Here is a 144,179-nt window from a genome sequence, read left to right on the forward strand (position 1 = left end):
ACCTCTTTCTGTTGGACAGGCAGAAGGGGGCTCCTGAAGGACGGGAGGCTCTGTGTGCCAGCTGCAGCAGGGCGGCCCAGGCATGACCAGCACACACAACATATTGTGTCCTGCCAGGAAAATGTCATTGTCCCTCCAGAACCAGGCCAGGGTGAGGCTTAGGGGATGCTTTCCAGACTTCGTGTGTCACTGTGGGTTAGTGTGGACAAACATCACCTGTGTAGGTGAGATCTTCCCTCTTGGTTGCAGGTGGGAAGGAGAATTCCTGCCAAGAACCCTTCCAGTTGGGAAGACCCAACTCATTTAGGATCAAGGTCCGGGCTCTTCCTGCTGGCTTTTGCCTGACCCCTGAAGGAGTCAGTTTTGTTTGCTAAATAAAAAGGAAATTCCTCGCTTGAGGAAAAAAACAACAACAACAAAAAAAAGAACCAAAAAAAACCCCAAGCCAACAAAGGAAGAGGAGTAACAGTTTTCTGTTGTTTTGGCAAACTTAGCCAGCCGTCTGAAGAGAAAAGCACGTGCCAGACCCCAGGAGAAGGTAAGGGACCACAGCCATAGTTGAGCTTTGGCTCAACTATCTCTTGTAACCTGACTGAAAACCACCTTTGGGACTCTTCACACATTTAGAAGAAGCAGGTGTCTAAACACCTTGCTAGACTGAGGCATTCCCTGATTCAGAAGGGGCTGAAGAGCCAGCGCTACAATGTTAAATGAAATGCAGCGGTGAGCAGCGGGCACGTCGACCCTGTGCCTTCACTAACATTGAGAATTCAAGGAACAGATTACACAAACTTCATGTAACCAACATTGCTTTGAGAAACCACTTAGAGTTTGGATTGTGGTTTTATATATTTGATATTAAAATGGTTCTTTTGAAGTGTGCCTTGAGAGTTACAGCACTTAGTCCTGGCACTGGGGACTGAACAGGGAGCAGATACACTTGAGATGGATGGACAAAAAGTGCAGAGGAGCAGCATCGCTGCTAGCAGGTAGAAGGAAATGGCTGACTGGGCCAGGTCTCACTTCAGCATTTCAGCTAGTGATGGTCAGAGGTATTGTGGGAGAAACTGAGCTTTGAAATAAGAAAAGGAATATCGTGCTTGTGAAATAATGAAAAAACAAGAGTGTTCTCCCAGCTGAGGCATGATCCTGACTCCAAACACAGACTGGTGAGACTAGTTGAACATGGACAGAAAGAATCCTTTGAGGGTGACAGAAAGAAACATGTTTCACATGTCCATCTCTGAAGGGAGTGACTTTGATAGGGCACATTAAGATCGGTTCCTTCTTGTCCCTCTTTCTAAGAGGAAGCAGACAGAGCCAAGACTGCTTTGCGTGAGGCCACAGAGAACAGCCTTGGGGAGCAGCTGCAGATCCTGGTAAGGGCATTGTCACGAAATGAGATTTTGTTACAAGGCTTTGCTTTAGCAGCAATTTAGGATTTATTAATATTTTGAGATAGATCACAATGTTAGGTTGTATAATTATTAACAGCTCTTAATCATCAGCCAGTTTAACAGAATGATTCAATGGAATTTGTTACAGTCAAAATAGCAACTTAGTTAAAGATTTGAAAAAGGCAAGGGTCACCCAAAACTTACAGCAGGGTTGAACACACACAGATGGGGTTTAAATCAAATCACACCTACAGACAGGCAGACAAATAGTCCTGGATCAAATTACAGACACAGACAGACAGACAGGCAAATAGTTCTGAACCAATTGAATACACACACATACAGAGGTTAACCTATGATTAAAATTTCCCTTTTTGTGAGTTTCATTAATTACTCACTTTTATGTGCCAATATTCATCAACAGACAGTCGTGAACCTCGCGAAACCAGTCCTTTGAGTCCTTGTGAAATTGTCGATGGGCGATCTTTGAATCCTGGTGAAATCTACGCTGAGCGGCGTCCCAGCTTAGGGGAGATCCTGGGTCACAGCCCGCTGCGGTCACAGAGAGCTCAAAGGGTTTCACTTTTGGATGGCTATGTATAGGATCTCGAGATGATTGGCTTTGGTCAGTATTCTCCATTCTGGCCACAGATGGTGCTGAGTCATTCTGGTAGACAATTCAGACAAGCAGATGGCCCAGGTGTGGCCAGGGGGTGCCTGACGCCCAAGCCACTGCGCTTCTATCCAAGATAGCGGCACCATGGGGCTTATCCTGAGACCTCAGAGTGTCCCGGGGGGGGGGGGGGGGGGCTGCACTACCACAGGCATCCATGCTAATGTCTAGATGGTGATTCCTGGGATAGATGCTAAAGCTTTAGGGTAGTGAGAGCCCACTGGGGATGAGTGCAAATTTAGATGTCTACCAACCCTGGTCAACAAAGTGGGAGGAAGCTGCAGTGAAGCAGGAAGTGGTTAATATTAGCACATTTTCCCAAATCTCAATGGTGGGGGCAACCAAAACTTCCTGGGGAGGAGGGAGCATGGGCAGCTATCCGTTGCTAGCTTTCTCAAGTGTGTCCTCAGAGACACCCATGCTTTTTCCCTTCAGTAAAGAACATGTCTGTGCTGCACAACACAATACCATGAAGAGATGAGTAAGGTGCCTGGGCAGGTATCAAAAACAGTCTGACTTGGAGCAGGATAAATGGATCCTTTGGGGGCTGTACTGCATCTGGCACCTGAGCTATCTGGCATAGCTTTGCACTGGGTAAGGAAGATATACTGACAGACCTGTTAAAAAGTCTTGGATTTGCTGCAGATGGAGAAGTTTCCTTGCCAAGGCCAAGAGCCCTAACCAAGTTTCCAGTTTTCTAGCTCTAAATTCAAACCAGTGCCAGAATACCTACATAACTGAATCTAGCTCTTTTGTGCTACAGGGGCCACCTGGCAGAAGGGTTGTACCTGAATATCTGGACTAATCATCTACTGTTCTTCACTACCCAGCCTGTTACTCTATAGTATCATTTCAGTAGATTTAACTATGCTGCACGGTTCTCCAACGTACCTGCCCCATAGCATTATCAGTTGTCTGTCTTACTGCAGGCTAGATTATATTTACGGAAACAAACTCATCGTCTCTCAGGAATGGGATGTAAGGACCATGTTTGCATAATTTGTGCAGCACAGAATTAATCAACACCAGTTGCCAACTTGCTGCTCTTGCAAGGAAGCAGTCAGTACTGTGCCTCCTGTTACTTTTTTTGGTTTCTTTTCTTTTTCTTTTTTTTTTTTTTTTTTACTACCTCTATAATCACAGCGGAAAAATCAATTTTATCAAAGCACTAACCACTAGTAAGTGACTGCATGCATGAAGACCTAGAGATCAAATGATAACACCAGTTGCCCACTCTTAGAAGGGAAGTGCAAGGTGAACTATCTGCTGCAATATGAATTCAGAGCGCTGTGTTAGCTGTTCACAGCAGAGGATCCTGTGTCAGGAGCTGCTTTCCCTGAGATCTGGTTGGCACAACACCCCAATGTGCATTTACATTCCCTCCTAATGCACATGGAAATTCATGGGTATGCTCAAGTCTCTAAAGGGACCAAGGTACCTAGTTTCTGTTGACTGCAGTAGGAGTTAAGTGCCCAGTACCTTTAAAGCTTATTAAAAGCAGAACGATTTAAATATGTGCTTGATTGATTATTTCACTGATCCACATCTGACCATAGGGAGGATTTGTGATTAGGACACAACCTCCTTCCTATGCCAGTCTGCACAAGTGGCATCTCAGTGGTGACTCTTTAGGAACAGTAATTCCTGCTGTGCAGAAGACCTAGAAGGAGATTTTCCTCCTTGTAGAGCAACGTCTTGTGGGAGGTTTTTCTCTGTGTCGCCTCAGATTATTGGTGTGGTTAGTGGTTACAGCCTGCTCTATGTTGTAGAAGTAAAATGAGGGAGTCATTGTCTCACTGAAGTGGCCAGCCTACCCCTCCAATTTGTCTTTACGATTGGGAAAATCACAGTCCCTGAGCTGAAAAGCACATGTGGCATCTTGGTCCACACAGGCTGAAAGAAATCTTTGAGTTGTATCCAGCCAACCCAGGGACTGCATATCATGCAGGCACAATTTGAAATTTCATTCTTCCATTTCAGCATTTGTAGGTTTAGGTGCGAGCCAGGTTCCCAGATGCCTTAAAATTTCCATACTAAACAACCAATTGCATCATTAGGTATATAAGCACCTTTTAAACTCTGTTTTAGCTCTTACTCAGGCCATGAAGGCTACTGCTGTGGAAAAAAAGGTGACTGGGGCATTCCACGGCGTGGGTCTCTTGTAAAACCAGTCATATAAAGAAAGTACAACTCTAAAAAGAAATCAGGTCAATGAATTCAACATACTCAGGTTGAAATGTCAGTTCTTGGGAGTATAGACTGATGACAGGCTTTGAGAAACTACTTTGGTAGTTATTTCAATGAGACATGAAACAGAGAGTGAGCAACTGAGCAAGCAAGAAAAAAAACGTTACCACAATGGGTATGGTCTGACTAAAGCACCAGAAACATAGAAATTATGTCAGCGATGGCATATTTAACTCTGCTTGTCTCTTTGCCTCATGTTTGCAGCATTTCTGATGTGGAAACTCACTTGCCCTTTACAGCCTAATGTAAGTTGGTGATATATTGGCAGGCAATTCAGCAGAACTTTCTTGCAGGGGACAATTTACTTCAAAAGGCAGCAGTTACATGGAAACATTTTGCAATATTTTGTCTTCTTTATAGCAATACATTTCATTTTTTAAAAAAATCAGATACACTTTGGCAATAATCTGGTTTTAAGCCTTTCAGAGTAGCTGCTATGTTAAGCTTGGTATCACAATGACATATTGTGTGTTACAGTAACATGGGCTTAGTTTCATGGATTTGTTGACTCAAATGGGATCAAAGAATGTTGTAATAGGTACTTCTCATATGTAAATCTGCACTGGGCAGGGGGGAAGGGTTTGCGGGGGATAGGGACAGGACAGGATGACACAACGCAGGAATGAAGCCGCTTTCCCCCTCCATGACCTCAGAAAGGACGTTTATAATGAAAGCAGTCTCTTCCCACTGAGGAAAAGAAAACGTCTGGGTGATGCACAGCTGTATGCAAAACATTGCGCAGGTGGTGAAGAATAAGGGACTGGGACTCTCTTTCTTGGGATTTCAGGAACAAACATGCATTTTCTGGTTCATAGAATAGTTTCTTGTGGCCAGAGAAGGCAGATAAGTGAGATTACAAGCACCTGGCATCTTCATTCAGTTGCTCCTTGGCAATACAAGGATTGTATCATTTTGTTCATCACTGTACAGGTTCCTTACCTCTGGTGTAACCTTGGGAGATGCTTTCACCAGAAATGGTTCTTAAACCTCTTTAAAACAAGCAGATGAAGGGCAATAGTAGGAAATAGAACAATACAACATATTTCAGGTAAAAGTTCTTAAATTGAAGGAGTAAAAATGGAAATTCTCTGCTCAAGTTGTTTCTTAATGGAAAAAAGTACGATTTCAATAAACCAGATTTTTTCCTTCAGAATGCCTTTAGCTATCCCAGAAATATGTTAATGAAAAATTGAAATATGTTGATTGTAAAATGCTGCTCTTATGTCTCATGGGAGTTGTTGTTCCCAATCCTTTTCCTGTCCAGGCTTCTATGCCACCTGGGACCACGGAATGCAGTACTCATTGCCTACTTTCTCTATCCAAAGATAGGAAACATAATCTGATTGGTAAGCTCAAACTAAAAAAGAGAATAAAAGCATGAACAGCCGTATAATAACTCACCTGTGCATCCAGGTGCTTTTTCTAAACTGAAATTTTTGCTACACAGATTTCCATCAAAAATCTGACTTTTTTTTTTGCTTAAAACTTTGTTTTCATCAATATTTTCTCCAGGAAAATAAAATATGTTTAACCAGCTTTTCTGAAGCCAGTAATTATCAATAGGAGGATACACTTACTGCTCTTCATGCTTCTTTCTGGAAGCCAGGCCAGGTAGGAGCTAGACTTATTCTAGAAAGTGATGCTGCAGTGAAGCAGAGGAGTGCTCTGAGTATGACTGTGCTCCTCCTTCAGAAATTCCATGTTCAGTCTGAGAAGAAATCACTTCTGAATCTTTACCATTTTCACATGACCAGCAAACCGTGTCAGTTTTTAGACTCCCTCCATTTTCAAATTACATAGCAAGTGCATTGGTGGAAGAAAACTGGTGGATTGTGAGGTTTTACAAGTGCAATCATGTCTTGGGCTAGGGGCAAGACCTAAACACTGATTATACAGTCCTTCTCCTTCCCAAGTGCTCTGTTTACAACCCTTACACATTTAATCTCCCGAGCCCTATTTGCTCCCATGGCAAAAATCCTGTAGAAGGCCTTTAGGAAGGCTCTGTCTTCTCTAACTGGTTTGACAGAGGTGATCAAGTAATTAAAACATTGATGGATGCCAGTCAATGTGGGATGGATGTCAGTGCTGGGATCATGTTATTTCAGTCCCTGACACCTCATCATGCATGAGGAGGGCTGCATCTGACATGAGGGGGTAGGCAATATCAGGTGGGAGTGAGGCTGAAAATGCAAGCAACAAAGATCAAAGGGGAAGGAAGTGAGTGGTGCTGCAAAATGTAATGCTGGAGAGAAGTTATGAAGACAACAAGAGATGGAAATAAGACAAATCTAGAAAAGTTGAACAAAGAAAGAGGAAGAAATAGGGAGAACAAAAAACTAAATACAGAAATACCACAAACCAGAAAAAGCATGTTTGACAGGGAATGAAAAGCCAGATGCAAACAAAAGAAGGAAAGTCTGAAAGAATTAATGAGAAAAAATATATTGACAATATAGGATGGTAATGTTAAAAAAAATAAAAATTAAATAGGTAATGTAAACAACTTGAATTTAAATATATAGTTTACATTTTGTAGTCCGAAAGAATGATGGAGAGACCAGAACCTCAGCTGATGGCTGGATTTTTGAATCAGATTAGGCTGATGTAAATTTAACTGAATGAATGAACATTAAAGCAGGATGGAACAGCATGGTGTGGGGGGCTGGGGAGTGGTGTGCTGCCTGTCTTTTAGAATTAAAAAACCTCAACATCCTGAGTCATTCCAGAAGAAACATGTGGATTCTGGAATAACTGAGATGGTGGTTTTGTTTTCCTTATCTTTCAATATTTTCTTTCCTTAATTAGTGGTGGCAGAAAACTAACTTGTGGTGAGATTTGAGAAACCACAATAACCATATTAGCTAAACGAGAGTAGATTTCCTTTCAGAGCTCTAACATATGAACAAAAACTAACTATATGTGAGGGCTTCATTTGCATAACATACAGATTTTCAAATAGTTGTCTTAAAAAGAAAAAACCCTTTCCACTTGCCACAGCATGAAGGTGAAGCACAAAGCGTCTGCAAGGAAGACTGTCTGGGCTTTGTAACTGGGTCAAAAGCAAATCTGCTGAGAAGGTAAGTCGGACTACTTACTTGTACTAATTTTGGCATTCACCTACATGGTGAATTTTTCACCTTCTGGAAGACTTTTATTGATGCTGAATATTGAATATGTTGCAGGCTAAAAGCACGAGATACACTTAAATTAGGAAATGTCTTAATATGGAACATGATGAGCAATAGTTTTTGTAATGGACAAGTTAAAATTCTGATTTATCTTTTAGTTAACCATTAGAATTCTGATTAATCTTTTAATGACTCTCGTTCCATGAAATAGTGTTGATAATATTCAGCTGTTTCACAGATTAATCTGTTTTAGTATTCCAAAAGTAGGTTGTTTGAGACAGATGCTGGAAGCTGTTACTAGCAGCAGAAGAGCTTGTTTGAATATGGACTACAGTCATCATGGGCTTGATTGGTGATTTGAAGTCACATCCATTTTTGTAACACAGAGGGAATTTCTACTTCTATTACCGATTATTTGCTGCTTACATGACTGCCATGGGCTAGGTTTGTCTTTGTGTAATGAAGTTTGCTTTGCAAGATGCAGATCTATATCTTTAATCCCAGAGTTATGAGAAAGAAGCACTTAAAAGGGCCACAATGAGATATCAGTAAATCCTTTTACTGACATAGAATGTGCTCCTACTCTGAATTTGCTGTTTTTTAACAGATTTGAGCCTGTGTTTCAAAATGTCAGCCACTATGAGGAGGAATCAGTGATTTGCTTCAGACATCATTAAGACAGAAAGTGAGTTCTCTGTAAACAGGATCTAGGCTTTCATATATAGCTATGTTATTACAAAAAGTATATGCACCTCAGCTTATCAAGAGTAAATGTAGTACACAGCACGTGAGGGACAGGCGATTTAAAAATGAAGCTTGTAATTTCATTCCAAGAAACTCCAGAAAATACCTTATAAGCCTCATCTGGAGCCCAAATCAAGTTAATTAGATGATTTCCATTACTACGTTTTGACATGTAAATAACAACAAGCTAGTGAAACAGTACAAAAAAGTAGTTAAAAAAAAGTAAAAGCCCCTCTTAGCAAAGGTTAAAAGAGTGGCCTGAAAACTAAGTTTTAACACTGGAAATTCTTATGAATTATGAAATAAATAATACAGTGAAAAGTACTTCACAATTGTGATTAAGGACGTCTCAAAACATCCACAAGGTCTGGGCACCCTGCCAATCATCCTAATGTAGAAACCCAAAATACAGTGCAGTTGTTTAGCACTTTCCACCGCATCATTGCTCATGCACCCTCCCCGCTCGCACCCCTGACTCTGTGCTGACCTCTCACATTGACCAACAGCTCAGCTCTCCTTGCTCACCTTCACAGGCCAATTAAAACATAGGTCTCCCTCTGCAACCGCTGCAAGTCACTCCATCTGGACCGCTTCAGGCCGTTGAGATACATTGCTGAGCATGGCGGCTGCTCAGAATACAAGAACTGTCCCACAGACCAAAGGTCCATTCAGTGCCATGGCCTACTTCTGCAGGTGGCCACATGCAGACACCTGGGAAGGAGAACATCTGCCTCATGACTTGTCTTTTGATATCCTTGCAGCTTTCAGGAATCCGACTTTTGACAATTGCTGCACCCTTATCCTCTGACTGCAGCTGCTAGTTCGATTTATCAATAGAAATTTAAAATGGAGATAATCTTAGTCGTCTGCTACAATTGTTTCTCTTCACCTTCTATCTTTACCTCTTCTCTGCGCTGAAACTCACACATCTTCTTTCCTCCATGTGACTGGACTTTACCAAACCATATTTCAAATGCTCAAGTACTTTATGGATTTAATCATAAGGTTCCCCAGATCTGTGATGACAGGGAATGGTTTAGTACAAAAAGCAATAAGGAGGCCAAATTAATCTTACAGTGAGCACATTTAAGTTATTTGAGTCACAATCCAGATGATAGATTTCACACTTTTTTTGCTTTGTGTGCATCAAACAGCTAAGATTGCTATTCAGCAGTAACAATTAAACCATACATGCACTATGTCCACATACACACACACGTAAAGGAAAAAATGAGGGGTTTTAAGTATCTCTGTGCTCTTCTCTGCAAATATGTTGGGATTTTGTCATAGCTGAAATCAAAGTCTTGAATACTACGAAAATCAGCCATCAAGAAAATGAAATGTGCCAGCTTAAATGATTATGAACCATTATGACATGGTACCTTAAATCTTCCAAGTCACATTTTGACACTATGCAGCATTTTGGTTTCATTCACTTGTACGGTTAGTGGAAAGCAGCACCATACTCAAGCTGCAAGGGAGTCACTAATATTGTGATATGCTCAGTTTTCAAAAAAAGAAGAGCGTGACATCTCTGTCAATCATCCTGCATTTCTTTAGGTCCAGTGTTCTATTAATTTAGTCATATCTTACAAGGCTGCCTGTATTAATGCCAGCTGGTGTCTCTAATGAGGTCACAGAATGCTACCGAACGTTCACACACACAATGTCTAAAATAAATAGGAGGTTTGAAGGGGTTTTTTTCCTATTTTTTGTTTTTTCTGCTAATGCAAACATCTAAGTTGCCATCAGAAACCAAGGTCTGGAAAAGAAACATTTATAGCTTTTAAAATTCAGGTTTTTTAAAATGAAATATTTTCATTTCTAGTTCCCACTAACTTTAACAACAGACGTGAACACCACGCACACAAACAGAAATGTTTGTGCTAAACAGGCAAATGCAATTGCATTTTCCTTCTTTACCTGGGCATTTGCCTATTTTGTGTTAGCAGTTCAGGCAAAACATTTGGATAATGTGCACCTTGACATATACCAGATTATTATTTTTTCTTCATAAACCAGCTATTGTTCAATTCAGTAATTAAAACTTGTCTCAGTTTTGCAGTTCTACCATAAGTGATCTTGTTGAGTTTAATGATTGAAGTGCTCATCTGCAGGACATTAAGTGCACCCTTTGCAAAAATAAGCTGCCATTCAAGACGTGTTCTGAGCACAGTGACAATTAGCACCTTACTTTTTGTGATTCTAATGCGACCCCGATTATTTAAAAAATAATTTCATTACATAGGTAGCCTAAGTAGTAAATGACTTGCCTCCAGCTTACATGTTTCCAGCACAGATAAGGTTAAATATTTCCCTTTACATGAAGAAGCAGGTTATTGTTATTGCTTGTCAGGAGGAAGTGGTGATTATTTCAATTTATCTCTGTACCTTTAACGAATGCTGTTATTTCTTGTTTTTTGAATGAAAGTGTAGTCCTGTTGAGGCTGATGGTAAATGTGCTTGAGGCAGCCATAAAAGAATGTAACAGAATCACACATCCTCTTTCACCTGATCTTCAGACAATTTTCAAATCTGGTAAGTACTAAAATAAAATAAGTAATCTATAATATATGTATGTGTGATGAATGTATTAAACTGCACACATAAGTAAGAGTGTACTTAAAATGGTGGGCAATGCTTAAAAAATACTTATTGATTCCCTCCAAGTACCAAAAATGTTTTTCCATATAGAAACCTGTCTTTTCCCTGAAATCTTTCTTTATCTATCACTTTTTGTTTGTATAAATCAAATAATGTATTCATATTTAAGATTGTAATTTAGTCTTACCTTTGTGTATTCACATATTGCTGTCATAGTGGAAAGAAATGATGATGTGGATGAAATGGAAAGATAGTAAGCTAAAAATTGAACATAACTACGTTTGTGTGCACATGCATACACAAGTGCCCATATGTAGTATATAAACAATGTTAGAACACACATCCACACCACTATACATATGGAAATTTATTTTTTATAATTACCTAATACATTAATGCTAAATAAAGCCATAAATATGCAGATTGTAAATTATAAATGTGCCTATTGAAAGACTGTTAGAATGATTTAAATTGAAAAGACCATTGTGTTTGTAGGAGTTCTGATTCAACTTCCTTTGCAGCCAGTGCATCTTCTTAATAACTTCGGTGAACGCTGTTACAGATTCAGAAAAGGAAATCAGCTCGAGAGATTAAAATCAGATCCTAAATCTGATCTCTGCAGTTCTGGTTTCAGTTTGAGTCCTTCTCTACTGGTCTCGTACCAACAATCCTCAAGAAGCTTTTGCTGGACAGTGGAATTCCTTTGGTGAATAAATCTGTGACTGGTGGTGCCCTCTCGAATTCCTGTAGCGTCAGGGAGAGTACGCAGCTGTCCAGTGATGAGTAGCTGTTTCCTACAGGCTTTCTGCTGAGCTCTTCTGAGGACTAGAGAGCCCTTCTTCAGCGCTAATCTGAAGAGATCTCCTTTCTTAGCCCTCCTTGCAGGCTGTAGGAAGCACCCTGTCTTCTTCCTTCTACATGTTATACTCATGTTTGGGAGTGGCTTTGGCTAAGTGGAATGAAGAGTGACTGTTTTATGGAGAATAGATGCTGTCAGGCTCTCTTTGTATATTTTAACCATGCATGTCCTAGAAAAACATGAATGACAGATACCTAGAAAGGTATTTTTCTTGCAACGATAAAATAAGATTTTCTAAAATAATAACCTAGATGGGTACGCCCTTAGTGCTGTCTAACTGAAGATTTACTGTAGCTGCAGCCAAGTGCAAAGGATATCAGAAACAGCAAGGAAGGGTGTGAGTGTCTGGCTGGACGGGGTCAGAGGAGGTAAAGCAACAGATGCAAACTAAACTCGCTCAAAGATGAGCCAGGGACCACAGCCCCAGGCGAGCTGCACAACTTACCTGCTTGCCTTATACATCTTTGGACTTCTGAGAGACACTTCAAATTGTTTAAAGCTTGCTTCACAAGGTGTTCAAGCACTGTAAGGCTGTCATATTTCTGCAGCTTCTAAAAGTCATATTTGAAAGCCAGCAGAGGAAGCTGAGAGATGGTTAAAGATTTATTTAAAGGGCAGGAAAGCCAGAGATGCTGTGTTGCTTAAGCAACAACATACAGTACGGGTCTTTATGCATCTGCAGCCCTCTGTTATGAGCCAGCCTCCCCCTGTGAGTCATAGCGAGTCTCATCCTCATTATGCTTTTGGAGAGCGTTCAGTCCTTACCCTCCCCCAACTTCCCAGTTATATCTGGACTGCATCTGCCCCACTTTTACAGATTATCTCTCTCTCTCTCTTTCAAAGTTCAGGTAATTCCCAAACAGGAAGGATTTGTTTATCTAGACTTAAAGTTACCTCATGAGCACTTCCTAATTAGCCGCACAACTAGCAAAAAGCAGAGAAACTCTAGACAAAATTGCCATTCACAGCCTTAGCAAATATGGAACCTCGTGCTGTCCAGTCCCTGCAGTTGCTGCGCTGCTGGTATGTCCATTAGCTCACAGGGCAGATAATGGAAAGAAATGGAGGATGGAACTCGTGCAGGGGAATGCTGAGGCACTCAATCTCCTGCCCGTGGGTTCCTGTGTGAGGTTGAACAAGTCACTTAAGCTCAGCTTTGCACATGTGACCACCAATGGCACGTTCCCCATTTTATCTGTCTGTGACTTTGGACTCTGTGGTCCGATTTGCAGAAGTCTGAGCCTCGTTGCAACCAGAGTCAATGGATTTAATCATTTACATAACTGAAGTCCTTCACAATGCTAAGCACTCTTAAAAGTGATGTTGAGGGGGACACAGATGTCTCGAACAGAACATCTCAAGTGGGTACTTACTGTAATGACTCAGTGCTCAGGTTCCTTCCCTGTAAAATAAAGATGATAATACCTCCTCACCACAGGGTGTTGTGCAAATTAATTAATTACCATTTGTAAAATACTTCGGTATCACAGTGATAAAGAAAACAAATTATTTTCATAGAGTACAGTCTTATTACACAAAGATCTGCGCACTGAACAAAGACAAAACAACACTAGTGCTCAATCTGTTCATATGTTGCATACTATCTTTTGCACTATAAGAAGCAATTATCCTGGGACTCTTAATTTACCTCACTAGTGTAATAAAAAAGGTCAACTAATGTGATGGTAAAAGTGCCGAGACACACTGATAAAATGCCGGAGGTTAAAAAAAAAAAAAAAAGTTAAAGTGCCGCATTACTGTTATGGAGTAGACTAAGGTAGTGTTGTTTATTTGTTCCATATTTCCCTCAATACACTGATTGTCATTGTCACACAGAATTTCTAAAAGTAAAATTTAATTATTTACTCTACTTTCTTGTGGTGCAAAGTCAATGTGAAGTGTGAGTTACTTATTCTCATATATCATTCATTAGCTCTATGAATAAACATTCCATATGTAAGATTGTGCTTTTAATGATACTGATACAAACCATCCACTTCCCACAACTGCAGAGATGTGTGATTTGTTGAGATCCTGCTGTGTATTGTTGATATAGTCGAAGTGAAGAGATTCTTCTTTGAATAAATGTTTTATTTCCAATTGTGTTTTCTACTTGTTCACATTTCTTGTGCTGTTTTCCCAATCAAATCTACTTTATTTTCTTTTCAGAAGTCCTTGGGAAAACATTTTGAAGTTCTTTTCAACGTATTTTTCTTTCTCAGAAGTGTACTGCCAAAATGAATTTTGTAAGTACCTAATTGATAGGCTATATTAGTACATCAATAAAGCAATGAATCTGGTAGTCCCAGCTCTTTGGGGCTGCTGGTCCAAGTGCCCTAATCTCAGGAGTGATTAGCTGAAGAGTTGCTTCTGACAGCAGAGTTCACTGTCAAAGCACACTGTTTATTGGGTTTGCACTCTCCTAATGTAACTATAGGTTTGGTGTCTGTGGTGCAGGTACTGTGTCTCAGACTAGCCATCCTGGATTGCCTGCGTCAGTATGAAATGTATAACATGCTACAAAAGCCTGTTCCCCTCCTTTGACGGTAAAGGAAGTCTAGACCCCTTCTTCAAATTCAGACTTATACACTGTAGAGTCTTCTGTGATGACAAACTAATCATTTCTGCATAATGTATTTAAAGATGGAAACCTTTGGGCCATCCAAAAAGACTACATCCGTGTTCATATTTTAATTAAGATTTTATGAAATTCTCTAGTTAGTTCTTACAAGCCTCCCCTGCAGCGTTAAATACATTTGTAATTGGGGTGTGTGGTGGGTGGAAACAGTGTAAAACGTGTAGTGTTGGAGGAAACATCAGTGCTGTGGACTGTCTTGAGATGAGTTTGATATAGACTTGAAGCTGAGGCATGGGAAGGACTGGACAGAAGTATTACAGTTATCATAAGAGAAATGTCACTTCCATTTCAACTCAGCAAGCCATACAATACTTGCATGCTAATTTTTGAAAGATTTCCAAAGTACCTTGTATTTGTATGACTTTGTTATCTATCATCTTTCTACTATATAGAAATCAGAGATTAACACCTATGTGTTAACTGGTGATCTTCTTTTTTACAGACAGAGTCTCGTACCATAGATTATCCATATTATTCAGACTATGCTTCTCTAATCATGCAACCTTGTTCTAAGTTGGAAGTCAGGAACTTCACAAAAGCATTTCTGCCGGTTGCATATTCATTGATTTGTATCATCGGCCTAGTCGGCAACATCTTCGTAGTGATGACCTTTACTTTATATGAAAGAACCAAGTCCATGACGGATGTGTACCTCCTCAACATGGCGATAGCAGACATACTGTTCGTTCTCACTCTCCCACTGTGGGCAGTGAATTATGCTGCTGACAAATGGATTTTCGGTGATTTCATTTGCAAAATGACCAGAGGTATCTATGCAATCAACTTCAGCTGCGGCATGCTGCTTTTGGCCTTTATCAGTGTGGACCGGTACATTGCTATCGTGCAAGCAACAAAGTCATTTAAACTCAGGGCAAGAACGCTCGCATATAGTAAAGTCATTTGTTTGGTCGTGTGGGTATCATCAATTTTAATCTCTAGTTCCTCTTTTCTATACAGTGAAAGTTACAGCTTCTCTACCAATGAAACCAAAGAAATTTGTGATCAAAGATTTGACAGAATCTCTGATAGCACGATGCTGAAATCACTGCTGCTGTGTATACAAGTTGGATTTGGATTTTTTATACCTTTCATATTCATGGTTTTTTGCTATGCATTCATTGTCAAATCCTTACAACAAGCTCAGAATTCCAAAAGAAACAAAGCAATCCGTGTGATCATATTAATTGTAGCTATTTTCCTAGTTTGCCAGGTACCTTATAACATTGTTCTTCTTGTAACAGCTGTAAATATGGGCAAGATAGACAAATCTTGTGACAATGACAAGATAATGGCCTATGCAAAATACACCACTGAAGCCATAGCATTTTTACACTGTTGTGTGAACCCTGTGCTCTATGCATTTATTGGAGTGAAGTTCAGAAGTCATTTTGTGAAGATAATGAAGGACCTATGGTGCATGAGATACAAGAAATACAATAAACGCAGTTCAAGGACAAATTCTGATATTTATCATTCAAGACAAACTAGTGAAATTCTGACTGACAATGCATCTTCTTTTACTCTATAATACAATTTGAACAACATTATTACTGAAGGACTCTTCTCACCGACCAATCCAACCCAGTGTCACGGTGTCTGTGACAGCAAGTCATTTGGGCTTCCCTGCAGCTTTAAGGGAGGTCCCACAATCTACAACTCCTTTCAGGAAAAAGAATTAAGATAGAAGAATAACACCGTCTTGTGGAACATGAAAATCTTATTCACCTCTCTTAACATTCACAGTCTTCTAAAACGCACTCTCTTAGAATTATCAGGAAAGTGAAGTTTACACTCCTTGTTTTCTACAGAAAAAAATGCATCTCATCTGTCCTACATTACTGAAATATCCCAAAAGCACTAAGTAAATGAATCAGGTTATGTACAGGCTCATTCCACTTATATTTATGTTGTTTCTGTTAATTACTTCTACCTGGAAATCCTATTTAAGTGTAGGTCTCCACTGTGCTTTTTTTGCAGACAGGTCACGCTGTGACAATGCTAACCTAAAGGAGATGGCATTTTGAGCAAAGCATGGCAAGGAGAGCAAACAGAGAAATGAATAAACAGGCTCAAGGCTGCTGACATAGCTGGGCTTAGGTGTTAGGTCTCGTAAATCTTTGCCTGGTTCTACATTCCACCTGGTCATGGGGAGTTGCTTACACCAAGGCTGAAGCTGGTCAAAGCCAACAGTGACACAGCTACTACTAAAGAGAATATTACAAAAAAAAAAAAAAAAAAGAAAAAGAAAGAAAATTATTCATTAATGAGAACACTGAAATATCCACAGAAAGGTTTTCTGACATCTCCTGAGATTATCTTCTGAACAGAGAATGGAGCTTTGCTTAAGAGATTCTTCTTTACTTTGGCACAGGATTCAGGTGCTGGAATCCATCAAAGCTGATCATCTGGTGAACGTCTCTTTGTGCAAAGTTGTTTCTTTCTAGATGAAATCTACACTCCACTCTTTAGAAGGTGACAAACTGTACAGAACTGCAGTTATTCCAACACTATTTGTTGGAACGTGATCAGTGACAAAACATGATGCATTTCTTGGTATTTAGCTACCATTACCAAAGTTTCCTTAGGAATGGATTTACTAGCACAAATATGTATATATGAAATTTACTTTATTAGCTTCAGAAATTATTAAGGACTGTGTCTAAAAATAAGACCAGAATCTGACTTAACTCAGCCAGAATTTTTACTGAATCAGTATTTGACTCACTATGAATATAGGAATATTTATAATAAATGCAATTAATTTTACCCAGCCGTGACTTTTTAGCAAATCCCCAGTGGATCTTCTGCTCCTCGAATGAGCTTCACCACACTGTAGCAGTCATAGCGGGATGGCGAGGTAGAGAAGAGCAGGAGCTGGAGGGCACAGGGGCAGGACGGAGGAGAGACGAGGAGCACCACTGTTTGCAGTCTGCTGAAGTACCTACCAGTCCTCTGCAGTTCTGCTGCAATGGCACCATGAGCCATGATGGTATCTGGATTTACTGTTGTGTGGGACATTACACTCCTATGGCTGTGTAAATTAATTCAATTTGTGGCTTGCTGTTTACCTTGGTTGTTTTTTGTTGTTTGTTTTTTTTTAAAGTTCATGACTGAAGACAGTCGTCTTTGCAGTGTGAGTTTTTTAAATATCAATGTCAGGTGTGATAAAGATGGCATGCATTTATCGTGACTGAATAGCAACTTATGCAAGAATATGATACAAAATTATGTAAATGCAGATGCATGCATTTGCTGTATATAGCACTGAAGATTTTCTGGATGAGAAGTCAACAAATAAAAAATGTAACTGAAAAGGAAAAAAATCCCCTCAGATCTAAGAGTTTCTTGCTACACGTATTGCCTCAGAACATTCTCTTATTCAGTGCAAAATTTCCCATATCTTAACAATGCAGCATCTCTCCCTCAGAGGCTGCATGAGGGAGCTTGCCCTAGGGCAGGAAGTCCATGACTGAAGTCCACCGAGCACTATGGCGACTCTTGGGCAGAGCCCCATGAGGCTCGAAATCATACCCCCACCCTCCTGCCGGCCCTGCTGCCATGCCTACGTTGGTCTTCAGCCACTGAACAACCCAAATGTTGTCCCGATGGCCACCGGGGTGGGGTTGGAGGGTGAGATGGTGGCCAAGGGGTAGTCGCTGACCCTGCCACTGTCACCGTCCGACCGGAGGGGGCTGGCTGACAGACGCGTGCACCATAGGCGTCGTGAAGCCCCTGGTAACCGTGAGGGGCCCTGACGAGTTGGAAACGGCAGTGGTGGGACATCTGCCTCACGCGGGGGCAACACAACCTCCTGGCTGCTGTCTTGTGGGAGGGAAAAAACGCTCACTGGAAATGACACTAAGAAGCAGAAAGTGTAGCCATGGTTCGCATCGGGGAGAAGTGTCACAGAGGGAAGGGGAATGTGGTGCGTGTGTGAGACCAAAATGGTGCTTGCGGTATGAATTGTGCTGATGTCAGGGTCTTGTGAAAAATCCCACTTGAGATGCAGCCAAAATCTTGATCGCCATGAATGATCACCCTGTCTCTGAGAGAAACGGGGGTGAAGGGTAGGACGGGCTCCCAAGGGGCTGCTGAGCAGGTAGAACTGCAGCTCCAACCCGCAGGCATACTATGATAAAAGCCAAGGAAATGATTTCACAAAACCACTGAAAGAGGCTCATGATCTGTTGTTTTAGGCTGCTGCCGAGCAATCACGGTATTCCTCCTACCACCACCTATGGGTTAGGAGCTCATATGCTCTTTGAAGCAGTCCGTGCAAAGTAAACTCCGAAAACAAAAAACATGATGATGTTGCACCCTTATGTTGTACTACAGCGATGGCTCTTAATTCTGTTCTGGGTGATGTAGTTGCAGGTTCTTCAGGCTGAAGAGGGAACTAAATGACATCTTCTCTACTGTGGGAAAATGACCTGGTAATGACATGACCACTAAGCAAAGAGTTGTTCTCTGGGGAGCTTTGAGCATAGTTAAGTTCCTTAAAACAAATTCTCCTTTTTTGGTTGAATGAACTCCATTGTCCAACCTGAGTTGAAAAGTGTCTGGGTTTTATTTTAGTCAAAAACCCAAAACATATTCATTAAAAAGCTATTTTGATGGTGAAAGTTCTTATCCACCAAGTCAGGACCCCTTTCCCTACAAACTGAACAACCTGTTGGTTGTACAATTTTCTAGCTGACATTCATAGTCAGTTCTCTTTGGATTGATGGTATTATGCAACCTAAGTGCATATCCTGATGCACCATTCATGTTTTTAACGAAATCATCATTTTCCATTTATTTTCATTGCCTTTTTATTAGAAATACATAGTGAATTACTGCATTATCAATTTGATCTGTATGTAGCAGAGTTAAATCAATGAAATTTAACATTCTTCTATCAAATTTTTTAAAGGTCTTTTCCAGTTTTAATATAGTTTTCTCATTGCCAGACATTTATTTTAGTTAGAACAAATTAATGTAATGATAAATATTTAATCTGTAGTAACTGGAATCTATTTATAAGCTTGTGATTCAGTGAGGATTAGGGGAAGTAGAGAACACTCACCTCTTTCCATAAGAAAAAATGGCTGAACATTGAAGCTTTTCTTCAAAATAGAAAATATCTGTGATCTCGATTTGCATCAACCATAGAGAGCCCTGACGTTTCAGTACAAAACATGGTAGTTTTATTTGTGAAGAATTTGTGCTTAGTCCTATCTAGTGGTTAGGATTTATAAAGGAAAAAAGCTATCTAATTACCAGAAAATTACCAGATTATTTTTTTGTTGTTGTTTCTTAGCCTGGATTGGATCAGTGTGGAGCAGTGATTTCTGCTCCCATTTCTGAAAAAACTTTTACAGAGATATGGAGCCATTAAAGTAGTTACAACTGGAACTCTACTTGCTATCCTTGATTTCTTTGCTCTTCTTTTGCTAGTATTCAGTTTTTAATCTATGAACTTCTGGTAAGTATCAGGTCAAGTTTTGCTTCTGGTCCATGTAATGTGTTATTCTTATTTGCTAGTATCAAGTATATTTTTATAAAAAACAATTTCTAAGTTCTGTATTCCATTACAAAATAAAAAACCAAACCCCAACAAACCAACAACCAAAAAACCCACAAAAAAACCCCCACCAAAAACCAGAGAAACCCCAAACCAGAATGGAAGAGAAAAAGGAACACTGATACAGAAAGCATACTGTTTGTCAGAATGTATGAATGATGTGTATTTATGGTAGATGGTTTGATTTCTAGGAGACATCCATTTACAAAGTTAAAATAGTCTTATTAATGTATCCTAGGTGAATTATAATGTATTGTAATCATCTGTCTCGCAAAATCTTAATAGAAAAATGTAAACACATTTGTATTTATTTTTGTGATTCAGATTCAAAACAGATTCTGCTCATGACAATGGCAATAACAGTACTGTTTCCAGAGGCTTTTTCCAGTTTATGGTATTTTCAGACCAGTGGATATATATGCTGGTTTTACACTTCGGAAGCAACTGCTAGTAATAAAAGACAGCATCAGCAGGGATGCAAATAGTCAAAACAGAGATCAAAGGACCTGTTGCACCTTTTACATTGTAGCTAATTTGGCATGAACACAGTGTATGTTAATGAAAGTATTATGTACTCTGGGTTTTTCATAAAAACAGGATTTTAAAACAGATCTATCAGTGCAGGAAACATTTTTTACTTTGTCTTCATTAACCTCTCTTGTTCTTGTCTTAGGCTGCATGCAGCTGGATTAATTACAAAATACTTCTAACTGCTGCTGCTCTCAACAGTTTCCCTCTCAAGTTTTCTATAAATACCTGTTGTTTTGTAATTTGACTTTAAAATAGCTTATTGAAGAAAGCCATAGAAATCACAATTTTAAGAGGGCTTTATTGCTTTTACTAGAGGACTAAATTTCTTTTCAATTTTTCTGTTGTTTTCATTTATTTCCATAAGGCTACAAATTATTGTTTTGTGGTAATGATACAACACTGCAGAAACATCTTAAGTTGCATAAAATTGTTACTAAAGCTGCAAAATATTGGACATAAAAATTCAAAGATAGCTAATTACACTCCATTTTTGTGTGAAATACTCTCTAAAAGGCTTGCATATTTGAACCTGTGAAGCCACATTTAAAATATTAATGCTCAAGTTATCCTAAACTGACTTTCTATCTTTTAAATCTCTGTAGATTTAAGGCCCAAAGACATGCTTTTAATCACTTAGTTTAGCCTTACAATATAACAACATCATTGTATATTGTAACTATATAATGAATAATACACATGCATTATCAGCTTTACCTTGTCACTTTCCTCAAACCCAAGGTTTGTGGCTGAACTGAAATTGCGGGGGATCGTTGCCTGCTCTCTCCGCCAGTGCCCCCCTTCCTACAGGGTTGGTGCTGCTTCTTGTCAGTGAAGGAGGAAGAAAGTGAAGAACGTCATTTTCTCCGAAAACAGCGTAGTTTTCCTCCTTTCAATTTTTAAGTGTTTTTTTATCTGATCTTAACAGGTTTGATAATGGCAAGCTTTTACTTCACTGCGAACTGCTCACTGGCAACTGGGACTGGGATGCCTGGAGGGGCAAGAGCCGCTCTTGTGCGGAATCGGGTGCAGGTGAGCCTCATGGAGCTCTCACTAATTATGAAGGGCTAGGCTGTGTGTTTATTGTGCAATTCCAACAACAAGTATTTTTGCTGGTTTTGCTTACAAAACACTCGACAATATGTTACCCTTCTGGATTTTTTAAAAATATGGGATTTCATTTTGTCATTTCTGGGTTTTTTTTCCATTACAAAGGCATCAAGTTATGGGCAAATATTTCCTGACAAAACATCTGTGTAAGAAACTTCTTGCCCTGAAGGTCTTCTTACAGGTCTCACATTCTCAGGTAAGACTTTGTACTTGACTACGAGTTCTGCTCACACCTTTAGCAGTGTTTTATCCACATGTATGACCTGGGCTTTCAACCTATTGAAAGTCACCGTGACTCAGCTGAGGGGCACCAGTGGCCTCCCAAAGGGAGGTAACTGTTTCAACCTTAGCAAATATCAAGCTACGCCCCAAAATAATCCCAGAAAATGGTGCGAAATGTAGGAAAAGAAGAATGTAAACAACTGGAATAAATCCTGAAGTTTCTTCTCAGTTCTGCACCCCATCTTTAAGTTCTGTAGAAAACTAGTTGAATTATTTTTTGTCGGATTTTCAGAACTCAGTGGTAGCAGTGCGTTATTGCTTTGCACCAAGAGACACTGGTATGTTACCATCACAGTAAGAAAGGCACTCAGACTCTGTAAGGTATCATGTAAAATGCTGTTTTATTAGAGCTAACACGATAAGGAGAGAAAAAACATAGAAATAAAATAGGAAATCCACAGTTGCACATGCAAACAGATCTTTGAAAAACAGCACTGTATTATTTATTATAAAGGTATCTATTTGATATATTTGCAGATGAAAACTGTGTATGACTTAGATGTTTCAATAGATAATGCAACATACATTATGGCACACATTTACCCTTCCTGGAGGAGAGGGCTGGACTAGATAATCTCCAGAGGTCTCAGTGATCAGACCTAACCATCTGTTCTTTGACTCTACTCTGAAGTAAGCCGGTTGCTTAGCTGTCTTCTGTTTGGAAAACTGTGACGTGGAGAACACCAACTGTCTTTGTGTTAACCGGGCGTCAGATTTCTCTTAGTAAGTCAGATCTTTTTTAAGATAGTGTGTATTTCTAATGGCTGGCGGTGTGTTAGCATCTGAATGTCTGCTGGTTTTACTGTGTGTAACTACACATTCAGAGAATTCTTCTTTGCATTATAGTAGTTTTGTACTGTTGTAATTCTGAAAAATTGTATCAACAGATTGTCATAGGTACTGATTTGCACTTTGTTGCTATCTCACTTAGAAGATTACTGAAGTCAAAGGGGCTTTGTCCACTAAATTCAAACCCTACTCAGTCTGTAAAAGCTAATTTCTGGTCTGTATCTGTATATTTTCAATTCACAAAGTTATATGATTTTAATGATACAGCATAGTTCCGCAAGAAGGGAAAATAAGCATGTACAGGGCCACGTGAACTGCATTTCTCTTGTCTGAAACTTCTCCCTCTGGCTTCCCAGTTGATTGTATTATAGGAGAATATTGAAGGACAATTTCATTTTATGCATTTCAGAGTCTGGCAGCCAAAGCAATTGGTAATATTCACTAAGAATGAAAATGCTCAAGAGATTTAAGTGAAGACCAAATTTTAATACAGAACAGGTAGAATGAAATTATTGGCAGAGAACATAAAAACATTCTGCATTTTACTGCTCTGCTATATAATGTGTGATCTCTGATAAGGTAATGGATATTTGGTGGTGAATGCAGTGAATTAAGGTGGCAGGGGTTTTGTTTGGCCTTTAATTAAAATAAAAAATTTTGTGAAAAAATTTCTCCCAAATAGTGCTTCACTGCAGAAATGTTTACAGGAGTTTTATGCAAATTTTATGCATTCATAACAAAAGCTAAATTAACTAGTTTTAAGGAAAAAGGGAGAAAGAAATAAAATAAAGGCAAATGAAGGGCCAAATCTGGACTGAAGCACAAAATCCAAGTTGCATACATTCTTATACCTTTGTAAAGGCCCTCACAGCAAAGTGCAAGCCCAAGAGGGTTCTTTGAAGGGTTCTGCCTGGGACATTGTGGTTGTAAAAGGTCTGTGAGCTTTCTGTCACTGCCTTTGATCACCTGAGAAAAAAATTGTATTTATTTATTGTTAGGGCTATAAACTCAGGTTTTTAGGAAACTTTCTTGACTCCAGCTTATCTGATGACTTTACCCCACAAAAGAACTTTTGGGAATGCAGTTATCAGAAATGAATATTCCTCAAAATCTGCTTCCTCCTATAAAGGCAGTTAACATGCCTAAGACATGGGCAAACGTGGATACTCCAGAGTGCCTGATGAAGTCCAGCAGGTAACTGGAGCATACAGGAATCTTGTTAGACATGGACTAGTTCATATCCCTCTTGCCTCAGGATAGGAGCCAAAGCATCTGAGTGGACTGAAAGGATAAACAAAGCTACCAGATGACGGTGCAGGATATGGGGTCTGACAGCTACAAACATACGGGGTAATGCTTTTAGCATATGTTCCGATATGACTCTTCCCATGGACCTTAATATCGCATAGAACCAGGCATCAGAAAAATCTCCTAGGGAAAATGTTAAAAGGAAACATCAGCTGTTATAGTACCTGACATCAGCTGAGACACACATATTTACAGGGTTCTGGTTGCGGAGAGGTCTACGCTCCCAGATCCCCAGGTAGTGACAGCCACTAGCAGATGCATCTGGAAGAATTGTGCACAAAGGAACTTACAGTGAGATTTTAAAACACCCTTTATCAATGAAGAGCCAAAACCCGGCTGCCAAAATACTGTGCATGGAAGAATGCCTTGCAAAGGAAATAGGGGTTGGTTAGTAACTGGCAGAAAGTCAGTTTTGTTGGTGTAAGCTGTATTCACATTATTGCTGTTACAGTCTGTTATAGCCAGTGTAGCTGTATTGGCAAAGTCCTCCTCCTGTGTATTTGGTTCAAGGTGGCCTGATAATCCCAGCTGGAAAAGTGGATATCACGGTATAAACACACTGAGCCAATTGTGTGGTATCAACTAGTACAGAAATATGGCAGTGCTCCAATTTAAAAACTGTCTGAAAATTATTGTTACTATCTTCTTGACCCGAGTGTGGAGACTTGGGTGTATTTAGAAACTGTTTGGGCTTTTTATCAGTCTGAGTTTAGTAGCCAGTAAGGTATAAAACAATGCCACTGCTCATGGATTATGAATTTTTGAAATTTCACATTTAATATCATGACATGTTGTGAGGCACTGATACTATCCAGCGAGTCTCTTAAGATTACTTCAGAGAGCATGTGTTTCTTTTAGGTGTAAAATTATTTTGGTTGTTACATTTTTGAAAATCATCTGCGTGCTCAGATTGTTTGTTTGCTCACTCAGCATAGTGTAAGGTTTCCCTCTAGTGGTTAAAACACGACCAAATTGTCTGCAAGAGTAACGCAGTATCTGTACTCTCTACATTTTTGTCATTTTACCTCGCAAAGGATGCACAGGAATGTCAGACCTTAAATACATGTTATTGCTTTGTAGATGTAATCAAAGCTTCTTTGCAGCCTGAACGAGCAGAGACATATTACAGAGCCCACTGCAGTCACGCAGTTTACTTCCCCCCCCCCCCCCCCCCCCCCCCCAAAGGCATACCTTTTTCATGGTTGTGGGCTGGAGTTGTCTTTGTGTGATGGAGAACGCGTACCCGTTTATAGCAGTACAGCTATCAGCTACTTGAACTTTCTCTCTTGGGGGCGGGGGGATTCTCCAGTTAATAGAAACCTGTTTCTGCTTCATGGCAGATACCAACGTCTGCAGAGAGTTAAACTTTGGCCCTTTTTTACTCTACCTGCAAACTTCTCTTCTTCTGAGACACAACAACAGATAATACAAGGGGCGAAACATCACATGCCCAGTTCAGAATTTCAGGTTCCCTTGCTGGGAGCTGTGTGGTGAATTCCTCTTCTCTCTAGGGATTACTTTATAGACATGAACAACAGGAGAGGAAGTTTGACATCCATTCTCAAGCTGCTTTTAATTACTATTCTATTTTGGGCTTAAATTGTAGTGAGTTGCCCACGCCTAGTTGTTTTCTCTTAGGGAGGTACTGGTTTTGCTGCACTCGCCAATAGATAAATTGATCCCTGTTCCACCCTGAAAATTCCACATATCCTTTATTGCCAGGGATTTAGCAGGACTATTGAAAAGGATTGCACTGACCTTGTGGCAGTCCCTTGCAGAGGCAAATGTCTTTGTATGTAGAGCTTTCTCTCCAGATTTAGTTGTACATGGTTCTGATAGCTCTCTCATAAACTCTGTGTAACCAAGAACTGTATTTATGTATGTTTGTATACATGTATTTATATATTATCCATAGGATTTCTCTTTGGTTCAGCTTCTGCTGCGTATAGGTGTATTTTTTCCAGTGCTTTTTTCAGCGTGACTGAGAACAAATCAACAGGAAGGGCAAAAAACTGTAAAGTGCAGATAGGTATGAGGAGGTAGGGGAAGACGTGAGTACACAGAAAGAAACTTGGAAAAAAAGACTGATGCTTAAAAATTAAAGTTTCCATATTGGAAACACAGTTCTTTCTGGAGCTATGTTGATTTATTTTATTACATATAGGATTCTAGCTGTAGTTGGTGAAACAGAAAATGCAACCTCATCCCTTTCTCCCAAACTCTTAATTTAAGGGACAGAACTGGGTCTAAGTAATATCTGTTCCCCAGCCAGTCACAGGTCTTTTCTCTGACATTTTGCTTTTTTTTTTTTTCCCCCCCTTTAATTTGTTCATCCTTTCCATTCGCTTGCAGCGCTGTTTGTTTCTTATTTTGCATCTCTGTAGTGCTACCTGAGTTGGTCTTGCAGTAGGCAGAAGAAACCTAGGAATCTAGGAATCTAATAAAGCGACTCGACTGCTAAATGGGTGTTCTTTCTTCAGTGACTTGTACTCTGCTCCATCTGCTTCTGTCTTCTCTCTTTCCTCATCTGATTTACCTCCCATTCCCTCCTCTTGCCCTAGATGCGCCAGGAGGAGCAGCGAGCAGGGAAGCAGGGGTTGCCACTTTGGTCTGGCTGGAAGAGCTGCTGGCCACATGGCACTGGTGGCCCTCTCTAGCCCGTTGCTTCATGTGCAGCCTCGCAGAGCTGCTGCGGTGTAATTCCAACCATCTGTTTAATATCCCAGGGCATCTAAAGAAAAAAGAGGGAGAGAAGAGTTATTGAGATGCCTTTGAGTTGCATTTTCAGAACGTTGATCATATTTAATTTTAAGAGGTAGCTAAACCATCCTACATTTAATAGAGGTGTTTGGCTATATGGCACGGTGTACAAATGGGAAAGAAAAGAAACTCCAAACCGAAACTGATTCAGAAATTTTCAACTGTGACAATAATTCTGCTGTAGTGAAAGCTGAATGAGCAATATGCAAGGCAACAGAAATCTCTCCTGCGGCTTCTTTACAGAGGCCAAGATAAATTATACGCAATTCAAGCACCCCGAAGCATTCTAATGGTAGATAGTAAATGAGCTGTGCTTGAATGAGAGTAACTCATGTCAACCAGATGATTCTACTGAATTGTGGATACTGTTACTAAGTTGATAGTAGTGTACACTCAAAACTAGTAAACAAATCACGCTAACAAGTTACTGATTCAGGAAGAGCAAGCCCTTATGCTGTTGCAGCTAGGTCCTGGGGGAAGTCATGAGCTTGGTCTGAAACTGCTTATCCCCCCAAAAAAAAATAAAAAAGAAATAGGAGCAAGTACCAAAAAAGCTGAGTATGGAAGTCGCACTACTGCTACGTGCTTCCACGCTGCAGCGCAGGCTGCTTGGGGCAGGCAGCTGCCTGTGCTGCCAGAACCTGAGCGAAAAGGAGAGACTTAAAAAAATAAAACCAAAAAAAATGAGTCTATGCTCTACGTTTTGGCTGCTTTAAAAGACTCCAGCTTGCTAGTGAGGCAGCTGGCAGCGTCTTGGTGGGAGGAGACCTGGCATCCACTTGGAGAAAGAAGGGAAAATGTTAGAAATGCCAATGCTCAGGCACGCAGACCTCACAGAAAATTATTGCCGCAGCAGAGGGGACAGGCTGGGGTTCAGCTGAGCTGCTCGGGGTGAGGAGCAGTGTCCCTCCACCGCACAGGAAGGGCTTCAGCGCTGCTCCTCTTGGCTTCGGTGGCATGAACGATGCTCCAGTAGCAAAAATTGGGATAACGTGTGTGGAACTGGCCATAGATAAGAAATAATTTGCCACTGTTTGATGTCTGTGATCACACCAATGAGTTTTAGCAGTCGTCAAATAGTAGCTTTCACATCATCAGCCATTGTGGTTGTATGGAAGAAGTAACAACTTAATACAAATAAATAACTATGTTCCTCACCTTAAATAAATGTATGATTTCCTGTTACATCATTAAACAATTGCATATTGCATAAGAATAATAAATCTCAAAGTATAATGAAAAATAAGTAAATATAAACATATCACAAACACATTAATAACTTAAAAAATTAGGATTACCCAATACACCTTCTAAATGTACTTCTCAGCACATCTCTCAAAGCAAAAGACTCGAGGATTATAATTAAATCCTAAATACCAATACGAACTATCTGGAAACTCCATTTTGTTTAGCTTGATACCAGTCTTGCTTTTCTCTTGAATCATTCGAGATGTGAAGAGTTACATATTGCTCTGGTTTACTGATAGCTTTGTTTTCCCCTATAAAATTCCTTGGCTAGCTAAGTATTTATGGAAATTATTCAGTACTTTTAAAAGAAAAAAATTAATGGATTTTTGTGTTGATTTATGATATTTTTCATTGCATTAGTTTAGGCATGTGCCAAAGCACACAGAAGTTAATGGGAATTAATGGTCAAACTTAATCCTTTTTATGTTATTTTTGGTTTTTATATTGTCTGTTCATCTTTACAGAAGCCAAATATAACCCATGAAGCAGCTGCATACTTATTTGTATAAGCAGTTTATAAAATAAAGTGTCATTTTATTATGAGGTTATACCATTCCCAGCAGAGAAGGATCAAGATCTACGCCTGGGATTGTTAGGTATCAGAGCAGTGCAGATGTAGAATGATAAAAAATTCGTCGGATTTTGGAGAATGCAGTGAGCGCAGGCTAAGTCCAGCACTTCAATGCTTGTTGAATATTTTATATTCTGTGCTGCTTAAAAGAGAATTATCACCACTGATTTACGTCTCCTTGTTCTATTTATCTATATGCATCAAGTTTACGTCTGTTGCACTGCTTTTAATAATACAATTTTAAAAAGCAAAAGGAAAATTTACATATAATAACAACTTCTCATTGCTATCTCCAGCAGGGAGACACCCTGGGGAACTGCTCCAGGGTTTAGGAAAATTCTCCTCCCCAAAGCTTTTCGGACAGTGCCACGGGAAGAGGGATTCCCTGGGTGCTGTGGTGGCACCGAGGTCCGCAGGCCTGAGCGGTTACCTCCCTAATGCTATTTTCGGGGACCTTATTAAAACTCTCAGGGCTTTCACTTAGATTTCTACTTGTTTTCAGGGGGATTCGTGAGGATTTAGCGGTTTTAAAGATCAGGTCATGAATGCATACGCATACTGACTTTATGCATGCAGTTAACACGTCAAGTGCTTTAAAATTACATTTGTGGAAGGCTCTGTGAAAGTGCAAGGTATTTAACACATTTGTTTTATCTTACATTTTTTAGGAGACTAACTGGGATAAAACATGTTTGTCTTTATAATGGTTTTTAAATTAAAAAAATCTGCTAAAACAGAGAATCCCCACAAACACTTCACAAGACAACCGTCAGCCTGTACCGCGTTTCCTTGGTTGCTCCTGCCCGCCGCCGAGGTGCTCTGCGCGAAGGTATTTCTACCTCACACGGAGTGGTTTTGACCTCTTTGGCCATATTTAGCGAGGAACTACTTTGTTGCCTGGTGAGAGGGGAGGCTTCGTGTGGCTTTGACGGAGTGGTGCAGTCCAGGGAGAACCCGCAGGGCGCAGGGCTGTGGGTGAGAGCTTCTGTTTGCTCACCGATTCCCTGGCAATCCACAACAATGACAAAGCAAACACTGAAAAGGTTCGTGGCAGAGCAAGTTTTAGTGTTCCGTTTCTTATCCCATCTAAAGTCAGCTGCCAGCGTAGGCAGTGATAACTTCTATAAACAAATGATTACTTACCTATGAATCCTCATCTGTTAAGAATATACCTCCCCCCTCCTTTCTGAGATTGCAATATATAAAGCTGATGAAGAAGATCAACTATGATGGACAGTTATTGGATTTTCTCTTTATTTTTAATGAGGTAAAAGCTGACACAATCAAGTTAGTCACTCAGAGACCTCCTTATCAGCGTTAAGGTTTGAACATCTTTTCCTTGCTGATGATTTCAGGGAAGTTTCCTCACAAAATCAGGTTCTTCATGATTCTTTACCTGATGTGCAGTGGGTGCAGTGCCTAAAGTGAAACACATGTTTGGAGAGACTCTTGGCAAGTGTCACCTGTTTCCAGATCTTAGTTTTCAGATTATATTTCCTTCATTTGCATTCTGGAGAAAGCATGACCAGGACATGGAGTCTTCATGCACCTGGTGCAAAATGTGATGTCAGTGGGACGGGCCACAACAGCCTTTGTATTGCCCCTTACTACTGAGAGTAGTGACCTTCATGCTGGCAGCTGCTAACTGCTCAGCATTTGAACTTTGTACAGCTAAGTGATTTTTGTGGGTATATGTTGTTTTCTAGGTTTAAAAAAGCAAGTCACTCACACAAAAATTACCCCAACCAACTTGCATATAGTGTTAGAAAAATCACTGGCAGGTTGAACTTTTAGCTCCCCTTGAGTTCAACCTGAAGTGGGGATCTGTAGAAGCAAATTACTGTATCCTGTGCAACACCAGGATACAACCAATACTGCTGTTGACAGCAGAGGACTGGGGAGACTTGGGAGTTTGTTGTTCCCTCTTAGGTTTCGGAGGGAATTGCAGTATAAGGTCATGGGCTCTACTCTTCTTTAAATGTGATTTCTTAGCCCATCCTTTCTGATCTGTCCCTGTTCAGTCCTCTGTCTTCACTACATCTGCTTCCTTTTTTTTTCACTCCTATTGAAGATCCATTCTGTAGGGTTCTTATTTTAGCGCACAAGCGTCTGCCCAGACAGCCTGGACTTCTGTTGGTTTAGATTTGTAGATTTCTGAAATGTTTCCAGTGGAACTGTAGATTACTCTTAAGGGAGTTTAAGCCTGCAAACAACATAGTGTTTCCTAGCTACACGAGATGGATCTGTCAAAACAGGTATCGAACCTGGTAGGGTGTGTACACATCTTACACAAACCACTTACATTAAAGTGGGAAGAAGGCATTAAATCATTTTCTTGCGAGCGAATGAAGTTCTCGGAGACCCCACATTTCTCAAAGAGTGCAAATAATCCTCCCACAGCAGACAAGGTAGGGGAGCTCACTAGCTTCAGCTGCTGAAATATACCCCCCCGCACCCCAATTTTTTCAGGTAAGTAGCAAATGCCTGGGCGCTGTCTCGGCAGGACCAGAGCCTAAAGAGGGGACGAGGAATGTTTGCGTTGCGCAGCTGCCTCAGCCATACCAGTCTCAGGGAGAACAGATGCAAGCTGTACCGGTGATATCCTATCTTTTTGAAATAAACATTCTTCTGAGCTACTTAAACGTCAGGCAGTCTTCTAGTAATGTTTTTCTTTTTTGTATTTTGTTTTATTTTGTGGGTTTTTTTTCACATGCCATTTGTCTTCTCCTGTTTCCTCCTGTTATCTCCATTCCCTGCTTTCTGCAGTCATCTTTGGACATTAAGCACTTTCTCTGATTTTAAAGGCTGAAGATTTAGCTGAAAGACAAGGTCAGGATACTTTGGCAAATGCTTTTAGTGGTGAATAGGTTTTGGTTTTTATTGTAATAGAGTCTTATATCTGTTCCTGGTTTTCTGAGACTTAAGGATTTAATAGTGAGAGAGCAGGCAGTACATCTAAGCCATTTTAGCTGGCAGAAATACTTATAGAATACCTATTTTATAGGTTTTTTGTATTGCATGCATCCTAACAGTATTTTATATATATGTATATTTCTGTATACTTCTAGATATGTAAAAATATATACATATATTTGTATATATGTATGTTTTACAGTTTCTGAAGTCTCCACATTCAGTCTGGGCTGAAAAAATAATACCTTTTGATTAAAAAAAAAAATAAAGAAGACAAACCACAGGATTTACTATGTTAATATGACACCTTTGTTCATGATGGTTTTTATTGCACATGCCTAACATGGATTTCAGAAAGCAGGGCATGGAAGCAGATGCTTTTAAGGAGGAAGACTGTTATCACAGCAGACTGCCAATGACTTGGCAAGCATGGTACCATCTTCCAAAATAATAATTGAGAAGGTCATGCCTTCTTTATCCCCAGGTTGGGTTTACAATATGAATGAGTCCTCCAGCGAGCAGTGTCCTCTTTTATACAACTCAGAAGCCAGTGGTATGATGGGCAACAGAAATGACTCAACAGATAACTTGGGCCGTGACCAAGCTTTTCAGCATGCAAGACAATTATGTTATTTGGCCAGCTCTAATTTTTCTCCTCAAAAGTTGGCTTCCAGTGTAACCCAGGCTGGAATTCACGGTGCAAGTGACACCTTGGAAATGTTCACTCCTCCTCTGCTCCCTGCCTTAGAGCCTGAGATAAACCATTGTGCTCCCACCTGCAAAAACATGGAACAGGTTAGTTTGCTTTAAACAATCACTGAATTTACAGCTGCATATTACATATTTCTAGTAGGTGCACAGACTCTTTAGGATGGTAACTTTTGTTTATAGGTAGGAAGATTTACTTGCAAGCACTGGGAAGTGCATCACAACCGTGTGTTTGATTATGTTGCTCTAATGCATCCATGAAATAAAATGCTTTTCCCAAAAGACAATTAATCAATTTTTCTCTTGTTCCTCTTGTTGGATAGTTACTGCTATCTCCTTCCCTCTGGTGAATAAGATTGCATGTTCTGGCTCTGGATTCTCATGTTTGTAATGATTGTGAGGCATATTCATGTTCTTATTTCTGTACGTCTTTCTATCAGTCCTCGTCCTCCATCTCCTTTTTTAGCTTTTTTCCATTTCTGACTTTTTCTCTTCTTAGTTTTGACAAAGAGATGGACAGGAGTCACTCCACAGTGTCTCTTCCACTGAGTGCTCCATGTGCTTCTTATAAGAGTAAACAATACAGTGCCTTCGTTACGCATTTTAAGGAAACTCATGTTTCAAATACAGTTAAATTTATTATTTAGGATGTGTCTATGCTGGCAGATCTCAGCCCTTTCTCCACTGGAAGACTACCATAATTTTAGACTTTTTGATGATATAAAAATCAGAAGTATCGGTGCTAACAAGGCTGCATGATCGGTGCTAACAAGGCTTGCCCTAAGCCCACCTCACCTCAGGGCTTCTTTTCTTATTGCTGTTGGTACCAGAAACATCAAGAAATGTAATTTGATACTATATCTTCATGATATTTTCAGACTTCAGGGCAGCAGGACCAGGTGATGAGGCAGCATGTGGAGCAGCTGCAAAGGCTGGTGGCCGAACAGCAGAAAATCATTGCGCTTTACAACCCAGGTACTTGGGGAATGCCTCCTGACGCTGCAGCACCCTCGCCTGCTGGTGCTTGCACTCCAGTAGTGAAATGTGGCAGCTCCTTAAAGAAAGAGGTTGGACAGTTGTTTCCAGTGCCTGGGAGCTCTTCCTCTGGCAGTTGGGCTAAAACACTCGTTTCTTTACACACATTATGCATAAGCTGTAAACCACAGAAAACATTTCTTTCCACTTTTGTACACTAAAATTCCAGGAGAACTATAAGGACTCGTCCTTTATGTTTAATAACAGACCTCCTGTACGGACTTCTATTGAAGTATGGATTTGAATGGCGCTGCAGAAAATTATAGTATAGTGGTGATCATTCAGAAAAGCTGAAATATCCTTTTTTTCTGTACCTCTATATGAAAGTTACAGCTTTTATGTAGAAAAAAAGGAGAGGAAGAAAGTCAACACACCATGCTTCTGTTAAGACTCTTGCCTTTAATAGTACGGCCTGTTCCTCACAGCATGATAACAACTCCTTGAACAGCTTCATTTTACCAGTGGCATTGCCAGAAAGTTCCATCTGCTCAGCAAGCAGAAAAAGAGGACACCCCTCCTCCCCCTTCCACTCTGTCTACAGTATTAGCACATTCTCTTCAGCTCGTGACCCCAAGGCAAAAGAAGAATTTAGGGAAATCATGTAGAGTCGTGACAGCATTGGACAGACTTTATAAGGGCTGCTTGTGCATAACGTCAGGCAAGGAGTATCCACAAGGGCACAGGAAGACCAAGTGATCCTTGGATTGCTGCTGCTCCTCAGATAACCTGCAGGGGAGGCAGCTTCACCTAACCCATGCGGTAGGAGCCTGAGCAGCCCAAGGCATCCCCGGTCTGCATCTCTGCATTGATCCGGCATCAGTTTTCTCAATCTAATTTCAAGCTGCTTTGCCAAGTTGAGGAGCTGCAAGGTCTCATTCTGCTAAGATATCAGAGGATAGTTAGGAGAACTGGGTGATGGCACCTTGCATGCTAGAGTTCAGTGTAGCCTGATGGGGTCTTACAAATAGCTTTTCAAAGCTGAAAAGCTACTTTTCTTTTCAAAACTTTCTTCCCATGTTCTAACCATACATAGTGTGAGGAAGTCCTGTCAGTTAAAGACAGCCATGTCTTTTGCTGTTCCTCCATGCATGTATAAAAATGCTTCATAGCACACCTAGTTCGACCAGTTTGGATGGAATAATTTATAACTAAAATTCAATTTCAGTTGCCGTATGAGGAACATCTGCTTGCAAAGGTCTACACAAAACAACAGGCATTACTTAGGCAGAGTTAATGACAATAATAAAACCACCAAGAATTTATGGTCTTTTGCTCCCCCCCGCCCTGGAAACTCTGGGAGTTGGCACTTGGTAGTTGGCTTTAGGGAAATATGACCTTACATTATTGTTGCCATAAAAGAACCCAAAATTTTAGCAAGTTTCATCTACCTCACTAATGTATATAATAGCAATTGTTAGCCAACAAAATAAAAAGGTATAGAAAAGTGGAATTAAAGAACATTGGCCAGGAAAACGCTTTTAACTTCCAAGCGGTGCGGCTGTGAGAGCTGCGGAGCGTGTACGCAAGGAGCAGGTGTACACTGAGGTATGTGCACCAGGGCCAAACCCCAGCCCCATAGTGATCATCAGAAGCCTGGCTTTCAGCAGCTTAGGTTGTCTGCTTGTCCTGTGGGGACCTTTCTGAACTTCCTGATGATGCCAGCAGTGCAAAGCAAAATGAGAGTGAAGAGAACAAGAAACTTCACAGGGTCACAGAAAGAACACAGGGTCACGTCAGTTTGAAGGTCTCATTTTCAAACCCAATGCCGTGTGACAATCAGGTTTTTTGGTTGGGGAGGTAAGCAGGATCTCAACCATCAACCTTGCAGCCAGAAGCCAACCCACACCAGCAGTGATACCAGCAGGTCTGGCTGTCGTTGTACCGATTTTCCTGATGGAGCTATGCCACTGCGAAATAGCTGTCAAAAGTCACTCCTGTATACTAGGGAGACAGCTTCAGACAGAGACAGGATGACGACTATGGCTGAGTAAATGAAATATTCATGATCCTGTGCTTTTAGCCTCAGAGAAAAGTCCGGTTGAAATGGCAGGCAAATGCTCATCAAGCTGTCTGTGATGACCAGGTTGAACAAGTACACAGTCTGCGGCTTCAAAGTTTTCTAATCACAGCAGAACATTCACAGAGCAATTATGTTGCTCATTAATCCCTGCCCAAATGCCGCAATTAGCAAGATGTTTGTTGTTGCTTCCACCAGTTTGCTGTGAGCAGAACAGTTAGGCTGCAACGCTTTCTTCAGGTTCTCAGGAAGGACTGAACAGTGTGAGAAGGAAAGCGCCCTGGTCCCGCTACGCTGCATCGTGCAAACTTCTCCTCCCCCTGCCCCAGTGCTCTAAGTCACTTGAGCATTTCTGAAGAAAGGAAGTACAGTTTATATCGTGAACACAAGACCAAGATCATACAGTAAGAAATATATTTATAGGATGCTGTTTGGGTGTATTTACAGATCCAGATACATTTAGCTAACTTATAAAGCCACAGAAAAAATGGTTACTGGAATGAAAAGATGACCAAAATCTGCACTGAAAGTTGTCATTTGTTAGTGGAGGCAGTGTAAGTTTAGGGTAGCAAAAGACATTGCATAATCTGGTCCCATTAAGCTGTAAAGAGGTAAAATATGAAAAACTACTAGGGCTATGATTTATCTTATTATGATAAAGGTAGTTGCTTCAATATTGCCATGCATTTAAAGAAATAAAACAGTGACCAACACTAAAATCAAAACCTCATTGAACTACAGGTTGTCATGTTCATGTCTCATGGTAACACAGACAGAGGAAGCTCTGCCCACCTGCTAGCTGCGTGGTTAGAGCATCTGTCCAGAAGTAACGAGTTGGGCAGTTTTTTGAGTCTGTGTGAGACACGATTTGAAACCACAGAGCAGCCGTCTTCCAAAAAATGCCTTAATGTGGAGGGGTGAGGCAATTTCAGTAGCAGCCATCCTCTGTTCTCCTTGTTGAAGTCAGGTCACAGGACAGAAAGGAATCATGATGTGAAGAAAGAAAATAAGAAGCAAGCCTAGTTTTGTAACCTTATAAAGGGGTTTATTTCCTGGAAGTAGTGATGACCCTGGCCTCTGCTCCCTGTGCAGAACTGCTTGCATCTTTTCCACTTGGAAGTCTTCTAATAAAACGTGTAACCAGCCATCCAGAGCTAAAAGGAAAACCTTTTAGCAAAAGGAAAGCATTTTAGCATATAGCTCTTTTCCATTGAGGAGTGTCTCAGAGATACTTTGCAATACTTAACTTTTACTTGCTAAGGGACTTAAGGAGTCCTAGAGGAAGCATGTATTTTACATGCTCAGGAGTACTTTGTAAATTTTCTTTAATTCAGCATCTCTGTAGCATACAATAACGTTGGTTATGACTGGTGGTTGCAGCAAGCACGTTTTTCAATTTAAATAAAATAATAAAAGCAGAATTTGGTTAATTCACTCTGAACATGCAAACCACCAGGGAACATGAAAGCAACATTGTTTTTGTGCAATACCAGTTTAGCAAGAGATTTCTAGTTTGGTGCAAAATATTTGTCTTAAGCTTCTCTAATTTTTCTTCTCTGGTAATTATTTTTAGGCTTTTCTGTTTCTCCTGGGGTACCTTCCCACCTAGCCACAATGCCACCCCTTCCGTGCTTTCCGGCTACTTTCATTCCTGTCCAGTTCCCATCAGAAAATTCTTCCCAAGTTGAGAGCCCGGAGTGCTTACAGACCTCTGCCTTGGCAACGCGTTCTGCTTGGCAAAGCAGATCCCCACTGTTCGTGCCAAATGAGAGCAGTTCAGAAATGTCAGGAGAGCACGTGCAGCTTTCAGATTCAGGTGGGTAAAAAGCGCTGGAAATCTGAAGCTAAGGCTATTGCGCAAATGCTGTGAATTTTTGCCCTTGCTCGTGACTGTTACTGATTTTATTGCAGGTCAGGGAAAGGTACTTTGTTTTTATGGTGGCTTGTTATAAAAGCTTTTAAATTATTTCAAACTTGATTTTTTAAATTTTTGAATCACAGTCATCCTGCCTCTCGTATTGACAGAGAAATTGGACACTGTAGATATAAATGGAGCTGAAAGTCATTAAATTGGGAAAGCTAAGTAATATGAAGTAGGAAATATGTTGTATTTAGGGGGAGAAGCATGAAAAGCAGGAAGTGGATATAGCTTCCAAAGGTGAGAGAAAGTGTTTCATTAGCTAAGGCGGCCTGCTCTTCGTCAGCAATCTCAGTGTTCCTCACATTGATATGGAGTTGCATCGTTTGGAGGAAAAACAGCGTAAGCTGCTATGTGGTGTCTTCACTTTGCCAGCCTTTTCTTCTCTGGGAAGATACTAAAGGGTGAGAAAGAAGAAAGAGTGATTTGCAAGAAATCAAAAGTTGATTTCAAAATGGGGGGAAGAGGAAGAAAAAGAAGTGGGAATGAAACCACTTAACAGGGAAGAGGATGTAAATCAGACCTGCATCCTGGATTCCTTTGAACTTTTATAACAAGCCCTGACTGTGATGCTGTGACACAGTCCCGTAGTACAATAGAAACTTTAATTTCATACTCTTCAAGCTAGCTCAGGACCAGTACTCTCACTGAGTGAATCTTGTCTCCTTCTTGTGCCTGGCACTATTATTTTCTTGCTGGGTTAACTTGAACCTAGGTTAGTTGCCCAGTGAAGCTTCTCTGGGAGCTTTAGAAATATTTCCACCAGCACAAATGGGGACGTGGGGTGAGGACAGCGGGAACCTGAGAGCAAGAACATGTTAGGATGGGGGGAGGTATGACTGCTTTTTTTTTGATGGTAGTGATGACTTAAACCCGCGTTGTGTGTGTAAAACTAAGGCTTGAAGGTGCAAAGACCTTAGTACATCAGGTTAACTCCTGATTGGAATCTGCCTTTGAAATATGCTTCAGTGGAATGTGGGTTTGAGAACCAGGCTGAACTGAGACCTTCCTGACTGTTGTGATGAGTGTGGGTTTTTACTGCTGGAAACATAACCACGAGTGTACCAACAGCTTGTATAACACTTCACGTTCTTATTTAAAGGGATAAGCACCGAGCCATTGCTTCAGTGTACTGGGAGCCCCACAAAAAAACTTTCCAGACATGATGGTCAAGAAGAGAACAGAGAAGAAAACAAAGGTGAATTACACAGCTGCTTGGACACATTGTTCTTGCCTTGCACTGAGAAACACTAGTTGAAAATTAGAGTGCTGGGGCACCTCTCCTATTAGAGTGTTCTGGTGACAGCATAGCCCCACACATGAAACGGTGAGGGGGGACACACGGGTTCTGCATCCCTTGCAGCTGCCAAACTGCTGTGTCACCTCTGGTCCCCCAGATGTATTCTGGTGCAGGGCAAGTGAGAATGTTGCAGAAACAGCACTTGTCTACTGCTTGTCTACCATCGGACTGGAGATTTTTGGTGTGTAGCTGGGAAAGGCTGAGGGAAGGATGTAAAGCTTTTATATTCCTGTTGTTGGACCAGAAAGTCCTTTCAGTATGTTGTAAAGGTCTTCAGTAGCTCTGCGTGCATTAACGTGACGAAGTGAGCTACATAGTTCCTGGCTACAGCAACAGCGTGTGGTATGAATGAGCCAGTGAGGGGTTTTTCCTTCAGCTGACAGGCCTAACTTGAGCTAAAAGAGCAAGTCTGCATTAGCTGGCACTTAGAAAAAAGATTAATTGAAGTGGGAGCCTCCTTGTAGTGAACATAGCCAGTGAGCTTCAATAGGAATAATAGAATCATAGAATCATAGAATGGTTTGGGTTGGAAGGGACCTTAAAGATCATCTAGTTCCAACCCCCCTGCTGTGGGCAGGGACACCCTCCAATAGAAGGAAGATGTACAAATTTGCACTTTTGTGAAATAGAATAGAAAATGCCCAGTTGGAAAGTCTCACGTGTACAAATATTGCTTGTTGAATTGTTTAATGAACTGGCTTGCAGGTCACATAATTGCAGACACTGGTAGTTCAGTACTGTCTAGCAAAGTTTTGCAGTGAACACATTAACCAAGCATTACAAATCTGTAGAGACAAGGCGTAAAAATCATACCATTTGCCCTTTCCTTATTTCCAGCAACTAGACTGGCGGATCAGTAGCCTCTTTTTCTCATGGGTTGCATCCTTCCACCTACTTAATTCAATTGTATTCTGTGAAGTGTTTTTAAAAAATCAAAATCTTGCATATGTTGTTGAAAATATAAACATGTTTAATTTATTTTATAATGTTTATTTTTCAGTTATTCATTCTATTAAAGACTTTGTTTTCATTGACCTTTTTCCTGCTGCTTAGATAACAGTCAATTAAGAGAAAGGAGTTTCCCTGAAACTTTTTCTGCTGTCAAAGAAGAACAAAGAGAACAAGTAAAGGAGGACATTCTTCCATCTCCCTTTGGCATAGAGGGGAAGATGAAGGCTGGAAACATAGAAGACAGGTGAGAAATGTTCTTAGCCAGTCAGTCAAGGTACAAAGCATGTTTTCCTTGATTGTACACATACTGTATGTGTTATATTTGCAACACAGAGGCTCTTTCCTTTGCTTGAGAGTGGCAGGTATGCATGGGCAGAGAGTGGACAAGTCTAGGGACTGGCAGTTGGTCTACTTCTATACAGTAGGATGCTGGTTTAGCCAAGTTAAATGAGCTAGTTTTGCAACCATGATTTTCAAAGGAGAGAAGTAAGGCAAAAGTTGGCAGGGAGAAATAACATCTTTTGTTATGCCGTCATTTCTTCTGCAGTGGCCTTCCATTTATGATGGCAGCATCAGTCTGAGTAGTTCATTCATTCTTGTCCTTGCTCTGCCTCTTCAGCTGTGCCAAGACCAATTTTTATGTGTCTATATAGTGAACACGTTGGTGAAGTAATCCTTGTTAAAATTACCTGGAGAGAGGAGAAATGTAACTTTTAACTGGGATCAGTTCTCAGATCTGGTTCATCACTGCATTGCAAAAGGAGCTGTACCAGCACACTGAGGGGATGCTCATGGCTAAGCAAGAATGGGTAGGTTGGCATTAGTGATGAAAGAAATACTTGTAGAATTGTTACCTTTCCTCAGCCGATGCAGACAGAAGCAGTAGCTTTTTGGCACACCGAGCCTTCCATCAAGTGTAAAAGAGAAGCAGGAAACTTCTAGGCAAGTACAAGCTGAGAGTAATTGTCATGAGTGTGGTTTAGTATGTTAATTGTGTGGGAGTTGGGCAGAGAAGAGACAGGGACCTCCAGAGCAGAAGGCTGGGTAGAGGTGGCAGGACCATAAGCACCTGTGGGCAAGTGGTCCTGTCCACAAACATCTTTTTGGCTCAGCAGTGAACTTCTGAGGTCTGTCTCCCAGTCAGTCCCACTTGTTCTGCTTTGGCTCACATTGTGGTCTTAGCATGAGCCGGATGAAAGTAAAGCACAGAAGGTACTCCAGCTCTTCATGCCAGTTTCACTATGGGATCAGGCTAGGGTTGGTTTGAAGTAAACTTCCCTGAAATGCGTATTGTCTGACGTTGAGTCCTCAGCAGCAACGGTTTTGCTCTAGAAATCTAATGCTATCAGGCCACGCTGCGTGCTAACAGACAGAGCCAGACTGACAAACAAAAAGATTATCCATGGTACAGCGGTGTTAAGTAGAGGTGCAATATAGAAAGAACAGTAATGTGCCGCATAACCAGTACCTCTATTAAAACCAGGATTTTAAAATATTCAGGTGAAATTATCAGTAAGTGACTAAATTAAGGCTCTAAGCACATTTCCAATGAAATAAGTTCATATGTGCTGTATTATGCTTCATTTTGAGTCAGTGTTCAGTTTGTCCCTCCACAACATTGTAGACATTATTTTTCTTCTCTGTCAGTCTTTATCAGCTAATTCAAACCACTCTGTCAGAGAAATAGTGAGTTCTTTGTGACTGTAACCAGTGCTAGTCTGGAGAAAATGCCTGAAATATTTTTCCTTTTGACTCTTTTCTATTTTTAAGGAGAGACTGATACCAGCCAAAAAATATTACTTGCTAAACACATAATTAATGTTTAGTCTAGGCAGGATGTTTTAAAGTGAGACTTTGATGTCACATAATACTGGGCTTTTTACTAACATGCTTCACATTTAAAAAAAAAATAATTGCAAGGAACATTTCAGTTCTAAACTCAACATCAGCTCCATGAGAATTATTGAAAGAAAACTATTGGAGAACCTTACAAACAAGTACTTTCTTGTTCCTTGCCTAGGCCAATCACACCAGCAACTGGTAATAGACAGATAATTTCTGAAGAATTTGTTGAAGAACAACTTAAATTAGACAATCATCTCACAGAAAAACAGCAGAAGGAGCAGCAGGTACCGTGCCATTGGTGCAATCACTTTGTTTTCATGTTCTCATGGACTTGGGTATAATGTGGGCTCTGTTTTTGCTCATTGCATGCAAGCACATTTTTCCACTGTTCTTTCACGTGATATTGGAAGGTTTTTCCCAAAGTAAAAAAACTCTGTTATTCAGTCGCAGTCACATTCCCCTGTTTGCCACTGGATTTTTCTCTTTGCACATACTTTCTGGGTCATAGTTTGTGCCCAAGTTTCAACACACTTAGCTAAATTAGACATCAAGGTTGATTCTGTTAGCTTATTTCATAATAAATAGTCCATGCAGTCTCTTACGTGCCACTAATGTGAGAATGGGGGCATTTCCAAATACAGTTTTTGTACAAGGGCCAAGTACAGTAACACTGTTCTGATTTTTGCCTTACGTGCAGTTTGAGATGAGTTTATGTCTGACACCTCTAGGTGTCAGACTCAGCATTTTGTTAGGCTTGTTGACTTGGAAGAGGCACATTTCATCACTCAGGAATTTTCTCTGTCTCCTTGGCAAGATAACATCTCAAACTGATGCATTTATATATTTCTGTGTCACATTTTAAAAAACACTCAAACTTCCTTTAAAAACAAAGACAGATGGAATGTTTCTCATCTTCTATCATATAAACACTTAGCATCATCTTAACCATCTGACTCTACTAATGAATTAATGGAGGTATCACATCGCAACTGCTTCTAAGTTCTCGTACCTTCCCTGTAGTCTTGGGGCTGTTACTTATGTATCCTGTTATCCATAGCCAGTGTCTTTAAGACTTCTGGTATCTCAGCTTTTTCAGTTATCGGAATATATTTCTTTCTGGAGAATGATTCTCAGACTGTGATTGTCAGCATTTTTGGTGTTTTTTTTCAGAGCAAGGCAAAAGTAATACCTCAGAAGGCTTTTCTGAAACGAAAAGAAGGTATGGCAAGGCTCAAAAAAAGTAAACAGAAGCCTTTAAAAGAAGACAGCAAGCATTCCAGAAGAGCTGGTTTGGACCGCTGGGGTCATTTCTCCCAGCCTGGCCAAGTGGATGTAGGCATACTGCAGCCAGGGGAATGCTCTCAGTTAAATCTGCAGGTCAGTAGCTCCATGCAGATGGGTACACATGGAAAGAAAGGAGACTGTGATTTAGCTGACTGGGAGACAAAGGCTCAGACTGACTGTGAAGCAAAAGTAGTTGAGCAAAATGCAGAAGAAAAAGAGGTGATTGGGAGAGACAAAGACGCAAAGGAAAATCTTGTTGACTCACCACAGAGAAGATGGCCTGAAATCCTGCAGCCGTGTCCTGAAACAGTAACAGAAATGAACCTACAAGTAGACGAGGAAAGGGAAATTCATCATATGGATTCTCTAGGGCAAGCAGGCAGAACTGATGGAAGACCTGTGGAGGGTACCCTGCAAAAGGACCTAGGTAGGGTGGATCAGCCTCTGAAGGGTCATCTCACAGAGGGAGCAAAAAACCCCTGGGAAGTCCTGCAAAAGCATTCTCCACTTAGGGACTTAGAAACAGATCTCATCAAGCAAGCAGAGTGGAGTGGAGGCCCTGCATTCACCCAGGATCAGAAGTGGGTTCAGGTGTGCCCACAGGAACTTGTTTCCGGGAGCCAGAGCTCAGAAAGCAAAAGACAAATCCATACAGGGTTTAAGATGGTCAATGGTAAGATAGTAAAAATTACACGTAGCTCACCTGAGGCTGTGGAGAAGGGAAGCTCATCCTCAGCCTTGCAGCAGGAGTGGCAAAGGAAGGGGACAGCTGCCTCAACGTGGCATGGTGCATCTTTGTCCTGTGAGTCAAGTGGCTTATCCTCCAGCAGTGATGATGACTCCAAATCTCACCATGCTCAGTATCCCTCCCAGCATGGGCCTCAGAGAGTAGATCATACTGACAGACGTTTGGATATCTCTGACAATGATTATGCTAGTGATGAGCCCAGTGGAACTGAAAAAAAGTCTGTTAAAAAGTACAGCAGATCACCACAAAGTAAACAAGACATTCAAGCAATCTCAAGACAACAAGGTCTGTCCTGCAGCACAAGCAGCAGCGATTCCAGTGCTGGGGCTCTCAGGCTGAAAGGGAGTGAGACGCTCTCTTCTCTTCAGCAGTCCTTATTTCATGTCACAAGATCACAAAGGAGAGAACATGAGCCTGAATCAAAGAATGAGAACAGGGCCAGGGATGTTAAAAACCCAGATCTGCCATCTCCAACAGTGGCTGGTGAGATTCCTGCTTTCAAGATTAAAGAAACCCCTGCAGTGGAGGAACCACAGAAAAAACTGTTTACAGACACATTAGGTAAGAGCTACCCGAGTTTTGATTTACATTTATTTTTCCATAGGGGAAAAAAATTTCTCTTGGATTTATGACTCATTCTGTGTGTGCTCCGTAGGTATATGCCCACCTCTGCCAGTATTTCTCAGTCCTAAACTGGAAAAAAAAGTGAGGAGGGGAGAGATATATCTGTAAGCCCCTTGTTATGCTTGGATCTCCATCGTCACTAGCCATTTTTCCTAAGCCCGTTGCTTGAGGTGCACTTTCAGGTGTAGACTTTCGATCCCATGAGACGGGTGAGAGGTTTGGTGAGTCGCTGGAGTCAGTGCTCAAATTCCATGTAGCTCAGCTGTTTTTCTCCCACTGACCCCTTGAGAGTGAGATGTTCACATTTTCTATTTAGCCTTCTCAGAGATAATGTGACTTTAAAAAAGGTGGGCAAAATAATTTCTCAAATTTGCATATTTTGTTCCTAAGACACAGAGAGCCCCACATCAGTGGAAAATGATGATTTCCTAAGAACAGAACATCTTCACTCAGTTTGTCAGGCTGCTGTTAAAAAAGAACTTCTGAGGCCTCTTTGAAAGTTACACTCAAAATAAGGTTCAAATATCATGTGGCATTCACATTCCTGAAAAGGAATTCAGCTACAGATGCTGATATATACCCAAATCCGTTTCACTTATCATGATTTGTAGGGCTTGAATTGCACTACTAAGAACTATGCTGGGAACAGAATATTCGCATAATTAGGCAAGGGTAGTTTAAATCTGTTTGATAGATTAAACAATAAAGCCTACTGCACTTATGCAGTCTGTGGTGTTAAATACATGGAGAGGGTTAATAAGTATTCACAAAGTTCTGTGTACTAACATAAATGTCTTTATCGAAGAAACCCAGAACATCGTTACCAGAGGATTAGAGACTGGGGCATCTCATGGAGGAAGCCCTGCACTGACTAGGGTGCCAGAAGAACAAGAGAAAGCAATGAATTTTCGCAGGTAAATCTGAAATTGATTTGCGTGTGCAGTAAGGCAAGTATTTCCTTTCGGATCCTTAAAATCAGGCTGCCACATTCATACTTAGTAGCTAGCCTCTTTTAAACTGTGTGTATGTTGTTTCAGAACTGAAACCCTTATTTAGCCATCTAGAGAACAAGTAAAGTGCCTAACTGAAAGGGGCCAACTCTGAAAACACCGGTGCAGTTTGGGTCTTACAGCTGAATAATGCCAAATGCTTTTTATAAGTTGCTGAACATCTTCAGATTACAGTGAAATCAGTAAGAACTTGGATAACTTACTTTATGGGATCAGGCCTCTGATGATAGAGTGAAGGATAAACTTCTTACATCACATTCACATCAGAGTAGCCCGTATTTCCTAAGTTAACAAAAAGTGTCATAGTCAACAGCTTTATTTCAGAAATACTTATCTTCAGACTAGACTGAGGATGCGTTTGGTATCACACAGATGAAGAACTTGAAAATTTGAGAGTTGCTTTTGTAAATTGTAATTATTAAATGCCAAAAATTGTTTCGGTTTTGTTTTGTTTTGTTTTACATCTTCAGAGAAGTGAAAAAATTCCTTAGCACAAAATTGCTGCAAGAAATATGTTTTGAAACTGTGGGGTTTGGAATGGATGTGCCATCACAACTGTAACGAATTACAGGTTATGCAAATGCCTTCGATGAAAATTTAGCATGCTTACAATCAAATCAAATATATATTTTTTAAAATGTGATTAAATCTGTTGGAAAGTACTAGGTACCATCTACTGTAAACACAGGAGAGATTAATTTCCTTTTTACATTTCAAGCCTAGTTCTTAACTAGTGCCAAATGAGCATAATTTATTGTTTTGGATTTTTAGTATATAATGCAAACTAAGGAATTATTTTTCACATCTGCTTGTTCATTCCTTTTGATTTCAAAGATCATGGGATTAGTGCCAAAGGATTTTTCTGAATCACATTTATCAGTTTGTATTACTTCCTCCTATGGCTGTCTATTAACAAAATACTTCCAATGTCTTAAAAATAAATTATTTCATTAAAGGTCCTTCTTGTTTGTGATCTTGCAAACATATGGGGAGATGATCACGAACTGACTGTGAGGTGTTCCAGATGTGAATATTTGTAGGATTTGACAGTTCATAAAACTGCTAATGAAATCAGGTGCCGCTCTTACTTTTACTGGTGTAAATTTTGGCTGTGGAGGGATGTATTGGTGCAGAATTACTGCAGTGCACTCTCTGCCAGCACGGCATTCTCTGCCTGCTGACAGTGCTGTCTCACAGATGACATGGCTTTGATTTTTCCATAATAGTGCAGGGTTTTAAAAGAGCTTTTTGTGGATTTATTCATGTCCTTAGCCATAGTAGCCCCTAGCATTTTCACACAGATGTTTATCCAAAAATACCTGCCTAGTACAATATGTGCATCTTTTTACTCACTTTCTGTTATTTATAAGCTAAAAATAATTGCAAAATGCAGCTTCTCCTCCTTGACTGCATTGGCCCTGTGCTGATTTATGCAATCTGAGAATCCACTTCATATTTTTAAACCAGCAAGCCTGCTAGGAACACAAGATGGCCGCTACATTGATAGCATTTCACTTCTGTCATGTTGACAACTTGTGCTTGCTGGAAGCAATGTAAATCCTTTTGAGAGCAGCACAACATGCCTGGACCTGCCCAGTCTATGCATTCTTTCGTTTCCAAGCGCACTTTGTTTTTAGACCTTTGCGGGCACAAATAATACAGGCAAGAAGGCGAGAGCAGTTGGGATGCAGTGTGTTGTGTGTATCTGGTGCCTAACAGAGCCTGGAGAGTGCTCAAGGCAGCAGCCGCCTGTGGCTCTACCCTTGCAGCGCTGAGGTGGTTACTCTTGACATCAGTCAGCGGATTCAATGATTTTCTTGTTCCTTCAACAAGGACAACTTGTTTGCCATTTTTAATACATAATTTCCTTGTGGTATTGACTCAGCACTGTTTCTGGAGCAACAGCAGTAACCAACAGGTTTGGCTTTTTTCCATCTGCATTTTGCTAAAAGGCTTTTTCTTGGAAAACCACCTTTGCTTCATGGATACTTTTGCCTCACAGCCAGCCTGCTGTGGTGTGCCTCGTGCAGAGGTATGCCTGGGACTCATGCAAGAATTTGAGTTAGCACAAAGTACTCAGCCTTTTTTTCTATATTTTATAACTGTGATGTGCACCTAGCTCCCATTTGTAACTTATAGCTAGGTGTTGTGGTTTAACCTAGCAGGCAGCTAAAACAACCACACAGCCATTCTCTCACTCCCCCCCACAATGGGGTAGGGGAGAGAACTGATACCAAAAAAAAGGTAAAAGTCATAAAGACAGTTTAATAGGACAGAAAATGATGATGATGATGATGAATAGAATAAGCAGAACAAGTGATGCACACCACAATTGCTTACCACCCAATGCTCAGCTAGTCCTTGAGCCTGCCTGCCTCCCAGCCCACCCCCCCCACTTATATACTGAGCATGATGTCATGTGGTATGGAGTATCCCTTTGGTCAGTTTGGGTCAGCTGTCCTGGCTGTGCACTCTCCCAGCTTCTTGGGTGCTCCGCAACTTCTTGTTGGCAGGGCAGTATGAGAAGCTGAAAAGTCCTTGACTGCTTGACAATAACTACAAACATCAGTGTGTTATCAACATTATTCTCACCCTAAATCTAAAACACAGCACTGCACCAGCTGCTAGGAAGAAAATTAGCTCTATCTCAGCCAAAACCAGGACACTAGGGTATGAACTGATTGTCTGAGGCTCCAAAGAAGTATTGTGTGTACTCCTGGCATCCTTGGTCACTACATTTCCTCAGGTCATGGTCTGTTTTCTAGCCTTGAGGCAAAGAGGTGCAGCATAACACCTCCATATGACTAACCTGTTTTACCCTGCAGACCAGGGTGGCTGCACCGGAGCTGTCTGCTGGATGTGATCCCTGGCCCACGCTGACCTCCAAACCTTGCCCAACATTGCCTAGCACAGTGCTGGATGGCTGATGCCAAGACCAGAGGTTGTCCTAGTGGTATGGCACTCTGGGTAATTGCACGCTTGGGTTCATGCTCCAGCTCTGATTAGATTATTTGTACAGATGTAACTCTTGTGCAGTTCTGAAGAGGTCGGTATCAGCTGAGCTGCTGGAAGGAATAGCTACCTGGATTTTGTTTTACAGGGTGCAAGAAACTTAAGACAGTACTGTTCAGTCTTCAGTGGAAGATGTTATATATAGATCTTGCATCTTGCTTTTTGTTCTAATATATTGTATTATTTCAGGGCAACTGGTCTGGATATGGAGCAGTGGTACACTGCACATAATCACATGGGCGCTATTATTTGCTAATTTAACTGCATCAATGTAAGGAGAATTAATACTTCTATTGACTATTGACGAGATGTTTTTTAGCATGCCTTTAACCAGAATATTAGATAGATAGGTTTATTTAAGATAGAAAACAACAACAAAAAAATTAGGTAATGAATTGTAAAGAGCAGCAGGATATGGAGAGTTTGTTTATCTCTCAGCATCTTTGAAAACGTTCATATTTTGCTGCTGAAGTGCTACACTCCATTACTGAGAGGAAAACACGAGGAAAACATGACAAAACATGAGGTCATGGCCGCCTCCTACAGCTCTTGTTGCTGTTTGACTAATAGTGATGGCCAGATGGTGGCTGTAGGTCACGAAGTAAGCTGAGGGAGGAAGCTAACAGATAATTTAATCTCGTATTAAAAAATGAACTAAGCAGCTGGATCATAGTCATACAAATATACTCCATTTGAGGATATGTAAAGATTTATAGTCTTCCCCTCTTGCTGAGTTTTTAAGTGCACTTCCAGATCACCCCTGCCTTCAAACATTGAGTTCAAAGGCAAAATCTCTTCCGGGTACTGAGCTCCCACATTTAACTCTTGGAGTATATTTACCTATGGAAAATAAAGTACTTTATGCTCTTTCATTCAGGTTCATGGAGGTTGTCATTAGTAGGAATGACTGGGCTGCTGGAAACACAGCTCAGCCCACAGCCTTGCAAGATGAAGTGCTCTATAGGTGCAATGCCAGGGAACAAGCTGTGCCTTCTGAAGGTCTGCCCTAATTTAGTTATCTCTCTGAACAGAAAATATGTTTAAAAGCCTCTAAGTTCACAGTCATTACATTGTCAGAAAATTTCAACGAGAATTGTTCCATCTGCTCAATAGAATAAATTTTGCAGCTGAATGCATGCATGAGTGTTCCCAGTGATGAAGGACCTCAATTTTGACAAGTGCTGATAATTTGTTGCCACTCCCAGCAGTATTGGCCTATACAGGACACGCCCAAGCCCTCCAAAAATCACGTCCAAAGAAGGCACATCTAGACAGTCTTTTGTTACAATATTTATGCCAACTTCATACTTTTTGTTTACCTTCTGAACAGAACACGAATGGACCAGCTCAAGGCTGTTAGGAGGCAGGAGCTGACTCATCCTTTGGAATATAATAGAGACCAAATTCACCCACTGCAGAAAGAAAAAATTGCCCATAGCAAGTTCAAAGGAACATCTAGAGTCACTGGAGAAAATGTGAAATCAGAAGAGATACAAGTAAGCTGTCTTCTGTCAAATAAATATGCAGTCCTCATCAATTAATATCCGTCCATGCAGGAATCTTATGCTAGTACCTGAATCCTGCCATCTGTCGCAGATGGCCAATTATTCATGCTACTTCTTGAGGACAGTTGTGTGTACAGCGAAGATGTGTCAGGTTGATAGGAGATTGCTTTGGTTTGTGTTTTAAATGTACATCCAACTTTCTTTACATAAGAAAAAAATTAGGTTGTGCCTTCTGTTTTGTAAGGAAGGTTGGGAGGTTCCCGTGTTCCTTGTACCTCCTTGTACTGGTTTTCCCAGATCTGAGCTGGCTCTTGAAAAAATTCCAACTCCTGCCATAGTGGGCTTTACATCTTTTTGATATAAAAAGCCATTGTGCCAGTGGCATAAAGTTATTTGCCATCATTCTCTATTCTCATCACTGAAGTGGGAGTTTATTTTTTTCTTTAAACTATCCTGACCTTTGGCTTTGAGGTATTTTGATGATATCTAGCTGTGTATCTAACAACCTAACCTGCCTAAAAACATCCCTGAGTAATTTATTGTGGTTTCTTCTAAGTTCCTTTAGGGGATTCTATCTGTTTGAATCCTCTATTTCAGTCTCCTTAGTGAAAATGTAACCTCTGAATATATGTGGCTATTATCCTTATTAAAAATAGCTTGACATAACATGACTTTAAGTAATTTTTGAGAAGAGTCACTGATAAAGAGAAGAAAAAAATGGCGAGCCATGTGAGACAGTGATAAAGGAGACAAGGACAGCTAAAATCTATATTTTTATAGGATAAAAGACTTTGCAATGGTAATGCTCAGAAATGTCTGGAACAATGTTCTGCTGCAAAAGGATGTCTAAACCAAATGGATATATTTGACAGCAAACTGACAATTTCAATTATTTTCTTGACCAGAAAAATTTCAGAACAAATGAAACTGGCAAGATAGTACTTTGTTCAAACTTTCTATACTTCCTTTATTTTTCATTTGTACATTTTTGAAATACATATTTTTGTACCATACACATAATGAATGGTTTCTCTGTTCCATATTTCTCTAGAGGTGACATTTACAACAGGAAATAATTAACTGTTTCAGGGAGGTTATTTTAGTATTTTGAATAAAAATATTTTTCATATCCTCTCTGCACAATATTTTGAAACATCAGCTTTATTTCCACCTGGGATTTAAAAAAAAAAAAAAGTTATAATTTCTTCCAGGGAGTAATTGTGTTTCCTGACTAGGTCTAGCCCTAGATATGAAGTTTGATTGATAGAATTGTTTTAATATTTTGTTCCCACACGACAACATAGTAAGTGTAGGTTCAAAAAGTTAGCTTTCCACAAAACAGTTACAAAACACTTTCTGAGACACTTACCTGTGTGATTCCCAAGATTAGAAGTCTGCTTCTTCTTGAAAATGCCCAATGGATGTGCCAAATTCTGACCAGGCAGCTCACAGCAAAGAAAGGATGGTGATGAGGACACAAGTGGGCTGATTGATAGACAAGTGAAGGGAAAGTAGGAAAGGGTTGCATGTGACAATTGGTTGACTACAGAGCAAACTGCACATTTCCAGCTTAGCTCCACCAGCCTTGCATTTGCAGTATGCAGCACAAGTGCTCTGAAGGAAGAGGACTCGGTGTTGGCATCAGCACAGGTAAGGGAAGGAGAAGGGAGTAGGGAAAAATAATGGAGATGTATGTATATGGCAAAGTCCTCTCCAAAATGCACCAAATTTCACTAGTTTCATTTTCCTGAACTCAGTTGAAAATGATGTCTTTGTGATCCTCTGCTGTTTGTAAGGACTGTTTAATTAATCACATGCCCTTGTCACTACATGAAGATCTGATGAACTGACATTTTTGCCATTAAAACATACCTTGTATCCTTGCCTTTTTTTTTTTTTTAAACATCCACATTTAATGGTGTTTGTTTGCATGATTAGTTTGCATTTCCTGCTTTGCCTTCACACAGCAAGGACTTCTCCCCGCTTGCTTTGCAACAGTTGGTTTGTTTTGAATACAGGAGTTTGTAGGGCAGTGGGCTTTTTTGTCTGGTTTGGGTTTGGGGTTTTTTTCAAGAAATCATTTCAAATGTGTTCTTTGCAGACCTTTACATTGAAGACCTTTATACTGTAGACTTTTAAGCAGAACAAAAGAAACCATGCTTCCTTCTGGGTATGTAAGGTGGGCATGCCTAGTCCGGAGCAGGCAATGACATGGCACACTTTTTTCCTACTGGTAGATATTAAAACAGCAGATTGCGGGACTGCAGGAGGAGTTCAAGAGAAATGAGTCCTGCTGGCATGCTGCCTACAGCAAGCTGAGAGACCAGGTTGAGATGCTGACCAGGCAGAACATGGAGCTTCGAGATGAGCTCAGAGTTTCAGAACATCAGAGATGGAAAACAGAAAAAAACCCAGAAGCTGGGAATTTCATGGACAGAAAATCAGAGACCCCGGTACTGGAAGATATTATCTGTTTAATAGTGTCTGAAAAATTCAAGCATATTTTTTCTTTGGAGCTGGCACGTATGAATACTGTTCCTCTATTCCTGCCATGCTTAGCCTGAAGTGGGGAAAATCAGCTCTGTAGTAAGCCATGTTAAAATATACTCTTTGCGTGGTCCTCTTCCACTTAGTTACCCACAAGGTGGGTACCTCTGCAAGTTGATTCAGCCATCCTGTATTATATCAGGGTAGATGTCTCCCTCCACTACCCAGGGAGTGAGTCTAGATAACTAATTGACATTTAGTGCCTAAATTAGACAACTAAAGTCTCCTGAAATTAATTCTAGTATTTATGTATATAACACCATTTACCTTTTTAATAAAACAGATCTACAGCAAGATGCAGGCTGGTTTCTGGTCATAGATGTGGTGGGACTTTTTATTAAATCTCATTTCAGTTCTTATTTTGTGCTGTAAACTTTCTGGGAAGAAAACACTGTCAGTGGCCTGCCTTACAAAGGCACAAGTTGGATTCCTGAATGGGAGTTACACTGAGGTGGAGCAGGAAAGACAATAGAGCTGGCTAGTGTAAATGTCTCTGGTGATCTCCTGAAATCAAAGAGGTTCAGTCATAGGTTAATAGATTCTATTGCCCTTTCTCATTGAGTATCCCATTTGGTAATACACTTGTAGGGTTACTTGCTACCTTACTATATAACTGAGTAACTTCATTTAAGGGAGTTAAAGGAAGGGAGAAGAATGCAGTTACCCACTTCTTACACAGAAATTAAATGGTTCAGACTATAATTCAAAAGACAGAAGTCTGGTTTGAGTGGCTCATTTCATCTCCCTGTGTATTCAAGGGAGAAAAATATGGGCCTTTAAAGAGGGATCAATTTCATCCTATGTGCGTCACAGCGACAAGAACAGATAATTATCTTCTAGATGGTGCAGTCTGGGGAGATGAATCCTACTCTTTCACAGAGTAGCTGAACCTACGAGAAAACAAATTTGAGCCATTTACTCCTAGGTATTTCCCTAATTTGCAAATCTAAGTTATAGTAATGTATCTTTGAAAGATGTTAGAACCACCAATTAACCTGTCCTTTGCTTTATGGAGTGAAGAAGCTTTGGTCTCTCTTTTTATTTGATTTTAATGTTCTTGCTAATGAGATTTTTCACCTAACATCTTTAAGTTCCATTGAAAATGTCATTTCAAGTTACATTTCAATTTATTATTGGTTTTCCCAAACCTATCTGTTCATATGACTCATCCTTTTACAGATTGTGAAGGTCAGAAAAAAAGATTAGTGTCACATGTACAGAATGAAAAAATACAAAAATTCCAATATAAGTAAGGATAAGAAAAAGCTAATTGACTTTTGTTGTAGGCCACATTTTTATATTACTTCTGCTGCTTTGGGACATTTGGTGATGCAGAACTACTGCTCAAGCCACTGAAGATTTTTGTAGTGTGAGAGTAGTATTAGGATGCTGTACATAAAGATGCTAGGGTGCCATATACAAAGATTGTTGTGTCTGATACTGAGGAGTTTCAGTCCCTAGCAGAACAAGATATGAAATTTCATTCATTGAGTTTAAATATCATCACTTTTATTACAACAGAAAATCAGATGGCTTTGAGGGTTGTTTGATTCTACTAGCTGTGACTTGAACTTAAAATTATATATTTATAACAAATTCTCCATTAGGTTGCAGAAGCTATTCTGCGAGAGACAGCATCTTCATCCAAACAAGAAGAAAGATCATGGAGAGATAATCACAGGAGCCACAGCATCTCTCATGTGGGGCCAAAGACATCTTTGCAGAAACACTTCTTTAGAGATGTGAATAGCAAAGTACGCATTCCTATTGCCAGTAGTCACTTTGCCACAGTTTCATATATTTATTTAAGAGAATGTTCTTTGGAATCAAAATTGTGCAAATGAGAGTCTTTATATAAGCATGGTCATGTTTTCTTGCAGTGGGCTTGTGCTGTGATTCAGTGTAACTTCACTTGTAGTTTTTCTTCTGGTTTTGCAGTAGCAGGAGACAAAACTTTTTTTGCCTTTTCCAGACTAACTGAATTCCCTGTTGTTTGCAGATACGCTCTGAATTCATTGTACCTGCTACTTCACAGATTGGTTTTACAGGGAACCACCATACCTTGCTTCAGCAAACCATAAATCCAGCATTTTGCCATTTAAGCTCCTACTTGCCAATAAGCACTAGTGGCCTTCTGCTTTATAAAGTCAGAGGGAAAATCACTTAGTTTTTTACAAGCTGTGACAAGTTAACTCAGCATGTCAAGTGAGATGCTTGTTTCCAACTGGTATCACAATGACTGCTCCGCTACCACCAGCTTACCACATTTCTTACACATCTCACTCTTCAGAATATATGGGTATCTAAATATCTCGTTGTGCTTTTCTTCCTCTTAGCTTTGTATTTCTTGCTATTTATTATGAGCATCTTGATTATTACAAGACCCCTTTCTTCCTTTTGCTCACATTTAGCTGAAATATGCTTTGTTCAATTAAACAGTGTCTCTGAAATTCCCCCTACCTACTGGAAACTCATCTCATGACTCCATTGTCTTAGCTTAGATTAGCCAACACACTGCTCTCTCTGCCTGTTTAGGGACTGAAATCAAATGTAAAACATGTCAGATGAGAAAGGAGGCAACTATTCCACTCTAGTGATCATGGCAGTTTGTGGCTTGAAAGTCACTAGACAGTGACTTTAGTGAATCCTGCATGGTGCCAGAGATGAAAAGAGATAATGACAAGAACAATTCTAAACTGAATATGCTCAAAAGAGCAGAATCGGTCACGCGTGAAATAGTAGCTTCAAATAGGATGCAGATATTATGTGCCTGCCTTCAAGACTGGCTATATTTTCAAGCAATATATGTTGTATGTAAGTCAGAATGTGGAGGGTTTAGCTGCAGGAAATCGTTTTATTTGTTCTATACTGATGTTGGATCTCCCCAGTCCCTGCTGCAGCTGGGATCTCTCCATTCCTCTGTGCTGCGGTGGGCAGAATTACAAGCCAGACCAGTAATGTGGGATATAATATCTGCAGCTAAAGTGGCCAGTAAAGTCAAAAAGCTATCTTTGGTAGCTTACCCTGGAAACTTACAAGGTATGAAAGAATTTGTTTCATCTGAACATCTCAAGTACTCTTGTGAAATGAGGAAAAACCAGGAACGTTTATTCTACGTAGAGACTCCTAGCACCCATTGAGTTCATTTTCCTCCTGTGGCACACAGCCATGTGCAAAAAAAATTGTGGCTTCAGCAACAGCTCTGAGAAGGGGGGAGTTGAGGACAGCAGACTTTTGGGCTCGCCGTTATCTGAGCTTTCACCAGCCAGCCAGCATTGGATCCAATCCAACTGGAATCCAGTACAAGCATGAGCTAGACTGGTGGGCATAGTGCCCAGACGTCCTGAGTGAACTCTGAAATGTTTGACAGAGACACACGTTCTTTATCTGATCTAACGGCAGAAGAAGGCCTTGCAGTGAATAGCGTGGCTGCCGATCATTTGAATCTAGAATTTAAGGCTCTGGTAAATGGCACATGAAATAGAAGCCTAAAATCTGTGTCGTAGCAATAGAACTGAACATGGTGACTCACTTGTGTTTCCTTTGTATATGAGCTCTCTTGCTAGCAGGGAGATGCTTTCCCTCAAAGATTCTGTGAATCTGGACAATTCTAAGATTTGGATATAGATGAAACAAACTCTCATGCTGTTTCTGTCAAGAATTGAGAAACTGTGCATGGGAACACATCAAAGTGAATGGGATAACCTTCAGTAACAGAAGCAGAGACGCATGCCACAGGGAATGTGTATACCTGTGTAAGGTATTTAAGTTAAAGCTAGCTAGGACCAGTGAAGCTAGAACTTCATCAGCTGAAATCAAGAAGGCAAAACAACACTTAACATCTGACAAAGCTAATAGAATTTGAACATACGTACAAAAACAACTAGGAAGCAGATTTTTGGAAGACATGATTTTATGAAAAAAAAACCAAACCCAAACCAAAACCAAACATGTCCGAGAGATGTTCTACATTGCTGAAAAAGATGTATTCTGGTTGCCTATAATACTTTTATTAATGATAATTTCTGTTGGTACTGTAGCATGACCTAGTTGGTGAAGAAGTGGCCACTTCAAGCTGTGCTTTAGTGACACAAGATAAATGTCCATTTTACCAGCATATCATTAGTGATTCTTTCAGAATATGGCTTGAAATATGTACAGGTTGGCCAAATGGTTAATATTTACTAATTATTAATGTTTATTAATAAGAATTCTCTCCCAACAAGCTGATTTCTGAATGTATCACATTATACATTTGGCAGGAACGAGTTGCCAGTTTCCTGCCAGACATACAGCTATGGATAGATGTTAATGATTTCTACGAGAAAAGATATATTCATTTTCATGGGAGGAGAGTTCTACTAAAAAGTACACTCATAACAATTCTTAATGTTCTTGTTGGAAAAGTTTCAACCAAGGTCAAATGTGCTTACTTCCAATCTTGCTAGATGGATTTTGCTGTCTAATCTTGCAAGGGATTTTAATGACCTTTGAGCATGTTATTTCCTTGTCTATGAATGTTCTTCCTGACCATTTACTAACTCTGAAGCAGGGAAGTATGAATTCTGGGAATATGTAGACAGACTTTTGTAGCATTTGAATTTTCACTGCTTTATCCATGAGTATTTGTTGCCTTTTCTCAGCTTTTTGATCTGTTAGTGGGAATATAAATTCTATATGACACAAACTGTGATATTTGATGTTATATATGAGACACTTATTTATGGGAATTGACAACAATAATTGACAACATAATATTTTTAAAGTTTCTGTGGTCTAAGTGGGCCTGAGTAACAACATGCCTTCCTGCTCTCCATTGCCTGCCTGATAGCATACATCTGTAGAGCTGGAGGAACCTCAAGAGGTCACCTGGTCCCTCCTTTTGCCATGAGCAGGACCGGTGACACCGATGGTTATTTAATCTGTTCTTCACTAGCTCCCACGAGAAAGACCCAAAATTAGCTGGCATCTGTTGCTGCCTACCTTTTCTTTTAAACTCCATCTCTTTTGTTGTCACCCACTAATCAGCTGATTAATTTTTATTCTCTTTTCAGTGGAAATGGGAAACACTTGATCTACCTTGTCCATGTTGGGAAGCTGTTTCTTCCTCCAACCCTTTGTATGAAGGGTCTGCATTTACTGGCAATCCACAGGTTTCCAATGAAGAAAAGTAAAAAGATTTATTGAGGCAATTTGATGGCTTTATTTACGAAAGTGATGGAATTGAGATAATCTTTATCAAGAACCTCATCATGTGGGATTAACCCAAATACAGAGTACTTGGGTGTCTTAAAAAGAGTAGAGCTAAATTGCAGTGGTTGCCTGGGTTACAGAGATTGCTATGATTTATGAAAAGATCTCTTAGAATGACATCCATCTGTATGAAAAGAGAGACCACACATAAGTCACTAAGCCTGTCTTGATTCCTCTGACATTACCACTTTAAAAATAGGTATGTTTGTGTATAATTTAAAAAATGCATAACCTATGTGATGCATAAAAAATGAAATCAGCAGCTTTTACAATGGTATATGTAGGAAACTGGAGTACCTTTACGAACACTGTTCTGCACGGAGGGTCCCTCAACCGAATGGGTTGTTCTTTAGATACATAGAGAACAAACCTCACCATATTCATGGAAACACCTCTTCTTTCTCTCTGGCTTCATCTTGCTCCTTCATTTTTGCAGTCCAGTACATCCTACTTCAAGAGCTCATTAGTTCTTCAAGTTAAAAAGAATGAGTATGTGCCTCTTCTCATAATTTTAAGGCCTGTATCTCTGGTCCCTTGCTAAGGCATCACCCATTGCATTGCATCTGAACATGCTTTTTAAAGGTGGCTTTTAGATAGCTCATGAGGTCTCCTTTTCTAAAATAGGCTTTCTAGGCAGCTCTGTGTTAAAACTCTTGCCATACAGTATTTTCTATTTACAAGCCTTATGTAGATAGTTTTTTTAAAAGCTTTAATTGCAACGTTCTTTCTATAATACATCACAGCAAAAAAAAAAAAAAAAATGCTGCCACATGTTAGTGTCTGGCTGAAGCTGATGAACATTTGAGCTGCTGTGGCCCTCTTGGCACTTTCTGCTTATGGTGAGCTGGTTCAAAACTAACCAGACAGACAAAAGCATTTCATTTTTGCCTGATTCTACTCACGGAGCCAGGTCAATCCCCCTCTGTGGTTGCTGCTGCCATGTAAAGGAGGGGCTGGAAACATGGCTGGGGACAGAGGAAGAGGAGTAGGACACCAGCAGTCTGGGCTAGGATTGGCTTGAGCTGCTGTGAAACTGCACGAATGGCTTTTCAAGTTCTCTTAAATCACTTGGTAGTTTCAGTCTTGAGACCTTTAGCAATAAAGTGATGGCTTAGGAGCTCTTTTCTTCTATCAGTCTGCAATTTCTGACACAATATATCTTCACCAAAAATAGTTGTAAAGGTCTTTAGTAATATACCACTTGTCTCAAGCTGAAATCCTAGGCATATTTTGGCAGTTTGCCTACTAACTTGTATTTGAAATCTTGATTATATTTGGAGAACTCAGGCATATTCACAGAATCTGCCTGCAGAAAACATCTCCAAATTTAAAATAGAAATCATATTCCTTTAACAATGAATTCTATTAATTTCTGTACCTTTTAGTATCCTTGTCTGAAAGAGCTAAGCAGTTGCCTGTCTCCTGCTCCGAACCATTTTACACTTGGAGGTTAAGATTTAGTCTTTTAAAATTCTACAACTTTCTGGTGTTGCAATAAGGTTTTCTTCTTGGCTCCTTCTTTATAAGCACATGCATTAAATTGTGATGCCATTTATTAATATAAATAAGAGATTGCTATTTACAACAACAACAGATCCCCCAAATTTCATTGATCAGATGGAGAAAATTTTACAGCTGTCAAAAAATGGCGATAGTGACTGTTATAAGAGAATGAATTGTGCAGTCTTCCTGTGTTTGTGCTTTGCTAGTCCCATGTCCCTTGAGCCATAGTTCATGGACTTGGGCAAATGAAGCTGATGGCAAATGTATTCTTTCCATGGACTGCTGACACTCACTGCCCTAAGCATCCACTCTCCAGTATGTGAGACATTTCAAAATCAGAGTACTTGGTAGCATTGCCATGGGGTTTTTGAACGTTTGTTTCAGACCATCATGTGCTCACTCCTAGTCATTCACCAAATCAATGCAATAGAGATTCTTCTGCTATCAGTTCCAACAGACAGAGACATCATCCCTTGCCATTTCTGGAATGCCTTCAGCAATGTGGGCAGTGAGACTATGCCTTTGTCTCATACTGCCAGGAACGTCTATGTTAGGTTCAGTACCTTCAAAGTTTTGACTAGGTGCAACCCCAGTTTTCCTGACGCACCAACATAATGTTTTCTTTGCAGCTGCCAACCTGTGGCAGTCATTGTATAAATCCCTTTTACCTCATGGTGGTCATGCAGGAATATTGTATGTTTCCTCTATGCTCTGATCTAAGGTCTCCAAGAAAAAATGGAGAAGTACTTTTGAGCATCTGTGACTTTTCCAGTCTAAATATCTGCTATAGTTTGTTTGAAACTGTTCACATCTCATTTTCCTTCTGTGGCTCACATCTGTCTTAGGGTCCTACAAGGCTTGTGTCAGCCTCAGTTGATGGAGAGATATGAGGGCAAAAATGTAAAAAGGGTGGACATCTGGCAAGTAAAAATGAATGGACATGCAATATATTTTACTGGGGTCAGTTCAGTTGTGGTATCCCAGGGATGGATGTCTTTCCTGTTGTTGGCAGGGTGGTCGGACTGAGGGATGAGAGCCTGAGAGCAGCTTTTGGCCTTGCACTATGTGCCTACGATTGCCATTGACTTGCATCATTGTCCAGGTAGAGAGAAATGTGGGAAGCAAAGTAAGACCCCAAATAGAGAATGATGTATAAAACGTGTTTGTGTGTGTGTATGCCTACATACACAAATAAATATTTTCCTAAAAGTTTTAAACACTTAATGATGCACCTGTTGTAGAAGGATTTTAATATTATTTGAAGATGTTTATATCAACTTAATACAAATGTATTAAAACTTTTTAGGCAATAAAAAGCTCTGTGCAAAGGGATGATCCTTTGAGATTGGTGACAAAGGAACATCAAGAAAAGAAACCATCAAATTGCTCCTTTGGCAGAAGCACAACACCGACTGGCAGGAGAACACCTCACCAGGGAAGACTGACACCTTTTGAATCAGAAAAAGTAAGTCAGTAGCAAGGTCTATTTAGACTGCCTTTATTTTCTTTTTACAGTATTGTTCAGAAGCTGGATTGGCATCATGATTGCTGTATACCTGTTGCTTGGTCTTCTTTCCCTGGTACTGCAGGGTTTTGCCAGAAATTTTCTTAAAAACTGTTCATACATTGAGCTATTCGGGCATCTGTAGGCCAGAGCATGGGTGAATGCTTTGAAACCTGTAGCCCCTGCCCTCAGAAAAAGTTCAGAGGTGATCATATCCACCAAGTATCAGAGCATCACACAGGCCAGTGGCTCCCCAGAGGTCCCCAGGGGGTCTGGCAGGGCAGGGCACATCCCATTGCCCCAGCCAGGGAGAAGGGCAGGCTGGGGATGGGAGTCAGGGTCAGGCCAGGATCCAGATCGTCAAAGCCCATAGTGATGAGGCAGGTCTGGGGTTACACCAGAAAGTCAGTCCACGAGTCAGGGCTGGGGTTTGGATCAATGAGGTGGATGGCCAGCCACAGGCATGACTGCAGCACAACCCAACAAGGACCAAGTGTGAGAACCACAGCTGAAATGCAGCTCCCAAGAAAAGGAGCAGGGGGACACCGGCCTCAGGCTTCTTCCAGCTCTTTCACCCACATCTCTTTCTTCACAACAGTTTGAGATTAGGCATCTGCACCGTATCAGTGAGCTGGATGCGTGCACAGGCAGCTGAACTCCAAGGATGGGGAAGTGCACTCCAGCCATGTCACTGATAGCTCCCATGATACAGTGATGCACGAATTTATGTCAAGGCCTCTCCATTTTGCTTCAGGTTGTACAGCAACCTTCTCCTGCTGGGAGAAGAACAGATGATAGGAAATCACCTGGAGCTGTCTCACATCTGAGTGGTTTTAAGGAACCTAACTCATCTTCCTATGTAAAAGGTAAGATTGGTGGGGACTTGGAGACATCGGTCCCCAGCTCTTGGCACACAGGCTATATGTTCTCACTAAAACTCTCCTACGATTCCTAGAAGAATTACAAAATTCCTATTTTACAAGAGAGGAAGAACAGATCGTGCTGTTGCCTGCAATTTACTCATTGAGTTTTTTTGTCCTGGAAGCCCAGAAGGTGAGAACGGATGTGGTCTGCACTTCTCTTTGGTCCAGGACAAAGCACTTTCAGGAGGATGGGCAAGCTGTTAGTGAACATTATCAGTATAAGAAGCAATGTCTTACAAGAATCTGAGAGCTAGCATCTTTAAAAAAACCTTCTTAGATAGGTATGGAAACATTTGGAAACATGCTTTCAATGATGCCTTTTGCTTTGCTTTTTTTCATAGGCAGGTCTTTGCCCATTTCAGATAGCTCAGAAGATATGCACCTCTCACATAACCACAGCAATACCTACAGCTTTGCACTCTGCAGTAACAATGAAGAAACAGAGGTACTTCACCATGTAACTCTATAAAATAATTCAGTGAGTCTGTGATCTTAGTTTTCATATACAGCATGCTAATTCCCATTTAGCTGGGAACAATACTCTCTTGGCTTTCTTTTCTTGCCTCTACTCATGATAAGTACGTTCTTTTAAACAATATTGCAATAGCTTACAAATAATTTCTTTAGTAGATTTCTTTATCGATATATTCCTGCACACCTGTTGGACATTAACAAATTTATGTTGCTAGTTAATATTTTAATTTTGGCTCAGGAGGAAGAGACTTTTAATCTTAAAAAGACAGAAAAATCACTAAAGCCTCAGAATAAAGTGGCTTTTGTGACCACATACAGGAGAAGTGGCGTAACTACATATGACAACAAAGTACCTACAGACAATTCTTCTACTTTTCTGGATGCTGAAGCAAAGGTTAGAGCAACTCATGGTTCTGGCTCTAATATGATCAGCAATTGTCTTCTTTTCATTTGTGAGCTGAAATAAAACACACCAAGAAAAGAAAATCTTCCATTCCCATTTCCTATGCTATGCAACGGACACAGAGCTTTAGGCATGGGTCTGGCAACTTCAGGCACTGTGTTTACAGCTTTTTACTGGAGCATATCATCATCCTGTGGGGAGCAGTACTCCCTGTTCCTTTGGATCCCACAAATCAAAATACACCACATCTTTAAACTGTAATTAACATTAGTTAGTAACTGCTCTGGGTGCTCTGTGCCAGATGTCAATTAACTTAAGGCTCCTTTATGCTGCCCGACAGTGCTCATTGTAACAGTAAATTGGATGTGTAACATCCTGAATAGCCCTTAGTTACATAGTAAGCATTACCTGCAGCTAAGAACCATGTAATTTGTTTTGGAAGAGTGGCTCTATCTAATACAGGTACCTTTCTTTGCAAATCAGTAACTCAATATTCAGAGACTGTTCTGTTCTTTGTTCTCGTGTTAATTCTCTTCCTATAGCGTAGTTTTGCCAGAATGCACTCTTGTCTCCTCATTTTTGGACTTTCTCTATGCTATCTTTTGCTTTGCAAACTGAAGTTCATTGGAGTTGATGTGCAACATTTCTAGTTATGACCAAAAGATCAAAATCCATTGCAAATGCAAGGCAACACCAGAAAAAAGGGCAGCTTTCCTCTGTGTGTGTGAAAGTAAATATGTTTTTTGCACAGTTGATTAAAATTAATGAAAATGTTAAAAATATTTCTGTTTATATAACACTGACTGTGATGTTTTCATAATACAGCCTCCAAAATCAATATTATCTAGAAGATCAGTATTATATCAAGAAAGAAGAAAAAGTGAGGAAGAGGTGCAGGAAAAAATAGAGTATCGTAATGGAAAGGTGAGATAAAATACGATGCAAAAATACTTGAAGAGATCACCAATAGGACTGCAGTAGAGATGGGAATCACTGCTTCAAGCAGCCAGAGACAATTATGTCTCCAATTAAGTGTCTGTTCCTTAAAGGAGAGCTGAAGTGTAAAGTTCACGCCATGAATGGTAGGAAATATGTATAGCTGAAGGGCTGGAAATCTAGTAACCAAATTATTTTCTTATCTATCTCCCACATGGATTTGCTCTGTAACTTTCACCAAGTCCTTTTTTGTTTCAGCTACCTTATTTGTGGGCTGGGAGGAATGATATGCTTATCATTAGAAGTGGAAATGTGCCAGTGGGGTAGTGATGGTGTTTTCTAGTGCAAGATTAAAGGCCATTCTTTTCTTTCCCTGGAAGTGACTCTAATGGCAGTGAGCTGTGCCAGCTGGACACCACTTGTGGGAGAAGTCTTTCATTATACACAGCTGGCTACATCTGCAGGAGTGTCAGCAGAGTTGTGCTTGATGCAGCCTTTCCAATTTGCTCAAGCCACCTGTCAAAATCCCCAGTGACTCCCCAGTTGCATTTTATTGCATTTTATGCTTTGCTTCCAGCTGCCCCTCGTCCTGAGGCCCAGAGCTCAGCAAGGCAGCTGGTTTTGCCCATTTTCTGGAAATTCCTGTCTTCCATGAGGGGATGAGCAGGCAATTCTTGCTGGCTTCCCATTGCGTCCCTTGCCACCCAACTGGATAATTCGTTCCTGAGTGGCCATGTCGCCTTTCCTGCACAGCACCTCAGGAATGATCTTGAAAGGCTGATTCTGTAGTCTATGCATTGGAAATTTGGTGCATTGCTGTTGGGAAAGGTCATCATCAAGGTGACCAAGTGAGCTGGTGCTAGTTTCACGGCTGACAGACAACTGTCACTGCTCATCTGGGCCAGATCCGAACTCAGTCCCAGATGTCTCTTCAGTTACACTACTCCAAGCAGGCTCATCCTGTTAAAACATTCCCTCGATATTGTTTGAGGGTAATCTATGCCCAATTGCAGTTGTCAATTCTGGGTAAGATTTTTGGCTAGATAAAGTGAAGACAGTAATTCAGTTTCGGTGTCTGTTCAGTTCTGGGCTTCTCTTCTCACCTCGCCAACACAGGCGTTGATTAATGACATCCAGTGAGCAGTCATAGCAATGGCTTTTGCAATGTAACAGTTCGGGGAATACTGGTTTGAGATGCCAATTCTTTTATAGCTACTGCTGAGATGGGCTCTGTGAAAGCTTCTACCAATCACAATTCCCTCTTGTAGAAGTAGAAAAACCATATCTATTGTTTTGATCCTCAGAAGAAAAATAATTGTGAAAAAAGTTCACTCTGACATTTTTACCACTGGATTTTATTCATAAAATTGAGTGGTGGGCTGGACTTTCTTGAGCAACTAGAGAGACAGGTCAAAATGGGGACTGATGCCTTTAGAAAGAGATATTAACTCTCATTTAAACTATGTGGAAGTTCTTATAGCAATGTCTTTTGTCATATGTAAGTGTGAGAACATCTTTCCATTACTAACTAGTAATTTTTAAATAACATAATTTCTAAAAAACTAAAATCTCGCAATCTTGTCCTCAGTAATCATTACAATGCCTGTTTGGAGAAATACTGCATTTCTCTTCCCTCAAGCATATTTGTTGCTTTTTTTGCCCTTTTTTTTTTTTCTTTTTGGTTGGCACGTATTCCCTTTTTGTGGGTAGTCTGATAAAATTAGAACCATATGGCAGAGCTATAGTGCACCTTCTGGTTGTCTTCTTCCTTGGACTTCACCAAATGAATTATATTATGGGATGTGATATATGCTGAACAGAACCAGCTGCCATAGTAATTCCAGGAAAATTGAATAACCAGAGGCTATGCTAGGGACGAAGTCTTCTTTGACCAAAGTATTGTTTGTAGAAGAGCACACTGATGACATTATTGCCCCTTGTTGTTAAGAAGTCTTCAGCAATTTTGCAGATCTCTGCATGCAGCCACATTTAATTTTGTAGTACCAAATGTCCGTACAGGCTTAAGTTACTTGGAATAAAATGGTTGTTAACATATGTCAGTAGTCTGTGTTAATACATCAAGTTCAAACACTTTGGTTCACACAATCCAGAACCGGGGTCTCTTGAGTGACTTGTGTGGAATGTGTACCAGCATATATGAAATTAGTGCAGACAGTAACTCACTGAAGTTGGTCAAGAAAAAACCTGAATGGCTTCTCTATTGCCTCAGGGCTGTGTGCCTCATCTCACTTAACAGAGAAACAAGGTGGTGGGGTGGGAACTTGGGCCGAGTGCTAGAAGTGAGTTCATTTTGTGAAAAGAAAATTACTTTTGGTCTCTTTTACACACAAATGTGGCAAAAATAATATATCTGTGCTGCAGAGATAGCTTTTGAAATACAACGGCATAGCGTGACTTACTTCAAGCTCCAATTTAATTGGAAGGCAATGCAATGTTACTCATTTCCTTCAACTTTATTTACATTAGATGCTCTATGTGTTTGAAGGTAGAAGTGGTGCTTACTGATGGACGTCGAATCATCACTTTCCGCAATGGTACTAAAAAAGAGATCAGTGCTGATAAAAGGATGACTACGATTAGGTTTTTCAATGGAGATGTAAAAAAGATCATGCCAGATGAGAGAGTGGTGGGTATCACATTTTTTTCTTTAAGGAAAATTAAATTACGAAGCGATTTTCCAACAAGGTCCTATCATTTATCTTGATCTATCAGTTCTGGGAGGAATTGACGAGGAAGGGTGTTGGTTTAACAGCCCTGAGTAGGGAGACTGCTTCATCTGCAAGGACAAAAGTTGCAAGAGATGAAGGTACCAGTCAAAGAAACAAATGGGTAGTTGGCCAAGCAGATTAAAGGAGACTGAAAGAAGGCAAAGAGCAGGGGCGGCCATCTGAAGCAAGGACTAGTTTTTATACTTTTGTAGGGTAGGTAGCACAGGGGGTTCTTTCCTCTTGGCATTATGTAAATATAAATAGTTAATAATAATGTGCGCTAGAGTGGAAATAAGTGAGGCCCTGCCATCAGTGGGACTGTTTTAAATTAATAGCGCATGGATGGGAGCCAAAGCAAAGAGATGGGAAGATGACTTTCATGCATGCATTGTTCTCAGAGATGAAAGTAGCAAGATCTAGACACAGCCATGAGGAGGGGAGTGAATGAGAAGAAGGAACAGAAATGCAAACATAGATACTTTTATGGAGGGCAGAAAATGACCTTGAAAGGACTTTTTTAAGATGGCTTATTTTTAAGCACATTGTTATGGTTGAATCTGCTTATGCAAATATTGTGAACATGCTGCAAACACTTCACTCTCCTTCCAGATTTATTATTATGCAGATGCACAGACAACCCACACTGCTTATCCAGATGGCCTGGAGGTGCTGCAGTTCCCTAATAATCAGATAGGTATGCAAGAGCTCAGAAATGTGAACTACATGTGCACAAAGGTTTCTATAATGAAAGTGTCATCTGATTCTGACTCCAGAGGATTGGGTATTTTCTTCTCAATTTGCATTGTCCCTGCATTTGACTTCCAGTATGTCCCATCACTATACTGCTCAGTTTCCTCCTACAAAGCAAAGACAATAATGGAGTGTAAATGCACCTCTTCTAATTTTGATTATCTGATTATCTGTTCTTTAATTTCTTCAGCAGTATGCTGGATATCATTTCCATCCTCACTACAATTTCTAGAAAAAATCTGATCTATCTCTGTGTAAAGCAACATGAAAGAATACTAGACAGACTTTTTGCATCTTCTTTTCCACAGAAAAACATTATCCTGATGGCACACAAGAAATTTTGTTCCCAGATCACACAGTGAAATGCGTCTATAGTGATGGATTCAAGGAAACTTTTTTCCCAGATGGTACAGTAGTAAAAATAGAAAAGTAAGTCTCGTGTTAATGACAGGAACCAGGCATTGGGCACATGTACAATGATACCGACATTTAAAACTGTAGTTTGGTTCTGCACGGCTGGGAAATTTCCAGATGAAAGGAGAAAGGATTTGTAACAAGGGTTTTGCTACAATAAGGCACTGAAAATTGTTCACTTAGATGATAGATGACCATTTATCACTGTCAAAGTGACGGTGAAATATTCCTCTTTTAGTTCCATTTAACTATACACAGGCCAGGGTTGCTGGGACATCACCAGTTAATAATCTGTGTTAATAATGTGGGTAATAAAGGACTCAGGATGAGGACTGTTGAGCTCTATTCCTAGATTTTTGTCTCCCTTTCTGATTTTGGGCAAGGCATTTCATGTATTATCTCTCTATTCCTCCACATAAAATGAGGAAAAATAACAACAGGACTTTCTTACACATGCCTCTTCTGGGCTTAGGGAGGATCCTGTTGTAAAATAGATCTCCTGCTTGCAAAATCTCGAGATCCCTGCATGAAGTCATTGTGTAAAATGCAGATCCCACCACCCACTAGGTATTATACTATGTATTGAATTACCTTTGTATTGAAATCCTACTGTGAAATCAGATCTCTGATGCCATCTCATGTAAATTCTGAGGTGAACTATAACCTGAGAAAGTTGTCACTTGACATTATTTTCCACTTTCGTTGTGTCATATTAGACAGCTCAGTGAGATAGGTTAATAACAGAGAGTGCCTTCTCACCACTTCATTCATTGCTATTTCTTTCAGGAACGGAGATAAAATAGTGGTATTCAGTAACGGCCAAAAGGAGGTTCACACTGCACAGTTCAAGAGGCGGGAGTACCCAGATGGCACTGTAAAAACAGTGTATGGCAATGGCAGACAAGAAACCAAGTACTCCACTGGCCGAGTTCGAATCAAAGATGAGGAGGGTACTGTCATCCTAGACAAGAAGTGATTCCTCGCCTCAAAGGGCTGCACTGTATGTAAGTAGCTCAACCCATTTTCGGGGCACTTCAGAACTGTTAGGAAGATTTAAGCCTTGTGAAAATGAATGGATGGATGGATCTGCAGGGCTGAAATTTGGTTTGGTGACTGGTGCTCAGTTTGGAATAACCTTACCCAAATGACATGTCTCGTGAGTGAGACTTGAAGTAAATGCAGTCATGCCCTCTTTGTCTATGTAACATCAAAATAAGTGCCCATAGTAGTTCTCACCAAAGTGTTTGTTTCATGATAATGATCACGCTTTCCCTTGTTTTTCTGCTAGTTAGTTACAACAGTGACTACAATTAAGGAGCATAGCATAAGAACCTCAAATCTACAAAGCTTTTTGAATTTCAGTTTAGTGCTGCCTTATGCTGACCAAAACAAATCTACAGGTCGGGTTTTTTTCTCAGTTAACCATCACAAAAAATGTGAAAGTGATCAATGTTTTCAGTTTGGTTGAGTTCTTTGGAGCAGAAGATGTCAGCATGCATCAGGCCTTATCATGAGCTGAACATTAGACCAAAACCTGAGTAGGAGTTCAGTGAACAGTCACACTTCTGGATGTTTCTTCCAACATAAATTATTCAGTAATTATATGATCATAATCTAAGAACAATCTCATGCATTCAAAGACACAACGTAATGTTTATTCCATCCTGGTCATTATTCCGGATGCAACAGCCCTTTCTTTTTCCTCCAGCTGTCTTTCCTCAGACCTCCTCCGTGTTGCTTTGTTTTTGAATTAACCTCTCCCACTACTGCCTTTATTCTTCCAGTAGTGGAAAAATATCTCTGGTCAGTGAATCTCCCCAGCTTCAAGGCTCTTTGGATTGCACTTGATATGTAGGGGGATTAATCATTTATCAGATGCTGCTTTCAACTGCCTTCCCCATAGACTGCCTGTCCATCATCTGTCTTGAATTTTTCCAAAGCACTGAAGCATTTCCCCTGCAGAGCTCAGTTCATTACCTGCCCATTGACTGAGAAGACCAATTATCTCCTCATGCCCTTCAAATTCCTGTAGCAACAAACACACTTTCATAGCACACTGCTTTAGCCATTTCTTAGACCTAAATGCAAAGCAATTGCAAGATTATGGAATTGCTCTTTCTTCTTTTCAGTTTCTAGTGGGTGAGACTGTCGACAAATCACCATTCAAATTACAGAGCATCTTTGGAAGAAATAGATTGAATAGTGCAAGAAGCGTTGCTAATATTGATCATACACATGCTGCAGTTTATGAATTCAATTATGATGTCCTGAATATCCACACAGTTTGATGTCAGCTGGTGTGATAATAAAATTGCACTGGTTTTCCTTTACTCCTGTGTAAAAAAGGAACAATTTATACACCTCTGTTTTTCACTACTGAAATATTTAACGTATTTCATGTGTTTTGTAAAAGGGAACTCCAATTAAAAGAAATCCAAGAGATCATTTCTTTTCCATGTGTTTCACTAAGAATTTCAGTTTAGTGCTGCCTTATGCTGACTAAAACAAATCTATGTTGGCTTTTTTTCTCAATTAAGCATCATGAAAAAAGTGAATGCGATTAATGTTTTCAGTTTGGCTGGGAAACTAGATGTGATACTAATGTTTTGTAAAGAACCACTGTTTTTATTCCCAGGAATTCCTTTTAACAAAAGGTCCCTGTTCTCAGTTAATATGCTGACATTCTCTTTGTTTCTATAGTAATACAGAAAATGGGCTTTGTTTGCAGCTTTTAGCCTTAAATCACTGTTTGCTACTTAATAACTTGTGTTTATAATCCCTTCTAATTGTAAATTAAATAAGAATGATTTTGTTTGTATGCTGCTTGCTCCTTACTTCATTAAGCCCTCTCTACTGTCCTTGCAGGAACCATTCTGATTCTGGAATATTTAGGCCTGCGGTTCTGCAGAGGTGTAGCACATGGGAGATACACACAAGTCAGTCTCTGAAACTGTGTGCATGCAAACACGTATGCGTGCAAACACTTTGCTGATGTATGCATTCACCTTGTTAGCTCCTGCTTACAGGGAGGTTGTAGTGGTGCCTAAGTATGGGCCTGGTTCTACTTGCTGGCAAATCAATGGCAAAACTTCCACTGGTGAAATCAAAGGGCGAGACTACTGAGGGTATCACAGTACTTTTGCCAGCCTGTGTCTGGCCACTGTTTGTAGCAAGACATGTTTTTCAAATGATATTTTATAGTATAATAGCAAAGGGATTATTGAAATAAAGGCTACGAATTTGGTTTGAAAAGGAGGAGACAGAAAAACACCTGCATAAATGACAAGCTCTGTCAGGTATGTTGCAATTGGGAGTCCTTCACAGACCAGTTATGACACTTGCTACATTATTTTTCATAGGCTGATTCTCATACCGTCTGCACCTTCCACTTGCATTAGTTAACCAGAAATCGTAATGGCTCTACCAGCTATAGTTCATAGTTGTAGGGACACAAATAATCCAAATTAAGTGTGACTGCATATGAACTTAAACTGTAGCAATACACATACCTACTTTTACTAAACCCTAAAGGGTTTATAGTGAACAATTTTTTTATGAATCCTTCAGGAGGATGGAACACAGTTGGAAAACCCACTTGTCTTTCCACAGGTTTTCTGGCATTAGCGGAAGCACACTACAGCCAGTATTTGCCCTCAATTTTGATTCAAATTTAGAATACGCTGTGACTTCTGAACAGAGTTACTTCCATTCAAACAGCTGGGGGCAGCAAAGATGTACAAGAGAAGGGCAGCATTTTGACTACCATCTCAAGTGCTTCAGTTCAGTGTTAGTATTTTTCCATGCACAGCTGATCACCAAAATTTTATTGCAAGCAAAACAAAGCTGCCTAACCACTGTACCCAACAGGTGGCTAATGCAGAGTCTGTGAGAGAGGTTTGATCCAGTCTTCTGAGCGTGATATTTGCAGTTTACAATTCTGCCCTCTGATAACAAATTTTTCTGTTACCTTGAGAAGCTAATTATTTCTTTATTAAGAGTTTATCTGAAACAAAACACTGGAACAGTATATATGTTTTTTAAAAATTACTTTCCATAAGAATTTCTACAGAATCCTACTGGTTATTTAAAAAAAAAAAAAAAAGTTATTGCATACTGTTGTTTCATGCTATGCAAAATTAATTTCTAGAAATGGAAATGAATGTTGGGAAGCTCTCTGGATTCTTCAAAAACATGATAGGTTTATGCAACTCATATTACCTGCACCTTTGTAAACTGAGTGCATGTTGAATGCGTCCTGATGTAAAAAGTGACCAGTTTTACAAGTCATAAAGCCCCCTTAGTTAGGGAAAAAAAAAGAAGCAAAGTTTGCTGAGAAAAATAATTAAAAAAGACTGGCATTTCTGACGCTGTTTTGAGAAATGCAATTGTCCATTTTTATTCTGGGATTACTTTAACATTGTAAGAATTACTTCAAAGAATTAGTACTTTAATTTTAAAAAATAATCTCTCATGGTAATTGCTAAATTACAGTTTTAAAATTGAGATATCTAATACAATGTCGGTGTACATCTACCTCCTTCAAGCTAAAGTGGTCATTTATGATATGTCTGTATAACCTAACATCATGAAGTTACACAGAGGTTAAATAGCCTACCCTTTTCTTTGTCTTCTGCTGTTTTGATGGTAACTGTTTGCTCACTAATTTGTTTATTTCCTTTATGATGCTTTTTACATCTATCCCATCCCTGGAAGCTTGAAGTGCAGCTTCATTGAAAGGAAAAATAAGGACAAAATCTCCTACCCGGGAGATAGGCCTCTGGTCTTTATCAGAGAGGAAATAGGGGCGTATAGTTAACTCGTAGTTGCAGAAGTCACGTGCAGGTAACCAGCGGCTGAGCTGGGCAGACTTGTGTGGAGAATGCCCAGCTCCTGGGATTTGTTTATTTTTAGCTTCAGCTTTTGCTTGGGATGGTATTTTTGGCATGTTCATCCTTTCACGCAGCTGGGAAGTCCGTGTTTTTATTGGACATGCTCTGGTAGTTTTCTTGGTCAGGGCAACCACCTTACGAATTGATCCTCTTGCAGCCTGCAGGGCAGGTTGTACTGAAGAAGCAGAAGTACATTTAGCCACTTTTTGGCACGTGAGTAAGCCAGGAGCCTCCTTGGTGGCACTTTCACCATCTGTGCCCCAGGGCACCCGTCTTCTGCCAGCCTTTGTCCCGGCCACTTGGTTTTGCCTGAAAGTGTCAATCTGTTTGTAGTTCAGCAGTTCAACAATATCGTGAAGAAGTTTTCTTTTCACGGTGTCATCAATGGAACAGTCTAAACACAAGGCTGGATTGTAGTTGACTTCTAAAAGCCACGGCTTGAATTTGTCATCAATCAGGATGTCAAAGCCAAAGAGCTCAAAGCAATTGGAAGCCACTGGTAAGGGGGCTACAGCAAGCAGGGTGAGAATCACTATGTTATTGATCTTCTGCCAGAGGAGCATGTCATCAACCCCAAATATTCGAAGGTAAGAACGAAATTTGCTGAACGTCCATTTGCAGCCACAGCCAATCCCATCTTTGTATTTTTTATATGAAGCTCCATATTTGTTGATGCTGGTGTTTGTTAGGTGGGCATAGACATTGTCTAGAGAACCGAGGTCAAACTTTTCAGTGGCAAACCTCACCAGTCCTTCTTCGTAAGTGTAAATGGTGAGGGGGTAGAAACTGGTGACACACACATAAAGGCGCAGATCCAATTTATACCCTGAAATGAGCAACGGGTTGCTAATGTACTTCTGCACAACGACTGTACAGTCATATACTAAGTCTTTAACATCTTGGAAAATGAGTATGCCCCTTCCACGGGAGAGATCCACAGGCTTACAAATCCAGTAGCTAGGTCTTCTGCCTACTGACTTTCTCTCCTTGCTGTATTCTGCTATAAATTTGACATAGTCATTGGGCATGATGAATGCCACTGGACTAAATTCATACAGAGCTGATCCATATGCTCCTTTCATACGTTTCAGATGCCTTGCCAAATAGTCTTTTCTGGTGATCCGGACAGCTTCTGGGTAGTGGTTGAGTCTCTGCCATGGTTTAATGCTGTGGTGGTCTGTCATGCGGAAAGGTGAGTTCCGCCAGTACAGGTTCCAGTCTGCATCATCTTGCTCCTTCTTGTCAAATTCAGTCCAGCCACGTTCCAGTAAAACCTCACGGACTATGGCAGGAACGTTCTCATGGAGACGGAACACCAAAGGCCTCAAGATGTCTCTTGTATCATAGTCATCTGCCTTCATTTCCATCTTACTAGCTGAAAGAAAACAGAATTGCCATGAAGGAAACAATGAAATTAATGCCATAGATTGGTGCTAGCAGCCACCACCTTCACTGTGTTCTTAATGCCTGTCCCTCTGAATGTATTCTCAAAGCATGTCACCCCTGTGTACTTCTATGGTCCATGATTGAGAAGTCAAAGGCTGTGTTTAAGCTGAAAGATATATAAAAGAGCACTGATTCCAGATAGCTGTTAAGGTAGCACAAAGCCCTGATTGCTGCAAAGTTATATATATGTCTCCACACTTTATTTACTTTTTCTTTGAGGTAGCTTACTACAGCAGTAGTTGTCCCAAAAATTTTATAATTCTTGGATACTTATTCTTTTTGGTTTTTGCAACTGCCTTCAGCCTAGTAAGACTTGCTGTGCACTGCCGTATTGCTGAGACATTCTGCTAACTTAGCACGTTGCCCTGCTCTGAGCAAATTCTCTTGGTTAAGATTATAAAGCCCCATTCAAAACTGATGGCAGACAGTAGGAAAACGCCTACTGATTCCAATGCTCTTTTCCTCCTCTGACATATGCTGATTTAACTGATCACCTTCTGCTACTCCTCCAGTGAGGTCCTCCTCAGCTCCTGAAGAACAGGGCGCATTCTTGTCTCATCACTTTTCTCACAAGAAAATAACGTTCCATAGAAATGTATGTAGATTCTGAATGAAATATCATTTCTGCTATCTATAGTTGAAGTAGATGATGGTCTCTGTCTCTTTTTACGGGTAAGAAATGCATTTTAAGTTATTTTGGACATAGCAATTCTCATAAAACAGTTCATGAAGTGTGCTCTTCCCTCCCCAGCTAGTTGAATATATACAAGACTCACACTAAAACACCTGTCCTACTGGCTAGTGGCATAGCGGGCAAAAAGTCTGATGGTCTTGTAGATTTGAGAATGTTGCTGTTTCTCTCAGTTTTTATTTCCTGAAGCCCTGCTCCCTGAGGATTAGACTCTGTGTTTGGAACACAGAGTGCCTTGGACAAGAGAAGAGTGTTTTTGCTGAGGACCATTCTGACACAGCATTAACTTACTGACCTCCACCTCCTCTCAGAAAGTAGCAAGCAAAAGAAATACAAAGAGGGCAGGACATACACTAGACAAGACTACTTCACATCCTATTAACAGAATGACCTCCTTGCTCTTTTTTTTCAGGTTGAGTTTTAGACTCCGGAATGAGTAGCCTTTGCCTTCCAAACTACAGAAACCAAGGGAACATGTCACACCTGGAAGTACTCAATGCAATGTGCAGCTGAGTTGGCCAGGGATGATTTTTCTGTGGAAAAATGACAATTTGTTGAAACAGAAAGCTTTTTTCCAGAGAACAGAAGTAATCTTTTGCCAGTTTTTTTTTATTTCATTTGAATTTTCTTGTTTTGAAATTGTCAAATATCTTATTTTCAGTTTTTTAAAGACAATGGTTCAGAAAGACTTTTTTTAAATGCTAATTTAGTTTTAAAACTAAAATCCCAAATCTGAAATGAAATGCTTTGCCATTATCAAAATGCAAATTAACATAATTCAAAAGTTTTGCAAGTCACAAAACAGTTTAAGATTCTCATTATTTGATTTGAATGTGAAAAACAATTAAAAAATTCTTGCAGGACGAAAAAACAGGTTTCTCTCTCCACTCTGACATGTGGTGATTCTCCCTTATAACGTAGCTATGTCTTGGCTGTCAAATGCATTCTGCTGCTGCTTAACAGGCTCTGAGGGGTAACCACAAAGCAGTCACAGAGCTCTTCTACAAGTAGTGTTGTGGAGCCTGTAACAAATACGTTAGAATGCAGAGAGCAAAGCCAGGACAGTCTCAACAGGGGCTTGGAGGGTTTTAGAGAAGGGTCCTGGAGGTATTTCAGGGAAGCTGGGAAGCAGGGCAGTGGTGTTAGAAGTATATGGTTACTTTACCACAGGTATGTAGCGTGTAAGTTAAAAATGGCCCTGGACCATCTTATATCCTGTAGTGAGGGAATCATTGCCTAAAAATGAAGGGATGTGAAGCAAGTTTTGGTGCAGGGTGTGAGGAATGAGGTTCCTAATGGAAAGGGACTTTAGACCTCATTAATGGGCTCAGATTGTGGCTAAAATTTGAGTTTCTGTGTACGATGACTTTCTATATTCCAAAGTAATACGTAATTCCATATTCCAATAGTAATATGTGTATTAATATATTTATCAATGCTTTACACTGATGTATGCAGTATCCATCCATCTCAGGCTTAAGCCAGTGTTGGAAGGGAGCAAGATCTAAACTGCACTGGGATTGTTTCTCTGAACTCCCTTAGGGATCAGAGATTCCCTCCATCCAGCTCTCCACCTCATATAGACTGTAGTTGAATTCTCCTTAGTAAGAACTTTCCTTGGGTGAGGGGTTTGTAGGCAACAGGAGCGAAACATAGACTCATAGAATCTTAAGATTGGAAAAGACCTCTGAGATCACCAAGTCCACCATGTCTGCTAAACCATGTCCTGAAGTGCCACGTCTACCTGTTTTTTGAACACCTCCACGGATGGTGACTCCACCATTTCTCTGAGCAGCCTGTTCCAATGCCTGACCACTCTTTTGGTTAAGAAATTTTTCCTGATATCTAATCTAAATCTCCCTTGGTGCAACTTGATGCCATTGTACTGAAGTGCGGTTATGATATAATAGGACTTACTTACACAAAATACCACAAAGGGGAAAGAAGTCTCTCTGTGTCTCTTGCAGTCAGTGCTTCTCTTCAGATCCCAGGAAGCTGTGGGCTTGCTGTTGAGCTTGCACACAAACCTAATGTGGTGGTCCCAGGAAATGTTTGTTATCTTTGCTTCCACCCTCCTTCCTGGGCTCTTTCCTATCTCCTTACTAAACAGCACTATTTCACATGCTAAAATAAAATTAAAAAAAAAAAATACTAAACTAAACAAGTTTTATAGTAGCTAGTTCAAATCCTTGGGCAAAGGATATTAAATTAAGAAAAAAAAATATGTATTTGAAAGTAGCCTTGCTAAGCACTTGGATAAGTCAACTTATAGACTGCAGTTAGCTTTGTCTTTTCTGCATTGCTCAACATTGCTACGAGCACTGTTTCAGTGAAAAGCACTGTTGTATGTGAATCCAGTGCATGGTAAACTGTGCCATCATGGTCTCTGCTAGGTAATCATAAATTAAGCTGTTAGTAATGTCTGAACAATGAAGCCTTCTTTGGCAGTTTGTTCATGTCAGTTTGTATTAATGGAACATCTTTCATACCTCTGGCATTCAGGGAGTAGTTTACAGGAAATTGGCTCACCAAGCCTAGATATAACAAATGTCAGATTCAAATTCCCTGGTAATTAAGTGTAAGGAAAATAAAACACTTTAACTGACAAAGAACACATACCTGCTTTTAAGGAAATCCTACCACACATAAGCAGAAGCTCCTGAAGTGCAATTATGAAACAATAACTCTAAGATAAGGCACTGGTCTAAACGAATGAATACAAATTTTACTCACTTGAAGAGTCATAAATGTGTGCTCAGATGAATGCCCATCTCTTCACTAGCCTGCATTCCCAAAGGGCTCTGTATTCAGCCCATTCCTTAATAACTTGGAAACCCACCCACATTCTTCCAAAATGCAAAAACTGCTACAGCTGTCTCTGACAACGCTCAAGTTTAACATCTCCCTATTGCTGTTGCCTACCGGCACCCAGATGTGGAGATCTTCCCTGAGAAGAGCAGGATGCCATCATTTGTGACCTCACGGCTCCGGGGCTGTGCAGATGCTGTGGTGACAGAGCCTGTGCCGGCATCCCCAGGGAAGCGCTGACGTGGGCTCAGGCTTCATGCTGGCCATGGTTGTTTCCAGCAGTTCATGCATTCCAGTTGCTCGGTTTTACACCTACGGGAGGAAACATGATCCTTAATGGTTAGGCATTAAAAGTGTTTGTTTGCCAAGTTAATGTAGAATGTCACTGTGTAATTAAACTCAGCAGACTGATCAGTGGTCTTTCCTATCATCTTTAAGCCCTCAGGGCCACAGATCATAATATGGAAGGTGCCTGCTTGGGATTTAATCTCAGAAATAACCATTTTATTTATTTCTTGAGTTGATGGTTACTGTCTGGTACATCATCCAGGTTCACCCCATCTGCCCCAGCCTACACAGCTTCCTCTTTCACCGGGCTGCTCGCCCACAAGGGCCCTTGCTGCAAAAACACCATCCGACGGCTCGCCGTCTGTCAGCACTGTGATACTGCTACCAGCATCAAACAAACGTCCCTGAAGACGCAGGAGTGAGGCTGAACTGGCGCGCGTTGTGCTCGTATTAACAAAAGTATTGGTATTTAAAGCTGTTGTCGCTGCTTATGCTGGGGGGGGGGGGGGGCCGGGTGGGCACCCCCCGCCCCGGCCGTATCTGTTACCTGGGCCCAGCCGGACCCGCCGCAGCCCCGGGCCCGCCCTGCTCTCCGCCCGGCTCGCTGCATGCCCCCGCCGCCCGCTCTGCTCCACACCCGGCCCGAGTACCCAGACGAGGCGAGCGGGCGGGCGCGGGGAGCGGCCCGCGGCCGCTGTTGCTTGGCGATAGGGAAGGGCGGGGGAGGCCCTCCCTCAGGCCGAGGCCCTCCCTCAGGCCGAGGCCGGCAGCGCAGGCGGCAGGGCTTGGCAGAGGTCACTCCAGCTCTTCTTTTCCAGGGCTTGGGCCGTTTGTTGTTTTAACCTCCAGCAGCCTTTTATTACCCGAGCCGGCCAGGGAAGACACACACCCAGGACACTCAGAAGGGAGAAAATCCATCAGCTGCATCTTGCCTTTCTCCTGTGTCACTCCTTACCCGCTACCCTGGCTCACCCTTCTCCTCCCTTGAGGGTCAGGGTACACCGGCTCAGCCCCGCCATGTGCCCAGGATGGACCTCTGTCCCTGCAGGCCGCATGGAGGGCGCCTGCTTTGTAGGGCCGCCATGCACAGGCAGAGGCGTAGGTGTCCTGGGAGCTGCAGATTGAGCCCCTGCACATCTCCCACCTCCTGAGCCCCTGCACGTCTCCCGCCTCCTGTCAGTGTGTGTGCCTGAGGCCCTCCAGCTGCTTGGACCTTTGGCTCATGCCATATGACACCATGATATTATGTACCTGAAGAAAGCAATTACTTAATCTATCAATATTAATTACTTGAACCTGACTATCTTATGTTCCAGAATGCTTGGACCCACAGGCTTCCCAGCACCTATGTCCTTAACAGAGATTAGTGTGTGTCCCAGCCTCAGTCTTTGCGGCTCTGGGAGAAATGGCTCAGCCATCCTTTCTCAGGGCCTCTCTTCCTGTCTGGCATAGGTGGCCCCTCACTTGATGTCCTCATTGCCCACATTGTCCCATGGTTCTCTTGCATGAAGACCTGACTCTCCTCCTACACCTCTATACAGTTTGGGACTGAGGATACCAGGAAACACAGGGCATTCAGCAGATGAGTATTAGCAAGCTTATTACCAATGGCCGGGTTTAGAGCTCTTGAAGGTTTCAGGCACATGACTAGAGAGGAATTCATCTGTCTACAACTTTGAACCCCAAAGCCAATGTCCATTGAGATGGCTACACTTGCTCTTGTTATCCTCACACAGTAAGAGTCAGACTGATAAAAGCTATTGTTTCACTGCAGGATGACCATGGTTGTTGCTGTAGATGAGAAAAGAGCTTGTGTGCTGGTTGAGGACTCAGCCCAGACAGACCTCTGCTGCTTGGTGCCTGCTAGACTGAAGCAGGGCTTGGAGAGACTTCCTTGGCCATGGAAGGGCAGAGGCCTCAGTGACCTCAACCATCATTTTGTTTCTTGCATTTCAGTGAAGAGGTGTTCCTAGCTGAACTTCTGCCTGAAGTTTTTTTGACATACCATGCAGCAAAATGCCTATTGCCTTTGTTGTAAACAAAACTGTATAAATTTTAGAACGGTGTACTGTCCATGCATAATGGTGTCCTAAATGGCATTTTCTGTTTAGATCATGTCCAAGACAGATGAGCACCTTTATCCTCACCCTGTCCCAGGGGTCAGCATGTTTACTGTATCACCACATGTAGCTGTGGCTTCCATTACCAAGGTAACAGAGCTTTTCCTCACACTACCTGTAGGATGGAAGAATTGGTTTTCCCCTTATTTTACAATTGGGGAAATGTCTACAGTAAAGTTATGTGACAAAATCAAGAGTGGAAAACAGCTCCCCAAACCACAGGCCACAAAGTCCTGTCTCCCATGCTGACTCTGTTTCAGTGGTGCTGAGGTTTTCTCCAAGGTCAGAGCACCTTTTTCTTGGTCCTTGGTAGCTCCTCATGGTTTCAGCTGGAATCTGTGGAGTCAGTAGCAGTTTTCTGGTTAGCCATTGCTGAATTTTACTGCAGACAAGTCCTGGGCACAAAGAGTACAAAACAATTAAGGAGGTATGCTGGGTTGACCCTGGCCACCAACAAAGCACCCACCTAGTTGCTCAATCACTCCCCCCACCAATGGGGTGGGGGAGAGAATCAGAAGAGCAAAAGTGAGAAAACTCCTGGGTTGAGATAAAGACAGTTTAATAGATGAAGCAAAACGGCATGTGCAAGCAAAGAAAAATAAGGAATTCATTCACTACGTCCCATCAGTGGGCAGGTGCCCAGCTACTTGCTGGAAAGCAGGGCCTCAGCTTGCAAAGCAGTTGCTTGGGAAGACAAACGCCATAACCAGGAACATCCCCATTTCCTCTTCCTCTCTCCCAAGCTTTTATTGCTGAGTATGGCATCGTGTGGTATGGGACATCCCTTTGGTCAATCTGTCTCAGCTGTCCTGGTTGTGTCACCTCCCAATTTCTTGCACACCTGCACCCTACTCACTGGTGGGGGTGGGCAGAGTGGGAAAAAGAGAAAACCTGGATGCCATGCAAGCAATAGCCAAAACACTGGTGGGCTACCAACTCTGTTTTAGTCATAAAGCACAGCAGCGTATGATCTGCTTTGAAGACAAATAACTCCATCACAGCTAGACCCAGTACAGGAGGAAAGAGGAAAAGTTATCAAGCTGTATATGCGCTGAGGGAGGGATCTTCTTTTTGTTCTGAGTACAATATTGCTAACTTCTGTATTGGGCTATTACAAATAAACAATAAATGATTACATTCACACAGATCAGATTTTTCACTGATGTTAATCTCAAAAATCCTCTTTGCTTCACTTGCTGTTGAACATTGCCTTTTAAAAGAGAGTCAGAGGAGGATTCAGAGATGTGTTTCACTGGCTCTTACCAAGATGAAATCAAGTATCTGTATCAGATGAAAGCAGAGCAGAGTGGGAATCAGCAGCAGCCTAGCAAATCCATCTGTAATCTCTGGGCATCTGGGAGGTCATCAGGATTCTTCAGCCACAGTAGCTGTGCCATTTGTAATTCCAACAGAGAGATTAACAACATGCCTTTGAGCTGACAGGGCAAAGGCACAAGAGAAAGATGGATCTGTGAGGGAGCCCACCTGTCGCCTTCTTTTCTGCAGTACATAATGAACTCTACTTAACTGTATCAGACCTGGAAAAGAAGCTTATCACATGAAAAGCCATGAAGCAACACAGGTGAAATCTGGAGGGGAGTCCGGGTGCTTGGGAACAAGGAATGTTAGACAGATAATAAAGTAGCATGAAAGGTACTGTCATTTAAAAGCCCTAACAATTTGGGGATTTTTTTCCACATGAATCGTATTATTGATTTCTATTATGTTGTCACACTATATGGCACCTCATCCTCCTGTTATGGTTAATAACTGAGAAGAAGTAATTTCAAATGTTAGCTCCATGGCATGCAGTAATTTAACTAGCCATGTAGTTTATTTCCGGGGGCAGCACTAATCTCGGAGATGAACAGCATTTGTCTTCAATTTCTTTTATGCTATCTATCTGCCTCATACAGAAGATCTGATCATAGTGTCATTACCAGTAATGATCATGATATCTGTACAGTGTTTTCTCATCAAGATGTAGGGACGCTGCCCAGTAATTGCACTGTAGCACTCTTCTCCTTGCAGTAAAACTACAAAAATCCAAATCTGGAAACAATATAGTATGTATAAAACTCAACAGAAGTTGAAATGAGATGAAGGAAATCCTCATCTCAGCCACTGCTAGATGCATATAGGTCTCAAGGACATATTACAGCATAGGCCCATCCTCGTTTTTTCCTTCTCACTCTATGACTTGCTCTGTTATCTGCATCCTCTTCATGGCTGGGTTCCCCAAGTAGCACTGGCTGCTTATCTTGAAAACAGTTCAGTCCGTGGATGGGAAAGTGAGGAAAGTTCATCATGACTGAATGATTTGGTCATGCAGAAAGTATGTTTTGGGAGAAGGCTGCTGTAAGTGGTGAGGGAAAAATTAGAAGCAGGAAAACCAAAAGGGAAACAGTGCTGGGACAGAGGGCTGACATGGGCAGAAACACAGTTACCTGCTGACCTAAGACAAGTTGGTGGACTCAGCAGTTTTAGCAGATTTTATGGTGTTCAGATATGAACTGTAGACATAGCCAGTTTATAACTTGATGTTATTTAGAGCAGGTGTTAAAGAATGCAGCATAAGAACAAGATAAATCTTGATAAATAGTGGTTCCATGAAATGATGTGTGTTGTCTGCAGTCTGCTGGGCAACCCCAGTTGCTGTCATCTTCTAATGTTGCATATGGGCTTTTCTGGTTTGATTGTAAAGCTATGGTACTAGGTCTGATCCACAGATACAAAAATATGAGAACTTTAAGTGTCTTGTTTACATTTATTAATTAATAAAAGAGAAAACATTTAGTTTATCATCTGTCTGAAAGGGTGAAGTCAGATAATCTCCACTTATAAAGCTGAGATGTCAAAAGAGATTTTTACTCCTAAGACATATGCATTATACTGGCCTTGAAATCTGTTCCTTTACTTCCTTTCTGGAGACAGTACATGTTGGAACACCCTCGGAGACATGCCTGTAGGAGCTGGCCAGTTTGGTTTGCCTCCATCGCTCTGACCCTGTTGGATTACATGAGTGTTTCCTGGGTGAGGGGTCCTACATTTTCCTTCTTTGTAGTAGTAGGGGTTCCAGGGGAGCTCTTAGCTTCCAGGTATTCAACTGCTCCATACATCACCATAGACAACACAAGCACAGACAATAAAATGTACAGTTTGATGTAGACTTGCAGTTTGGTACTATAACCAAAAGCAATGACAAATCCAACTGATTCCCAGAGACGGTAATTGGCAAAGGCAGCCTCCTTGTGTTTCTCAAATAAAATTCCATAGAGTCCTAGAAGGAAGGAGAGACATGGTTTGTGAAGATTAAGTCTGAAACCATATATTTTCTGCAAAGGGAATCAGTAGAGCACAATGGTGAAGATGATAGACCCTTCTTCATAAATGTCAGAGAAAGGGAAATACAAGCTTCGTCTTAAAACATTTTTGCACTCCCAGAGATTGTTATAAGTGAAATAACAGAACAAAAAAATGACAAAATAGAGAATATCAGAGAAAAAGGAAAAGAAAATGGGAGGAAAAAAGAAAGGATGGGTTTTGTTGAAGTAAGATGGCAGGAAGTTTATTTTTCAAATTATCAGCCACAAAAGCAAAGGTTTTTGCACTGACAAGTAAGTAGTAAGAGGAGATGGCCAGGAATGGCCCTTGACACTGTAGCATCCCCATGTGTAACTATTGCTATGGTTATACTAAGTCCTCACAGGCTTCCGAAGAACAGGCACTTTTGTGTAGGGACAGGATCCTTAAGGACCAACTTGCTCTTTCAGTGTGGGCTAGAAAGGATCAAAGAACCATAGGGACCTCCCTGCTGCCATCCTTCACCACTTTAGTGGGGAACCTGCATGGACCCTGCATGCACTGTCTACCTGTTCTTCAAACCATTTTTTTCACCTGCCTAAGAAGGAGATTTGCCTCTCTGAGATAACAGAATCACAGAATGTTAGGGACTGGAAGGGACCTTTGGATATCATCTGGTCCAACCCCCCTGCTAGAGCAGGATCACCTAGAGCAGGTTGCACAGGATCACGTCCAGATGGGTTCTGAGTATCTCCCAAGAAGGAGAATCCACAACCTCTCTGGACAACCTGTTCCAGTGCTCTGTCTCCCTCAAAGTGAAGAAGTTTTTCCTCATATTGAGATGGAACTTCCTGTGTTCCAGGTTTTCAAATTTTCAGCTTCTGGATCCGTTAGCAAAAAGAATATCCTTGATGCATACAGAACCTCTGGACACCAACTGGAAAACTTGCTTGACATAGAGACCTAGTTAAGCTGATCATCCTAATGCAGTCATGTTCACTGGGAAGCTCCCACTGAGTTCAGGTAGCTGCACACTCACAACTGGGAGTCAGGGAATGATTCCCAGCCTCCAGGTCTGACTGGTTGGGCACACAGGGAAAGGGAGAGTGCCTGCTTTCCTCCAGGTGCTGAGCTAGCATCAGTGGTGATTAAGAAGTTGGAGTTTCCACTGATTCAGCTGTGGTGTGCAGGGAGGGAAGGGGAGGTATATCATGAACTTTGACTCTTCTCACCCACTTGTGTGTCTAACAACACATCTGTTTCAAATATGCACATTCAGCCAAAAGGCACAGAGGAGTACAAAGTTCTCTAGAAATCTGCGTAAGGTCAGCTAACCCTTTAGTTTTGTTAAGAAGGGGAAGACATCATCTGTATGTAAAAATTCACTGCTTCCTGATGACTATGGGAGGACATTTACTGAATGATTCAATTTAGACATGATGGAAAACCTGGCCAAGTGCATCACAAGATATACTTAATTCATTAAACTGCCTGAGTGTAGTATAGTGTGAATTATTTGACAATCCTTCTTAGTTTTGCCTAATAAATGAACAAGTACAAGTTGTTCATACAACTTTGCTGATATGCCCTGTGTTATCTTCTGAAAAGGCATTAGTGAGGAGAATTTAATTTAGGAAGGTTTCTGATGTGTAAAGATTTTGGCTTTCAGCTGGTACCTGCTTTCCCTTGCTATTTTGAAGCCTTCATTTTTTGATCAAAACAATGGAGAATTGAGTGGGGATCTAGTCCAAGGTTCAGCTATAGGAAAGGCCGACTTGGCTGGAAAGTTCTTGTTTCCAGGGTGCATATATGGTATTAACTAGCAGTTACAGAGGAGCACAATGGTGGTTTTGCCTCAAATCTAAACATTTACCCCTACCACAAATGCTGTTGAGTGCAATGTGGTGCAAGTTGCCTGGCTGAAGCTTCAGCAAGATCTGCCGAGCTGGCTCAGTGAAAAGGCTGCCAGCTCTGAATTCTTGCAGCTCACTTCCATGGAAATTATCCTTCCTGTTTACCAGTGCCGTTTTCCCACTCCTTCCCCTGGTACTAGTAGGCATGGGTATGTAACAGAACTACTGGAAATCATTTGAGTCCAGGTTTATAAACTTTCCAGACTGATTCATATCCTTGCTAAAGATACCTGGAAAGAACTTTATTTTACTGTAGTCTACCCAGTAGCTCTGTGCTACGCAACTGCTATGCTCCAAGTGCAGTTATTGCCAGGGGGGTAATAATAGCGTCTGTGTTCAGGTTAGATAAGAGAGGGCACTACACACTCTGAAATGAAGCAGCTTTCACTGGAAATAAATGACAGTGTCCGCACACATACACAAACATATTAGGAAACCTTTATAAAATGAAGTGACTCACCTACTGTGAGCCTGTATATCCTCTAGGGGGAACTCCAGTATTAACTAGCCACGGCAGGCCAAAGTAAAGCGTCTTTGATTACCATAAAATGCCTTAAGTATGCGGCACAATGCCATTGTATTTTTTCAGTGGTTAATCTACTGAGTCCCAAGCAGCAGTGATGGGAGCTTGCCAAAGGAAGGACCACAGACCTCGGTCCCCAATGCTGTTTTAGAGGTCTTATCTCACCTCATAGCCTTTGGAGCTGGGAATTTCTCATGTGATGTATATCTGTATAAAACTGATGAAAGGGGGAAGAGATTTAGTCCTAAATGGGCATGTCAAACTGAAGATCCTGTTCTGGGATCCAGCATTATGGAATAATATCACTGCACCTCTGTTAAGATTTCATGACATTACTTGGTGTTTCAGTGTGACAATGTGACAAAGCAAACTCTTTATAAAAATTTTATAACTGAGCGCTGTAGAACAGCTGAAGAAGGTACAGACAAAAAAAGATGCTGTGCAAGCATAAGGAACATTTGGGGTTTTTTCCCAGATAACACAAACGTGAAATTTTCACAAGTATCCTGCAGGAATTTGGGAATGGAGATGACCTGTTACAGTGCTGTAATAGAGATCAGTCTTGTCACAGCACTGCAGACTTCACTTGTCATCAAGTAAGCATGATGCGTTGACCACCATTTATGCCTCATCTTGGGATGGGAACTGCAGCCACTTCCCAGCCACCTTCTCTGACACTTAGGTCCTCTGTACTTATCCCTTTTCTCCTAACAAGGGTATCAGGTCCATCTTTGTCAGTCATGCAGGGACCTTACTGAGGAGATGTCCTTCTCAAAGGACAGTTCAAATGTATGTAAATCCCTGAAGAGAGGGTGCAAAGAGGATGCAGCCAGGCTGTTTTCAGTGGTGTCCAGAAAAAGTGGACAAGAGGTGATGGGCACAAACTGAATCACAGGACGTTCCCTCTGAACATCTGGAAAAACTTTTTCACTGTGAGAGTGATTGAACTCTGGTACAGGTCGCCCAGGGAGGGTGTGGAGTGTTCCTCCCTGGAGATATTCAAAAGTTAACTGGACATGGTCCTGGATAAGTGGCTCTGCCTGGGTGGCCCTGCTTGAGCAAGGGGGTTGGACCAGGTGACATCCAGAGGTCCCTTCCAACCTCAACCCTTCTGTGATTCTGAAAGAAGCCAAGTGTCTGAGGGCAAGGCTTTCTGGAAAAAAGAGAAGCAGAATAAAGGGCAGGTCCCTTATCCTAGCGGAAGAATAAGATATGGCTCTCAAGAGTGTTGGGAAGTAGCCTGATGAACATTCAGGAAGACTGTTGCTGAAGAAGCAGGAAATGAACAACTTTACTTCAGAGAGACCAAATCCTCACTGATGATGTCCTTCCATGAACCTGAATAATGAGAGCACTGATTTAAAAATTGTACCAAAGGCAGAAGGCTGTGGATTAGGATGAGAGAAGATGAGAGGGTGTCCCTTGATGTATGTATTAGCTCTTCTCTAAGACATATGAGCTGGAGCTTGTGGAGGAACAGAGAAGTTTGGCTGGTCACTTTCTTGTGTGTAGAGGCTGGCACTGAAAGGAGATCAGTGCTGGGCAAAGGCCTGTGGTGTTTTCCCTTTGGCTCTTCAGGAGGAAGATGATAATTTATCTAGTGGGTGAAATTATATAAGCTACTGAAGCAACCAGAGGGACCAGAAGGAGGGAGGCCAAGACACATAACCTGATGTGGGCTCAGATGAGCTAGTTCTGTCACATGCATATTCCTATGGCATCTGCCAAATATGAATTTGAGATAGAGGAAAACAATATTCATTAAATAAGAAGCAAAATGCAGGAGCAGATGGGAGAGCATTTAACTGTCTTACTGACACAGGCATTGATTTAAAAAGAGCGTGACTGACAGTCATCAGCAGACTTTGCTTTAAGTCATCACAGACTATGGCTCTTTCTCACTGTCTCCAGCATTTTGGAGTCTGTCTTTAGTCTCTATAAGAGAACTTCCTTGAGGGATAAGTTTAAATAATCCCTGATGGAAATTGGTTTGTATGATTGAGAGCAGCCCTGAGGACTTGGGGGTACTGATTGATGAAAAGCTCAACATGAGCCGGCAGTGTGCACTTGCAGCCCAGAAAGCCAACCGTGTCCTGGGCTGCATCAAAAGTGTGACCAGCAGGTTGAGGGAGGTGATTCTGCCCCTCTACTCTGCTCTTGTGAGACCCCACCTGGAGTACTGCGTCCAGCTCTGGGGGCCCCAGTACAAGAAAGACATGGAGCTGTTGGAGCGAGGGCCACAAAGATGGTCAGAGGGCTGGAGCCCCTCTCCTATGAGGACAGGCTGAGAGAGTTGGGATTGTTCAGCCTGGAGAAGAGAAGGCTCTGGGGAGACCTTAGAGCAGCCTTCCATACCTAAAGGGGGCCTACAGGAAAGCTGGAGAGGGGCTGTTTACAAGGGCATGGAGTGATAGGACAAGGGGTAATGGGTTTAAGCTGAAGGAGGGTCGATTTAGATAAGATATTAGGAAGAAATTCTTTACTGTGAGGGTGGTGAGGCACTGGAACAGGTTGCCCAGAGAGGTTGTGGCTGCCCCCTTCCTTGGAAGTGTTCAAGGCCAGGTTGGATGGTGCTTTGGGCAACATGGTCTAGGGGAGGGTGTCTCTGCCCATGGCAGGGGGGTTGGAACTAGATGGTCTTTAGGGTCCCTTCCAACCCAAACCATTCTATGACTCTGTGATTTTATGATTCCATGATTCTATGATTCTATGATCAGCTCATTATCTGAACTGTCAGTACGTAATAATTGTACTGTATCACAAAGCAGAGGAACGTAAAAGATGATGAGAAAAACTGTAATGCATCAGATAAGAAGTCCAATGTATACTTCCAGTATACTTCCAGTAACAGACTCCTAACATAAAAGTGTGAGAAATGAGACAAGTATACATCAATCTTTCCCCCTCCAATGCCCTCCTGACTCAATCAAAGACATAGGGACTTTCTGAGTTGGAGATTTCCTCTGGACCACTAGGCTTTAATAGCCTTCAAGAGCATTTGCCCCTGAAGTGATGTAATTCCAGCTCAAAAACATTTACATTTTTGGCAATGAATTCCATACTTTGATTATGCATTGTGTGAAAAAAGCATTTATTTTGATTTCTATAAAGCCTGCTGCCTGATAACTTTATTTGGTACCACTAGTTTTGCTATTAAGAGAAATAGTGAATTTCTAATCACCTTCTCCATATTACTAAGGATCTTACTGACTGCTTTCCTTACTTATCACTTGTCTAGGCTAAAGTGTTCTAGTTTGTTTGTCTTCCTTAAAGTGGAAGTGTCCCGTGACTCTGCTGCTTTTTATTGCCTTCTTATGCCTTATCACATTGGATTATGATTTTTGAAATGGAGCAAATCAGAACTGCATGGATTTACTTGGTCACACAATGTTGCTCTCTGTGATTTTCTCCTTCAATTTTTTTCTAATAACTCCTAACAGCCAATTTGCTTCTTTTGTTGCTGAGCTATGAGCTGATTTTTTTATCCAGAGTGCTCTCCTTTATTGCAAAAGACAGACTAAATGTATCATTCTTCTTAGTTTTCTAATTTTCTTTGAAATACCTATACTCCTCAAGAATATTTATTCTGAATATCCATTAGCATCTTCTGCAGTGTTCTTCTCTCTTCATCTTGGAAAAATTTGTTTAATGAGTATTTTACTTTCTTCGTCTCAACTTGTTCTTATTTCTTCTACTTTCCAATGAGCTCACGTATTTCTTTTAGATGCTGTCTTAAACCCATTATCATTTTTATGCACACGTTGTTTTATAAATACAAACATGCAGATTTTTATATCTCAAGAGAATACATTTCATTGTCACCAGGACTTACCATTAGTTTGTGTCTGCCAAATGGCATCAGCTAGGCCCCAAAGAGCAGGAAATACAAAAAAGACAGCAAGCTGCTTAGGATGAGGTTTCCATAGCAGTAATGCTATTATACAGGCCGTGTTTGTAACTGTAGCTGTTGATTTAGAAAGAAAGAAGAGAAATATAAATGCAATTACAAAGAGGACAGATAGTGGTAGATGACACTTTCAAATTCTTCCCCCAACTAGAGCACAAGGCAATCTGAAAATCTTTCTGGTTCGCTGATATTTGCACTGACTGAGTTGATATCACATGAAATGCAAGACAATGCAGTCCTTTGACAGTCTTTAATTAATAATTCTGAGCAGTGTCCTGAGCTAAGAGATCCTCAGCACTGATATGGCTGTTAGCGCAAAGGACAAGAACTGCCACTGAGTAGAAGAAGGGGCTGCTGAAAGACTTGCAGTCATCATGTGAGACATGTGGAAAGGAGGAGGAAGCACCCTCCTGCTCTCCTTACCTAGTCCTTAAACGTAGATTTCCTTTCAGGGCCAGAGGAGACAGTTAAAGATACACAGAGGGTCTGGTGACTTTTTGTCTTTCTTTTAAAAAGCAGTTTGTAGATGAGTCACTGATTCCTCCCCCCATAGGCACACTTTCACAGGTTGAGTACAAGGACCATTAAACAGAACCGAGAAGTTCAGAGGTCTTGCATTACTAACACTATAGTTTTTGTTGTTGTTGTTGTTGTTGTTATTATTATTATCATTATTATTATTATTATGTTTTTTTAATCTAAAATTAGCTTTGTAGAGTGAGACATACAGATACATGCAGAAGAATTTCTGAACTACTGACTGTAGCATAAAGGACTCTATATTTCTTCTTCCTTGCACAGGTTTAAAATTTCCTGTGGAGGAAATGCCTAGAATGTCTAGATGCACATTGACTCAGTCAGTGATGTTTCTAATAATACAGGTTACTGTGTAGTGGAAGTAACATATTAGTACACTTCAGTATAAATAGCTTATTGGATACAGGGACACAAATGAAATATTTCTCGGTATTTTTCTGCCTCCATTACTCTGTTATTCATTGGAACACTGTTCTCTGGAGAGAGAAATGTTCTTAAATATACAAATCTCATATCATGGCAACCTGAAAATTACTGTCCCATACACAAGACCTCAAGTTATTCTAGCCTGACATGCTGACATATGACTTTCATTTTTCTCCCTATAGAACAAGTAGTGAAAAGGACATCAGGCCAAACTTAAAAATTTTCCTGAAATTCCAGACTGGTTGCTGAAATTTCCAAGTTCACCGTCCGCTGAGACTCAAATAAACAGCATATCTCCCGAGGTTCTCAGTTGCTTTCTCTCCATAAAATTGAGGAGGTTTCACCCTAGTGGAGAAATCCTCCGCAGGTCTAGCGTAGACCTCAACATCTGTGTTGTAAGATCATTTATCACCAGTTGTGTTAGAGCTATAAAGCATCAAAGCTGTAGGGTACTTTCTGAGTAGATGGCACCCTCAAAAGCAGGGTGAACTACACCACCAGCAAAGTGATGTAAGGCAATGATCTCAATACAGTGGTTAACTGTGCTGCCTCTTTCCTCATGAATGAGTTTGCCTCCAGATTGACTTTGGCTTTTTAATTGATAGCTGGCAGTGAGCTCTTATGCATGCAAAGGGTGGAGCACTGGAATTGATATATTACATGAGGTGATCGGTCCTTCAAGCGACCATTACATACCTAATGCAAACAGAAGTTTTCTACCCGTGAACTGAGAGATCTTTCCAAAGAGCAGAGAGCAGAGGGAGTTTACAGCTGAAAAGCAGATCATCGCATAACCAACGTAATGTATCCCCAGGGCACAGGTCACATAGGTCTGGAAGAGAAGAGACAGTGGTGACACATTTTCTTCAGTGAAAATATGCAGCTAAGGTTCAAGGGTAAATGTATTTGGTAAATAGCCCTCATGGATGAGATCAAAGGAGCACAGCTACAGAGTTTGCTGACAAGTGTCTGGCATATTGACATAGTTGGCCTTCAGCAGTGATATTTCTAATCCAGTTCCCAATCAGACTGATGCCATGCAAACAGTAACAAGCAGGAAAAGAAACAAGCACTGCTCACTATGCAAATAAAACTGCTGGAAGCAGCGCTAGGAATTTTTTGCCCTTCACTTCATAGCCCAAGAGGTGAAAATTGACAGTGAGCACTACAGTCATTACAGAGCAGCTCCCAAGAACTGAAGAGGACCTCATCTGTAAAAGCATACAGCCAATGGAGGTAGCCATGGAGTGCCCCTTTGAATCCATTCAAACACAGCAGCAAACGCACTCTTCCATCTGCTTATATGCAAGCTTTGAAAGCTTAAGTGTCAAATAAGCAGCTCAGGAAGTTTGCCCCCTTTCTTTGGAGGCTTTCTCAACAAATGTCTGGAGAACACATCTGCTGTGTGTCTAGGTTTATAGAGAAGCTGGAGGAGCAGAGGTGGTTTTGACCATTTCAGTCCGTCAGGGTTTGGACCTGTTGCCCTAGTGATTGGTGAGGGCTTTCAGCCAGCCCCATTGAGGGGTTGCCCTTTTACCACAAAGGTTCTCAAAATAAAATACATGGTATGTGTGCTGACTTGCACTTACACAAACTCTAGGGAAACCAGAAGGAAGGAAGATATAAAAGCTTTGCAGACTTCTGGCTTTCCTCCCAGTTTGTTATTTACAACAAGCTGAAGAGTTTGAACCTGTAGCTCTCTGCTGTGGCCTCCACTGGTGAGTTAAACACTCTACAGTGTTCTTTTTAAGGCTGTTCCAAGGGACATATTTACTGCTGGCCTCTCCTGTTTGAAGATGTCACTCAGAGTTCATTCAAGCAGAAGGAAGCAGTAATTTAGTAAACCACAAATCACCATTGAAAACATCTTCATTTAACAAGTAAATATAGATCAGATGCAATAGTAAGACACAAAGGCACAAAAATCAATCACACACAAATAGATTTTCATTGTCATCCACACCTTTGTGTAGTCACCAGAAAGAAATCCCTGTTCAAACCCACTGTACATTGTCAGAGGGATTAGAAGACACTGTCTTTTATCTTTAAGATGCTGGAAAGTTGCTAGGAACGTAGACCAAAAGGATGGTGTCTCTAGTATTTCTTTCTCAGTCTCTGCTTGGTCAGATTTGATCTGGTCCAGAAATATAACAATCAGCAACACAGCTAGCACACCACTAGCTGCAAAAACAAAACAAAAAGTTCATGAAAAAATGAGGAATGCTGGAAGAATGATGGGAAGTCGCTTGCTGCTGTTATTGTTCTGACTTAGTGCTTAGCTCTCTGTGGGATGTTTTGGCAGATGCATCTGATTCCGCTTCAGTGTAAAGGCCATTTCTGTGTAAACAAGAAGGCCTGATCTACATTCACATCTTCTGCATACAGCTGCGCACCTCGCAAATCCCCTCAGCTTAACTGTGACTGGCCTGCTGTGACAGCCGCCCGGCCAGCTGCACGGCCACAGAGGGTGATCGCTCACCCTTCCAGGGCAAACCAGGGGTCGCGGGGACGGGAGCTGGCCAGAAACAGCTCCCTCGGGAGCTATCAAAAGGCTTTAAATCAACACGAGAGAGGAATATTCACTTCCAGTGCCAAGGTTTTCATGGCTAGGGGGAATCTTCCTTCACATACATGGAAAGAAAAATAAAGGGCTAGAAGTAGAACTGCTGTCTTGGATCCTAGTATATGCTGCTTTTTTTTTTTTTTTTTTTTTTTTTTTGGTCAGGTCGGAGCCATGCTTTGAGTACAGAACATGTGCTATTTTAAAGATGATAGTGAGCAACTCTGGATGACTGCAAAAAGATGGAAGTTACAGCTTCCATAATTTCCTAGCAGAAGCAGCATATGAAAGAATGCATGGAGTATTTAATCAGAAAATTATCGTGTATATCAGTCTAGGTTTCTTGCTTGTAAAGTGAATCAATACAATTTTTTTCATGTTATAAGAAGATAACTGTGGCTCATAATATACATTAAGCAGCCACAGATTCACAACTGATTGCTTCGTTGCAGATGCAAGGCATGATTATGTTTCCTCTCTTACTTATGCTGACTAGAATTCCATCCATGGAAACAAGTGGCGTTCCAAGTAAGAGGAGAACCAGGCACCTCTTCCCATCCACATTGCCTGTTTAACGTGCTCCTATGTTACTGTGTATGGGCATGCTCTTTCCTGTGAACTTTTAATGTCTAAATACATGAGCATATTTAGATTAAATTGGCCTCAATTTTTTATTGCTTATTATTTATCATCCATGTCTCCTAGAGTGAAATTGTATTCTCCAGTGTCCTAGTTCTCCACTGTGACTGAGCTGTAAACCCTTCGTGATGTAAGTCACTGTCAGTTCTACCAGGGTGTTTATTAGGGGTTGTGGGCTGACTGCAGGACTTATATGGGAGAGAGCAGGACATCCACATTTGCAGGACAAATATTCTAACAAATATGTCAAATGAATCAAGAGTGATTATAGGATATAAGTAACTGCATGGCTTAATAGTGGTTGGTATGAACATAAATAGAAACATCCACAGTCTTGAGAAAACTAAACAACAAAAGGCTTTTCCGTTATTGTCTCCACCCAAGCTGGGCGAAATATGTATTCAGCAACCAAATAGAGGAGACATTTTAAAAAAGTCTGTGAATGAAATATTTAGCTATTTGGTTTCCCTCAAGGTAGGAAAAGACATATCTTTTATTAAGAGCTTAAAAGAAAAATGAAACCCTACTGACGCGGGGTCAGTAGACAGCAGGGTTGCATTCATTTTGCATGAGCAAAGCCTAAGGGAGTGCTGTGTGTTAGTCATCAAATTTAAATTTAAACTTGTGAGCCAAACCTGCCTTGAGCAGAAAGGCATCAGCTCCAGCACACTCTGGAAGGGAAGTGGGGGGATATTCTTTGCATTTTCTCACCAATTAGGAATGGAGGTTGGGGAAGGAGGGAGGGTTTGCTGTGATGCCCTTGTCCGGTGAGGGCTGGCTCTGAGCAGATCACATACTCTCTGTTTGAGTGTATGACACATTCCGTGCATCTCTCCCAGCATAGAGAGTACATCTATGTGCAGAGACTGCAAAGATATTTTAACAGAGCTAAGGTAACATATTGCCTTGTCAGATACTTCCCCTTTATTCAGAGAATAACTTGTTTTGAGCCGGATACTTTTTGAACTTTCGTCACTGAATGAATCTTTGCGCATTTATTTTTGTCTTTTCAATTTTTCATGGCACCAGCCTTTCCTGTCTTTGATTCCTTTCTAGCCTTATGCAAGGGAGGTCTATAGCAGCTGTAGTTACTAAATGGGAGACATGCCAATTCACCTAGTGCTTCTCTTTATCTTCGCCTTTCACACTAAGGTAGTATAATTCAAGCATCACAGCTAAGAATTGACTGAAGTTGTAAAATCTCAGCACAGATCAAAAACCTCCCCCCCCAAATGACTGCATGTTCTGGGAGGCATGGTTCAGGTCCACCTCTAATTACAGAGCATTTCTTGTGCTAAAACTGTTTTACATGTGGTAGGACACCTGCCCGTTGTGATAGGCATCCCCAGATGACTAGAAGTTGGTGAGTTCAGGTACCACTAGCTGGGCTGCTCTTTGCATCTTGGGCTTCTGCATGCATATATAAATCTGCCCAACGCCCGCAGTAACAACTAGTTCATGATAGCTGAGTGAATTTAAAACTATTCCATGCATAACCAGATAAGCTGCTGTAATCCTCTAATTGCGATGTGGGCATACTTTTGATTCTGGTCTGCAGAGTAACATTGACTGTGGGTGAAACAGTGGGGTGACCATACTGGGCTCCAGCTTTATTCCAGGTGCAAAGTGTAAAGAGTGTCTTGCTCCTTTAGACAAAAATGACACAGCACTGGCACAAAGCATTGGAAACTATTTAGGAAGGAGTTGTTTACAGCTCTGACATATCTTATTTCCTTTTAGCAAATTGGATTGAAGGATGAAGTTGGAAACTTAATCTGCAGAGTCATGCTAGGCTTCACAAATAGTAGGTTCCCCATCAGTGATAGTCATTAAAGATTGTGTGAATTACTTACCAGTGTAAATCCCTAGCAGAGTGTAGATTAAGGAGTTGGAGGGTTCTGCTGACCCAGTGGCGTTAGTGGTATCAGTCATGCAGTCATATGCTCCGCAGCATGCCAGGTTTTCTTCTGAGACTTCCACTAATTCAGTAAGAACCAAAAGAAAGGCAGGTCAGGGAAGACATCAGATGAGTGCACACTACATGTAATGATATAAGGAGAAGGGAATCCAATGCTCGGTGATTGGTCCTGGTTTCAAATCCTTCCTGATTAGAGATGTTTAGCTTCAGAATCCCAGTTTAACACACAAAAATTTGGTTTAACAGAAATAGTTGCTCAAGACAGAACACTGAATTGATGGTTACATGGAGACTTGGACTAAAGCCAGAGGCTGAAATCTGAATCCAAGCTCAATTTGCGTACTCAAAGTTCCAGTATGTATCTGTACCTCTTAATCATAATACCCCACAGGACAGATGCCTCAGTGTACACCACCACTGAGCTGATACAGCCAGAGCACATTATCACTCTCCAGATAGTTTCTGTATGTGTTATAGCAACAGAAATCACCCCAAGATGCCTTTTTGTTTTATAAATTCAAATTATGATTACCCACTAATGCAGTCTTCCAAGAAATCAGTTTTTCCTGACTTTATTACTGGCTTTATTACTCTTTGAGTACATATTGAAACTATAACAGTTTGGCAGGGTTTGGAGTAAGACCTTTACTTTGTTCAATCACATCAGTGTTGTGCTGGGCATGTGTCAAAGCCACACACGTGCGTACTCACACACCCTGTGTGTCACCATGACACGGTACCCACTTCCTCCAGTACCTTCTCTGTAGAGAAAAGACTGCTAACCCAAAGTGTGAGCCTGAATGAGCTGTGTAGTGGGGAAGGATGATCAAAAACAGGACTTGATCTATAATTTTTCAATTAGGGTTATTGTGTAACTACTTTTGGTGTATTTTTCTTCATTGCTTCCAATCAAAGCTGCTGCAATGTGAATCAGCTCTTTAACTAGCTTCATAAACAACTTTAGGTTCTACATCAGATAAAACTTAATAACATAAAGAAAATCGTTACCTTATTACAGCCAGTGGCTACCACTACACAGTTTTGAACAAACAGACCCTGAGCAAAATTACCATATGCAAAAGGTGAATCACACTAGTAAAGTGTGGAAGTGTGCAAAACAAGTTTTTATCTGTTCATGCATCATCTGAAGATGAAGATGCACATGCAATTAGTGATATGGAAGCTGCAAGGCAGGATTTGCTCCATTCCTCTAAATAAGGCTGCAATATTGATAAGTGAGAAAGGATGACTCTTATAATTTACATTGATTGCTGTCTTCTGTTGTAGTATTACCTCATGGTGTAGCTTGCCTTGCTGCATCTGGATGCAGCGATGTGGGCAATATGTCAAGTGTATACACATGTCTGAATTTTATGCATTTTGATTCTGCAGATACATACCAGATCTTTGCAACTGCTCAGTGAAATTATACATTTTAAGTATATGAACAATATGGGTGGATACCTTTGCTGCACTGTCAGAGGAAAGGAAAAGAAGTGAGTGACTGGAGATCCTTACCCCCTTGTCCCCCAAGAAACTCCCTCTAGATTAAAGCTGACTCTCACGGTGAAGGCACAGTTGGGAAGCTTATGGTATGACTGCTCATCACCGTTGTGAAGATATGCAAGGCCTGTGGCTTTGAGAGCTGTTCACAGCACACCACCCAGGAACACAGCATTTCCTGAAATCCTGCACCACAGCCTCTGCCCTGCAAATGAAACCAGAATGGCCATTCCCTCCTGAGACATCGTGTGGCTCAGTGATCAGGTCAGGAGGGCTCTGTTGCACTTGATGCAGTCCTTTAGCATTCTGCTTTGATGGTGTTTCATCTATAGTTGCTTGCATTTAAAGAAAGCATGATTCTCCCTAAGTATCACACCTGTGACAACTGCTTTGCCATAAACTCAAGGATTCAAAGATTAAAACCTGATGCCAGCTCCCCGACATTTAGTTTTAACTTAATACCTATTTGAATACCCTCCAGAGGACATAATGTTTAACTGAGACAGGGAAGAGAGGTAACTTCTTGCTATTCGTAGCAGCAGTGTATATGGAAAGCTCTTTCCCTGTCCATCCTGTTCTGACTTTGACAGCATAGGAAAGGCATGGGAGACTGCAATGATAATACACTGTTACACTTTGAATCTCTAAGGTGGTGTCCAAGTATTAATTTATCTTCACAACTGCCCTTTTAAAGCTTACACCAATTACAAGCATGGGAAATGAGGGCAGCGCTGTTGAGTGACTTCTTCAAGCTACATCGGCATCTGCTGTCTGAGCCTGAAATACAGCAGAGGAGCCCTGGCATGCAGACTCCTGCCAACAGCTACTTCTATTTCTTCTTGACAATTCTGTAAAGCACTCATTTGCAGCAAGCACCAGCATCAGCTTGAGTAACCTTGAATGTTTAACAGCAAATTAATCCAATACTACAAGCTTTGCAAAAAGGCTGCTTCAGTGTTTTGCCTTTTGTTTTAATCCACTTTAAATAGAAGTCAGATGTGAAAGACTGTCACTGCCTGCAGCCTATCTATGCTTTACAACACAGGAGTGGAATTCAAAAGGAATTCAATAGACATCTATTTGTGAGCTAGTTGTCTGAACTCTCTTTATAGCTGATGAAGAGTTGATAGAAAATAGACACTTCCAGAGAGCAATTTAGCCCATCTATTTCAGACATCTACCTTCAGATGAGCTAAGTCACATCTGAAGTGCCCATTTCCACTGACTATGAAGGCAATAGAGGGCCACCAGCTCAGCTACAGAAATCTACCTTTTAACCATCTAGAACTAGCTGTGTTTACACAAAGAAGCACCAAGATTTTTAAATATATTTTACCTTTGTCGGAAGCTTGGCTAAATATCAAGGATGAGATAAGATTTCCCCAGATGCCAGAGGACTGAAATATCAGAAAGAAGACCCCAAAGTATTGGTTGATAATGTCCTTCCCATTTTTTCCTGCTTTTTCAGCATATGAATTGCCAGCAATGGTGAGATAAGTGCATTTGGCAGACCAGAGCGGTGCTCCTCCTAAACCCAGGATCACAGAGGTAGGGATTAGCGTGTACCTGCCAAAGAACACTTTATTTAGCATAGTTATCAGCCATTAGCATAATAATCATTTGCCTAAAGATCCAGACATAAAAATAGACATCAAAGAAATAGATTTACCCTTTGTGTGATTCAATAAGTCTACTAAATGGAACCAAGAAAGGGCCAGTCTTACGAAGTTTGAGATGTGCAAGCAGTCCCAGCTGTGTCCAGGGGCTAGGCTGGCTAGGCCGGCTAGGCCTGTGCTCATGTGCCCTATCCTCTTGTAACAGAGCATTAAATTGCACCTGTGCTTCAGAAGATGGATCACAATAACTTTCCTCTGCTGAGTTGCATCCCCTGTCACTGGAGAGCAGAGGTAAATTGTTCATCCCCCTCTGAAAGGGCAAGGCAGGAGCTGACCTCCTCCTGTGGTCCTCTATTCCCAGAGCCACTGGCTGGAAGGCAGCCTTCCCTTTAATCTTTTTAAAAACAGTCCCAAAAGACATTCGGATTTAAAATGAAACTTCTGGGGCTTTTTTGGTTTTTTGTTTGTTTTTTTTTTCTGAATGGAAATCTCTGCTACATACATGAGTTAGAAAAGCAGCTTCAGGTGGGCGGATGGATGCATTCATTCTGGTTTTTTGCACATTTTCACCTCGCTGCTTCATCTGCAACCGGATTTATTTATCCCTGGTTTTTGCGGGTAACACCTTTTGCATCCAACTTCCAGATCCGCAACACAGAGGTAGAGTAGGAATTGAGAAGAAAAATAAGAAAGAACTTCTCCCTTACTGATTTTGTTCACACACAATAGACAGGGTTAAAGTATTTAAATTGTACCAGCTAGCATAGAAGTTCCCTAAGGAGAATGCGATGTAGCAGCACATAGAGCCTGCGATGGTCCACTTGCAGCCCAGCTTCTTGATGAGGACTGGAGGGAGGAACATGGACGATAAGATGAGTGCAGCATAGAGAACACTTAGGGAAGCAACGCCCAGGCCTTCTTCTGAGTGGAGACTGCTCTGCATGGACAAAACCAGCGGTTGAGACAAATTTTATCACAGGCACATGTTTCTATGTTGTACAGAAAGTGGCTTCAGGCAGAAATAGACACACAGAAACTGAGGCTGGGTATTACTGTCTCCTTTCCCCAAAGCAGCCTGAATATGGATTTATATGAAAATATGATACAGAATCAGATGACGATTGCTCAGATTCAAAGCCTTGGTAAGTCAGACCTTTGATTATTTAATGTAATTCATTTGAGTTTCTCTTTGAAAGCAAGCTGAATGAAGGATAACCTCTTTTCTTGGCCTTCCCTTTTTGTCTCAGGCAGGAATATCCTCAGATCTGCATTGCAAGGGTTGACTTAGCAACAATGGAAGATTCTTTGCTTTAAACTACAGGTCTGATAATTTCTAAATTCTTCAGAGGCAAAGGTCCAAATATCCTAATATGCTCATAGCAACCCTTTGTAGTTGGAAGTAATTGATTCGCTCACATTTTCAAAAGGGAGGATTAAGATTTTACTCATCTAAACAGGTTTTATATTTTTATGCTCAAAATAGTTCTCTTATCTTGCTACTGTAAAAGTTGCAATGAGAAGATCAAGGTGCTTCTTATCAACATTTTCCTGTTAGTTTTCATTAAAAGCTTACGTGATCCGGTATGATTTTGGAAGAGGGGAAGGGGGAGCGAGGGGGTAGCACTGGAGAGCACTGGAGGAGAGCGAGGCTGCTGGCAGCTGCACCCAACACTTCCAAGCCCTGCGGTGGCTGCGTGGTCTGGCCATGCAGGACCATGGTGACAGCTGTGAGGCTCCCTTGATGAGAAGCAGGCATCAGGACAGTGAGGTGAGGAGGGAATTTTCTCTGTCAAGCAGTGTCAATGTAGTTGGGAATCGGAATGGTTGTTTTGTAAAAACGCAAAGAGGCTTCCTGATCACTGAGGTCTTATTTCTGAAATACCACATGCCTGGTTTTGTCAGATACAGCTTCCAAAAATTAGGGGCCAGGACTCCAAAATCATATGATGATCTTAATTGTTACTGGGTTTTGGGTGGCGGAATGTTGACATAAATGATGCACATTTTTAATGCTTCTCCTGCAGGCTACAACACAATAAAATAACCTACTTCTGATTGTGTCTCAGCAAGTCCTCTATAACCACCAAGACAAAATGGAGAGAGAAGAAGGCGACTTCATGAATCAGCACCATGGCCTCCTGCAGCGTTAGGGGAGGCTTTGTGTTCCAGCACTTAACCTGAGCATGCACCATTTCAGATGGTGGGGCTGACTCATGGTTTCTTGGGTTTATCATTCCCCTCCTCATTAGTCTGCCCAGCTTGTAACATCTCCATCCATTTTTGGGACTGTTTTTGCAGAACTTCCCTGAACTTGGAATTTGACAGTGTCAGCTAACAGAAAATGTTCAAGGAGAGAAGAAGAGAGACAGATGTACAGAGCTAGCAGGGACCTCCTCCTGTAGTGAGGTCAACCCCTTGTTATTGCAAACAAGTGTATCGTGTTTGGTATCAAGCTGCACTTTGTAAGCAAACAGATTCCCACACCAGTTGGAAAATCCTTCTAGAACCCAATTGGTCAGGATCGTCTTTTAATATACTGTCTAAACTTCCTCATGGATGGCTTATATCCATTTATTTGTCATTAGACCAGCAGAGTCTTCTAGTCTGAAAAGTTTGTCCTCATGTTTATTTACTCTGAAGTATTCATAGACAGCAACAGTAACCCTCAGTCATTTAGTAAGGCCATACTCAACAAGCCAGCTCTGATGGTATCCCGAATGTTCAAGTCATTCTAGAAACTATCATCTCTGCTACTGTGTTTTAAGATGTTAAATACAAACCAATACAAGCCACAGCTGCCTTTGATTTAAAATAATATTTTTTTATTATTATGTTACATCATGACATCAGGAATTATTGTATTATTTCATACTTACATTATTTAATGGATTGGACATACACTTTTTTTTATTTTACATTGCTTTATAATAATAATATCATAGCAATTACAAATATTCAGAACAAACCCTTTCCAGAAATGGAGTTTGTTTTCCATTTTGTATTATCTTCTTTTCAGAAAAATCTCAGAGAAATTTAGTTTTCATTCAAGCAGCTTTTGTGAACCTAAAGAAGTAGCAATACACAAGTATTCAAACTATGAGAAGTACTAGAATAATATATTTAGTAAATGCTATGGATCTGAGTGAGGGATACAGTGGGGGATACTAACCTGCACCAAATTGACGTCATAATCCACCTCATAAAAAATATTGTGCATGCCGTCCTCACAGAAACCAGGGAAAGACTGAGAGGTTTCACACAACCAGCTGGCCTGATGATACACTTTCAGCCAGTGGGAGATGCTCCACTTACCTGTAGGCTCTGGAGTCCTCCATAAGCAGTGAAGAGAAGTAAAAATCCGAAAGAAATGACCAAAACATTCTTAAGATTCCTTTCCATGTTGATTCATACAAGACAAAAGGTCAGCCGGTGTGCAGAGCTGATCCAATTATTCCAGGGGATGCTTTGAGTTGGAGAAAAACAGCTTAGGTTTTGTTGGGAAAGGTCACTTCTCACTGCATTTGTAGAGGAAAGAGTTGTTAATTATTTGAGGATTGGCCAGTGAACTTTACTTTTTCTGATACTGAAAACTCTTTACAGAGTTGTTACTCATTCACCTGTAGTGACTGAGGCAATAACGAGCACTCCCAAAGGACATCAGTCAGTTTTTATTAGATAGCTATACAAATCACTTGCAGCACTTCGCCTGACTTTAGTATTGAAGTTGTACATTATATGGCTCTCTCCTATCACTAGCACAGAAGAAAAAAATTGCAAGCAGTGAAATGCCTGTCTGGCATAAAGATACACAAATCCATAAAGGGCAAAGATTAAAAGATCGTACAGAAATCCGTATTGGGCCTATTGCTTAATTAACGTTACAAAAGCGTACTTGGAAATGAGACTGTTTGTGTTACGCTGTTGCCTGCACACACCAGCTTTATATCTAGGCAGCATACCAAAACAAGGCTGCTGGCTGCTGGCAAGTGGGAGAATCTTCACCCGTGGTGAACCCCGTGGCTTCGGTGTTTCAAATTTACCAAGCCATACTCATAAAAATAATTTTCCCCCATCTTTCCCATCAACTCAGAAGCCAGTAAGAAACATGGATTGAGCAGATAAATGAAAAAGCAACTTCCCTTCCCCTCCTCCGGAGTGTGGAAAAAGCCCCAGCCTTTGTGGGATGTGTTTGGCCTTGCTCGTGCTGCCTGCCTCAAGGAGTGAAGTTTCCCCCAGCCACCCAACCCTGCCGTGTTTGCCTCCGCTTTCACCTATTTTCAGAGCCTGCCCTTGTGCGGCTGCGTTGTCTCTGTCCGTGACAAAGTTGTCCTGCAAGTCCTGACTGAGCTTTTGAATATCCCCCTTCTGAGCACACAAAGTCCTCTCTGCCCCAAAGCCTGGCAAAGTGAACAGACCCTTCCTGCAGCTGTAGCAGAGGAGGGATTTCAACCTGGGAGCAGAGTGGAATGCAAAAAAGTCCATGCCATAACGTTCACATATTCAAGCAGAGGTGGCCTGTAGGGTGTCCGTAGTGTCTAGTGGGAATGCACAGCTAAGACTTGGTCTAAATCCCACTAGATGGCACAATTTTGCTTCCCACAGGGACAGTCGAGGGTGAGGGGAGGAAGCTTTAATGCATTAATTCATTTAATACATTAAAGAGGTCACAGCCAGTTTCTACTTTGGAGAAAATTCCAGTATGTGCCTTTTCATTTTCTTCTTTTGTCTTATAATCTTCTTGAATGAAATAATGCAGAAAAAATAATCTTTTAATTCTCTATTGTTAATGGTACTTCCATATTGCAAATCTAGATAGTGAAATACTGGCTTTTTATTTTACAGACTACTATGCTCAGCATGCAAACACTTTCAATTAGATCACAATGCTACTCTTGTTTTGCAGTGTTTGTAATCCTCTACATGGCTTATAAACCAAACTGGCGGTACTTTGGCCCACTGATTTCCAATCTTTTTAGCTTTACGGAACCTTGCACTTTTCCGATGCAGATCCCTGCTTAAGAAATTTACACCCAGTGATAACATGCTTGTTTCTGGTTTGGACCCCTTAGAAATAGTCCACAAAATTCTAGGGATTTGAGGTCATAGGTTGAAAACCACTGAAAAAATTAGTAAGAAAATGTAAGAATAATGCTTATCCTAAACAAAAGCGTAACTATCACCTGCTTGGGCAGAGGGAAGAACCAAGGATAGTGCAAAGTGCACTCAGTTCTAAAAGCCTTTATTTTAGGGCTCTTTCTTGACATTAGCAGTAATAACAACACAGCTTTAAAACAATCAGCATTAACTGGATGCTATTTTTAAAATGCAGTGTTGGATAGGTTATCTGATCAGCACTTCTGCTCTGGAGAAATTCTTAACCCCTAGCTCAGTCACGTCCTCTTAGCAGCAAATGTTGGAGAGCATACGGGGGCTGGTGGAGTTTTTTGTGTAGGGTTTTTTTTTTTTTCTCTCTCTTTTCGACTGATCAAAGAAGTTTCAGCCTGTTCCACATCCCTTGCCCAGAGCTTTGGGCTATCCAACTGCTGGGCCCTGAGCCCCTCCTTAGGAATGTGCAGAGCCTTTACCAAGGAGATCTGATAAGGCCAAGGATCTCTTCCTTTGGTACCAGGCAGTGGGCGGCTCTGGCAGGCCTGCTGTGTATCACCCTTGACACCTCTTTCATTCTTTCTTCCAGTCTAACTGAGATTAAGTGAGCCTTCGGTGCTGTGCACTGCGTTTTGGGCTTAGCTTTCACATAGCCACCAAACTGAAATGTCTTGCAGAGCGCGATCACAAAAATGGGAGATAGAAGCAGCTGGTTAAATTCGTGACTCCATCCCACAGCCAGTCATGTTTATTTTCCTGTGTTTATTTTTAAAGTGTAAAGGAGGGCAGCCTTTGCTTAAAAGATTATAGCATCAGAAGCTAATCTTTGGGGAGTTTTGTGCTTCATAATTATCATTTCCCTATTTACTCTTTGCCGGTTAAATATATTGTTTAGGCAGTTATTTTAACAACAACAACAAAACAAAAACCCCAACACCGGAATACTCACCATAGGATTTTCTGTCTTAGGAGGCTTTTAATTGATTAGCTCCTTGGTGGTATGCAGTGTCCCTCGAGTCTATCTGTGGAAAGGGTGAGTGTTTTTATATCCCAGCTGGCTAATGGTTTGGCCACCCACATAATATGGGCATGTTGCAAGAGCTGTTCTCAGACCTGGTCCTAACCGGCACTGGGCAGGAGTTGCAGAGGACAAGTGTTTGCCCATGGATGCCTCCAAACAGAGGGGTGGGGAGAGGGAAGAGAGTGGAGACAGAGTCTGTGTATTCCCGCTTGGAGAAATGAAGCTGATTCCTGCCCTTTTTCCATGGTGAAGGCATTGCAGACGTACGAGAGGGGAACATCAGGACAGAGCTTATTCTCCTGAGCTCTAGCAGTACTAGAAAACCCTTAGCATACTGCCTTGTGCTGGAGATCTTAACTGTGGCAAAGCCAGCAGATTGCATGGTCCTTCTTGGTAAGCTACAGAGAACTACCTGGCTCACATTCTGAGCTGGTTGAACCCATGTTGCTGCTATTTAATCCATCCTGATAGATACATGAGCCCTGAATTGTCTTTCCAGAGACTACTGTGGGGTTGTCAGGACTGTCCTTTGACTAAGGTACCACCACCCCAAATGATCACCTTCTGGGGATGTCACACAGAAGACTATTCACGGACTGTAGCAGTGTGAGTGTCCTGAGGAAATAAATTACTTGTCCAGAGTCTGGGGCACCTGTAAAGCATAAGGCTGATGGAACAGGCAACATTAAATGATCTAGATGTGAAAAATTTTTCACACTTTGCAGATGGCATAGGAAAGCACAGCTGACTCCTAGGAGATGCCCAGACACATCTACCTCTACTGCAGCCACTCTTTTTTTTTCAAAGTCCCATTCTCCCAGGAAATTAGCCTGGCCTGACATACCTGTAGTGTTCCCACCTTCCAGACCAATGTCTGAGTTCTCCATTTTTATCAGCCCCTTCAGAAGAAAAGGAGCTAATTAAAATTCAGGGCTGCTTGGTCCAGGCTGCCTACACAGAGTTTCCTTTCTTGCTGTGAAAGCCTGGCCATGTTGCTCTGTTTTTCCCCTCCTCCTTCACCTGTGTTGGTGCCCTGCTGATTTTGGAGTTGAAGCAGGAATGACTAAATGTGACGCACGTGCCTTGCGAAGCCCAGCCATTCCTGACAGGGGCCTTAGAAAATACAGGCTGTTACATGTTGAGAGAGGGTCACAACTCAGATGTGAGATTCATAACACCTAGCTGAACAGATCAAGCACTAAAAGCTGTTTTCTCCTGGGAAGGGAGTTGCCAGTCAGAGAACTCATTTTGCCCACAAAGTTGGAGGAAAAGAATTTTTGTTGTGCCAAAGGCTCCAGAAGTGTGAGTTGCTCCTGTGTGCCTCTAAAGGTCTAAAAATCTCTCCTTCCTCCAGCATTTCAGCTCTCATTTCCAAATTTCCTGTATTTCCCTTCTCTCCTTTCAAATACTGCTCCTTTTCTACCATGCAATGCATCCACAGATATTGTCCTTTCATGTGTTCTCCCCAGACCCCTCTACGTGCATGGCTGCATAGACATCAGTATGCCACTTCTGTCTGAATCCTACCTGCTGACGTCCTCTGTCTTTCTCTGGAGGCACCAAACTGTCTATCTCAATCTTCCTTTATGTCATTGACGCATGCCGTCCTTCCTTACTGCTTTGCTGTTCACTAGCCATCACTCTGCCTTCGTCTCTCCGCTTCTCCCTCCGTACCTCACCTCCTGAGTGCCAACAGACTTTTTGCTTCTTAAGGGAGTCACCTGAAAACTGCTGGTTGCGTTCCCATCTCACAGGTCGTTACGCTAATTTTAACCTCACTGTCTGTAAGGTCCCTCTCCCTCTTCCCTCAACACTGCTCTTAATATCTGACAAGGCCCTTTTCCAGCTCCACTACCAATCCCTCAAGGAAGAAGAGGAGAGATGCCTTGTCCTCTGGGCTGGGAGCCAGCTCATGGTAGAAGAGGCACCAAACAGAAAAAGAGCAGAGAGGGTGCAGGCCATAAGCTTGAAGGCTGCTGTGATTTTTTTTTTTGCCACCATGCAGGAGACTTTCTCCTCAGGGCACTTGTCTGCTCTGCTGAATCGTGCTGTCCAAATAACCAATATTATTTCTATAGTGAAGGCAGGACTCAGTTTAGGATAGGGTGATGTGATACCAGTCCAGGCTCACTCATACATTTTTATGAGCTGGTGAAACAGTTCCTTTAAGTGTTGGACTTCTTATAGATGTTACTCACCTCCTGAGATTTTCATCTCTCTTGGCTGGAGCTTTCAATGCATGAACACGTCTATGAGGGTGTTCACAGATACTAATTCTAGCCTAGGGAGAGATTCAAGCATTTTGAAGGTAAGCCCCTGCCCTGTGTAGCAGCTGACCTCTCTGCAGAGGACAGCTAAGGAGATCAGCCTCTCCAGGCTGACAGCTGCCCGGGAACGACCCCCTGTTCCTCAGCGGGAGCTGTCCTGCATTCATTCTTTTATATAAAGATGCTTTCATCTGGTTCAGACTCAGCCTATTCACACTTTACCTTCTTAAAACTGCTGCCTGAGCACTGACATTGTGCATGTGCCTTGCCCTGCATTTTGGATGTTTCGGAATAGCTGGGGTAAACCCGTTCCTAATCCTAAACTAGCGTCTGTGACTCAGTTGGTAGGACTTAACACCCTGCTAAGATAAACATGCCACCGTTGTGATCTGTGCTTTTATAATGAAAGGGTAGGGAGGCGGATCCTGCATATGAACAATAGACTTTTGTATGGCAGCAGCTCTGAAGTCTTAAGAGCCATTTACTGGAAACTGCTCTACTGCATACTAGTTGTTCACATGAGTATGCATCAGAAATTCCTTGCACACACCCATGATGTGGGCTGGGAGGATGGGACTCTCTCAGCACCCCAAAACATGTACTTTCATCTTTCCTTTTTGGTTCAGATGTGGCTGCTCATGTTATTAATGTCCACTCTCAAGCTAGCACAAAAAAAAGCATCTATAATGCTCAGCCAGGAAGCCCCTGCTTTTGAAAGGCTATCACAAAGACTTGTGACCAGTTTATCTCCTTGTGGAAATAAGAAAGGGAAGGAGAGTGGGGCTTGATCCCAGAGACCATGCTTAAAGGCATATTGGTGTAGACATGCCGGGATGTGGAGGTTCTCACTCTCCAATGCCTTCCACCTTTCATTTGTCCATTAGCTGCACCCATGGCTACAGACTGGCATAAGAGGAATATTTACCACCTATTTACCACCGCCTAGCCATCAATGTAAGTATCTATTGCAGATAAAAGATAGCATGAGTCCCTTCCTCTGTAAGCCTTGCTCTCACTCACTTCTGCTTTCTGTCACTGAATATACTATAACCCCGTACAGGAGCAGGAGCTACCAAGCTGCAAAAGTGCAAGCAGAGGCTCTTGAGGCTGAAAAATAATTTTAAAAGGGCTATTCTGTACAGGCTGGTGTGCAGTATGGCATTAGAGAAAGGAGTTGTCATAGGCAAATAAGAAGATCTATTAGAATTAATCAGAATAGGTGATACATGTGATTTTTTTGTTGTTTTCTTTCCTGCGGTAAATTTTTATGATGAAACTTCTTTCCTACCCCCAGGAGATATCACCAAGTGCCTGAGGCAGGTGATTACCTGTTTTACCTGGCCTTTTCTGTGACAGAAAATACAGGGAAGCTCCATAACCTTCCCTTACGGTGACAGAGAGTCTCTCCCAGGCCTGAGCAACAGACTCCTTCCCTTGCCCAGGTATCAGTAAATCATGCAGCCATCCAGGACACTGTTTCTCTACCAGCTGTCCCTGACCCTTTTCCTCCCATCCGCAGTCCTGCCTTCTCCCATACATATCCCTCCAATCGCAGGCCCATTAGTCTCCATCTCCTTGTGTTCAATCAAATCAAATCAAATTACCTTTTCAAGTGGCCTCCTCTACTTTGAAATTATGGAGCTATGATAGACTTTCCTGGAAACAGGTACCGGAGTCCAGCTGGGAATGTCTTGACAGTTGCTGCTCTGAACAAGCTTCACATTTCCCATCTGTTTTACGAAGATTAGCGAGCCCTCTGTGCATTTCTAATCTTGCACTGATCTTTACAGAAACTGCCCCAGTATGTTTATAAGGGTTGTAAAACTCTTAGCCCATCCTTGTTTGGAAACTCCTCCTCATTTTGTCAGTCCTTATATGAGGCATGAACCAAGAAACAAACAGTATTTAGGAAGACAGGACACATACAACTCCAGCTTTTGCTTATCATCTGAAATAAGAGTAATTACTATGTCGCTTGCATTCTTGCTTGCATATTAATTTCTCATGAATTGTTAATGTTCAACCAAAGTGCTCCCGCCTCCAGAGAAGTGCTGAGATTGTAACCAGAGTCACTCCATCCATTTCACAGAAGACATTCCCTAACTTCAGGATGGTGAAGACTATCACTCAACCCCACCACGGTATGGTGGGCACATAGTGGGGACCTGAAGGTGAAAAGTGACAGCCTATTACAACCGGTTCCTTACTCATTTAGGAGTACCACAGGAACAGTCACTACATACAGACAGTTCCAGCCTGGATTCTATCTCTGGAAAATCATCCTTGCTCATTTTTTTTCATATTAAAAGTCACTCACAGTCTGTTCCAGGATCCACTGCAACCACTGGAAGAATGCTGACTTTGGCAACAGTAGCTTTAGTCCTTCGTACACTGATGGATGGATGGATGGATGGATGGATGTGTTTGGCTTTCCCACATGAGAGAGTTAAAGCTTGGTGAAGTCAGCTTAAGCAGGAGGCTAAAGACTTCCGAGCATTGTAGGACAACTCTGGAGAAATGTGGAGGAAAAACTGTCGGAGCAGCGGGCAGGAAATCTAGAAGCAATATCTAGTTCCTAACAGACTGCTAACTTCAATGGATTCTCTGTGAGAAAATATATTTCCATTCTGTTTGCTAGATTCCCTAAGGCCTGTTCATGGTAGCTTTGAGTGGAACTGGGGCTGTAATGAGATACAGTTTGGTACACAATGGTGCAGGCTATAACCTAGCTATCTGCTGTGCATGCTCCCTCTGCAGAAATGAAAACCCAGCCAGGAGGAGTCATATGTTTCCTGTCCTTTGCATTGCTATTGGACAACCACGAGGACCTTAATCCCAGGGGCTGAAAGCATTCAGGGCTTCATTTTGCAATGAGTGGAGCTTAAGCCTGTGCTTTGGGTTGCAAGTCAAGGTCCTGATACGGGTTAGTAATTAATTATACTTTTAAATCTTCCTCCTTTCTATTTAAGTTTTGGGTGTCGATACAGAATTCCAAACTGGAGATCAGCTTCTGCTAAGACAGAGCTCTTTGGCAGCATGAGTAAATCAAAACTCAGAGAAATAGATTAAATATTGCAGCCTAAAGAGTTTGCTGAAATTATAATTCAAAATGGGTAAAAGTCCTTTTATTTTGGCTTTTAAAGAGAAGCGCAACTTTCCTAAAGATGTAATCTACGAGGCATGTCAAAGGTTTTTGACATTTGAAATTATAGCTCCAGTACCAAAGAGATGCTGTCAATTTGTAGCTCTGTGTTTTTTCTCTCTGTAAATGTGAACAATTTCTTTTAGCCCTCAGTATATCACTAGTATATTGTTGTTTGTGGAGCTGCTTGGATTTAGTAGATGAGAATCAATAAATGAACCATTTACTGACTGCAAAATTGACTTTTATAATTGATGACTGCTGAAAATGTATGTGTATCTGAGGGAAGCAAAAATCAAACTGCATTATATTGTATGTTTGCTGCAGATCTGAAAGAAGTAAGTTGATCCTCTTGGATAAAAATCACAGAATCACATAAATGTTACATGGAAAGGACTACTGGGCGTCACCTACTCCAACCTCCCACTCCAAGCAGTGCTGACACCAGCACCAAGTCAGATCAGCCATGACTTTGTTTACCTTGGTTCTTGAAAAACCTCCAAGGATGGAGCCTACACAGACTTTCTGTGCTGTGCTACCCTCCCAGTGAGGAAATATCTTCCTTTGTGTAATGCAGAAGTAATCATTGATGGTTTCTATTTACTTTCAATTTTATGTTAATATCCTTCTGGTAGGAGAAAAAAGTCCTACCTGCAGAAACTTCAAAGGCAGGGGGGAGCTTCTTTCTGATGTCAGAAATCAGGCATCTCATCTACTCAACTCAATTACTCATCTAGGATCCCAAATGCACTATTAATGGGGAAACAGCGGCACTGCCAGATGGAGATTCAGAGAGACCAGACTAGGTATTGCCCAGAATGATGGGCCTTCCACTACGTCATCACTGAAGGTGGTGGGATTGTTTATGGAATCAGCTGGCACCTAAGGTTATCGAGTCAGGGTGTTTTCTGCTCATTGTGTGTAATAGACTGAAACGTTATTGAAATGTAAGCAGAAAAAACTGATTTGAGGCCTGGAACAACATAACCTGGGCTGAAGTTAATGTTCCTGTACCAAGGACCACCCCAACATTTATCTCCAATGAAATAACGCTGGATAGTGGGAGTTTCCTGCAGACGGTTCTGCTGATGAATGTTACTCCTCAGGCAGGAAGCCCTGCTGCTGAGACTTTTCCCAGAGACACACGTGAGCAAAGTGTTCAGCTGCTAGATGCTTATGGAGAGAGCTTGTTATTTTACAGACTGCTTGGATATACAAGCACTGTGTGCTTAGCCTTACACATAAGTAGTACAGAGTGGCCTCACAGGGAAAGGAGTAGCTGGTCTTCAGAATTCATTGTGAAATTTATAATAAGTAGATGGTAATATAAGCACTTCTTAGAAATTACCATTGTGCAAAATTAGGCTTATAGTCACAAACTGTGCCTTAGTCTTCATTTTGGGTTCATACCTCGAATATTTTTGGCGGTAACGGGCTAGTGCAAATCATTGGGTTAAAATACCTTGGTCTTTGGAAGACTGAGAATTCGGATCTAGATACAGAGTTAGAATACCTATTGTTAGTCTTTACAGGGTTTATATACTTTTCCTACAGAGTTGCCACTAGGCCCATTTTTCTTGAGTGGAGTATTCTGGTCCTCTAAATGCTGTGGGATTTTAGGAACTTCCTTTAAGAATTCAGAAGCATTGTTTGACTTGCTGCTCAGGTTTGAGTGCACTCTTTCTGTCTGGTTGAAGTCTTTCCATCAGATAAATTCTCTGGTATTGAACTTATTTGACACCTTGCCTCAGTAACTTCCCTGGACTTGCTCAGCATACTAATTTTCCTCAGTGATTCTCCCATGTCTGTTCAGAGGGTGAGACTCTCATTTATGTCGTGGCTGATCTTTCTTTTACCCTACTTATCATATCATATTCCCCCCTCCAGTCTCTGAGCTATGAGTTGATAAAGAGAGAAGCTGAACATAGCAGATATAGTTGACCTGTCAACTTGAACCTGGAAACCTGCTCCTTCAGCATCTGACTCTGTTTAACAAAAAAATGGGCATGGCGAATTACCAGAGGGAGTTCTGCTTCTGACTTTCTGCTTTTCCCTAAGAATTTTCTGTGAAGACTTATTTATTATCATGAAGCATATAAAATGAAAAAAAAAAAAAAAGCTGCCTTCCAAAGGCTCAAAGGCTCCCCTTAGAAGTGTGTTGGCAGAGGCTTCGTGAAAATGGAAGCAAGACATCATGTTAAAAGCTGCAAAGTCAGTGTGAAGATCCATGAGGGTCAAGCATCTTCAAAAGGATGGGGGCTAATGTGTAGGTACTGTGTCATGATAATCTTAAAGGTCTTTTTGAACCTAAATGATTCTATGATTCTATGGCATTCTGTGTTTGTATGCGCTTACTACTTTTGGCAACTAATACAGCAAACCCGCTTATAAACTGGGGCCAGACAAATCAAGTGACCTAATTTTCATCTAATTTAGATGAGCTCTTAAGTTTAAAAGCCAAGGCAGGAATTTGACAATTTGGTAACATGAAATACCACTTTATGTGTGGCTACTAAAATTGCACCGTATTTAGAAATGAGGTGAACAAATAACATTTTTTGGATTCTGTTGTTCCCTAGCAGAACAGTTGTGGGCACCAAGGAGAAAAATTGAAAGAGAAAAAGAAATGTGGCATGTGACTTAAAGAGCTCCTCTAGTTCCTCTGTCTGTTCCATGGCAGGATCATCTCTACCTAAGTCATTTCTTAAATGTTTGTCTGATCTCTTCCTAAAGGTGTTCAAGGAAAGAAGTGGAACCAGCTTCCATGGAAATCTATTTCATACCTTTTACAAAATTCTTTGAATATATAACTTGGTCCAATCTTGCTTCTGTAGGAACCAACTATTGGGGCCTCACAAATGCTGGGCAGAACAGAGAGGCAGCTTTGTATGTCCTGCAGACAACATCCCTGTCTATAAAGTCTTGGGTGACACTTGTAAAATCACCTTGAATTCTAATCCTCCCTTACTTGTGGTCTCTTCCAGAGTCATATCTTCTGCAGATGTAATCAGGTCCTTCTCTATTCAGGCCTCCAGATCATCAGTTAAATCAGTAGGTAGGACTAGATCCAGGATAGATACCTACAAAACCTCGCTCCGTTTCTCTTTCCACTCCAATCATGAACCACAGTATGTAGTTGCTGAGTGTAGCTCTCTGCAGGTTTGCACCCAACCTGCACTAGTTTCATCAGCACTCTAGCTTGCTTCTGAAAATGTCGCCTGAACCAGGGGCAGGAACATAACAAAATAAAGATATGGGACTCCTTCTGCTTCTCCTCTAGCTACAAAGCCTGTTACCCATTACAGGGAGGAAATTATATTGGCATGACATAATTATTTTTCTTAACAAGTCCATTCTGGCTGCTACTCATTTCCATTTTCCCATCAACAAATATTTTGTAACAAATAGATCTACTCTTTTTCCCCCCCCGGGGAACTGAAGTTTTGGTGATAGGCATCTAAATTTTCAGGCATTTTTCCAACACGTTTTAAAGACAGAGGTGATCTTTACTCTTTGCCTGTATACAGATATTTTTTAAAAACCTTTCTATACTGGAAAGAGGGATGGAAATATGTGAATTTTAAGATAGTAAACTAAATGGACGGGGGAAAGAGCTGGCTTAGTAGAACAAACCATTGGAAATAAAGATTGTTGTGAAATCACTTAACAGACCTATGCATTGAAGAATGAAAAGAAGTGCTAACAGCACTTCTTATCATGAAATGCTAGTGCTGAATTAAGAACATACAAGTTAACTCTTCTTGATGTTGGTAAACACAATTTCATCTAGAAAAACAGGATTTCATTGTTTGCTTGTTTAAGCATAATTTCCCTCTTCTTGGGAAAACTGAATTACAGAAAACTCTGACCAGGCCTGTTCAGGACCATGCAGTTTAGTGTGGCTGAGTTTTCAGATGAACCTTTGAAAAGCAGTCTTGCCTGCATTGAAAAGGTATGCAGGATCCCTGCAATCCAACCTTTGGCACGAAGCATATGTTTGCCGTAATAGCAAATCCTATTCTCCTCTTTGGCACATCACGGTTTTCCATTTGTTTCCTGCACCGTGTATTTGTTACTGTGTATTTGCACCACGTACTCACCCTCCAGGAGAGCCGCAGGGAGGTGGTGCGGAGGAAATCCCCAGACTCAGTGCTATGAAAGGAGCTACAAAACCGCCCCGTTCCACATTGTTCGTTTCCAAGCATTGAGGGCCCGGGTCCACTCTGGGAAGAAGGGGACTTTGGGCCAGAGGGAATCTAACATGGTCTGAGCCCTGAAGCTGGACAGCAATGTCTTGGTGTAGCACCATCAGACTGTCAGCTAGGCAGCCAGGACACAGGTTATTTGTGATTGGAATCAAAGTAATGCTGTCTCATATACATCCTCAGGCAGACTTCCCATGTATTAGGGTAAGTAAGGATCTTTTTATCTATTGCATCGGGCGGTCCTGCCTATCTAGGCATCATTGGACCTTTACTGATTTGTGAGAAAGTCATCACTGGTACAAGGTGAAAATATTCGTTTGTTTTCTCCAGATGGAGAACCTCAGCTATCAAAGGAGTGGTTAATGCCCAGTGCTAAAGGAAAAAAAAAATCATATGGCTTCTGCTTATCCTTGGTTTCCCACAAAACTGTGGTGAATGCCCTACAAACAATTGCACTCATCCATACTCAAGGTCTACATTACCTAAATTTCTTATTCAAGCAGACATTTAAGGTTGCTTTATAAGCAAATAAAATACAAATGATCTCTTCATCCCACATATAAACACATTAAAGCCTTCTGGGAATTACACACTGTAATCTTTCTCTTATGCTTACTCAGATGCTCCCCAATGTGAGTTTTTACTGATTGCCTAGAAAGTTCTTTTGCATAGATCTGCACATACATTTGGGGTGTTTGTGATATGCAACCCAGTAAATCCAGTGAGTTTGAATTAAGTGGGTTGAACATCACCAAATGCACAAAGTCATACATGGTGCTTCCTCTCTGTTCCTCTTAAAAGCTAATTGACGGGAAGCTGTACTGTTGGCTGATGAGCTATTACTGTCTGTGGAGAGGCACTGCTGTCAGAGTGAAGTCTTAGAGATTCCAGTAAATTTGTAATAATAGAAGAATCTGGGATTGTTTCAGTCTCAAAGGTCACATCTGTACTGATGTGAATCAGTGTACTCTCACTAAAGTCGATGAGAGTAGGCAAACTTACAATAGCTGAGCACTAATGCCTGTATGTAATTAATCTGTGGGGCTTGGGGTTCTTTTTTCTGCCTGACTTGGCACCCATTTAAAGCCAAAGTACCTTAATGGAACTGTATGAATTGCCTGTAAAGGAAGGCATATCTTCTCAGAAGCTTCTGCCTTGCTGATGAGTGCGTAGGAGTAGCATGTTGCTAGTCTATCCAAAATTATTCTAAGAGTAAACAGTCATCTCCTCTTATATTTGACATGGAAACACAGGACAGGAGAAAGAGTGTATTCTGAATCATTCTTTTACTGCTGGGGAGTTAGGAGCAGATCCACAGAAGAACATAAAGCTTTGCAGCTTTCGATGCATCACATTTAGGTGCTTGGGAGAGGAGATCTAGAGCTGATCCCTGTTCCATGTTTTGCTATTTCATATTAACCGGTACATAGGATAAAATACAAGACCCAGTGTCCAGTCTGCCTGTCTCCTCTGTTGCCACACAGTGCCTACCTGCGTCACTGGATTACAGAATCATTCAAACACTTACTGCTTTTCCCCCATCTAATGCATCTTCTGCTCTTTCTGTAAAGTTGGAGAGGCACCGTGGATCATATAGCCCGTAAGCTAGCAGGCTGGGTACCCTTCTTGCTGGAGGTGAGAGAAATGGGCTTGAGTACATGCAGAAAGAAAAGGGAATTGAATTTGTTTCTCACAGCCAGCCCTACAGAGGTGTATTATGCACATCTCAACATCCTCGGATAAAGTCCCTCTGAGGAGATAGGCCCTATGGAAAGCATTCCCTAGCCTCTCATTGCTAATTATAGGTGTAATCTATTAAATGCAGCCATCGGGGAAGTGATACTAGTTAAAGAACTGTAAGACTCTCCAGCTCTGGAAGGTACTGTGTAAAATCAGGTGCTATCCTGGTTTGCATAGACTGTGCTCAATTACCCATAAACTTCATTGGCTGTTGGGTGGGTCCTGGGTTTTAAAGATTCCTGGCATCCTTTTATGGATGGATCATTTAGAATCTTAAATGATAGCTTCTTCTCTTTTACTTTGCTTGACTACTTCGAATTTAAGTGCTGAACTATCATATATTTGAGTGCTGTGAACCGGGATTATTTATATTTTCTTCCTAAAACCCCCAAAACTTCTGTGTGCTGAATTAGAAGAATACTGTTGTCAACGCAGAAAAAAAACCCTGAACTCCTACTCTGGAGACATCACATGCAATCCCAGTCAACCCTGCTGAAGAAAAAGGCAAGATGGGGGGGCGGGGGGGGGGGGTTGCGGAAGGAGTGAGGGGAGAGAGTCTGTTAGATAGGAAGAGACAAAGACAGCAAAACAAAGGCTGAGAAGCCATGTGCTTGCTATCTACAAATAAACACACTACAGAAGGAGATTTATGTAGGTTAAAGGACAAAGATGGTGCAAGATCAAATAGCTACAAAGTAGTCACAGTTAAATAGAAGCTGCATATAAGCAAGCTGACAAACCATCAGAGGAAAGACATTCTGGGGTGTCTATCAGAGAAAGAGACTTGAGAAAAACCCAGATAATTTAAAAAATAATTGCATCAATTTATGAAAGTGACAAATGGCACCTGTCAGACTGAATTCAGTAACCCAAGATGTCCTGCTTAGTCCCGTGTCCTGTGTCAGCCTTTCAGCGAAAGGGTTGTTTCTTGCTAATTTTCTAGGAGGTTTATTTTCTCTTACAATGGAAATGGGTTACAAAACATGCATTCTGATTGTTGTTCAAGTTGCAAAACTAAAATATTCAGGTTCAGTGGGTATTATTCATTCAGGAGTGCACATTCAGGCAGGAGGATACTATTCTAGCAGCTGATAAGCTGGAGGAGAAACTGTCCTGCTTTCAGCTCCAGGCTGTCTGAAATGATTTTTCAGTGTCCTCCATTCCCTGTGCTCATGAAATCACAAAGACAGTACTACCAATTCTAAATATTCAAAATTATAACCAGAACCCTTGCTGTAACTGCTAACATCATCATTTTGTCTTCAAGACAGTAAGATTTCAAGAATCATAAGATGTCATTTGCCACTTGGTTTTGGAGATGCAAGCTTCACTTGTATAGTTATGAGGATAACAGCTCACTGTGTTTTTGTAAAATGAGAGCTGTGATCCTTGTACATAATTCTAGAAACTGGCACTTCACAAAAATACCAAATAACAGAGAGAGAGTCAAAAAAAAGCCTCCATCAGTATGCCACTTCTTTTTCCAGACAAAAACATAAACCCAACCAACCTCCCCAGAAGGTACTCTGGTGCCATGAGTATCGTTATAACCCATCCTTCCTAGCAGTGGGTATGGAGGAAAAAGCAGCAACATGGAGGTGCAATGTGAGAGGAGTACTGGTTTGTTGTGGGAGCAGGGATCAGGAAGGGCTTCCACATGCAATCTCAATTCTTGGAGGCACCCTGGTCCAACTTTGCCCGAGCAGGCAGAAGAGGAGGGACTATACTTGGAGCTAAATAAGGAAAACTGGCCCCTGGAAGAAGTGGCAGGAAGCAGAAAAGTTTTTTGGAACCACCTGTGATTTTAAATACTTGCTTTCAGTAAACCATACCCAAATGCCACCAGCACAAGCTGGAAACAAGGGCATTTCTACTTGAGAGCAGCAAGGCCAGGCTGACACTCCCCAGCTACTTGTAGCACTCAAAGTAGCAATGTTGGAAGCCCCTCCAGTTCTGGACATCATGTTCCAGTTAACAAAAATCAGCCTGGCACTCCTGACCCTGTCCAAACAATGGGGGAGCCTGAACACAAAGTTACGTGGTCAATTAGTTAAACATAACATTGCAAGGCTTCTTGACCTTTCAAAACTGGAATGAATTTCCCAAACAGGAAAGAGTAAGAATGAAGCAGAACAAGTAATTCAGAAACCCTCTGGGTCTGATCTGCCAATGCCTTGCACCTCCAGCCCCATTTCTGGTCTCCTAGCAGGGGAATTCATGAGTGTCAGCAGATTTCCAGGGGTGAGAGCAGAATCCTGCGCAACCTGCTCCACCACTTCTGCTTGTGTGAATTAGAAGAACATGGTGGTTTATCCCTCTTTTACACTGACAGAAATGCATGTCCCTGCGTAGCTCTGGCAAGCGCCTGTCCTGGCTGGGTTATTAACTGAATGTTCATTGCGTGTGACTGATGCACTGAAGTAAGGACATAGGAACAGCTGTACCGGTTCAGGCCCACAATTTGGTTTCTGACTGTGCCATAGGCAGAGGCATGGGGAGGAATAAGGCTGGGGCAACAGCATACCATGCTCCTCTCTTCCACTATCTAGTTGTTTTTAGGTTATTTTCCAGGGTCTGACACAGTACTCTTTAGTAACCCTTAGCTGTCGTGGTTTAACCCCAGCCAGTAATGAAGCACCACACAGCCGCTCGCTCACCCCTCCCCTCCAAGGGGATGGAGAGGAGAATGGGGAAAAAAAAGTTGTGGGTTCAGCTAAAGACAGTTTAATAGGATAACAAAGGAAGAGAATATTATTATAGTAATAACAATAATAACAATAACAGCCACCAATATTAATGATGATGATGATAAAAGTGATGCACAAATGCAATTGCTCACCGCATGCAGAAGGAAAAAAAAAAAAAAACCTGATGCCCAGTCTATTTCTGAGCAGTGAATCTGCCTCCCAGCTATCTTTCCCAATTATATGCAGAGCCTGACATTATATGGTAGGGAATGTCCCCTTGGCCAGCCTGGGCCAGCTGTCCTGGCTGTGCTCTCCCAGCTCCTTGTGCACCTGGCAGGGCGTGGGAAGCTGAAAAGTCCTTGACTTAGCGTAGACACTACAACTACCTAGCAACAATTAAAAACATCTGTGTGTTATTAACATTATTATCATACTAAATCCAAATCACAGCAACATACTAGCTACTAGAAAGAAAATTATCTCAGCCAAAACCAGGACATTAGTTGATCTCATCTTCAAGTACTTTGGGTCTTTTGGCCCCTAAAAAGTACAAAAAAGTACTTTTGGCCCCCAAAACTGTATCAACATAATAATGGTGGGGTTTTTTTCTATTTCATTCCCTCTTTCCTAATATATTCCTAATATCTGATCTACTTTTGTAACTGCTAAGCCAGCACTGAGTTCAAAAAATATGTGTGGAGGAAAATTCATGGCTGGATGGCACAGGATTTACCCTCATGTTACCCTTCAAGCTTTCCCCTAGCAATGAATACTTGGCTGAATTAAGGGAGACATGCAAGGGCTGAGGAAGCCGCAGGGGAAAAGGGAGAAGCAGCAGTGGCTGTAAGTGGGGAAGCAGCTTCGGCTGTGCGAGCTGGAGGGCAGCATCTGGCTTCCCTTCCCTTCACTCTTCCCTCAGCAGGCTCTTGAGGAAACTTGGGCAGCAAAACACAGAGAATGAGGTACACAAAAGGCATCACTCCAGTACCCTCCTCTGGTGGTTGCTGAGGGCAGGATGGCTTTTTGCAGCACCTGCTGAAAGCTGCTGCCTTTACATCTTACCCTCTGCCTGGCCTGGGCACACCACCCTGTGCAGTGCTTGCATGAAGCTGCCAGCAGATCTGCCCATCAGGAACAGACATGGTCAGGGAAGCTGATGCCAGTGAGACAGCAGCTGCCTGGATTTTTTTTTTTTTTTTTTTTTTCCCCTCACCATGATTTGCATGCTCTTCCTTGATAGCTGTTACCTTCTCCTCTGGAAATAACGGTTGCAGTCTATTTTCCTGTTTGTTACACTTTGGAGTATTTGCAGTGAGGTTTCCGGGGCTGCCCGTCCTGGCCCCAGCACCCCATTCCTCCTTTGCACCCCTCACCCCTGGACACGCCCCCTCGGTGTTCCCACTGCTGGGACCTGCGGGGACCCCACAGGTACTCACAAAAATAAAAAAGAAAGGAAAAAAGAAGAAGTAGCTCATGAATAAATGGAGCTGCGTGTGTGTTGTTGTCCCCCCCCCCCCCCCCCCCCCCATCATGCAACTGCCTTCCCTGGCTTCAGACCAAGCTGCAAATTGTTTTGGGCCAGTCCACCCTTGGGGCAAAGCTGCGTGGGGAACCAGCGAGGGCACCCCAGGCACTGAAACTAGTGGGAACACTAAGCCCCCATGCCAGATCAGAGTAGTGACTCAGTGGGCAGGGTGCTGCTTGGTGGGTTACCAGCAGTGGTATGAACGACACCGTGATCAGGCAGGGGGTTTCCTAGGGGAAGCCTCCTCCCCCATATTGTCGATGTGTCAGCCCTTCTCTGAATTCCCCAAACTTAGGAAACTTGGCTATATAATTTGTGGTGGTTGGAGATTACATGTGCACTTTTCCCAGGGAAAAATAAATATTAAATATTTTTTTTTTTTTAAAAAAGTACATCAAAACCTGGACATGGCTTTATATTGAAATAGCAGGTCTGGGCACTAATTTGGGAAGATTTGAACTGCATGCTCAGACTGGCCTCTAACTTAAATGAGCACAATGAACATTAGATCCAAACTCAGTGGAAACTTGCACCTAAACACAGATGTGAACTACATGGTTAGAATTTTTCTCTGCAGGAAATCAGTTTTATTTAAGTAATTCCCATGGTTAAGCCCCAGCTGGCAACTAAGTATTACATAGCCGCTTGTTCACTCCTCCCCACCCGCAGTAGGATGTTGAGGATAATTGGAAGAAAAAGGTAAAACTCATGGGTTGGGATAAGGACGGTTTAACAGAACAGCAAAGGAAGAGGAAAATAACACTACTACTACTAATAAAAGAATATACAAAGCAGGTGATACACAATGCAATTTGCTCACCACCTGGAACCCAGTGCTCAGCCCACCCTCAAGCAGTGATCCCTCCTGTCTGGCCACTTGCTCCCCTTATATACTGCGCATGATGTCACATGGTATGGAATACCCCTTTGGTTAGTTTGGGTCAGCTGTCCTGGCTGTGTCCCCTCCCAGCTTCTTATGAGAATTAACTCTACCTCAGCTGAAACCCAGGACAGTAATACAGTAGTCGTCAATTTAGGCATTCAGTGAAAGGGACAGTAGCAGGGTACCCTGGGGAGAGTCCCTTTTTAGTTGCCTGGAAAAAATTTATTGGTGACGAATCCATTAAAGCAATAGCTTCCCCTTAAGCCTGTTAATACTCAACGATATGGGTCCTTGTGTGTATTTACTGACCATGCCTTTGCTGTGAAAGCTCATCATTGGCACTGCGCCTTTTGAACTGCGGAGAAGTGCATGCAAGTGGAGCATCCAACACTCTGCTCAGCAGCATGGCTGGAGAACATCCAGCCTTTCCGGACCTGCCGGACTGACATTGTGTAGCTCCTAATATTTTGCTGCCCTAGGCAACCACCTGTTATGCTTTTTTATTGCAAAGCCAGTCTGCCATGGAAACACTTCCAGCCCACCGGCAACTGCCGTGCTGTTAGGTCATTATAGGGATGAAAAACATGGATTGCAGATGTATGCATTGGGACCTGGAACAGGAAGTACCGTATTGCTTTGGGATTAGGCTGCCTTTACTCTTGTTCGTGCCAGCAGAGTCTGGGGCAAGTTCCTCTGCATCACCTGGGACTCTGTTTATGCCATGGCAGGTAGAATCGTGCACTCAAACCCTGACTTTAATAATTACTGATGCCTTTCATGAAACGCAGTACTAAATGCTGCGTAAGCCAGCAGAGTGACCACCTCGATGCTGCCAGGAGCAGCGCAGAAGCCCAGGGTGGGTGTGCTGCATGAACTGCTGTCCTCAGGACGGCCAGGGACAGGGAGCGATGTGTACGAGCTGTCACTGCGGGGCGGGCAGTGACACAGCGGCATTGTTTCATGGGACTGAAAGCAGCAGCGGAAGGATGACAAGGGTTTGTCCCACTGATCCTGCACACGCACAACTCACGTCCCTTTAAAGCCATCGTGTCTGACCTCAGTGACTCAACACGAGGGACACTGTCGAAACAGAAGGGAAATACAGAGGGCCACACAATTGTTTCCAAGCAAGAGGGTTCCTGGTAGAGAGCCAGGTGCTAACACCCAGCCTCACACGGCAGTCCATGGAGTTGTGTGGGGGCCAGGTGCTGCTCCGGGTGTGCGTGCGCACGTGTGTGTGTGTGTGTGTCAGAAGCTGGCCTGTCCTCATGCAAACTGAAATAGGCTGTACGTTTCTGTGAGCTGAGGTCTGCTATTCTACTTGCGTGCAGGATGTACAGTACATCTGGAAGAATTAATTTCTCAGCCTATTGTTACTTTCTTATGGATCAGACGTTTGCTGCTTCTGAAGCCTGTTGACTGTATTCAATATCTCTTCCTGTTTAACTTCGTTATTCCGGCCTCCTACTTTTTTTTTTTTTAGGGCCTGTCTTTTTATTTTCCCCTTGAACTAGAGAATTTGCCTGAAGTATGGATGAGTCACAGATACCGTATTTCCTCTTCTCTGAAGCACATTTACATTTTTTAGGAATTACAGCTGACAGCAATCAGCCATACGTTCCAAAATACCCTTTCAGGGAGGAGAAAGGAGGAACAGTGATGCTGAAATCAGCCTGAAAGGTACATGACTGAAAGAGGGAGAGAGACAAGTAAGACACAGGGAGTCTTAGAAGGGCAGCCGGATGCAGGCACTCACTGTGCAGCATTTGATGGCGGTGCCTCAACTGATAACGTTCCTGTAATCAGAGACACTCTGTCATACCTGTCAGCAGCCATTCAAGCATATCACAGTCAACTCTAAATACAAATATCAGAAGCAAAAGGGATAAATATCCAGACAGTCGATTCATTTCCTCTGTTCCTAACCCAGTATTCTTTGAAGTGAAGGAGGTTTAGTTTATAATACTGCCAACCCTGCATTACCCCATCAAAGCCATTGTACTGGTTTTAGCTGGGAGAGAGTTAATTTTCTTCACAGTAGCTGGTATGGTGCTATGTTTTGGATTTGTGATGAAAACAGTGTTGATAACACTGGGATGTTTTAGTTCTTGCTGAGCAGTGCTTACACAGAGCCAAGGCCTTTTCTGCTTGTCATGCTGCTCTGCCAGCAAGTACATTGGGGGTGCACAAGGGAGCAGGGAGGGGACACAGCCGGGACAGCTGACCCCAACCGACCAAAGGGACGTTCCATACCATATGATGTCATGCTCAGCAATAAAAACTGGGGGGAAAAGCTTGCTAGGGGTGCCATTGCTCAGGAACTGGCTGGGCATCAGTTGGCTGGCAGTGAGAAGTTGTGGGTTTTTTTTTTTTGCTTCACTTGTTTTTTCTTGGTTTTGCTTTTCCTTGTTTCCTTTTTTTTTCTCATTAAACTGCTTTTACCTCAACCCATGAGATTTCTAACTTTTGCCCTTTTGATTCCCTTCCCCGTCCCGCTGGAGCTAGGGGAAATCGGGCAAGCAGCTGTGCAGTGCTTAGCTGCCTGCCAGGGCTAACCCACAACAGCCCCACAGCTCCAGAGGTGGGTGTTCCATGCTGTGGCTCTCACCTGACCGACTGCAGTAATGTATTTTTAAAGCTTTTCATTTTTGTCTCAGAGGTCAACTGAAAATGGAGGTTCCCAGCTTGTCTTGTGTTCTAAGCTGTTTCCTAAAGTGGGTCTTGTGGTTTTGTTTCTCACCTTTCTGTTGGATTTTTTGTTTGAGGGGTTTTTGTGGCATAAAGCTGTAGCAAGTATTTACTTCATAAAGAAATCTGCTAATGAGGCTATTAAGAGCTAAAGTTTACAGGGCTGCTATAGCCTCTGTCTTTTCATCCCCAAATTGTAAGGTTGTGTGGGGCTCAATAATAGAAGTCCTACTCAGAAGAGTATCAGAGTGAAAATCAGGCTGCTCATATGCAGTCGTTGACAAGACAGGCTAATGCCAACTGTCTCTCTCTTTCCATGTACCAGAGTACTTTACATAAAAGCCCATCAAGCACTCATCCATAGGAGAGAGTATTTGTGTAACGATCAGTGATGGCACACTGCAGTCAGCTTGAGCCCCAGGAAGGGTCATCCTGACCTTCAGTCATGACTAGAAGAAGATCGTGTTACAATCTCACTGCACTGAACAAGTTATTCCAGCAAATCGTTTGTAACTTCAGCACAAGGTAGGCTCCGTAGCTGCGCTTTTGAAGAAGCATACGGAGCAAGGAGTCTGCTCTTTACATTTGCCTCCGTGAGATTTCACTGCACAGCTGAAGGGTGGAGCTAGGAATTTGCAATGTGCATAACCATCCTGCTTCCTGGTTGTCTTCTCATTCCCAGTGTCCTGCCTTGTCTCACCTGACAGTAAACTAAATGTTATCAATTATCCTCGATACTTCCAGGCAGTGCACAGGACCGACAGGACAGGAGAGTGCCAGCACTCAGATGGTGCGCTGTGGGAGGCTGGTCCTCTGAAGGTCTGCTTGGTGGGGGACAATCTTGGGTGGGAAGGAAAGGACAGCAAGGAGACTGAGGTACTCATTATCCGTTTAAAAAAAAAAAAAAAAATCCCTCTGTATACTTGCTTATTTGTCTGAAGATCTGCTGATAAATCTCACAATATTGATAAAAAGAGTAATGGAATGGGAAGCACTGACTATTGTTTTTTGGTTATTTCCCAAATCTGTGTTGGATGAGATATTTCACTCCAGTTAGTGATCTGTCCCTCACTTCCTCCAGGACTATCTTCACCCTCTTGCAGTTCTGGGGAAAGCATGACCCTTTCTTCTCTCCATATGTCTCAAAGACATTCCCCTGATGAGAGGCATGAAGGCAATTCTAGGTGGATGGCCTTCAAGCCCTCCATTTATGTGTGAGGGGCAAGCTGGTTTAATATGATCACTGCAAAATGGGTAGAATTACCTGAACAGTGTTCAAATGGGGTCTTGCTATGTGTGAACATAAGTGATCCCTAAGCAGATTGAATGGTGTTGGTAGCACCCTGCTGACAGCAGATGGTAGGATATTTGAAGGAAGGACTAAGGATCTGAATGAAAGATGAGAGATTGAGAATTCCAAACTGCTTGTAGCAGGGGAAAGTATTGCTCATGAAGTTTGCGTGGCCATTTGCTCCAGTGTCATTGGTGACCATGGAGAAAAAGCACAGGTGCTTTGAACCTAGCCCTGGCTGCTGCTGGTAGTATCTGGCAGATGAGTTACATTAATAAATGCCCAGTCATAGCTTCACTGCTGTTGCAGTCATTCCCTGATAGTATTTGAAATTTTGCTTTGTTTGCTAAATGGGATGTTATTTACACAGCTATCAGATTTATCACCACTGCTTTACTTTAATGTGAGTGAGTGTGTCAGCCACAGCAGGGCTATTAAAAGCTACTGGATCCACAGCCCTAGAAATTGAAGAGGTGGAGCTCCAGCAAGACGAATGTCCTTCCCAACAGTTCCTTGCCCAAAACATTGGGAGGGAGGAAAGGGGAGGCTATTGTCTGACACAGTGAGCCCTTGCTACTGGGAAAGGCCCTCTGGACCATGGGCCATCAGTGCCGTTTAGAAGAGTACTTGAGTTCAGAGCTGACTGAGGAACAAGGGGACTCCTTCTGATGAGCTTGTCATTTCTTGGACATGGCTGAGAGCCATCTGTTGTTTTTTTCACATAATTCACTTCCCAATAGCTTGCCCATTCCTAGTTGATTTGGCAGAAAATCTTAAGATTAGCGTAACAGCAGTGACTCTGGTACAGGCCTTGAAGATCAACTCAGTGCTTTCAAACTTCAAATAGACATCTGGGTGCCTCGCTAAGCATGGATTAGCCAACTCCAACTCTCTCTGCAGACTGTGTATTCTGACAGCTCTTCTTCAATGAAAGTATGAAGTGTCCAACCACTGGAGCTCACTGCCCCTGCTAATTCACTGCACACCTCTGCCTTTTCCTTTCTTAAAAAGATATCAATCACCATTCATGGGCCCCAGTGGCAGTGTTGGTTTTTTCCCCCGGCATTTGACAATCTAAAGTAAAATCCATAATCTCTGTTCTAGAGCCAGCAATAGTGAAAGCACAAGTGACTACCAGGTATCAGCCTTTCAACCGTTTCTGCCCATACCCTTATTCAAGGTGGCTTTTGGTAATACAGTAGCAGCCAGTGTCTTATCTACGCTACATTTCCTTCTTGACAATGCTGAAGACATAACGTTGGAAAGTTTGAAGGAGATAAATCCAAAGTAGACAAGGGCAATCAGTTTTTCTCCTGGGATTGAAACCAAGAGGACCTACTACTGCCTATCACAGTTGTCTTGCCAGAGTAACTTGATATAAATTACTGGAATTACAGATAGCGCAAACTGTAGAGGTCTAGGACTCTCCAGTTCACAAAGTCTTTGCCGTAACCACTTGTCCATTGCCTTTGTTGTCTCTTGCCTTAGTGCTGTGAATACTAGTGAAGTGCTGGGACATGAGAGAGCGCACTCTGCTAGTCTGAGAGGAGAGAAGTGGAGTTGGAGCAAAGGCTCATGCAATACAATACAGCGAGACTCTAGGCAGAGATGCTCACGTCAGCATGTAGGAATGCCAGACCCAGGAGTAACTGTGGAGGTGCTTAACGTGGTTGACCTTCAGGTATGGAGGCAGCTAAGATAAAAGCAGGCTTCAGTGTACCTTGTTTCACTCCTGCCCACAACGTCCCTCATGTTGATGTCTCTGTGTCCCGTACCTCTAGTTTCTGCTGCCTTAGTGCCTTGAAGAATGTTGTGCCTTCTCCAAGAGGACACACTAGGAGGTTTAGCAGCCAGGATAAGCTTTTGTGCCTGAGGTTGCTTTGGATGACACCCTGCCAAGAGACAGAATTTGCCATTGTGTCCCCTCTGGCCCTGTAAAAAGTGCCACTGTGACAGCTGGTATTCCTGATCCTGCCAGCACCTTTTGGAGCACTGATTGTACTGAAGCATCAACTTGCAGTCCAGTCAGGTCTTGCTTTTACACTAACATTTTACCTGTGGTGCAGTGATGCTCTGCAATTGTAGGCCAGATAGGATTCTTTATAAAGTATTCTCAAGGGATGTCCCTTTGGCTCCTTTCATTAGGTCTGCCATTTCTCACACTCACATATGCGTGGGTCTGCATGTATATACAATCCTGAATGAATTCCTGGTGATAATTTACATTGAAGGTATGCTTGGATAATAGTGGACAGCCTCCAAACAAGACCTCAACTTTTTTGGAACAACTTTTGAAGTGTTAAATTTTGTTTCCATTCTGCTTTGGAATAAATTCAAAGCTTTTCAATGGAAAAGATAAGGTTTTCAGTTCAGGCTGTCTCTCAAGAAATGGCTCGAGTCCACCTTAGAGCTTGGAGACCTTCAGTTACAAACTTCATCAAAATCAGTATATCCTGGTGAAACATTTTGTCTTTGACTTAATCAGCATTTTTATGGAATGGCTGAAAACTGAAAATCTTCTTATTAGTCTGCACATCAGTCAAGGTATCTTTATCTTTAAGATGCCTGTTTGTGTATTTGTTATGAGCTCAAAGATTGCAAAGATGACCAAATGGTGTAACACTGCAGATTGAAAGACTTTTTGAACTTCCTGCTCTGCACAGATTCTATTCTTCCCTTTCAAGTGGAAAAATTAAAGCACTGACTAACAAACGAACATTTGAAATTGGGAGATCTCCCTACAGACTTCAGAGGTTGCTTTACGCAGGAAATGTTGTTTCCAGTAATTGAATATGGTGATATAATTTATAGCTGCTTAGCCACAAGTTTGCACAAATCAGACATAATGCTCCTGATTAATTAGATTTTGTGTTTATCACAACACCACAATCTTCAGGCCAAATATGATAGTTCCCTTTTTATTTACAGCCTTCCAGGAGGCAAAAGGCTTCTGAGAACTGGAAATGCTTGTCTTCCCATATTGCTGCCAGTTAGATGGGCTGCCCTTCACACTGCAGCATTTGTCATGGTTTGCCCGGCACTGTATGTCCTGTTGCTGAATTAGCTGTCCTGTGATCCTGGGACACATGCAGCATGTGCAGGTATATGCACATGAGGATGTGCCCACAGATGCATGACAATTGTTTGGTGCTGTTCTCTGCTTGAAAGAGATATTTATTTATTTATTTGTTTGTTTGTTTTATGTGAATTGGGAAAGCAACTCCTAGATTATGAGTAGGTTTTTTGTAGATGATTTCAGGATTGGTTTGTGGTTTGGTGGTTGGGGTTTTTTTTAATTTTTTTTTCCCCCAGCATTTAATGCCCTCAAGTAATATAATCCCCATGCAAGATTATATTGCTTGTTCTGGAACAGGTCTGGTTAGCTCCAGTGAAGCAGAACACTGATATGATAGTCTATTATTGTTACTTTCTATCTTTTAAAGCACTAGCATTGTGTTTAGCATTGACTGAAACACAGGAGATAATGGGCAGCCTATTGACTTGTCTCTGAGCTCACTGCACCCACAGAGGTTGGGGTGGGAGACGGTGATCAGTTCCTCGCATAACACTGCAGCAGTCTTTGCTGCTGAGCACTGTAGCTCCATCCCCATGTCATAGATACAGATGTCAAGGCCATCACTGGATTTGTCAAATCCTTAGTCATTTGGGTTCTGGAGAAGAGAAGAAATTAAGCTGAAAAGTGAGAGCTCTGGGATTTTTCCTTTAGTAAAGAAAATAACATTGTGTGAAGTGCCCTGATATATGTGGTTTTGTAGTCCCAAAATACAAAGCATTGTTAAAAACCTGAACAGAAAGCCTGGTTTTCATGCAAAACCAAAGTAACATGAAGTCTGTGCAGATGCTGAGGGGCAGGTGAGCCCTCTTCCCAGGAGCAAGGCTGCCCTCCAGGCTTGCAGGAGATGAGCAATTTTGATGGTGGTGGAGGAGGTGAAGTGGTGAGTGTGGAGTGCCAGGAGCACACCTTCCTCACCATGCTCTTTCCCACTGCCTGGCTGTCACGGAGGTTCCTGGAAGAGGGGAGGATTCTCTGGTTTGCTTTGTGGGAGCAAGTGGCAGTCATGACTAAGCTACAGCACTGAAAAATAATCAGGTGGTATCAGCCTTTTTTCAAAACAGGGAGGGAAGAGATAAGGAAAAAAAAAGGTGGGTGCATGGGAAGGTTTGTTGGCATGTGTAAAAAAGGTGGAACTCAGTTCCACAAAGGAAATAAACTGTGATGTATAACATTCCCTGTAACATTTCACTTTGCTATTCAGGAAGGGCCTTTTTGAAATCAGTGGGAGTCTTTCCACTGCTTTCAGGGGATTTTGGATCAGGCCCATCCAATTGTTTGGCTTGCTGAGACATAGCTGGCTCTTTACCTGTTGCTTTTAATGAATGCTACTCGGGAAAAGCATCTGTTTCCCCTCTGCTCAGAAAGCACCTAATGTGTCATAGCTGCAACCTAATGTGTTGAAGTGAACGGGTGGACCCAGCAGCCCAGTAACTCCCAGCAAGGGAGTTTGTGCAGAGGACGTGGCTGTGACATGGCCTTCTGGAAGCTGGACCCTGGGAAGGAGCGATCGGTCCTGCTGAGCAAAGGCTGCTTTGGAGCCAGCCGCTGCGCCAGGAGCAGAGGCATGCCCTAACCCTACCCCCTTACCGCACGGGTTCCTTTTCAGCATGTGGCCGCTTTGGCACCGGACTCTGCCCTGTGCCGAGCAGAGGGTTGGGGTTTTTGCGTGGTTTGGGGCGGGATCGAAGTTGTGCGAGTCTGTAGCTTAGACATCACAACTCTTCAGCCAAAAAAAAAAACCCCAGCTGCTCTACAAGATCGGAGAAATGCCATCCTTTTCTCTGTCGATCTACAGAGGAGAAGGGGCAGAAGCGGAGAGGAGATGCTCACAGAGTAGGTTAGCAGCAAGGTCAAGCCTGCCAGTTCCAATCACGCTGCCTGTTTGCAGCTTTCCAGACAGACTTTTATGATTCTGAGTATCCTGGGGGAAAAAACAGTACTGGAATCCTATTAATTATTTTAAAAACAAAATACATAATTGAGTTGTTATTTTTAATGTCTATCTAAAGGTAGAATCAGTGAGCACTTTAATGTGCCCAAAGTTAGAAGTGAACCTTTGTTTTTCCTTAAAGTCAAATAAGCCGCTGTGTGCCGGGTGGGTGTTACTGGCCTCTGGCTTCAGCCTCTCCAGTGCTGCACTGTGCTGCACCACTTTCCTACAAGTTGGTTGTTCTGGCTTTGCAGTTGCCCTCATTTGGAATTTTTCATGCTGATACTTTTGTGTGTCCTTTCTGAGATGATACTACTTGGGATTTTGCTAGATGCTGCTGAGTTCAAGCCAGTCCAGCAGCCACTGAAGTGAAAAGACTGTTTCTCTTTGGATGAGTCCACAGTTTGGACAAAATGCAAGAGATTGTTATCACAGGTGGGGAAACCTGCTCTGTCTTCTTAGGACTTCTAGGTAATTACCATAGAATTGTTTTTGATGAAGTGCTTAGCTGTGTAGCAAGTAAAGCGGAACACCCCTTCCTCTCCCCGCACAAGAGGTGAAAAAACAAACAGAAGCGTTTAGGATTAATGCCTGTGCTGCGACCCGGACAGGCAAAGGACAGCACCAGGCTGGCAAGACAAGGAGAAGAGAAGCCTTTGCCTCTGGAACCGCAACAGCACTCCAGATATGCTTATTTGGAATGACTCTGAGGGCCACTGCTGATCTCAGAAGGACCACAAGCAGGCTGAACACAATCTTTTCTCCAGGATGGCCACCACCAGCTAAGGATGCCAGAAGTAAAGGAAAATACTGTTACAGCAGCCTCTGCTCGCTCTCACAGGAAGCTCAACGTGCAGCAGAAGTGCATTGAGTGTCCAGCAAGGAATTTCTACAGGGGTGGTCACAGCTCCGCTGAGGAGCATGGTGTAGGAGTGGTGAATGTGCATTAGGCATGGCACTCTGGTAATGCAGATGGGTAGCTGAGGTAAGGAGCAGTATTTCCATCAACACTCGTACGTCACCACGTACAGGGTGTGTAGCCAGGCAGGCTCCTCTTTAACTAGGACACTGCTCAGCTTGTGAGCAGAAAGGGAAAAATTTGCACATGCCTTTTTGTGTAATATCTATTTAGCAGCTTTAAAGTATTCACCTCTGTACTATCTAAGCACAAAATTTCCATCCATGACTCTATGAATTCCTGTCTCGCACAAGGTGTGGTTATGTTTTATAAGTAACCTTGTGCTGGCTGGCTGAAATATGAGCCCACAGTGTTTAGACCAATAATACTGTACAAGCTGTAGTGTTTTCCTCAGACTCCAGGGTATCGGTTAGCTGCAAAGCTGCCAAAGGACATTCCACTGTCAGAGGAAATTGAGTGTAGGTGGGCAGCCCAGAGCCCAAGTGCATACTTTATAAACTTTTGGTTGTTATACTTATAGGGGTGAGTCACACAATAATCATCCTACTATCAAATTCACTGTTGGGTGTGTTGTTTTTGTTTTTTTTTTTTTTGTTAACTCAAATGTCTTGTAAAAGTTGCCAACATTTTCTAGAAGTGTAATTTCTGAAAGTGACACAAAGCTAGCTAGCTGACATATTTATATGTGTGCAAATACTACTTTAGTTGTGCACTGTTTGGTAAATGCCAAAAAATATTTTAAAATATTTTTGTATCATCTGAGGCTCAGGAACTCTGACAGAAAAAAGGGACTTGGATATCCCTATTGTCTTATGCCAACTAGTCATCTTTTAGTATTATGCGGCCCTTCAGTGCTGGAGAACAAGTGGCTTTCTAATTGGACAACATCATCAGCCGGGTAAGTAGACAGTCACTCGCAGGAGGCATATATAAATATTTATATATTATGCATATACAAAATATTTTGCTGCCAAGGATTAACCCAGTCTGGCGTAAGATAGAAATTGTCGGGGTTTTGTTATGCCGAAGTTAAGTTTTTAAAGCAGAGAGCCTTTTCCAAGAGACCTCCTAGGGTAGTGTCTGGGGCCATCAACATTGTTTATGACGAACTCAAGTGACCGGGCTGTGACGGCTGCCTTCGGTCTGTGTGCTGCTCTACACAACCGGTGGTTTCTGTGGGGTGAGTGGGCCTGGGCAGAGCTCCTCAGAGACTGGGAAGGAGCCGTGTGGGCCTGGAGCGTCCCCCTCTGCCCAATACTCATTCCAGTCTTTTCCCAGTGCCTGCTCTCCATGTTGCACAGAAGAAAGCCTCATCCCCTACAATCCCAAGTAGGGTCTTCTGCCATGGGATCCTCAGGGTTTCTGTTTCCCCTGAGTTTGTCTCCTGTGGTATTTCAGGCAAGGGAAGGGTGGAGCGATGCCTTGGTCAGGGATGTCTTCCAGCTCTTTTCCTCTCCTGTGATGGAAGAATTTTAACTTGGCCTCTGAGGCCACCAAGGTCTTGCCCAGCCCATTGCAGGCTGAGTCTCCATGAGTCATGGGCCAGCACCAGCTGACACATCTCCTCCAGCTGGCAGGAAACGGCTTGTAGTCAGAAAGGCAGAAATAGGAGGGTGAAAGGAGTATCAGCAATGATAGTCCTATCTTTTCACTTGGTTACTTCTTGAATTAATCTGTTTTAAAAGCCATTAATGTCCTGACACCATAAATGAGGAGAAACCTGTCTCATTTAAATGATGTTAGGAATTCGTTCTCTACTTTGAAGCCATTCTTCCTGCTTTCTGCTTTGTCCTTCAAAGACATCCTGGAAAAGTCAAACCTCTCTACTCACACTGCACAGTCTCCATGCAGTCCTTCTTTTTTTCTAAAATACACCACAAGGGAGTAAAAAAGCTATAGAAATGCTACCTAGCCCTGAGACAAGCCAGGAAATAGGTGCTCTCCTCAGCCATGCACCATTCTCCATTTGTAGAAGTACTGGCCCAGAGGTGACTCAGTAATTTCATTGCTGGAACTGAGTGTCTTGCAGGCAACACTGATGCTGAGGAGTGGGGACCTGATGACTTTTTGCTGAAGATAAAAATAATTTCTGATAACTGTAATGCAGTGATGTTAAGAATGAGGCAATAACTGTCTTTGTGTTGTGCACATAAGCAGCACAGTAGTCCTTGACTACACATCAGGGTCCCTTGAGGGCTACCAATATTGGCTTGAAAACCCCAAATCCATATCTGGGTATTTCCTAAGCCTGTCTCCCCATCATTTCCTTCTAGTGCTCCGGGGCCATATCAGCAGGCAGGAATTATTTTCAGAAGAAAATACTCTTCATTTTTAGTGACTCAACCTCCCTTTTTCCTAGGGAAGCTGAGGACTATGCCAGGTGGTGTACTCTTGTATACAAGTGTCTGCTGGATGCTGGCTTAGGTATCGGGGCCCTCTCAGCCTTGTGCAGTCACAGAACGTTTCCTGACATTTTTCTCTGGAACAGCTACTTGTTTCATCATTTTTTCACCGAAACCACCTTTTCCCACTGCTACTGCAAACCACGTTGTTCTTGCAAAGGCTGCATTTCAGTGGTTCAGTGACCCATGTATAAACTAGCCTTTGTTCAAAAATGCTTAAATTACTGTTTTGCAGTTTGAAATGAGCAGTGCTGCAAAAATGCTAAACTTTATCACTTGGTGTTTTTATTTCCTTCCTTTGGAACAGGAATGAATGAAACAGTTGTGATAAATAAGACTGTATTACTCATGCCTTGTATGGCTAACTAATCCGAATTGCAGATGAGTTTGGGTTTTTTTACCTCTGCAGGACAGATATTACTATCTTTCTGGCCAATTTGCAGTTTGAGTATTGCATTTGGTTTGTTATCTCTCCCCATGGATTCAATCTGATGTGCTGTTCTCCTTTGCATGCCACTCCCTCTCCAGCACAATGCCTTGGCTTATGTGCTGCATCCAGGCAGTGTTTTAAGTCATTACCTTTTGGGTTTGCCTGCCTCACAGTGTCTTGCAAAGCTGAATCAGCTAGGACTCTGTCCATACTAGTGAAGTTAATAAAAGCTTTTTCATTAACATTAATGGGAGTTCAGTCTTCTTTTGGTACGCAGCTATGCATCCTGAATTCCTGATGATTTTTAGCAGGACCAAGTGGCACAAAGCCACTCCAGTGCAGGCCAAAAGTGTGCACCTACCTCCCACTGACGTGCACTGGAGCAAGACACATGGTAGCTATTGAAGGTCTTGTCCTTAGACTTGTAATGCATTTCAGGGATTTGGTATGAAATATACTATATATGCACAGCTCAGTGTTATAAAAGTAGGAAGATAAATATGTGTGGTATTTAGCCAGCTCAGTGGCTTCTGTTGTCCAGTACAGTGTGTATCCAAGAATGACCAAAACAAACCGCTTCAAAAAAAGTGCAAAAAATCTCTCCATCCCACATTAGGGAGCTATGGGATAATTGCTGCTAGTGCTTCTTCCAACCAACCATATTTCATAGCTCACTAGTGCACTGAAGCTTACAGGTGTACATATCTTCTAAAACTCTCACATCACTGTTGAGAATTAATATTTCTGGTGCTAGATGTTCTTGTTTTCTGTGTCAGTGACTGATCCTTTTATCTCTGAGGTGTTTCTGGGGCCATTAAGTTGTGCCACTGAAACGTGTCCGACTAAAAAAACACTTGCTGCTGGCACTAAGCACAAACGTGTACCTCTGATCTCATAGTGATCCCTACTGGCACAGCCCAACAGGCAAAGTGAGGGCTGTTGAATGGTAAGCAAAATTTTTAGGGAACCATGTTTCAATTTCAATCTTCCATGAGATGACTTGTAAAGACAGTGAACAGACATGATTATTTTAAGAATTTTGAAAGACCTTTTGTCTGTGTCCTTTTAAATAAATGCAATTTAGCTAGTTTTCCCTCCTCATGTAATAATCATGGACTACTTCTGCTGTGCTTGTTAAGCATGTTCACTCTTCACCAGATGAAGCTTACCCTTTACTGCAGCTTGCAGTAGAGATTATTCAGTGGAGCCAAATCCCAGGTTTTGCTTGCTTTGTGGCACACTGCTCATTAGGCAAGATGAATGATGTTGTCTCTGTGTAGAAGAACAGAGTGTCAGTGCTGTCTCATTTTCAGTTTGTATCTCATTACAGACATCCAGTTTCTGTGGTCACCGAGTTTCCCCTTGTTGCTTTTTAGCTTTCCTCTTGGTTTTATCTCCTCATCTTTCAAGGACGCAATAGTCACCTCTGCAGGGCAAAGGATCTCAGTAGGTAGATTGTTTTGCTGAGGGAAATGCACACACATAGTTTAGCATTTAATGAACAGACTCTGAAGAGGTGCATTTAAATCAACACTTAGGGCTGAAGGTGTATGGAGAAAGAAAGATAAAATATTGTCATCAATGGAAAAAGAAATTATATAAAATAAGGACAGCAGGATACTATGCTGTAAACATAGAGCTAAGACGCTTAGATTTTCTTGTAGGTCAGATCCAGTTTATGAAACACTAGTAGACCTGTTGTAGACCTAGTGTTGAATGCAGGTGTGATGAGGGCTTGAGACAAGGTATGGCTGTTCCTTCCTCATGTGACCAGACATGTGGGGCTGTGTCAGGTGGGGGAGATACTTCCCACAGGATAATGGGGTGAGGGAGGCACTGCAGCTACAGCTGCCTTCCTTACACTCACACGCTGAGCAGCTGATGTCTGGGATTTGGCCTTGCTATTCCTCCTTTTCACTGTGATATCTTAGTGTCCCTGCCAATGGCCTCATGTCATTCCCCTGATAATAAGTGTGTGTGGCTTCCTCCTGTGCCATCCCTTACCTACACCCAGCTCTTTAACCACTTGAGAATCCTTTTTCTGGAAGCTGCACTGCTTGTCCTCGCAGAAGAGTTCGCTACAACTGCCTCAGTGCAGAAGGAGATTGAGAAATTTTAATATATCATCTCACTGCTTTGCCAAAAATATTTCTCTTTTTCCTCTAGATGTTCCCCTCTTGGTCATGACTGACATCATACCGACTCTGGTTTCTGCAGGAGGCTTTGCTTCCTCTCCTCCTCCCACAGTAGGGACAGTTTTTGCATTTCTTCAAAATGGAAGTTTGAAATACCTGTAGAAGTTCCAGGAATCAGACTCTCTGTGACCCTTAGCTCTTATTCACAGTATTCCCCTGTAGGAGGATTCACTCTTGAACATACAAAGTTTAACTTAAACATGGGCCCAAATCAAGTGTGGTATCTGCACATCTGTACAGGTTGAGTGACAGTCAATTTCTGAGCTGATCAGGGTATTGCATCTAGGTCAATCCCTGTCATGAGCTGATCTAGATCTGCTGATTAAGAAACCTGTAACCACTGGGATACATCAAAATCAGGATCCCATTCTGGATTTTTGAGCCCGGATGTGTTCCTTCTCGGGCAGCTGGAAGCAAGGAAAATTTCAGGTGATCCAACTTTGCACTGCACTCTCATTCTTCTCTACTCTTTCTGCAGCATAGAGAAGCCAATTCCCCTTCTGGACTCAGAAGTAAGGATCAAGTAAAGTGATAACTTCAGGAAGGAGGAGAGAGTTGGCTGTTTGACTGTATTCTCCAGTTGTTGCCATTTTTCTGTTGGCTTTTTATAGCCCCCTGTAAGTCAGACAGGCTGGAGCATCCTTGAACTAGCGAATGGCTGTCCCTGCAGAGGCAGCGTCCATGCGTGGGAGAGTCCTTTTATATATCAGGGCCCCAGATGGGCAAGTATTTTCACCAGTGTGCAATGATGCTATTCAGGTAGCAGTGAACACTTTGAAGAGCATCCTCTGCTCTCTGCACATCCGTGCTGTGTTGCTTAGTGAAGGGGGGTTAGGGAAAGCTGTCATCATTGCCAACAGTAATGCTATCCATGCAATCCATGTTGCAAAACAACTGCAGTGAAGATGAGTGAGAAAATCTGTCCAAAATGCCTTTTCTACCAAGGAGAAAGGGGAAAGGAAAAGGAGAAACCCCTGTACAATGAAAGACATATTTTACCAAGCTGACTACAGAATAGAAAGACCGACATTGAAGTGCCTACTATAATGTACATTTGACAAAAAAAAAACCCAAGAAAAATTCAAAATAATTTTTCAAAGTTAGTTGAAGTGTTTTTTTCTTTTTTTTTCAGTACAAAAACTTTTCTGTCTCTTGTATTTGAATCTGGTCCCAATGTGCTGTACAAAGCCAGTGTATCATCTCCTGCCTTTAAGAAGGACTTAGGGTGGGATTTCTTTAAATTCATGTTCAATCTGTTTTTCTCACTGGACTTTTATCTGTGTATCTGGGTGCACTGAAGCAGATGTGCTGTGGATAGGGAACATGCTCCCATTTCTCCTTTTGTATCTTCTTGGTTGGACTGGAGCTGAGAGCTGTGTAAAGTGGCAGCGGATTTTGATTTCCTACTGCCCTTGTCAGAGTGGGTTTATACTAGAATAACAGCCAAGCTGTGTATCTCTGGTCTCCCACTGTAACTCCTGTTGAGATAAAGAAAAGAGGCTACCTCAGCAATTAAAATTGGAAGACGTCTCAAAAATAAGTAACATCTCCATGGCTCCCAGCCCCAGAGGCTCCATATGGACTCACCCAGCTGGGCATCTCTGGAGTTTTGGCTCCAATTCAAGAGGCACGACTGCTGTTCACATGTGTGTTTCTGGGTCTCCATTTCTGCCCCATCCACCCCGCTATGCACACAAGCCATCCCAGTATCCATGTCCATAAAGTTTTAACACTGACTTGCTGCAGATGAAAGATGGCCACCAGCTCCAGCAGGTCACTACAATCCCCTGGTAAAATATCCACTGGCAGTGGCAAGAAAGCCCCTAGGGAATCTATCTTCTGGAAAGACAATGATTAAAAGAGATGGTTGGGGTAATAACACTTGAAGGGAGAAATACTTTTTCTAGCAGAAAAATGAGCACTTAAAAATGTTCGGCCAGCCGAGGACAATTATTCAGCTGGTGATGCGCAAGTACAGAGGGTAGTTAATCCATTTAAAAATCACTCTTGCAGTCAGGAGAGTGACGGGAAAACGCCACCAGCCTGGCTCTTGCTCTGAGTGCAGTCAGGAGGTCTTTGGGGATGGCTGGGACCAGGCTTGTTGGGCGCAACCCCTCTTTTCCTTGCCGTGACTTCTCACCAAGTGTATCCAGTTGGTAACAAGGTGTTTTCTTCCACCTTACAGACCTGCAGGGGTAGCCTGGGGTCTGAGTGTGAAGAGGGGAATTATTCTCTCCCTCCCAAAGTGTTGCCTGTAACACACAATCTACTTCCAAGGTTTAGCTGACAATGCTCTGTTGTTTCAGGAGCCCCCCCCATATACCGACTGCCTACTGTGGCACCACTGGCCCCACAGGAGCAGCTGTTCTCACTGTCAAACAAAATACAGAGGCATGACTGAAATGCACGCAGAATACACTGACTGAGGAAAACAAAGCCATTGCTGTGGTCTTTTCCCCCACTGATGTGTTTTAAATACTGAGTCACAAAATTTATTTTTTTTTTTCCTTGGGTGCACTAGGATGATGAAAGGAGAGAGAGCTGGTTTGTGAGTGATACAAAAATGGCAGTTTCCTAAATTTACTCAGAAGGCTTCAGAACTAGTCCATCCTGGGATTTGTCAGCAGCAGGAACTGAAACACCTGCTTGGATTTCCTTTAACTTGCGTGAGTAAAACACTTCAAAGTCACTTATGTGCCACAAAAGAGGGAAGGGAAGAAAAGCTTGAGCACTGGCATGCTTCCCCGCTGCCCCCCTTTCCCTCTAACTGTGAAGATCTGGATTCAGATGCTCATTTGCACCAGCACAACAGAGAGAGAGAAGCCTCCCGGTTTTGTCTCGTTTAAGGAGAATTACAAACCACCGAAGCACTGCCGTAGAGGATCAGATGCAAGCATTACCTCATCACCACGTAGTGTTATTGGCTGGAGATATCTGGAGGTGGGGTGTTGGTGCCTACCCACTCTGTGAGCGCTGGGTTTTCTCATTAGCTCTTTCTCTTTCTTTCAAAACAACTGACCCTTTTAATGGATGTCACCTACAGGGACAGCCCGCCTTTGTGGAACCGTCTTATAGAACCCTGGAGGAACAGCACAAATGTGATCATAAAGACATTGAATAAGATCAATAGAAGCAATTTTAAAATAAATAAATAACTCTTTAAATGCAATAAGCAATTGTATATTCAATATGGCAGTTTTAACCATCCCTTTAAAATTGCTATTAAATCACACAGAACAGCTCTAAAAATTATGTAGTCATTAGAATCCATAGGCCTTCTTGATTTTTTATTTTTTTTTATTAACTCTCTGTATGCTTCCTAAAGCTAAATCATGTCATTTTTATTCTGGACCACCCTCTGTCATTAGCTTTCAGAAAAGTCATCAATGATTGCAGTGAGCATGAAAAGCCTGGTGATGACCTTACCTACCTCTTGTGAGGACCTGGCTCCTCAGTCATTGAGAACATATTGCCCTATTGGGAGACACCAGGAAATTAGAATTTCAGCCCTAAGGTAAATCCCAAAATACTTTATAGGGGAGAAAATTACCTTTCCTTTTGCAGACAAGGAAAGCAACAGCAGTTTGAGTCACCTGCTAATGTGATACCTGCATGAAAGTGGCAGAATCAAGACTAGAGGCACTATGTGAATCCAAACAATGCTCTTGCCACTGCCCTTGGTTTTCACTTAGATCTCACTTCTGTGAAATTCCTTTTGGCATAAAAGCAATTCAATGTAAATTAAGAAAGGATTTCAAGGTTTATCTCTTGATGAATAACATGGCCAGGTGCAGACCCAGTTCCAAGACCTTCTTCAGCATCTGTGCCATACAAAGCTGTATGCCATGTGTGCTACGAACGGCCCTTAATCCTTTATTTCCTTTATGGTGGTTATTAATAGGGGACTGAATTCTCTCTCTCTTTGTCTCTCTGATGTCGCTTCCTTTGTTTCCTTTTAGGAGCAGCACAAGGGGATAGAGAGCAGACAAACTGCATTATCCTGGTAATTAACTATCATCTCAGCAATATAGTGGCACCACAGCAGTGGTAACGCTGTGTAATAATTTGCATACATTAGTTTTCATGTCCCAGGAAAGCAATTTCTGTAGCATTTAAGAGGAAAATAAGGAGGGGAAAAAAGGGAGGGAAGAAGGGTTGAGCTGGGGTGAAGATATGATTTTAACTCAGAATTGTATTCAAAGAAAGAGAATTATTGAAGCTCTGAAAGTGCTTGGAGCCTTATTAACATGGATGCAATTATTCCTGAAGCAGTTAGTTAACAGTGCTGATCCAGTTTGGAGAGATATTGAGCACCTTTAAGACCCACTGATTTCAACCAGCGCTGTGGGTGCAAACTGTCTCAGCTGTAAGCAGCATCGTGGCCCTACATGCGCAGCACTTGTGGTGCTGCACGGGCACTGCTCCCTCCCTGCGCTGCTGCCTGGCTTGCGGATTTCAATTCCTGCAAGAAAAAGAGCTCTGAGCAGAAGAAGACCCCCAAAACCTGTCACCATGTCAGATGATCATGTACTAGCACTGTTCCCGTCAGAGAGATAGAAGCTTTGGCAGTGAAAATTTATCTGTTGCTGCCAAACTCCTTTGCCGTCTGGGCTCCTTTACACATCAGGGCTGTTAGTCAGGGCTGTTAGAAGAGATGGAAATAGCCTCCCGGGCATTAAGGGGAGATAGGGGCTCTCGGATTTGGGGTACAACGAAGCAGTCCGTTGCAGGGGCTGGTCAGAGGTAGGGGAAGAGACTCGAGCTGCAGCTGCCGTGCTGCTGCCGCTGCCAAGTCTCGGGTACCCCGAGCTGTTGTCGGATGGGTGGGAACCTGCAAGCTCTGTGTTATCTTCACAGATATTTCTCCACGTTCATATCCATGTGACCTGATGGCATGTGGCCCTTAAATTCTCTTCCTGTTCTTTTTGATGATTTACTCTGTGACTTTGGGAAAATTACTTAATATCTGTGTGCCTGAATTTGCCCATCCATAACTTGGGTGTATTAATTAAACAGCTTCCTCAGAGGGACATTGTGAGGTTTAATGAATTCATGCTTGCAAAGTAATTTAAGATTTCAGATGAAAACTGCTAGAGAAGTACAAAATGCATTATAATTAAAACAGAGAGGATACAAAATAGTTATAATCAAAAGGCCCTGAAGCTGCTGATCACTGTAAGGGGGGAATATTTGTACTTGAAGTTACTAATAAAAACATCAATCACTGTGTTACAAAGTAAAGTTTTCCAACTACATAGCATTAGTTAATACTATGCTATTTATTATTCCGCTTAGTATTTCCATTGTCTTTGCACAGAAAAAAAAAATCAATTAAACTGATTTACTATGTACTTATATCAAAAGGAGATCAGCATTGTGCCCAAAATATGTCAGAAGTGTAAAGCCCTGGTGTACTTGTTCGTATGGCTATCTTTACTTGCAGCAGAAGTCCCGTCGCGGTTTAGCCCCAGCTGGTAATGAAGCACCATGCAGCCACTCACTCACCCCTCCCCCTCCAAGGGGATGGGGAGAAGAATGGAAAAAAAACCACCTCGTGGGTTGAGATAAAGACAATTTAATAGGATAACAAAGAACGATAATAATAATAATAATTACAACAACTCAACAATAGCAATAGCAATAACAATAACAATAACAGAAGTGATGCACAAATGCAATTGCCCGCCACCTGTGGAAGAAAAAAACTCATGCCTAGGCTGTTTCTGAGCAGCAAATCTGCCCCCCGGCTAGCTCCCCAGTTCTGTACGGAGCCTGACGTTCTGTGGCAGGGAATGTCCCTTTGGCCGGTCTGGGACAGTGTCCTGGCTGTGCTCTCCCAACTCCTTGTGCACCTGGCAGGGCGTGGGAAGCTGAAAAGTCCTTGACTTAGTGTAGGCACTACAACTACCTAGTAACAACTAAAACTTCAGTGTCTGTAGGGTGATTCACCTGAGTGAGTGCAGAAGATTTTGTGGAAACAGGGCCTTGGTATGCAGCAGCAAGGGAACGAAAAATCATCCTCTCGCCACAAACAATGCAGTCCATACAGAGTACTAAATCCTTGGAAAGGAAACGGAAATTATGTGGCGCATCCCAAAGCCTTTTGATTTACTGTAGATTTCACTATAACACAGAAAACACAGGGATTAGTGTGACCTTACACACCTCCATAAAATGAAGGTTATCTTTGCCCATGCCCAGCCGAAAGCTGAGAGGAGGATGGCAATGACTCTGGCGAGGTATTTCAGAGAAAGCTGTTGGAGAAACAGCAGATCAAAACCACAGAAGAACAGGCAAAACCAGAATGTGTATTCTGTTCAAGACACATCCAAAATAATAAAAAAAAAAATTAAAATATTTTGCATCTTGATCCAAAATCCAAAAACTTTTGGATCCCCAAACCAAGCCCAAGATCGACTGAAGACTTGTCGGTTGGTTCAATGACATTCTTGTAAACGCTATAAACCATAGCCCTCGTTGTGCGGCCTGAAAGGCCGGGGTCCCCCGTCCATAGCAGGGGAGGCAGCTGACCCCTGGGCAGGGAGGGTACCTGCCAGTAGGTCAGCACAAGCTGTCAGCCTTGAGAGGAGGTGTAAGGGCTGACCTACCTTACAGATGGGGACAAGTCCTCAGACAATTGAAATGGTCATTGGTTTCTGTGCTTCATGTACAGCTAATACCAAATGAAGGGTTGTGCAATCTGTTAAATAAAGATGATTTTCCTGTTACGGGGCAACTTATGCATGCCCTGTCTTCAGAGGTCAATGCTGAATTGGGGGAGAAGAGATAAGAGAGGATTTTGAGTGTTTGGAAATGTAAGGGATTATGTTGGACTTTGAATTTCAGTTTCCTAGGCGTATCTTTGAAACTTGGATCTCAACGTAGGTAAAAAAATAAGTACGTTTAATGTATTCTAGGAACTGATTTTGTTTTCATGGAGCTGCATTTGGTCCCTCCTGAGATGAAATGGGTATTTGTCCTGGCATGGGAGAATCTCAGAAGCTGTCTGTTCTGGGCATGGCAAGCCCGAAGGGCCCCTGGGCGACCTCAGGATCCTGGCTGACACCAGCCTCTGAGTTTTGAGAGGTCTTTGGCCTCAGCTTCCCATTTGGCAGCTGGGTAAGTCAAGCAGTACTGCTCTTGGGACAGCAAACGCACAGAGCCTGGTTCCTGTAAGCCGATTCCTGGTTCATCCTCAGATGACGAGCTCCCAGCAAAGCAGATTACACAATGTCCGGTTTAGGGAGGTCTGTATATGCTGTATAGATCTCAACATCCTTGGACATTGTGTTTTGATGAAGTATACATTTTAGGTGCTTAACAGGGAATGAGAAAGAAAGGGATAATCCGCCTCTATTGAAAAGACAAAAGGGGAAATGTGGGAAGTATTCCAGGCCTCTACTACAAAAATACCTTAATGTATTAGTCATCTGAGTGATTGCAACATGTTCTGACAGTTCTGATGCCAAATCTGTGACTGAAATACCGAGGGAAGCCAGGTGTCAATAGTCTTTCTAGCAATGAGTGACACCCCAGATATATTCTTTGAAAAAGCCCTTTTTTCTGTTAGATAGCTTGGGGTCCAAACATTTACAAGCCCAAACTCTGAGTCTACCTACGCTCCGGGAAGCATTTGTGGGTGTGACAGCACCTGCATTTCTAGACTGGTACAGAAAGCCTCAGCCTTGGTGTTGTGAAAGTAAACATGTGGGTGCTTTCACTCAGAGCAACTTCACAGAAATAAGAAGTTTCCTTAGTGCTGTGGGCAGATGTGACCCACCTGTGGAGCTGGGACTGTGTTACATGAAGTAGTTCATGCCTTCAAACAACTGGTCTGCTCTGGGGAAATGGAGAAATAATTTTCCCATTAAATCTGTTCCTGCCTAGTGTATTTCAGATATTTAGCGCTCAGATTTCTTCTCTTGTGCTATGGACAGATACTGAAGAAAAATAGAGGTATGAGGCAACTGAATATCACCCTTCACATACATTTCTCAAAGTATATTGCAAAGGTGAGAAAATGCTCCTTTCTCCTGCTCTCACCAATGTAAGGCGTATAAAGCCAGGACAGATGTTCTGCAGGTGGCTAAAGAGAGTGATGGGAGAGGTGGGAATAGGGTCCCCATGTTCTCTGTGTCCAGGGGTGTTCCAGGCTCAGGGGAGCAGGAGAGGGCTGACAAATGAGATGGAGACAGCACTGTAGTCATGGACTCTCAGCTTGCTCCCCTCCTAAGTGTCAGAGTCCTGTTCTGTGCCAAAGAAGGGAACTTTGGAAAGAGCACCAAAGCACATTACTTTATGAGGAGAAGTGATCATAAATATCTCTTTAGTGGAAGACATGGTTCTTGCTTAGAGCCATCTGAATTATCAGAGGGTTTAGTGCTCACTACATTGGATTTTTACTTCTTTTTAGCAGTTCAGGTTGTCAATAAAGCACTTAAGTATATACAGATATGCTGAGTGTGGGGTACTGTAGGTGTTAAACCAGAAAGGACCATGAAATCTCCTGGGTTTGACTTCCTCCCTGTTAGAGGCTCCTAAGCTTCATGCAGTTACTTATGTACTGATTTCAGTAACTGCTGCTTGGCTAACGCAAGCTTAATCCTGATTTGAGGATGTCAAAGATGCAGGAGTCACCATTTCCTTTGAGGGTTTACTCCATGAGCTTGTCTCATATTGGAGGGACTAGGGATGAGCCTGGTAAGAGGAAGAACTGAAAATAAGGTTTATTTATACCTTTGAAACTGCATAGCTTTATGTTTGGCCATTCAGTCTAGAGGTTTGCTAGCTGCTTGTTTATCCTGGGAAAATAATTTCTGTATACTTTGTC

General features: G+C 41.8%; 4 protein-coding genes across 7 annotated transcripts; 2 read left to right on the plus strand and 2 right to left on the minus strand.

Annotated features, from left to right (window-relative positions):
- The first annotated feature begins 7,325 nt into the window (after nucleotides 1-7,325).
- Nucleotides 7,326-15,818, plus strand: CCR6 (C-C motif chemokine receptor 6). Its single transcript, XM_075748571.1, has 4 exons — nucleotides 7,326-7,394; nucleotides 10,621-10,727; nucleotides 13,822-13,898; nucleotides 14,733-15,818. The coding sequence occupies exons 3-4, from the start codon at nucleotides 13,890-13,892 to the stop codon at nucleotides 15,816-15,818; spliced, it is 1,095 nt and encodes a 364-aa protein (XP_075604686.1). The 5' UTR covers nucleotides 7,326-7,394; nucleotides 10,621-10,727; nucleotides 13,822-13,889.
- A 16,034-nt stretch (nucleotides 15,819-31,852) lies between these two features.
- On the plus strand, nucleotides 31,853-68,577 carry LOC142601289 (uncharacterized). Its single transcript, XM_075750080.1, has 20 exons — nucleotides 31,853-32,157; nucleotides 32,949-33,045; nucleotides 36,696-36,938; nucleotides 38,143-38,238; nucleotides 39,394-39,535; nucleotides 41,312-41,420; nucleotides 42,307-43,729; nucleotides 44,598-44,706; nucleotides 49,145-49,310; nucleotides 51,557-51,772; nucleotides 53,474-53,620; nucleotides 59,929-60,087; nucleotides 60,881-60,992; nucleotides 61,391-61,494; nucleotides 61,762-61,917; nucleotides 62,752-62,850; nucleotides 65,369-65,509; nucleotides 66,201-66,285; nucleotides 66,650-66,770; nucleotides 67,542-68,577. The coding sequence occupies exons 1-20, from the start codon at nucleotides 31,861-31,863 to the stop codon at nucleotides 67,729-67,731; spliced, it is 4,212 nt and encodes a 1,403-aa protein (XP_075606195.1). The 5' UTR covers nucleotides 31,853-31,860; the 3' UTR covers nucleotides 67,732-68,577.
- Nucleotides 68,578-71,025: 2,448 nt separating this feature from the next.
- On the minus strand, nucleotides 71,026-73,013 carry TTLL2 (tubulin tyrosine ligase like 2). Its single transcript, XM_010307859.2, has one exon. It carries the CDS (start codon nucleotides 73,009-73,011, stop codon nucleotides 71,347-71,349), a length of 1,665 nt encoding a protein of 554 aa, XP_010306161.2. The 5' UTR covers nucleotides 73,012-73,013; the 3' UTR covers nucleotides 71,026-71,346.
- Nucleotides 73,014-81,737: 8,724 nt separating this feature from the next.
- Nucleotides 81,738-101,571, minus strand: UNC93A (unc-93 homolog A). 4 transcript variants are annotated; one of them, XM_075748574.1, is made up of 9 exons: nucleotides 101,460-101,571; nucleotides 101,155-101,357; nucleotides 98,598-98,688; nucleotides 97,563-97,792; nucleotides 94,659-94,784; nucleotides 91,570-91,787; nucleotides 90,303-90,438; nucleotides 88,569-88,700; nucleotides 81,738-82,277 (listed from the first exon to the last, which is right to left on the minus strand). In XM_075748574.1, exons 3-9 carry the CDS (start codon nucleotides 98,642-98,644, stop codon nucleotides 82,012-82,014), a joined length of 1,155 nt encoding a protein of 384 aa, XP_075604689.1. In that variant the 5' UTR covers nucleotides 98,645-98,688; nucleotides 101,155-101,357; nucleotides 101,460-101,571; the 3' UTR covers nucleotides 81,738-82,011. The 4 variants fall into 4 exon arrangements, with proteins under 4 accessions (XP_075604689.1, XP_010299831.1, XP_075604688.1 ...); XM_010301529.2 differs by having other exon boundaries at nucleotides 98,598-98,779; XM_075748573.1 differs by lacking the exon at nucleotides 98,598-98,688.
- Between the last annotated feature and the right edge of the window lie 42,608 nt (nucleotides 101,572-144,179).

This window comes from Balearica regulorum, chromosome 3, assembly GCF_011004875.1.
Source record: "Balearica regulorum gibbericeps isolate bBalReg1 chromosome 3, bBalReg1.pri, whole genome shotgun sequence".
Lineage (NCBI taxonomy): Eukaryota > Metazoa > Chordata > Aves > Gruiformes > Gruidae > Balearica > Balearica regulorum.

Coding starts and splice junctions, on each gene's coding strand:
- LOC142601289 (XM_075750080.1), top strand. CDS start 31,861: ATGAATGAGTCCTCCAGCGAGCAGTGTCCTCTTTTATACAACTCAGAA. Junction 33,046..36,695: donor CATTGCGCTTTACAACCCAG/GTACTTGGGGAA, acceptor AATTATTTTTAG/GCTTTTCTGTTTCTCCTGGG. Junction 43,730..44,597: donor ACTGTTTACAGACACATTAG/GTAAGAGCTACC, acceptor TCTTTATCGAAG/AAACCCAGAACATCGTTACC.
- TTLL2 (XM_010307859.2), bottom strand. CDS start 73,011: ATGGAAATGAAGGCAGATGACTATGATACAAGAGACATCTTGAGGCCT.
- UNC93A (XM_075748572.1), bottom strand. CDS start 98,263: ATGTCTTTTGGGACTGTTTTTAAAAAGATTAAAGGGAAGGCTGCCTTC. Junction 90,439..91,569: donor TTTCTGGTGACTACACAAAG/GTGTGGATGACA, acceptor CTTCTCTTCCAG/ACCTATGTGACCTGTGCCCT. Junction 82,278..88,568: donor TTGGCAGACACAAACTAATG/GTAAGTCCTGGT, acceptor CCTTCCTTCTAG/GACTCTATGGAATTTTATTT.